The 132,472-nt window shown below is 43.0% G+C and overlaps 4 protein-coding genes across 6 annotated transcripts; 3 read left to right on the top strand and 1 right to left on the bottom strand.

The window, feature by feature from the left end:
- The first annotated feature begins 37 nt into the window (after positions 1 to 37).
- On the top strand, positions 38 to 11,236 carry LOC110505488 (apoptosis regulatory protein Siva). Its single transcript, XM_021584743.2, has 4 exons — positions 38 to 257; positions 7,684 to 7,866; positions 9,938 to 10,091; positions 10,992 to 11,236. The coding sequence occupies exons 1-4, from the start codon at positions 41 to 43 to the stop codon at positions 11,038 to 11,040; spliced, it is 603 nt and encodes a 200-aa protein (XP_021440418.2). The 5' UTR covers positions 38 to 40; the 3' UTR covers positions 11,041 to 11,236.
- A 7,361-nt stretch (positions 11,237 to 18,597) lies between these two features.
- On the bottom strand, positions 18,598 to 25,574 carry LOC110505487 (zinc finger and BTB domain-containing protein 18.2). 2 transcript variants are annotated; one of them, XM_021584742.2, is made up of 2 exons: positions 25,428 to 25,574; positions 18,598 to 24,085 (listed from the first exon to the last, which is right to left on the bottom strand). In XM_021584742.2, the coding sequence occupies exon 2, from the start codon at positions 24,069 to 24,071 to the stop codon at positions 22,494 to 22,496; it is 1,578 nt and encodes a 525-aa protein (XP_021440417.1). In that variant the 5' UTR covers positions 24,072 to 24,085; positions 25,428 to 25,574; the 3' UTR covers positions 18,598 to 22,493. The 2 variants fall into 2 exon arrangements, with proteins under 2 accessions (XP_021440417.1, XP_021440415.1); XM_021584740.2 differs by lacking the exon at positions 25,428 to 25,574 and adding an exon at positions 24,484 to 25,059.
- A 3,567-nt stretch (positions 25,575 to 29,141) lies between these two features.
- Positions 29,142 to 76,082, top strand: LOC110505486 (RAC-alpha serine/threonine-protein kinase). Its single transcript, XM_021584738.2, has 14 exons — positions 29,142 to 29,351; positions 41,959 to 42,126; positions 64,755 to 64,883; positions 66,108 to 66,219; positions 66,334 to 66,460; positions 66,948 to 67,079; positions 67,206 to 67,271; positions 67,704 to 67,772; positions 67,936 to 68,061; positions 68,847 to 68,975; positions 72,398 to 72,612; positions 72,697 to 72,784; positions 72,915 to 73,017; positions 74,138 to 76,082. The coding sequence occupies exons 2-14, from the start codon at positions 42,081 to 42,083 to the stop codon at positions 74,215 to 74,217; spliced, it is 1,422 nt and encodes a 473-aa protein (XP_021440413.1). The 5' UTR covers positions 29,142 to 29,351; positions 41,959 to 42,080; the 3' UTR covers positions 74,218 to 76,082.
- Positions 76,083 to 87,946: 11,864 nt separating this feature from the next.
- Positions 87,947 to 131,104, top strand: LOC110505484 (centrosomal protein of 170 kDa protein B). Of its 2 annotated transcripts, XM_036962582.1 has the most exons (19): positions 87,947 to 88,226; positions 92,691 to 92,828; positions 105,191 to 105,280; positions 106,215 to 106,293; positions 106,873 to 106,931; positions 108,364 to 108,514; positions 121,085 to 121,198; positions 122,286 to 122,771; positions 122,855 to 123,813; positions 124,042 to 124,191; positions 124,715 to 124,832; positions 124,934 to 126,619; positions 127,891 to 128,119; positions 128,805 to 128,940; positions 129,364 to 129,501; positions 129,664 to 129,752; positions 130,072 to 130,165; positions 130,260 to 130,311; positions 130,459 to 131,104. In XM_036962582.1, the coding sequence occupies exons 2-19, from the start codon at positions 92,724 to 92,726 to the stop codon at positions 130,683 to 130,685; spliced, it is 4,962 nt and encodes a 1,653-aa protein (XP_036818477.1). In that variant the 5' UTR covers positions 87,947 to 88,226; positions 92,691 to 92,723; the 3' UTR covers positions 130,686 to 131,104. The 2 variants fall into 2 exon arrangements, with proteins under 2 accessions (XP_036818477.1, XP_036818478.1); XM_036962583.1 differs by lacking the exon at positions 124,042 to 124,191.
- The last annotated feature ends 1,368 nt before the right edge of the window (positions 131,105 to 132,472 follow it).

Genomic DNA, 132,472 nt, shown 5'->3' with positions numbered 1-132,472 from the left:
ATGAGTAATCAAAATGAAACAGTCACGTGATAAGAGATCAATGGTCGGATTGGTTAGTTCGCAGGCAAGTGAGTATTTTCCCGTCGTTGCTCCGCAAGCAATTTTATGTTTGGATGCACGTTCTTCGCCAAAAAAAATGCCTAAAAGATCTTATCCTTTCGCTGAATCTTTCTCATCGCAGTATAAAATTCACATTGGACAACAGGAGTTTAATAATCACGGCGTAAATGGGGACAAGTACAGACAAGACATCTACGGTAAGGTTTGCTGTCTGAAATAACTGGCTGGCTGTTAGCTAACTAACATTAGCTGGCCCTACTCCATGTGCTGTTGTTTAGCTAGCGGTAAAAACGAGCTAGCTAACATTGGCTAGGTAGTTTACAACAGCTAACTAACTACCTACACCAAATGTTGATGTCCATTTATTACTTGATAATTTAGCTAGGTGGCTATATCCACTCACGACAGGCATTACATGTAGCTTGTTTTAGCCTTTGACTATTTCCAGGTAACGTTAGCCACAAACGTTACAGAAATATACTGTACAGTTAAACTATAAACGCAACAATTTCTAATCTATTTTTTTCTTCTCAGTTACAGTTCATATAAGGAATCTATGGATTTTACATAACTTGGTAGGGGTGCAGCCTTGGGTGGTCCTGAGAGGGCATAGGCCCACCCACTTGGGAGCCATGCCCAACCAATCAGTCTGTGGTTGTAAGGCCGATTGTACATGCTGCCAAATTCTCTAAAACGGTGTTGGAGGGGCGTATGGTAGAGAACTGAACATTAAATTCTCTGGCAACAGCTCTGTTGGACATCCCTGCAGTCAGGATGCCAATTGTATCACATTGAGAGAACATACATCTGTGGTATTGTGATGTGTGACACAACTGCACATTTTTAGTGGCCTTTTATTGTCCCCAGCACAAGGTGCACCTGTGTAATGATCACGCTGTTTAATCAGCTTTTTGATATGCCACACCTGTCAGGTGTTCAGCTTTCTGGCTAGTTACTATGTTAGGTCGTTGGGAATCAACATTTCTTTCATTTCTTATTTTTAAGCAATCGGAGGAGGTCCAAAGGGTCACGGACAGGTCACTGTCAGGATTCAACATGTTTTGTCCAATATCTTAAAAGAGAGGGTGGTCATATTGATATGACATTTTCAGGGCTGATGTAGAACACAGATTCAAATGAAAGTACAATTTATTAAATTAATATGCAAATAAGGCAGTACGGGATACATCATTAGTCATTTAAGACTAATTTATAGTTGGGTGGTAAATGATCAGGTCTTCATGCTATATGCTAAACTGAGTTTGTAACAATTTATGAAAAATAGAAAACATTTATACTACTGTATGCAAATTATATTTTAGCATATTACCAGTCTTAAGAACAAAAAAATAAAAATACTCATTAATTTAAAATTAGGTTGTCATTGTTAATGTATATTGATGTTTTATGCGGAAATGGGAGTCTACACTGAGCAGTAAGGTGCCACGCATGCACAAAAAGATGGGTTCCTATTTACCAGTTATGTTGTATTCAATAGCCCAACTGATTAGGACTAGAGTGCCAAATAAGTCTAACATAGCTTACTTCTAAGGTAGGTCTACGCCCGAGTTGGGTTAGGTTGTAATGTTATTTTTAGGGATGCACAACATATCGGTGAACTTATGGGAATCGGACGATATTAGCTAAAAATGCCAACATCGGTATCGGCCCGATGTCTAGTTTAATGCCGATGTGCAAAACCAATGTCAAAGCTGATGTGCATACCTATATAACATACATGATGGTACATGATGTAAAGACAATGTGTAAAATGTTGTGCTACTACACGTGCAACGCAGCATTCCTACCCTAGCCCACAATGTCTGCTGTGTGAATCGAGGTAATGGAATTCATTGCCGTTGACAATCAACCGTTATCTATCGTGGGTGATTTTGGCTTTCACAACTGGTCAAGCACCGGTACACAGTACTAAGTGAGCTATTTTTCAGATGTTGCCCTACTGGAATTACACGGTAATAGCGTCACTGCTATTAGCTTCACAACATACTATGGAACGCCGTTTGGGTCTTTGTCAAAAAAGATATACGTCAATTAACACTATTTGACACGTTAAATAAGCTTTTAATTTGCCACATCAAATAACACGGTTCTATTATAGAATGTTGTGTGTTTTGAATTTGCACGTGCAAGCCAAGCGCGTCAGTAGCACTGTCAAAGCTGTTCAAAAAAGTTTGCGAACACCGGCCACAAATGATGTTTTTGCAATACTGCGCTGGTAATTAACTATTTATTTGTTTGCCTGCAACTTCTGGGGTAGCTAGCTAGCTTTAGCTTGGTAGCTAGCTAGCACCAATACAACCAGCCTGAAAACAATGACCAGTAGTTATTTTCATTATTTTTAGCAATGATTTCAAATCATATTTTATTTGTAACATGGTCAAATACTACAAGTGTAGACTTCACCGTGAAATGCCTACTTACAAGCCCCTAACCCAACAATGCCGGTCAAGAAGAGTTAAGAATCTTCACCAAGTAAAATAAAAGTAATAATAAAAATAGCCCAAAAAGGATAACGAGCCTATATATAGGGGGCACAGGTACCAAGTCAGTGTGCAGGGGTGCAGGTTAGTTGAGGTAACTTGTATATGTAGGTGGGGGTGAAGTGACTGTGCATGGATAATAAACATCGGGTAGCAGCTGGAATCATTGTGAGTAAGTATTAGCTAGGTAGCCACTTGTTGTTCGCCTATTAAAATTGAACATCAGTTCATGAAAATAAATAGCTAGCCAGCTACTTAAACCTGTTGCCAAAAGCTAACGTCATAAGCAGCCAGCTAGCTTCATCTGGCTAGTGAGGCTCGACCGGGTTATGTGTTGTGAAGCTAGCCACAATAAGGATTAGGCACAATCTTGGAATTTGCGGTTTGCCTTCAAAATTAAAGTTATTTTGAAAGTGTTGCAGAAGGTTACAATTGGTGGAATCATGCCATATTTAGACTATATAATATTAAACAAGGTTGTAATGTGAAGCAATGAAATTGGGTATGAATCTACTCGGTGACACCCACAGAACCCCACTGAAGAGCTTACACAAATATTTGCGTTGTAGCTCTTGTTGCGTGACTGTGAAATCACCTCCCCAGTCGGCCTATTGTGTGTGTTGACATATTGCACTATACAGCGTTACCTAAGGATTGGTGATCAATGAAATGGGGTATCAGTCTACTCAATACCCAATATATTTTTTCCCCCTACATCCTCCTCAGGTTTCAGATTCTTAAACGTCCACGCAATACTATTTTTCCTCAGGATTAGTGTTTAATACACACAGGTTGACGACAAATGTGGCTCAATTCAGTTGTTTCAGAGTCTCTCAATAAGAGCTACGACGCTAATGTTCTCTGGGTGTCACTGAGGAGTCTGATACCTCATGTCATTGATCCATAATCCATAGTTAAGGCTGTACAGTGAAATAAGTATGCCCCCAATGCAATTCTAAAGTATAATACATTTTTGTCAAATTAACAAATTGACATTTGTTGATTTTTATTTCTATATATATCCTCGTTTAGGATGATCTATTCAAATATGGCATGATTCTACTATTTGTAATAATTTGCATTACTGTCGATGACATACTTTTATTTTGAAGACTAACCTCACAGTCCACTATTGTGGCTAATCCTTATTGTGGCCAGCTTCACAGATGGGTCTGACCACCATTTAATCAAATAAGAACTGTCTTGTAATTTTGTATATTTTTTAGATGATGACACCTAGCTAACTATATAGCTACTGAAACAGATTGTTTTGCTATGTTTTTGGGGAAGAACATTTGTTTGCATCCATGAGCTAGCTAGCTTTCTTTTTCTAACCAGCACCGTAGGTGCGCGAGGAAACTTTACCAGCATCATAGCATACAGTTGAGGTCGGAAGTTTACATACACCTTACCCAAAGTTTACATGCACTCAATTAGTATTTGGTAGCATTGTTTAACTTGGGTGACATGTTTTGGGTAGCCTTCTACAAGCTTCCCACAATAAGTTGGGTGAATTTTGTCCAATTCCTCCGGACAGAGCTGGTGTAACTGAGTCAGGTTTATCGGCCTTGCTTCTCTCTGTATTGATTTTAGGAAAGGCATTGATGATTATGGTTAGGTACAGTCGTGCAATGATTGTGCATTTTTTCCGCAAATGCGCTTTTGTTAAATCATCCCCTGTTTGGCGAAGTTGGCTGTCTTTGTTAGGAAGAAATATTCTTCACACAGATTGCAAAGAGCCAGGCGGCCAAAACTGCTGCATATACCCTGACTCTGTTGCAAGAAAAGTGACACAATTTCGCTAATTAAAATAAATGCATGTTAGCAGGCAATATTAACTAACCGTACAGGTTTAAAAAATATATACTTGTGTATTGATTTTAAGAAAGGCATTGATGTTTATGGTTAGATACATGTTGGAGCAACGACTTCTATTTCGCGAATGCGCACCGCATCGATTATATGCAATGCAGGACACGCTAGATAAACTAGTAATATCATCAACCATGTATAACTGGTGATTATGATAAGTTTTTATGCTAGCTAGCAACTTACCTTGGCTTCTTACTGCATTTGCGTAACAGGCAGGCTCCTCGTGGAGTGCAATGAGAGGCAGATGGTTAGAGCGTTGCAAGATTGAATCCCTGAGCTGACAAGGTAAAAATCTGTCATTCTGCCCCTGAACAAGGCAGTTAACTTCTTATGGCCAGGGGGCAGTATTGAGTAGCTTGGATGAATAAGGTGCCCAGAGTGAACTGCCTGCTACTCAGGGCCAGAAGCTAAGATATGCATATTATTATTATTAGATGTGGATAGACAACACTCTGAAGTTTCTAAAACTGTTTGAATGATGTCTGAGTATAACAGAACTCATATGGCAGGTGAAAACCTGAGAGAAATCCAACCAGGAAGTAGGAAATCTGAGGTTTGTAGTTTTTCAACTCAGCCCCTATTGAAGATACAGGGTGTTATTGGTTATGTTTCACTTCCCAAGGCTTCCACTAGATGTCAACAGTATTTGGAACCTGTTTTGAGGATTCTACTCTGAGGGGCTAATAAGGGCTCTTTGAGTGAGTGGTCTGGCAGTGCCACAGCCTCGGTCTGGCGCGCTCACGTGAAAGGTAGCTACGTTCCACTTCATTTGTGCAGACAAAGGAATTGTCTGGTTGGAACATTTAATGAAGTTTTATGTTAAAAACATCCTAAAGATTGATTCCATACTTAGGTTGGCATGTTTCTACGGGCTGTAACGGAACTTTTTGAACTTTTCGTTCGGCGCGACCTGAACGCGCTTTTGTATTTGTTTACCAAACGCCCTAACAAAAGAAGATATTTGGACATAACTGATGGACATTATCGAACAAATCAAAACATTTATGGTGGAACTGGGATTCCTGGGAGTGCATTCTGAGGAAGATCATCAAAGGTAAGTGAATATTTAAAATGCTATTTCTGAGTAATGTTGACTACCCAATATGGCGGGTATCTTTTTGGCTGCTTTGTTGTCTAAAGGCTGTACTCAGATTATTGCATGGTTTGCTTTCTCCGTAAAGTAAAAAAAAAAATCTGACACAGCGGTTTCATTAAGGAGAAGTTTATCTAAAGTTCCATGTATAATAGTCTTATCTTCATCAATGTTTATGAGTATTTCTATAAATTGATGTGGCTCTGCAATATCACAGCATGATTTAGAACTACTTAACGTAACGCGCCAATGTAAACTCAGATTTGTTTATATAAATGTGAACTTTATCAAACGTAACATACATGAAGTCCTATGAGTGTCATCTGATGAAGATCATCAAAGGTTAGTGATTCATTTTTATCGTTGTGCTTTTTTTGGCTCCTATCTTTGGCTGGGAAAATGGCTGTGTTTATTCTGTGGCTTAGTGGTGACCTAACATAATCGTTTGTGGTGCTTTCGCTGTAAAGCATAATTGAAATCGGACACTGTGGTGGGATTAACAACAAGATTACCTTTAAAACGGTGTAAGATACATGTATGTTTGAGAAATTTTATAAGATTTCTGTTTTGAATTTGGCGCCCTGTACTTTCACTGGCTGTCATATCGATCCCGTTAACGGGATTGCAGCCGTAAGAAGTTAACTGACTTGCCTCGTTTAAATAAAGGTGTAAAAAAAAAAAAATCTGAACCGGTGTCCAAAAATACCGACTTCTGATTGTTATGAGAACTTCAAGTCGGCCCTAATTATTCGGCCATTCCGATTAATCGGTCGACCTCTACCTGTGATGGGAGGATGAACTTCACTTTTCCCAGCAAATAATTAGCCTAGTCTCAGGAGCGGGTGAGCTGCCTGTTAGCCAGATGGGACCCATTTTCAGTTCACTGGTATTTAATCTATGCTTTTATCGTTTGTAGAACTGTAGCCACTGAATTCTATTACTTTTCACTTGAAAGAATAAAACCATCAATCACACAGTTCGCCTCTGGCACAATAAAGCCAATGCTGCACAGCGCTCCCTATTTCCACAGTTGCCCACACAGCTAGCAAACTGGCATTCATGGAAATGGGGTTTGCGGAAAGTGAATTTGGACCAATCCCTGACAACCCATACATCAAAATGTAGCTTTGAAACTACTTTGTAACCTGTTTTTTTTTCCCGTGTCTGATAGAAAAAATGCAATGACGGAGCCGAAAAATGTTTTACCTTATATTTCAGTCAATGGACATCCGATGACCGTGAAACACCCTCAGGACTTTCCAATACTTCTTAGCAATACAATGTCAAATCGATCTTACTCTGGCAGGTTGAGGAATACCTTCCGCGAAGAGCATATATGAACACACTGATTTTGCAGGTTTCACAAAAAGGGCTGTCCCGCAATTGAAATTTCTTAGCACGGCACTTGGTTTCCATTTGGACTCTTATATTGTGTAAATTTGTAGACATGGGTAACAACTACCATTTTCATATTTTCCATTGATTTATGTATTTTGACAACCCTGTTGACACTTAGTGAAAATGGATTTTGTCTACTGCTGTTTTTTTGTAGAATTATCTCAAAGCGTCCATTGTTTGTCGCATAACCTAACACCCCTAATTATGGTGTTTTAATTGTCACCTAGTCAGAAGACCGCTTCTGGGCATATTAAGATGTCAGCATGCTTCAGTTCTGCTGGTGCAGTGCTAGGCGACCCGAACGAGTGTGCTCGCATATCCCTGAAGACCTTCACTTGAAAAATGAGAAAGTGGCAATAGTTCTGTTTATCCATTTTGAAATGCCATAGCCAGTATACACTTCCTCAAAATAGTCAGAATTAATCTAAGATAAATTTGTCAATTTTGATGTTTTTGCAGACAAGATCTTAGTCATGCAATTTTTCATCTGACGCGAATGTTTGGTGCAGTAAGTGGGGAATAAATGTGCTTGAGGACGAGTTGTCCCTCATTGAATGACAACAGGCAGTTTATTGAAGAATCCCTACTGTTGACCAATGGCCAACAAGGGTGCGTAGACTTCGGCTACGGATTTGGGCTTGCCTAGATTAAAACGTGTACCCGACCACCTGAAAAAACCCTTGCCGAAGTCCAAAACATCAGAATATATGCACAAACTGTTTCAGCTGCTGTTTGCTTATCTCTGCCTCTCTCTTCCAGAAAAGACAAAGACCCTGCTCTTCAATGGTACTAAAGCTGTCATGGGGAAAATCTGGAATATAGATACGGAGAAGTGCTCAACGATACAGTCTTCGGGGCCAGGTGTGACACCTGACGTGAGCCGGACACTACTGAGGGGACAGACACTGATTGGACAGGATGGCAGACTTACACGTGTCCAAGGTAATAATCTCCTCAGGTGAATTGCAACCTTCACCCGAATCTGAGAATGGGCTGAAGGGAAACCATTCCAGTCAGAATTGAAATCACTGTTCCGTCTTCAATTCAGAAAATGATTACTCTTTTTAGTACAGGGGTGTCAAACTCATTAAATGAAGGGCAGAGTGTCTGCTGGTTTCAGTAGTGGCCCACCCATTAGTGAGTTAGGTGCGGTGCCTCACTTGTGATTGGTCAAAAAATGTGTTATTTTTTATACACACACACACACACACAGTTGAAGTTGGAAGTTTACACCTTAGCCAAATACATTTAAATTCCTGACATTTAATTATAGTAAAACCTCCCTGTTTTAGGTCAGTTAGGATCACCACTTTATTTTAAGAATGTGAAATGACAGAATAATAGTAGAGAATTATTTCAGCATTTATTTATTTCTATTTCTTTCATCACATTCCCAGTGGGTTAGAAGTTTACATACACTCAATTAGTATTTGGTAGCATTGCCTTTAAATTGTTTAACTTGGGTCAAAAGTTTGGGGTAGCCCTCCACAAGCTTCACACAATAAGTTGGGGGAATTTTGTCCTGTTCCTCCTGACAGAGCTGGTGTAACTGAGTCAGGTTTGTAGGCCTCCTTGCTCGCACACGCTTTTTTTAGTTCTGCCAAGAAATGTTCTATGGGATTGAGGTCAGGGCTTTGTGATGGCCACTCCAATACCTTGACTTTGTTGTCCTTAAGCCATTTGCCGCAACTTTGGAAGTGTGCTTGGGGTCATTGTCCATTTGGAAGACCCATTTGCAACCCAGCTTTAACTTCCTGACTGATGTCTTGAGATGTTGCTTCAATATATCCACATAATTTTCCTCCTTCATGATGCCATCTATTTTGTGAAGTGCACCAGTCTCTCTTGCAGAAAAGCACCCCCACAACATGATGCTGCTACCTCCGTGCTTCACAGTTGGGAAGCGTTGCAAGCCTCCCCTTTCTCCTCCAAACATAACGATAGTCATTATGGCCAAACAGTTCTATTTTTGTTTCATCAGACCAGAGGACAGTTCTCCAAAAAGTACGATCTTTGTCATGTGCAGTTGCAAACCGTAGTCTGGCTTTTTATGGCGGTTTTGGAGCAGTGGCTTCTTCCTTGCTGAGCGGCCTTTCAGGTTATGTCGATATAGGACTCGGTTTGCTCTGGATATAGATACTTTAGTACCCGTTTCCTCCAGCATCTTCACAAGGTCCTTTGCTGTTGTTCTGGGATTGATTTGCACTTCTCGCACCAAAGTACGTTCATCTCTAGGAGACAGAACGCTTCTCCTTCCTGAGCGTTATGACGGCTGCGTGGTCCCATGGTGTTTATACTTGCGTACTAGTTTGAAGGTAGGCCTTGAAATACATCCACAGGTACACCTCCAATAACTAGGCAAGCCTGTTAAGAACAAATTCTTATTTACAAAGACTGCCTACCCCGGCCAAACCCTAACCCGGATGACACTGGGCCAATTATGCTTTAGCACTGAGATGCCGTGCCTTAGACTGCTGTGAGCCACGGGCGCATCGGCAGGCTTGTTACTTTCTCCCTGGTGTGTTTGTGACGTGAGCTGGCTGCTCGTTTTCATAGTGTACTCTGCTCAAAACAGTGGCAGCATGTGCAGAAGTGGTCATTGGGATTTTGACATGCAAAAGTGAAATGGGTGTATTTATGCTGTTCAAATGCACATTTCATTTTTATATATCTTCTCATAGAAACTAGCAGTTTGAAAACTTTTCATATTTCTGTCATGCTGCTTTGTTGCAAACCCACAACCACCTCGTGCGCCGAGTATTCAGCAAATCAGCGGCCGCCACTGGCTAGTTAGTTATTTATTTTCAATTTGTGTCCAATTGAGCTAAACATCCAGGTGAGGAGTTTCTAACTAATCGGTGACCTTAATTTATCGATCAAGTACAAGGGAGGAGTGTGAACCCAGCAGACACCTGGTCCTCTGTGTAATGAGTTTGACACCTTTGCTTTATGCCACGTTCAAGACGACTGGGAACTTGGAAGTTTCTGACATCCGACTGTGTGGTTGTCTCAGGTGCTGTGTTGGTTTCAAAGGGCAGCTGTGTATGTCAGAAGGCCCAGAGGACCAGGAGGCAGTGCTCCCAGTGTGACCGCCCAGCCTGCCCCTCCTGCATCCAGCAGTGCTCCAACTGCTCCAGCCCCTGTTGCTCTGTCTGCACCGTCATCGAGTAAGTGACACTCCTCGCCCTTCTCCTTTCATCCGATTTTACTCTGGTCAGAGTGAGCATCTCTTCTGAGTTGGGTAAAATCAGCAAGCAGAGCATCTACTGCTATTCCACTACCATAGTGTAAGGACCTCAAAGTCATACATTAAATCATGTACAGAATAGAAGATTGAGTTCTCGACTGAAATAAAACAGTTTTTCCTCAACACTCACAGGATACTGTATGGCTGTAGCCTACGCCAAATAAACCTGTAATAAAATCAACAGGTAGCTAGCTCCCTTTGTCAGGACATACAATAGACAGCATAGTCATATAACGGAACCTGCCATGCCCAACCACAAGGACTCCTGGCACAAACATTTCAGGCATTCCTGTGGTTGGCAGACAGCAGGTTGACTGGCAGACTGGACCTTGCTAAACCCTGTGTAACTGGGTAAATGTGCACTGACAACCTATATAACAGGCATCTATCTAACTGTCTGAGAGTCTTTACAATACTGCCCAAACAAGAAAAAATGCACTAACTGCTCATGGAACTGAGAAAATGGCTTTTATTTACCTTGGTTTCACGGTATCTTTATACAGTTAATTTTAACATGACCCCCATTTTATCCGAAACACAATACGAGGTAGGATACTTGTCCACATGACTAAGCATGTAGTCATTTTTGCTACAATAAATAACTCATTTTCGGCCAAATGAGCAGCTACTGCCTTTTTGCTTGGTACGGCAGAATAGTATGCAGCATATTTTATTAAGCAAGCAGTGCAGAGCGCACACACGTACATTGACAGGTCGCCTGTTAAAAAATTTTTTTTTTTTTTTTTTTTTTTTTTTTTTATTTTTTATTCCACTTTACTTTGCTTGTTACTCATTGTTTTCTCTGTATCCTCTTCTTCAGTTACAGTGGCCAGTATGAGCAAGTACTGTGCTGCGGCTGCTCATCGTAATCAACAACTGGCCATGGAGAAAATTAAGCATTATGCTTGAATGTTTTAATTTTACATTAAATATTCTTAACTCTAAATTGTTATACATGTTTATGCTTATTTTTTAAAATGTTAACCATGATCCAACTGTGTTTTTGTATATATGTATTTTGCTATGTTTGTGGAATAAATACTTGGACGCTTTCCTTGTTTGCTACTTTGCTTGTCATATCTTCTCATATCTATGTGTTTAATTTCAATCATGAATGACTCATGCTGCCCATAAGGGAAGTGGAGGTAGTGCAAAGTTATTGTAGCAGGCTACATAATTTAATGTTTGAAACAAGGTTGTTCTACCAAGTAGTAATCTATTACAGCAGCAGGTGGCAGCATATATCATGGTTTGACTCAGACATAAGCTGGTAAAAGATTCCTGTGACTTGGCTAAATACACTGCTGTTGTAGTCATCACTTTTTCTTGGCTCATCACTTATAGATTTCGGGGTCATGTATTATGCTCCGTGGATAATTGTTCTCGGTTGTGGACATACCCGGAAGTGCAGATTACCAGTCAAACAGGATTGTCATGTCACCCAGGCCCTGTCCAGAAACAACCCAGAGACCATGTGTCCAACTCAATCCACGGAGGGCCAAGTGTCTGCGGGAATGAAACGTGTACATTTGAATGGATTGGATAGGTAGGCAATATGGTGAAAATTCCATCTGGCCAATCAGAGGACACAGTGATGCTACTTCCGAATGGGTTTTTACCCATCGAATCCTTTTAAGTTTACCTCAAGCGTTTCTGGAGTAGGGGACTCATTGGAGACTTGTTTTTTTTCTGAATAGGTGAACACTAGGTCCTAGCCTATGACTCATATCCCTATGTATTAGCTACAGTTATTTGTTATGAGATTATACTGGAGTCCTTTCGAAACAGGCATTTGAACATGAGTCACACCAATGCTCCACAGGTCAGTTGTGGCTCTGGTCTATGGGGATCTCTGCAGTTTGTGTCCAAGAGCAGTTCTGGTTGGGTGAGCAGGCAGACAGCTGCTGGGTGGCCAGGCGTCCATCAGTCAAAGCACATTTGTTGGAAATTAAATCTTAAACTAGCTACACATCACTGGAAATAGGCTGCTGAGGTTGTAGGGCATGTACACTCCACAGGACTTCAGAACAAGTTTCAAGTTTTTGTCATGTGCACAAGTACAGTGAAATGCCTTGCTTACGCTTTCCCAATAATATCAGTAGCAATAAAAAAATGAATTCATGTTGAACAAAAAGACATGATAGATATAAGACGAACACGAGAAAGTAAGCAGTTCCAGGGTCAGTGACGATACCACATTTACAATGTGCAGGGATACTGGACTGGTAGGATAAGATATGTATCAGGTTACTAGGCATCAGGATATATAAACAGAGTAGTAGCAGCGTAGATTTTTATTTAACCATTTAACTAGGCAAGTCAGTTTAGAACAAATTCTTATTTACAATGACGGCCTACCCTGACCAAACCCTAACAACGCTGGGCCAATTGTGTGCAGCCCTATGGGACTCCCAATCATGGCCGGTTGTGATACAGCCTGGAATCAAACCAGGCTCCGTAGTGACACCTCTAGCACAGATGCAGTGCCTTAGACTGCTGCACCACTCGGAGCCCTGATTTTGTGTGTATAGAGTCCAGTCCGTAGGAATGTGGGTGTCGGTGTGTGTGTAGAGTTCACAGGATGCTTCTCAGTGGAGGACCATCCTCAGTGAATTCCATGAAATAAAATTTGTAAAAGATATAATAAGTTAACCTTTTTAGATAAAACTGTACTAAATATAATCACGTCACCAAATAATTGATTAAAACACTATTTTGCGAAGGTCTACAGTAGCTTCAACAGCACTCTGTAGGGTGCCAGAGGGAAACCTAGTCAGTTGTACAACTGAATGCATTTAACCCAGCCCCTCTGAATCAGAGCGGTGCAGAGGGCTGCAATAATCAACATCCACGGCGCCCAGGGAATAGTGGGTTGACTGCCTTGCCCAGGACGACAGATTTTTTGACCTTGTCAGCTCTGGGATTCGATCCGGAAACTTTTTAGTTACTGGCCCAACACTCTAACCACTAGGAACAAAACCTAGCCACTAACCACACTACCCAATCTAACCACTCTTCCTCTGGGTACACTGACTTCAATACAAAACCTAGGACGCTCATGGTTCTCACCCCCTTCAATAGACTTACACAGTAATTATGACAACCTCCGGAGGACGACCTCCAACCTATCAGAGCTATTGCAGCATGAACTGACATGTTGTCCAACCAATCAAAGGATCAGATAACTAATCTAGTATTTAAAACATAAGCTACAGCTAGCTAGTACTGCAGTTCATAAAATGTGGTGAGTAGTTGACTCAAAGAGAAAGACCGTAGTTAAACAGTTAACAAATTAATTTTATCCAAAATTAAAGAAGTAACTTTCAGTTACACAACGTTACTTAGCTAGCAAATTCGGCTAGCTAGTTTAGCCTATTGGAACACCCTGCTCAAACAGAGAGGTGCTATGTTAGGGATGCTAGCTAATAGAAATAAGACCATGCTCATGAAGAAAAAAAAAATCCAATCATAAACGGCACTGACCGCCACTGGAAGAGCATGCATATAGTGAGTGTGCATAGTAGAGTCGGTGCAAAAAACAAAGGTTGATGCGGGTCGTCCGAGTAACCTTTTTATTAGCTAATTCGAAATCTAAAGGCTTGGGGATAGAAGCTGTTCAGGAGCCTTATGGTGTCAGACTAGCACAGGTACCGCTTGCCATTTGGAAGTAGCAAGAACAGTCAATGGCTTGGGTGGCTGAAGTCTAACAATTTTCCAGGCCTTCCTTTCACACCGCCTGATATAAAGGTCCTGGATAGCAAGGAACTCGGCCCCAGTCATGTACTGGGCTGTCCACACCTCTTGTACTGGGCTGTCCTCTGTAGCGCTATGAGATCGAGGGTGGTGCAGTTGCTGTACCAAGCAGTGATGCAGCCAGTCAAGATGCTCTCAATGGTGTAGCTGTAGAACTTTTTGAGTATTTGAGGGCTTATGACAAATCTTTTCATCCTCCTATCGCACCTTCCATTTCCTGTAATCTACGATCAGCTCCTTGGTCTTACTGACTTCGAGGAAGAGGTTGTCCTGCAGCCTGGTCTCAGAGCATTTCGTATTATTCTATACGTAAATCTGAAACACTCAATTTAGTATGATACTGTATGTTACATTTTGTATGGTATGTATTCATTTGTGGATGTCCATCGCCCATTTTGAATGATATGTTACAAATTACAATTTGTACGTTACAATTTGCAAAACATACCATAAGCTTTGCAAATTCGTAACATATTGTATTTTACGAATTCTAGCTAGGTGGCTAATGTTAGCTAGGCTAGGGGTTAGGGTTATGTTTTGGAGTTAGGTTCAAGGGTTAAGGTTAGAGGAAGAGTTAGCTAAAAGGGTTGAGCTTAGGGGAAGGGTTAGCTAACATGCTAAGTAGCTAAAAAGTAGTAAGTACTTGAAAAGTTGCTAATCAGCTCCAATTGTCTGTGATGAGATTTGAGCTTGTAACCCTCGGGTTCCTAGACATTCATGTTAAATGCCTACCGATCCACCCAGACCAACCACCCCACTTTAATTGTTGCCTTAAGTAACCATCTGTCTTATTTAAACACACCAAACGTTACATACACTATACCCAAAAGTATGTGGTACACCTCTTCAAATTAGTGGATTCGGCAATGTCAGCCACACCTAACATGTGTATAAAATTGAGCACACAGCCATGCAATCACCATAGACAAACATTGTCAGTAGAATGGCCTTACTGAAGAGCTCAGTGACTTTCAACTTGGCACTGTCATGGGATGCCAACTTTCTAACAAGTCAAATTTCTGTCCTGCTAGAGCTGCCCCGGTCAACTATAAGTGCTGTTATTGTGAAGTGATAACATCTAGGAGCAACAACAGCTCAGCGCGTGATAGTCCACACAAGCTCACAGAACGGGACTGAGTGCTGAAGTGCATAAAGATAATCTGTCCTCGATTGCAACATTCACTACTGAGTTCCAAACTGACTCTCGGCAGCAACGTAAGCACAAGAACTCTTATTTGGAAGCTTCATGAAATGGGTTTCCATGGCCAAGCAGCCTATGCGTCGGCTGCAGTGAAGTAAAGCTCGCTGCCATTGGACTCTACATGGTTTGGGCTAGGCCCCATAGATCCAGTGAAGATAAATCTTAACGCTACAGCATACATTGACATTCTAGATGATTCTGTGCTTCCAATTTTGTGGCAAAAGTTTTGGGAAGGCCCTTTCCAGTTTCAGCATGATAATGCTGTACAAAGCGAGGCCCATACAGAAATGGTTTGTCGAGATCAGTGTGGAAGAGCCCTGACCTCAAACCCATCGAACACCTCTGGAATGAATTGGAACGCCGACTGCAAGCCAGGCCTAATCGGCCAACATCAGTGCCCGACCCCACGCATGCTCTTGTGGCTAAATGGAAGCAAGTCCCCGCAGCAAAGTTCGAACATCTAGTAGAAAGCCTTCCCAGAAGAGTGGAAGCTGTTATAGCAGCAAAGGGGGGACCAACTCCATATTAATGCCCATGATAATGGAATGAGATGTTCGACGAGCATGTGTCCACATACTTTTGGTCATGTAGTGTGTCATACTCATTTGAGTATCTCGAATTTATGTTTACAAAGTTACATCCAGCCTATGAGACTAGGCTGTGTCCTGGCACCACACTTTCAGGTCACTGACTTCCTCCCTTTAGGCTGTCTCATCATAACTGGTGATCAGGCCTACCACCGTAATGTCATCAGGAAACTTGATGATGGTGTTGGAGTCATGCGTGGCCATGCAGTCGTGGGTGAACAGGGAGTACAGGAGTGGACTAAGCACACACCCCTGTGGGGCCCCTGTGTTGAGGGTTGCTTACCTTCACCACCTGTGGTCAGCCTGTCAGGAAGTCCAGGACCCAGTTGTAGAAGGAGGCATTTCGTCCTAGGGTCCCCAGCTTGCTGACAAGCTTGGAGGGGACTATACTGTTAAACGCTGAGCTGTAGTCATTGAATACATTCTCATACAGTATTCCTCCAATCTACGTAGGAGAGGGCAGTGTGAAGTGAAATTTAGATTGCGTCGTCTATGGATCTGTTGGGTGCGGTATGCAAATTGTAATAGGTCTAGAGTGTCTGGGATGATGGAGTTGGTGTGCCATAAACAGCCTTTCAAAGTAGTAGACTTGGGTCAAATCCTAGCCGTCCTAGTAAACACATTGCAGAGTGTACATGTCTGTATGTCATCTAAAATAATTATTTGAAATATTCCGTTAATTAAAAGGTGGATGCCAGTGCTGGGGGTCTTCTCCCTTTGCTCTCTCTGAATTCTGTTATGACATTGTGTTAAAGCACTCCTTAAAATGAGAACCTGCAGCTGTCAGGGTCTTGCGATGGGTGTAGAGAGATGACCAGGTTTTCATCACACCCCTACCTCTGGTATTCTAAAGAAACAGGTCACTGTTTTCCTTCTAAGACTGGACAGACTTGGACATCAACTGCAGTGGAAGCGTGTGGCTTTGTCTTTCACCCATTCTTTTGGGGACCAGCTGTGCTCGGAGTGCGAGCGCCGAGCCCAGTGATACTGCTGCTATAAATATGCGTCATTGAGTGTGAGTAAGTGGCAGCTGTGCAGTGGACCAAGGACACACTGTCTTGGCACTCCCTGGACGAGTCACTCCAAACAAGGGAACCCCAGCATGAACTGAACACCAGTGATATGTTTTATGTTTACTGTCTAACTAATTCACTCCTTCATATATTCAACTTCTTAATGTAACTTATGTATTGTCAGGGAACTTGAATGTAACCAAGTCAATTATGTGAACAAATAAACTGAGGGAAAAAATCATTTTATCACAATGTTAAAACAGAGAGCCTTTCCACAATGTGTTTGTGAGTTCATTGTTACTGTCTCTCCATGAGAGCAATGTGATGGTGATTTGTCTGCGAGTGAAAATAATCTCTATGCCGCAGATGAGTGTCTTGATAAGAGAATCGAGACTGGATGTTTGTACCAAGCTGTTTGTTGCTGGGAGTGTGTGTGTGCCCTTTTCAAGTTTGACCACCTGTCTTTTGTTAAGAAATAAATAAATAAACATGGGCCACACCAGCTGTCCCTGGCAGTCCGTTCAGAGGTCAAGGGCTCCCACCGCTGGCCTTGTGAGGTGGTGGACACTTACAACTTTCATCGCAACTTCCCCCAAGTCTGCCTGTAAACTGGGGAATAAATAAAAACAGAGTATTGTAGAGGTCAAAAACCATCTAAATTTACCAGGAAAGTTTTCACTATTCTATCATTAAACTCAAGGGTACACATCACAGCCCTGACATCCACAGTTATTCCTTATCACATGGCCCATACTTTCCATTCTCAGGTTTGGTTCATGTAGATAGAAATCTATATGTGATGGCCTAGTGCAGAAGTGACATACAGATCGTGACGTGAAATCCCTGAGAACTGAAGTGATGTTTACAGTGTGAGGGCCCTTATTTACTGGGAGGTACTGTACAGGAGGCCGTTCAGGGTGTTTATGAATGATCTTCAGAGGACCTTATTTTCTTTGTGCTGTGGATGGCTGGCCAGCACCGCAGTGTCGTCTGTCTGTGCATAAAGTAGGTGCTTGGGAGTTGGAGCAGACAATGGGAGCAGCTGAGCTACTACCCACGCACACAATAGTGGTGGGATGAGGCCAAGGTTGGGGCAGTAGTTCGGGGGTGGGATGGGGGCTGAGTGGATGCTGCCTTGTCAGTGCACCACAGAATGGGTGTGCTGGGTGGGGGAGGATGGTGGGAACTCCCAATTCATCCCTATTGGTAATGCATAGCAGAGCAGCTGGATTTCTTTAGATGTGCAGTGGGGGAATAATTAAGACCCCTCTGCAAAGAAAATGACCAGTGAATTGGAATGGAGATCCCCAATTACTCATGGATCTTTTTGTTTGTTTGCTCATGTATGTAAATTAATCCAGCATTTTAAGTTTAAGTTTACTTTCATTAAAAGGAAATGGAAGGTGATTAATATAAGGATAAATAACAATTGAAAGTATTCATAGGTATTTTCTCTGCAAAATATTGTCAGTAACTCTGGAATAATGACATGCCACCGCTAAAGATCCTGTCCTTGGATGCAGCTTATGGGTTCAATGGGATAGAGACTAAGACCCACAGTATTATCACATTGTGTTGTCAGTATACAGTCCTCTCACTACCCCCACACTGATCGGGTGTTGCTTGTGAGCAGGCAACAATGAAGACTCTCCTTGACAATATCTAAAAGGTCGGTACTGGAAAAATCAAGTAGGTATTACTACTTCAATTTCCCATGACAATAATTATACAGATTTATGGAGGAAAATCCTGTCTCTGTTTAGTTTGACTGTCAGTAAAGAACAAAACACAGGATTGAAGAACTAAATAGAAGTGGCCAGAGCTGTGCACATGGACAATGTTGAGGAAACACAAGAAAGAAATCCACAAGAGTCACAGAAAAGGGTTCTGTTTAATCTATGCATAATTTTAATAAAAGACCTAACTCAAGATTGTCACATCTCCACAGCACACACACACACAAGAACACTCGGAAAGCGCAAACAAAACGCACACAAAAACAAAAACATACAAATAAATTGCCTCGAGTTCTACAATGTCAATTCTGCATAAGATTGTCCCCTAATCTATAAACCACTAACACAGAAGCAATTGATTACTATAAAATATACCTTTCTTATTAAAAAATTATATTACATTCTAATGGCACTTCTAAAAATTCTATTAAAAAGATTTCCATTGACATTTAGTAGCATCGTTCATTTTACAAATCAAAATTGAGACAGTCAAATGTTGCACAAGAAACAATTCAATAAATATTTCTCATGAATATACACAATTTCACAGTCTTAACCTGCCAAAGGCAAAATTCCAGTATTAAATTCCAGTATTAGACCGTAAAATCCTATAGCATGAATTAGGAAAACGTAACCCCACGATCAGGAGCACCGGCATGAGTTTTCAAACATAAATTAAATCTATATCTCAGTGTTTCACATTAAACATGACATCATATGGAACACAATTAGGTTCATACCTAAACATGGACTTGGCTTAGAGCCAAACAAAACAAATAACTGCGTTCAGTATGCTTAACATTACATTGAATTCCAGATTAAAAACTTTTACAAAGATTTCAATGAATTTAACAGTAGTGAACTCCAATTCTGAAACTCATCTCTAAAAGGAGGAAGAAACAATGGGCTTTGTTGACATTTTGATACCATGAATTATTTTTAGATAATAATTAACAGAAGTTTGTATGGTCATCACAGCAGTCTGTGGCAAACTTAGTGTACAAAAAAGGGCAACTCCAGGTGCAACACTTGTGTCTGCAAGGCACATTCTGTGATGATCCTGGAGATATAAATAATGACTGAGAAACCAGCAAGAAGATTTTACATAGTTTTCTAACCCTGCACAGCTGCATGTGTACATGAGAAAAACAATAAATCATTGTTTCAACGGCATCATGTAAAAAAAAATCATTTCAAAACAGTGAGAAAAAAAATACACGAATGAATCTACATTCCTGTGTTTGGATTGAAATACCACTCATTGTTAACACTACATGACATTTCTGAAAACACACAGCTTCATGAAATATTGGGAAACTCATTCCAGTGGGTGGATGATGAAATAGGTAAAACAGGATGTTAATAAATACTACCTACCTACTTTTCCTATTATAAAAATCAGATTAATCAGTGTTGCAATACCTCAAATCAAACAGGTTCTTGAAACACCAACAATTAAAGAGAGATTGTGTTGATAAAGATGCTATGGAGTCGCTGTGGTATCCTCTCCACATAAAAGAACAATTAAGCACTTATCTAATGCATGCTGGGAATTGAGGGCTGTTCTTTGATGCCTCCAGACAATGCACCTGTTTACTGTCTCCCAGATCTCCCATTGCTAAATGCATTTCTCACATTCCAATGGCTCCATTCAATACGAAAAGTGCCAAGAGAGACTCATGCAGCCTTTTTCCCCACAGCGAAAGCAGAGATGAAAAATTATCCCTTGAGAACTACCTGGGACAGGAGAACAATGCTCGTATTGTAGGAATTCTATAGATATTCTATACCATAATCAGTGTGTTTGGGCTTGTGAATAACTGCTTCTTCTGCTGGAACAGCAGTCATAGCAATATTATTCCCTTTTCTGATATGTAGTGAAGAGATGGCCTATGAGACCTTAAATATGAAAAGGAAACCAAATTCACTGGAGTGAGACAGGAAAAAGGAAGCCCAAATCAATGGGGGGAGGGAAGACATGAACTCTTCCCTAAAAGATTGAAGCCTTCGTAAGACACCTTGCTTTCTCAACTCTACATGTGTTCTTGTAATAAAGAGAAACGACACTGATAAATAGAATATATATTTACATTAAATATACAAATAGTAAGAAATAGCAGCCTAGACAATATCAGTGTTGAAACTATATGCATGCTCAAAACAAGTGCTTCGCTACGGTTGGTGAGACAAATCTTGAATACTTAAAAGAATTCTGTGTAAGATACATTAACAGACCAATTCATTACAGTAACAGGATTTGCAGAAAGTAATAAAAACAGCCCCAATACCAAGGAAAGACATAAAAAGTCTTTCAAGCTTAGAGAAATTAGCTCATCTTAACAGATCACACCTAAAGTAAACCCTGAACCAAGTTAAACTAATAAATAATTCTGATCAAGTCTTCTCAGGACAGATTAAACAAATTTCTTGGACTTTTAGTGCTACTCACCTTGTAGGAATCCATATGTATATCATCAAAATGAACCCAACTATAATGAAATCCTTCCAACACATAACAGGCTCATAAAGTACATATTCTGTCCAAGGACTCTGTCAAGCTAAGTTTCACCAAAGGTTTCACTCAAACATTATCAGTAGTGCTTCAACATTAACAGAAAAATAGACAGGACAGTATAAGAGTAAATGCAAGGGGCGAAATAAACTGATGAAGTTCTGATGAACGAACAGCGTGGCGACAAGATATCCACAGTACACCATCTCCTCAGAGAAGCACGGAGGCACACAGAGTATATATTTACCACCTCACCCACTCTCTGCCCTGTCTATCGGGGCATGTCTCCAGCATTATTACATGGATAGCAATAGAATATTCACATGTGGTTACCCTTTCTTTTACAGTGCCGAAATACAGAAAATTAACCCAGAAATTGAACTTACTAAATAGAAGTCAACTGTTAATCAATAAAAGCTTGATTTATGGCACATTTATTACATTTTTCTAAGTACACTGGTTAGTCAACTGGCATACTATCACAGAGTGACCAAGTTATTTCCTGGTATTAATGCACTGTAAACGGAAAGTGCTAACCACGTTTTTGAAGGCCAACAGATTAGTTGTATTGATGGCAAGAGGTCCCATGCTTGCCTGAGAACAACAGGAGTGTCAAGAATTTCAGTAGGCACCAGTGATACAGGCATTCTTTCACTTCATAGTGAAACTGTATGCATCATGCTAGAGTGTAAAGGTGATAATACAATTCACTTCTAATGTTCATTCAGCAGCCTGATTCTAAGCAAGCTGTGATGAACATTGAAAGGCCAGTGCAGCAAAATTAATTCCTTCAGGACAAGCTCCATTTTACTATGATATTAAAAACCCTTGCCACTCATCTTTCTTTTAGTCCTCTATTCTAGGTAACATTATTTATGTGGTCTGCTTCATTCCTACCATAAAGAAAATGTAAATACTAGCTACCCCCCAAAAAAGTCCAGTATTCCAACTTCAAATATTTTTTTCAGTGCCTTTTGATATTTGTTCCTGTTAAGCAGGTTGACTAATAAATAAGGTTGGATTTAAAAAAGAAAATATACTGCTACTCTTGGACGGTTTTTGTTTCTCCTTCCCCATGTGCACTACTCAGACGTTGTTCATCCATTCAGGATATTGTGCTATAATTTCCTTGCACATAAGGTATGTACATAGAAATGTTTCTTTTAGCAGAATACTCTTCATCCAGCTCAGCAGTTTTGCAGTACCAATACAGAAATAGACAAGTGCAACTGATTTGTCCACCTTTAACATACAGTATATGCAGCTTGAGTTGAAAAGCATGTTAGTTTTGTGCAACTAAATCATATAGTCCAATGACAAAGCCCAACATCTTTCCAGTGAAATCCAGTTTTGTGCATTCTAAAGTTGCTACAATTTAACTTAAGAAATGCCACAGAGTAGAATTCCAAAAGGTTATGTCGTTATTCATTTGTAAATATGTATAACTAGAAAAGTATACGCAGTAGTACTCAGGGAGTGATAAAACGTTTGTCTTATTTCATGGCACTGGTGAGAGGGGTTTATCCAATGGCGAGGGTCTTGACAAGGCCACAGTGGAACTTCCGGATGTGGCGGTACAGGTCCCCAGATTGGGTGAAGCGCCGCTCACACCACTTGCAGGCATGAGGCTTCTCACGTGTGTGAACCACGGCATGCCGGCTCAAGTTATGAGAGTACTGGAAGCTCTTGCCGCACTGGCCACAGGTGTACGGCTTCTCGCCAGAGTGTGTGCGCTCATGCCGCTTCAGGGTGTACATGCAGGAGAAGGTCTTGCCACACTGTGAGCAGGTGGGAACAGAGCCGTCAGGGGAGAGCTTGGAGCGCGCCCCGTCCTTCTCGCGGAAGTGCGAGCTGAGGTGCAGTTGGAGCACATGGGAACTGGGGAACACTTTGCTGCAGAGTGGGCACACACACACCTGTTGCCCCGGGGGCAGGAGCATCCCACTGGAAGTGGAGATGTCCGAGGAGGCCAGGTCATCCTCCTCTTCACTGTCCCCCAGCAGCCTCCCCCTCCTCTCCTCACCCTCTCTGCCTCTCGTGCCATCCCTTCCCCCACAGCTCTCCCCCTCCTCCATCAGGTCTTCCTCCTGGGAGAGCAGGGCCGCCGTGGAGCCGTTGTTGCCTGGGAAGAGGGCAGTGAACCCTGTCACCACTGAGCTCCTGGCACTATTCCCAAAGCGCTGGCTCTCCGGGCTCATCGGCTCACTGTCCTCCTGCTCTGACAGCAAGTCGTGTTCGTCTTTAACAAGTGGCTCAGTGCCCTGCTGCTGGCTGTCGAGGGCCAGCTGTCCTGAGACGTAGGAGGGGTGTAAGGGATCTCTGCTAGACAGTGGCTTGAAAGACAAATCCAGAGCGCAGTCCATGTCAACTGAAGCCCGGGACCTCTGGGACAACAATATTGTGGAACTACTGACATCAGCTTTTGTTTTTCCAGCTGTTTGGACGCAGGGCTCGGCCTCTGCTGACACATAATTGACACCTACAAGGTCCGGGGACCTGCCAGGGTGACCATTTGCCTTCTGCCTGCTCTGTGCAGACCTATCACAATCTGTGACAGCCAGCCTGACTTTGCTGTTGTCCATGTGAAACTCCTCTCCCGGGGGGGTTCTCTGGTGCTGCTGCTGCTGTGTCTGTGTCTCTCGCCGGCCTGGCCCTGGCTGCTTGCTGTGCAGCTCGCTGTCTGAAGAGTTCTCCAGTGTTATCCCCTCGCTAACTTTCTCATCCAGGGTGGATAGTTCCTTATCTTTCAACTTACTTTTGCACACTTTCACTATATCATACATGTGAAGATAACTGGCCGCAGCCAGGACATCCTCCACTGGCAGAGTGTTGAATTCCAGCTTCCCCTCATACATAAATTCAAGGAGCAGACTGAAAGCCGGGGCTGTCACAATGTCACTGTTCAGATGCACAACGTCCCTTTTGTCTGGCTGGTCCCTGTAGAAGAGATGGAAGTACATGCTGCATGAGGCCAGCACGGCTCTGTGTGCTTTGAATCGTGCCTCCCCAACGAGAACAGTGCAGTCACAGAGGAAACCTTGGTGACGCTGCTGACTCAGGCACTGCAGCAACTGACGGCTATGGTCTGGGAACTCCATTCTTCCTTCATAACCTGATGAAAAACAGGAAAAACTGGACATTGAATAAACGAAATGCAGCCATTTAGAGGGTGCCACAGAGAGTTAACAACTCATCTGGTATTTGAGACAACTACAAACAAAAGTATCCCAACCCCAAAGGAAATGTACAGGAAAAATAATGCAACTTGCAGAAAACGACTAAGTAGTCAATCACTGGCAATCAAAACGGAAGACTTCCACATACAATTGTCAACAAAAAAAAGTAAAAATCGGACTTAATTTCGCCATTACAATATGGTAAATATCCTTTTCATATCGACTTCTTTACGCATCAACATGCCTACTAAATCAATGTAACATTTGTATATTATTCAGATTTCTTGATTACAACTTGCGGTGTCAGTTTATCCTGTAACTAAACGTCTCCTACCTTTCTCTCCAGTGACCAACAGCAGTCCGATTAGTTGATCATTAGTTTTTGCGCTTCCCATGAAAATGCGGACAGGACGGACCGGGCGGGCACAGTCGCATACACAGACCTAAACTATGTCTATTCGGCTGTTCGTAATCACTGAACAATCATGTGGAACCGTTCAATTGACCTAGAACGCAAAATAGACGGACAAACACTCAGGCTTGTGAATACCAGCACTCGCCCATCGGGCAAGGTTAAGAAAAAAGCTCGGGGGAGTGAGTAAACTGGTGCTCTGTTCGCTAAATACACTGCAAGCTGTGGAGTCAGCTACTCTGACATCACCGCAATGGAAACGCTACCTCCAGCTGTGCTCCCCTTACCATATGTTAGCCTACTCCGAATCGAGCTACGTACAAAAGAGAAACTTGTTTCAGAGGTTGCATCAGTCCCAGCACTAAAATATTTAACTTTTTCCGACAATTCGTCTATTATTCAAGTAACAAAAAAAACACTTGACAACAGTCAATGTGGTTAACTTTATAACAGCCGTTGTTCAATTTACGCACTGGTCAACCATACTTTATATAAAAAAAAAAAAAAAAAACTTTATATTGGTGTAACAACATTTAAAGTAAATAAAATAGCAATAGACCAGACGAAAAGCACAAACATCAATGTCCATAGCATACTTTTAATTAGGCCTAACCTATAATAAACCCGGCCATACAATAATTTGCTTTACGCGCACTAGTTTGGACTGTTTTAAACGTAAGGAAAACTACAAGCAGGCAAGAACGCAGGAAGATAAGCCTACATGGTCGTAATGCATGGCATGAAGCCTTTAACAGCAAAGGAACTCAGCAACTGTCGCTGACCAAGCCAACTGAGCTGCACGGAGGTAGCGCAGTGTATTATAACTTTCGGTTTCAACATTTTCATTGTCAAAACGCAATACTTACAGATATTTGCCAAGTCACCGTGTTTTTCTAAATGTTCCGAGGTCCTTTCATGATGTTAGGCCAGATGTTCGCAGCTTCTCCTGTCGTTTCTTTAGCTCAGTTCGACCCAGGCAGGCAAGCTGCACTCAGTGCTGTGTGTCAAGCAGGTTGTTAATGTGCCAGTCTCGCGATAACGCCGACCACAATACGTTCTGTACTACTGCATGAACTCGCACAGAGGCAGCAAGTAGCAATGTTCCTTGATAACACAATTTGACCTAAATCCATCTCCCTTTTCTGGAATATGTCCACCTGGGAATTGACTGACGCTTTGAAAGACTTATGTGCTTAATATGTTCCAACGTTTATGAGAAATGTCTTTCTTGTCTTTAATGTAGGTCTTTATGGAAGAGACAGTAATGCTCCGGTTCTTTATGTTTGAATCTGAGAAGGAGTCAGAACAATATATTTGATAGGCTATTCCAACAGATATGTATTTTACCTTGTTGGTACAATTTATATTGGATGGGGTGGAATTCCCTGGCCCCAGAATACATCTAACCATGAAGCTATTGCAACTTGCCATAACCCCAACTCTCTGTCACATCTATAAGAACATATACACTTTGATATTTTCTTTTGGACTGATGGAACCTGTTCAATGAACATGTTTATTTCTCAATGAGGAGTTGATCACAAGCAGTGCTGTAGTGGTAGAAGTGGGTAAACTCTACTTTGGCAAAACATTTCCCAACGACCCACCCAGTGAAGGAAAAGACCCCCCCGGTCATAGAAAAATTATATGACAAACAGTGACACACACTCTGAATGACCTAAAATGATCAATTTCATATTGGTCTCTCTCAGTCAACCCAAGCTGTATTGTGTAAGTAGGCCTACTATTGAAATAGATTAATGAGACTGTCAACTGCATCAGAAATCCACAGGTTTCAGATTTTTCCAAACATTGTCTGCTATTTAATAGAAAAACAACAAACTTGGGTTTCCTAAATCCATGACAATGCTTGCCCCACTTGCTTGCCCACTTGCTTGCCCCACCACTTTTGAGGTCTGAGAAAAATCGAAGAAATGTCAAACAATTTGTGTAGTTACCCTTTAATTCAACTGTGCAGGCACCTAGCACTGTTGTTTGGTTAGTGATGTTTCTATAGCACACATGAAATGGTGTTTGCAAACAAATGGCCTCTGGATTGATGCAAATAATCATATCATTCTGCCAGGTAGGCATAGGCTGCTTTGTAGCTAGTTAACATTTAATTGAGAAGTTGTTTGGGGGGAAAGCCTTTCCATCTACCAGTTAGGTCTATGATTAGATTTGCTTTTTTTTTATATATAAAGTTTTACTTTATATTATGAGCCATGTCTTACCTTACTTCAAAGTAGCCTATAGGCCAAATCCCACCACAGTTACGTGGAGGCAAATATTTTATAAAGACACTCTCCTATGCACTCTCCTGTTCTCTGTAGATCTCCCCTCTTTCAACATTTCAAATGGATATTTTTATCTCTGTCCATGAAACCACTCGCATGTGCAGTGAGCATTTTAGAATAGTGTTTTCTGACTAATTGCATTTTGGAACATTTGAGCGTAGGTCTATGGCTGTGTGCACGTTTCTGTGCTTAAAAGGTGAATAAATAATAGTTGATCAATAATAGTTGATAATTTAAGCTAAATATTCTGATCTGAGACAAAAAAAATGGTATCCCATAGTATCCCTTTAATGGATTTCTAATTCCATATTTTATAAATACATATGTTGAGGTAAAGAAGTTTCTCATTCGTTGAACATTTAAATTGCTGGAGTTTATAAAGCACAGTACAGATAGGGGCTTCAAGGTGCAGCTGCTCATCTTGTGCCCCCCTCCCTACCCACCCTGCAACTGCTTCAGTCATCTTTGCCCTATGTTCCAGCTGTTGTGTGTTTTGAAGGGCCATTTGCGGCTACTCTTTGCCCCTTGACACAGAGGGGAATGAGTAATGTGACGAGAAATGTCAGGCACTGGTAAGAAGAGGCCATGGTTAAAGATTCTTATCCAGTTCTGCTTTATTCCATTTTAGTCTACCATTGACACTACATCTATAATCAGAGAGAGAGAGAGAGAGAGAGAGAGAGAGAGAGCACTTTCTGGAGGTTAATTCCTCCTCTATGCAATCATCAATGGCATTCTACCCCAGAACCACTCCTCACTCAGACAAAGACCCTGCATTCCTCTGCAGTCTGCAGCCAGCTCAGCCAGGCACAGTTGAACCATATCACTCATTTGGACCAATGAGCTCATCAGGGGGCTGGATGTAAATGACCACTGTTTACTTGAGGGATTTATACATTTTAAGCATTCTGCCTAATTGTTACTATTTACTATTTGTGTCAAACTATTTTTTATACTAATAAAAAAGCAACTGTGGTTTTGTTTTGTTTTATCATGAATGGTATTGTATTGGTTGACACTGCAGAGTTAACTGTATGAAAATCATACTCTCTCTTGATCTGGGCCTTTGCTTTGACATAGAAGCTATACACTTCGATGCTCCTATATATCCTATATATCCTTTTACATTATCTCAAATATTGAATGCAGTATTCAAGTTTTTCCAAACCATATCATTTGGCACCAAACAGATTTAATGCTAAGCAAAGTATGTGAGTCAATAGCTATACAGAAACATAAATAGCTTATGTCAGATAGCAGGTACACTGTCTGCTTAGCTTTTCCTCTTTGTTTTTGAACAGATAGAAAGAGGAAAAGAGAGACAGGCAGTGAGGAAGCAGGATTTATGCTTGTCTGGTAGAGCAAACTAAACATTGTCCTTTGACCTTATGAAAGAGAGATCAGTAACATCTCATGGTAGGATACACCACCACTCTCCACTAGGGCAAAGTTTCAATCGAGGGAGGACGAAGTCATCACTGAAAAACAACAACAGGAGGTTGTTTGGTTACAGTCGGTCAGCCCTGCTTCTATGAGGTTATTGCCTACAGATGGTCAGCCCTGTTTCAAATTGTGAAGATTTAATTTACAGTACAAGTGACAATGAGGGGAAATGGCACAGAACTGGAGGGGGAGGCAGGGGTCAATAAATGCTTCATCAAAGGGAGAGGGTTGCCAGTAGCCCCATCCTCTTCCACCCGCCTGCCGTTGTGATATTACTCAATTATTACGCAACCTTTCAACAAGTCTCTGTCAAAACAAGTATGTTATTGAAGGCAGCACATTAATATGTCTAATGCTAAACATAGGACTGGTAGTATCATATGCGGCAATACATTAATATGAACCTTTGTTCATATAATAAGAAACACATGGTGCAAATACAATATACATTTTCATTGGATCAGAACGTTATGATATTTGACCAGATAGGCTAACTGTTGGTTATAATTTTCGAATTAGTTATGATTAGTTAAATAAAGGTTAAATAAAAATAAATAAATGTTGTGGACAAGTATTCTGTACAAGCATTCTGTGGACTAGGCTATACAATACCAGCTGATCAAATTGATGACAACACTGTCAAAGTGACAACAGGTGAGATTATGTTAAAATGAAGCAAAACAATATACGTTTTAGAATGGGATGCCTCTGATGTCTCAACCTATATACAAATATTTATTATCTCCAAATATAGAGGGAAAAAAGCATATATTCAGAATATTTTAGAGTACCCTATGTTAATGTTGGCCTATGCGAGGCTCTGTGTAGCCATTTATGTGGATCGCTGACGGGAAACTCGGAGCTAGGACCTGGGGGATGCCACAGAAGCATTGCAGGCAGAACGTTTGGGAGGTGTAGTGGAAGAAAGGCGAGGAAAACGGAGTAAACGAGAGCACGTTTTGTCCAGATTATTGAAGGATTTATCAACTAAGTAAATCGACGAAACAGCTCATTATAATGCAACGGACACACTATTGAAATCCTGTCCAGGTAAATGCCTACATTTTGTTTCTCGTGTTGACTGTGAGGTCGACTGCTACTAGAGGGTATGTCCCATTGTATTACATAGGATGCGGTTACTCTCACTCACGCTGCCCTGCTAGGCCCCATATCCAGTCTAAAATCGTTAAATGTGCGCTTAAATTGAAGTCCATTCGTGAAAACAGTTTATTCCCGGGTGTAGTTATTGTTTTACTGGTGAAGTTAAGTGTTCAAACTTTAACCTTAGTAGAGGTTGTGCCTCAAACAATACTAAAATGGGTTATTTTAACATTGTAATTTATTGGGAGCTTTTTGAACTGGACGCTTATGTCAGCCTTTGAGACAGCCTACAAGGCAGGCCGGACATGTTTGTGACGTTTTTACTGCACTTTAATTTCATACAAGTCACCTACTACAGGAACTCTCAGTTTTCTAAATGAACTTTATGGACATTTTAAATGACTATCCAACGGGTCTTAAAAACAAACTTTGATGTTGTGTTTGTGCGGGTGGCCAGTGCAACACTGCAACTCAGTCATTCATTTCTCTGAACGTTCGTCAAGACAATTTATTTTGTTTTCTAATCTGCTCTTCTGTATGTCACACGAGATGACAGATTTTGATAGCTTCATTCCAAGTTCCACAATATTTTAAATTTGGATTATCTGAAGGTAGTCAGCCACGTTGTTGCATTGTTACAATGTTGCGATGCCTGAAACAGTACACTACTTGATACAAAGCACAGCAGCAGCTTGTGACATTGGTCTGAGGCTGGTGAAGTGATGACCCTGTCCTTCCTTGGAGATGCTGACACCCGCCCCCCGTTGACGCAAACGTGCCACCAGTTGAATGCCGAATCTGTGGAATGCTGTTTAAAATCAGCCCTTACATAGTCAGGCTTATTGTGCCCAGTCTGAGGTCTGTATGCCACAGGAGTTAAGAGAACAGCAGTGTGAAGGATCTGCACATTGCCTGGCCCTCAATGCACATCATATGACTGTCCTTTTCTCCCCAGTCTCTCTTTGTCACAGTCACAACACTGCTTCTATCCATGTGGCTGCAAGCAAGTTGTTTACATTCTGAACTTCAAGCCCTCAAGTCAGCACCAACAGCATATAATGTGATTGGAATTCCATGTGCAGATACAAGATGCTGATGAAGTGTAACCGATTGTTAGATTTTTGCAGAGGAGACAGGTGAATGTTAGAGTTGCTGCCTTTCCGATTCAGAACATTTTGTTTATTGAACTACACTAAGTGAATTGGATTTACACCTGGTAATGGAATTACAGTAACGGAATTACATCATTGGTCCCTGACATGTACTACAAAGAAATGCATAATTATGGATATGAATGTCATTCTCCTAATGTTAAACAATTTTTGACATTACAGTGAAACAGAGCACAGTAGAGTATAGTGTAGTAGAGTTCAGTAAAGTATGGTATATTGTACTCTACACTACTGTACTATTTTTCTCTACTTTATTGTACTCTATTCTATTGTGCTCTTCTCACGGTACTGTATTGTCCTGTATACTTTACTGTGCTCTACTCACTACAGTACTGTGCTGTGCTACCCAAACTTGTGAAACATACGTCTGATAGGATCAAATTTAGTCCAGACCTGTCTCTTTCTGGACGTTCACATCAAGGCCTGGGTGGACTGACCAAATTTCTACTAATTTTCAATGCCCATTCACTATAAGATGCAAATAAACAAAGCCAAAGATGGCTGCGCACATTGCCAGAAAAATCTGAACTTACAGTGGGGCAAAAAAGTATTTAGTCAGCCACCAATTGTGCAAGTTCTCCCACTTAAAAAGATGAGCGAGGCCTGTAATTTTCATCACAGGTACACTTCAACTATGACAGACAAAATGAGAGAAAGAAAATCACATTGTAGGATTTTCAATTAATTTATTTGCAAATTATGGTGGAAAATAAGTATTTGAGGTCAGAGGTCAAACGTTTTCTGTAAGTCTTCATGAGGTTTTCACACACTGTTGCTGGTATTTTGGCCCATTCCTCCATGCAGATCTACTCTAGAGCAGTGATGTTTTGGGGCTGTTGCTGGGCAACACGGACTTTCAACTCCCTCCAAAGATTTTCTATAGGGTGGAGATCTGGAGACTGGCTAGGCCACTCCAGGACCTTGAAATGCTTCTTACGAAGCCACTCCTTCGTTGCCCAGGCTGTGTGTTTGGGATCATTGTCATGCTGAACGACCCAGCCACGTTTCATCTTCAATGCCCTTGCTGATGGAAGGAGGTTTTCACTCAAAATCTCACGATACATGGCCCCATTCATTCTTTCCTTTACACGGATCAGTCGTCCTGGTCCCTTTGCAGAAAAACAGCCCCAAAGCATGATGTTTCCACCCCCATGCTTCACAGTAGGTATGGTATTCTTTGGATGCAACTCAGCATTCTTTGTCCTCCAAACACGATGAGTTGAGTTTTTACCAAAAAGTTATATTTTGGTTTCATCTGACCATACGACATTCTCCCAATCTTCTTCTGGATCATCCAAATGCTCTCCAGCAAACTTCAGACGGGCCTGGGCATGTACTGGCTTAAGCAGGGGGACACGTCTGGCACTGCAGGATTTGAGTCCCTGGCGGCGTAGTGTGTTACTGATGGTAGGCTTTGTGGTTCTGTGATTTTTGCTCACCGTTCTTGTGATCATTTTGACCCCACGGGCTGAGATCTTGCATGGAGTCCCAGATCTAGGGAGATTATCAGTGGTCTTGTATGTCTTCCATTTCCTAATAATTGCTCCCACAGTTGATTTCTTCAAACCAAGCTGCTTACCTATTGCAGATTTGGTCTTCCCAGCCTGGTGCAGGTCTACAATTTTGTTTCTGGTGTCCTTTGACAGCTCTTTGGTCTTGGCCATAGTGGAGTTTGGAGTGTGACTGTTTGAGGTTGTGGACAGGTGTCTTTCATACTGATAAGTTCAAACATGTGCCATTAATACAGGTAACGAGTGGAAGACAGAGGAGCCTCTTAAAGAAGAAGTTACAGGTCTGTGAGAGCCAGAAATCTCGCTTGTTTGTAGGTGACCAAATACTTATTTTCCACCATAATTTGCAAATAAATTCATTAAAAATCCTACAATGTGATTTTCTGGATTTTTTTTCTAATTTTGTCTGTCATAGTTGAAGTGTACCTATGATGAAAATTACAGGCCTCATCTTTTTAAGTGGGAGAACTTGCACAATTGGTGGCTGACTAAATACTTTTTTGCCCCACTGTAGTTTGGCCACTTTTCAGCATATTACATATATTTGATTAACTTGTTACAGTGTATACAAGACCTAGAGCACCTGATTTGACAAGTAATTTACTGTTTTTTACAAATCGCAAATAAAATGTTATCACCTCACAGATCATCATACAAATACAAGCCTACTGCCTAGCCTAACTGTAGCGCGAAAGCTGAACACTGATGAAACCATTTTAGGGGTGAAGGGGGTTCATTTCATTTGTGGGGGGATTTCAAGTCCAAGTCCAACAGGACAATAACCCAACACACCTCCAGGCTGTGTAAGGGCAATTTTACCAAGAAGGAGAGTGATGGAGTACTGCATCAGATGACCTGGCCTCCACAATCACCTGACCTCAACCCAATTGAGATGGTATGGGATGAGTTGGACTGCAGTGTGAAGGAAAAGCTGCCAACAAGTGCTCAGCATATGTGGGAACTCATTCAAGACTTTTGGAAAAGCATTCCTCAGGAAGATGGTTGAGAGAATGCCAAGAGTGTGCAAAGCTGTCATCAATGCAAAGGGTGGCTACTTTGAAGAATATAAAATCTATTTTGATTTGTTTAACACTTTTTTTTAGTTACTACGTGATTACGTATGTGTTATTTCATAGCTTTGATGTCTTCGCTAGTATTCTCAAATGTAGAAAATAGTTTTAAAAAATAAAGAAAAACCCTGAAATGAGTAGGTGTGTCAACTTTTGACTGGTGTTTTATACATTTTATTATGGGGAGTTTGTATTGTTTGAAAGTTGAAGCATATCGAAATGTAAATCTGGGTTCTCTGGCTGCTGATGTTTTAGGTTTGACAAATGTCTTAGTTATTTTCTGATGTTTTAATGTTTGTTGTCAAACAATTGTATTTATTTTAGTTGTGCTTTTTCTTACTGCCCTTTTGGAAGATGATGTTAACAGCCATCTTAACATAATTTGTGTTACTTGCAAATTGATCAATACATTTGAATGATTTGTCATTTAATTCTGCCGATTTGTGCGCTTGAATGAAATTTCCCCGCTCTCTGGAGCCCATCTGTATTTTTGATTCAGTTTATACTAGAGGTCGACCGATTATGATTTTTCAACGCCGATACCGATACCGATTATTGGAGGACCAAAAAGGCCGATACAGATTAATCTGACTATTTTTTTTATTTGTAATAATGACAATTACAACAATACTGAATTAACACTTATTTATCTTAATATAAAACAGCAATAAAATCAATTTAGCCTCAAACAAATAATGAAACATGTTCAATTTGGTTTAAATAATGCAAAAACAAAGTGTTGGAGAAGAAAGTAAAATGTGCCATGTAAAATATGTGTCATGTAAAAAAGCTAACATTTAAGTTCCTTGCTCAGAACATATGAAAGTTGGTGGTTCCTTTTAACATGAGACTTCAATATTCCATGGTAAGAGGTTTTAGGTTGTAGTTAATATAGTATTTATAGGACTATTTCTCTCTATACCATTTGTATTTCATATACCTTTGACTATTGGATGTTCTTATAGGCACTATAGAATTGCCAGTGTAACAGTATAGCTTCCGTCCCCCTCCTCGCCCCTACCTGGGCTCGAACCAGGAACACATCGACAACAGCCACACTCGAAGCATCGTTACCCATCGCTCCACAAAAGCCGCGGCCCTTGCAGCGCAAGGGGAATAACTACTCCAAATCTAAAAGCGAGTGACGTTTGAAACAGTATTAGCGCACACCCAGCTAACTAGCTAGCCATTTCACATTGGTTACACCAGCCATTAGGCTGATAGGCTTGAAGTCATAAACAGCGCTGTGCTTGCGAAGAACTGCTGGCAAAACGCACAAAAGTGCTGTTTGAATGAATGATTACAGGCCTGCTGCTGCTCAGTCAGACTGCTCTATCAAATCAGACTTAATTATAACATACTAACACACAGAACTACGAGCCTTTGGTCATAAATATGATTGAATCCGGAAACTATCATTTAGAAAACAAAACGTTTATTTCAGTGAAATACGGAACCGTTCGGTATTTTATCTAACGGGTCGCATCCCTAAGTCTAAATATTCTTGTTACATTGCACAACCTTCAATGTATGTCATAATTATGTAAAATTCTGGCAAATTAGTGCGCAATGAGCCAGGCAGCCCAAACTGTTGCATATACCCTGACTCTGTGCAATGAACGCAAGAGAAATGACACAATTTCACCTGGTATATAACTACTAATCCAGTTTAGTAGGCAATATAACTAGTGATTATCATTGATTGTTTTTTATAAGATAAGTTTAATGCTAGCTAGCAATTTACCTTGGCTTACTGCATTCGCGTAACAGGCAGTCTCCCTGTGGAGTGCAACGAGAGCGAGGCAGGTCGTTATTGCGTTGGACTAGTTAACTGTAAGGTTGCCCCTGAACAAGGCAGTTAACCCACCTTTCCTAGGCTGTAATTGAAAATAAGAATGTGTTCTTAACGGACTTGCCTAGTTAAATAAAGGTATCAAAATAAATCGGCACCAAAAATTACGATTTCCGATTGTTATGAAAACTTGAAATCGGCCCTAATTAATCGGCCATTCTGATTAATCGGTCGACCTCTAGTCTATACAGTCGGGCTCGGACCCGGGCCTCGTGTTCCAGCCTCCACACAGCAGCACATTTCCCTGCACCTGGAAATGGCTGTTTTCTGCTTGAAGGACATTAAAGAATTCCTGCTGGAGTAGTGTAAATAGCAAAGCGATACAGTTGCGGACAAATATATTGGCACCCTTGAACTTTTCTTTAATAATAAAAAAAAAAATCTGAAATAAGTTTTGTTCTCATCTTGTTGTTGGAGTGTCAAAATTGCAGAAGCAATTTTATTTTTGTAAACTTAAGTTTACAATTTTATTTGTGAAAATAAGGGCAAACGGCAAGGACAAAACTAGTGGCTCCCTGGAGCTAGTACTGGTTGCACAGGCTTTTTTTGGTAATTCTGTTATCAATTTGGTAACAGAATTATGAGATTTGCTCACTAACCAGTAAAATCAAAATAACTAACTGGTAGGTCTACCATTACTTGTTACTTCAGCAAACTTTCATTATTCTCCCTCCTCATGAGGGAAATAAATTAGTAACGGAATAACAAGCCACAATTTCTCCAACAGTAAATATAAGTGTTGACGTTACGACCCCTGGCAACTATCAACATTGTGTTTTGATGTCTTAAGACTTTTCCTGGTAGATATTTTCTAAGACACCTTTTCCATCGGTTAACCCCCCTTGGGTATTGTGGGATGATAGTGTCCCACCAGGCCAACATCCAATGAGATTACAGCGCGCCAAATACAGAAATACTCATTATATAAATACAGAAATACTCATGATATAAATTCAGAAAAGATACAACTATTTTACATAGGTTTAAAGATGAACTTCTTGTGAATCCAACCACATGTAAGATTTTAAAAATGCTTTACGGCGAAAGCATACCATACGATTATTTGAGAACATAGCCCAGCAGACAAATCATTACAAACAGTAACCAGCCAAGTAGAAGAGTTACACAAGTCAAAAATAGAGCTAAAATGAATCACTTACCTTTGATGATCTTCATATGTTTACAGAAGACATTCATTTATTCAATAAATGTTCATTTTGTTCGCTAAAGTCTCTCTTTATATCCGAAAGCGCGAACAAAACTGAGGTTTTCTTCAGTAATCCACAGGCTCAAACGCAGTCACAACAGGCAGACAAAATATTTGGATTTTATCTGTAAAGTTCATAGAAACATGTCAAACTATGTTTAAATTCAATCCTCAGGTTGTTTTTAGCCTAAATAATCGATCATATTTCAACCGGACAATAATGTCGTCAACATAAAAGGTTAACAAGAAAGGCACTCTCTCGGTCGCGCGCATGAAAAAGCTCTGTGACACGGCAGGGTCCACTCATTGACTGCTCTTACTCCCTAATTTTTCAGAATACAAGCCTGAAACCATTTCGAAAGACTGACATCTAGTGGAATGCATAGGAACTGCAATTTGAGTCTTAAGTCAATGGATACTGTAATGGCATTGAATAGAAAACTACAACAACAAAAATCCTACTTCCTGAATGAATTCTTCCCAGGTTTTTGCCTGCCAAATCAGTTCTATTATACTCAGACATTATTTTAACAGTTTTGGAAACTAGAGTGTTTTCTATCCAAATCTATTAATTATATGCATATCCTATCTTCTGGGCCTGAGTAGAAGGCAGTTTAATTTGGGCACGCTTTTTATCCAAAAATCCAAATGCTGCCCCCTACCCTAGAGAAGTTAATACAGAAATCAAAGCCTTTACCTTTGCCTAATATTTAAGATGGGTAAATGTTAGAAATGTATATCTACATTCGGAAAGTGTTCAGGCCCTTCCCCTTTTTATACATTTTGTTAGGTTACAGCCTTATTCTAAAATGGAAAAAATTATTCTCATCAATCTACATACAATACCTCATAATGACAAAGCGAAAACAGGTTTTTAGAAATGTTTCCACATTTTATTAAAAACTTAAAACAGATTTTTTTATTTAGACCCTTTGCTATGAGACTTGAAATTGAGCTCAAGTGCATTCTGTTTCCATTATCATCCTTGATGTTTCTACAACTCAGTTGGAGTCCACTTGTGGTAAATTCAATTGATTGGACATGATTCAGAAAGGCACACACCTGTCTATATATGGTCCCACAGTTGACATTGGATGTGAGAGCAAACACCAAGCCATGAGGTCGAAGGAATTGTCCGTAGAGCTCCGAGACAGGATTGTGTTGAGGCAAAGATCTGGGGAATGGTAGAAAAAACATTCTGCAGCATTGAAGGTCCCCAAGAACACAGTTGCTTCCATCATTCTTAAATGGAAGAAGTTTGGAACCACCAAGACTCTTCCTGGAGCTGCCCGCCAGGGCAAACTGAGCAATCGGGGGAGAAGGGCTTTGGTCAGGGAGGTGACCAAGAACCTGATGGTCACTCTGACAGAGCTCCAGAGTTTTTCTGTGGGACAACCATCTCTGTAGCACTCCACCAATCAAGCCATTATGGTAGTGGCCAGATGGAAGCCCCCCCCCCCCCCCCCCCCTCTGTAAAAGGAACTTGACAGCCTGCTTGGAGTTTGCCAAAATGCACCTAAAGTACTCTCGGACCATGAGAGACAAGATTCTCTGGTCTGATAAAACCAAGATTGAACTCTTTGGCCTGAATGCAAAGCCTCACGTCTGGAGGAATCATAGCACCTTCATGACGGTGAAGCATGGTGATGGCAGCGTCATGCATTAGGGATGTTTTTCAGCGGCAGGGACTGGGAGACTCGTCAGGATCGAGAGAAAGATAAACGGAGTAAAGTACAGAGAGATCATTGATAAAAAAAACTGCCCCAGAGCGCTCAGGACTTTGGCGAAGGTTCACCTTCCAACAGGACAACAACCCTAAGCACACAGCCAAAACAACGCAGTAGTGGCTTCGGGACAAGTCTCTGAATGTACTTGAGTGGCCCAGCCACAGCATGGACTTGAACCCGACCGAACATCTCTGGAGAGACCTGAAATAGCTATGCAGCGATGCTCCCCATCCAACCTGACAGAGCTTGAGAGAATCTGCAGAGAAGAATGGGAGAATCTCCCCAAATACAGGTGTGCCAAGCTTGTAGCATCATACCCAAGAATGACTCGATGCTGTAATCACTGCCAAACGTGCTTCAACAAAGAGTAAAGGGTCTGCATACTTATGTAAATGTAATTTCTGATTATTATTATTATTTTTTTTTTTTTTACACATTTGCACACGTTCCTAAAAACCTGTTTTTGCTTTGTAATTATGGGGTATTGTGTGTAGATTTAGGGTGGAAAAAATAATAGAATTATTTTTAGAATAAGGCTGTAATGTAACAAAATGTGGAAGAAGTCAAGGGGTCTGAATACTTTCCAAATGCACTGTATACCTTAATTTCCCAAAACTCTTAGCTTTCATTTTACACCCAATTTGATATGCTTCTGTGAATCTCAGATGTTGTTGCTCATTGGGTCCTTTTCAATGGAAAGGCCCTACTGTTCTAGTGTTTCCCCATATTAAAGGCGTATGTTATGGTTTTCTGGGTAGCTGTGTTTTTGGTTGGATAGGTTTCTCAATTTCTTTCCTAGGTTTTTGCACGCTACAGCAAACCCTTTCTCATTGTAAATGTTCTTAGGTTTTCTCCTTGAATATTTTTCAATTTGATATGTTAAGCTGTTATGTCAAATATACTGTTCAGGCTTTCTTACTGTTAAGTGTATACCTTCACTATTGCAGGGAAACATTTTGTCCAGGAAATTTTTGGGGACATTTTCTTGGATTGGATATCATCCTTCCATCTATAGCATCCAGTTGATTGGGCTTTGATGCCTCATGGTTGAGTATTGCTCTGTTCAAGTAGGCTGTGATTTTGCTGTGATCTGATAGGGGTGTCAGTGGACTGACTGTGAACCCCCTGAGAGATTCTTGGTTGAGGTCTGATAAAGTAGACTGTAGTACTGCTGCCAAGGGATGACCTGTACGTGTACCTAGTACTACCATAGGAGTCCCCTCAAAGAATAGCTTTCACTATGTACATAGCCAGTGTGCGACAGAGCTGCAGGAGTTGTGACCAATTGTGGGGGGTTAGGTTGTTGTAGTTGTGTCTAGGGGATGGGGAATGGAATGCTGTCCCTTTCAGGTAGGTGTTTGTCCCCCCTGTGTGCTGAGGGTGTCAGTTTTTCTTATCCAGTTCTGGCTTTTAGTTCACCACAGACTAGTACAAGGTCCCTGGGCCCGGAAATTGTTGCGCTCCCCCTCTAGAATGGAGAAATGGATTCATTGAAGTATGGGGATTCTTTAGGGGGAATATAGGTAGCAAACAGGAGGACATTTTTCTCTGTTGAGATCATTTCCTTATTTATTTCTAGCCAGATGTAAAATGCTTCTGTTTTTGATTTAATTTAAGTGTGTTAGGTCTCTCTCTCTTTTTGGCTCTCTCTGGCTCTGTGTGTGGCTTCCCTGCTGCATGACACTGATTTGCATTGAATGGGGTGGCCCCTGGAGCGATAGCCAGAATGATGAATGATTGAAAGGCAAGCAGGCAGGGAGGGAGAGTGAGCGAGCAAGGCACGCAGGCGGGGCCCACTGGACCATGTGACCTGCTGTCGGGGTACTGGGTTCATTCAGTGGCTGCAGTGGTGGCTGAGTCCTGGCGGTGTCCCAGCTTTTCCACAGCCCACAGTAGCGACGTCTGAGAGTGCAGAGGCTTGGTCTAGGTTTGTGATCACAGTTTGAAATGATCTCAATGTGGTCTACTCTGCTCCAGTGGACAGTTTCCCTCAGAGCTTTGTCTCTACCAAATATGACAGTCCCAGCCACCACCAGAGAGGACTGGAGAACAATGTGCTACTGCAATAATTGAATACATTTGATTCCAACTAGAGGTCGACCGATTATGATTTTTCAACGCCGATACCGATTATTAGAGGACCAAAAAAAGCCGATACCGATTAATCGGCCGATTAAAAAAATAAATAATAATAATTTGTAATAATGACAATTACAACAATACTGAATGAACACTTATTTTTAACTTAATATAATACATCAATAAAATCTATTTAGCCTCAAGTAAAAAATGAAACATGTTCAATTTGGTTTAAATAATGCAAAAACAAAGTGTTGGAGAAGAAAGTAAAATTGCAAATGTGCTATGTAAGAAAGCTAACGTTTCAGTTCCTTGCTCAGAACATGAGAACATATGAAAGCTGGTGGTTCCTTTTAACATGAGTCTTCAATATTCCCAGGTAAGAAGTTTTAGGTTGTAGTTATTATAGGAATTATAGGACTATTTCCCTCTATACGAGTTGTATTTCATTAACCTTTGACTACTGGATGTTCTTATAGGCACTTTAGTATTGCCAGTGTAACAGTATAGCTTCTGTCCCTCTCCTCGCTCCTCCCTGGGCTCGAACCAGCAACACAACGACAACAGCCACTATCGAAGCAGTGTTACCCATGCAGAGCAAGGGGAACATCTAGAAGGCTCAGAGCGAGTGACATTTGAAACACTATTAGCGCGCGCTAAGTAGCTAGCCATTTCACTTCGGTTACACCAGCCTCATCTCAGTAGTTGATAGGCTTGAAGTCATAAACAGTGCAATGCTTGATGCACAACATGAATGTTATAGTGAAAGAATGAATGTTTACGCGCCTGCTTCTGCCTACCACCGCTCAGTCAGATACTTATATGCAACGCAGGACACGCTAGATAATATCTAGTAATAACCATGTGTAGTCAACTAGTGATTATGATTGATCGTTTTTTATAAGATAAGTTGCTAGCTAGCATTAAACTTACCTTGGCTTACTGCATTCGCGTAACAGGCAGTCTCCTATTGGGCTGGACTAGTTAACTGTGAGGTTGCAAGATTGGAAACCCCGAGCTGACAATGTGAAACTCTGTCGTTCTGCCCCTGAACAAGGCAGTTAACCCACCGTTCCTAGGCCGTCATTGAAAATAAGAATGTGTTCTTAACTGACTTGCCTAGATAAATAAAGGTAGAAAAAAAAATTGGTGCCCAAAAATACAGATTTCCGATTGTTATGAAAACTTGAAATCGGCCCTAATTAATCGGCCATTCCGATTAATCTGTCGACCTCTAATTCCAACAGTGTTTCCAATGAATATTGCTTCACTCATAACGATTTGTAAACAATTCAATGGATGTGAAAGGGACCTATCAGGCTGGCTTATTGTGGGATGTGCAGTATTAGGCCCAGGGCTCCTTCAGATGGGACTAACTCCCAGCCTGTCAATATCCACTCTGCTTCCTGTTGTTGTCACCAAGTGATGAGGTCACATTAACTGGCCTCTTTTTTGATGATGGGCTGATGGCGCTCTGGAGGATAAGTAGATTTCAGTGGATGGTATGAGAGTCATCTGTGGCTCAACGGGGCTGGCTATCTTGTAAAAGGCATGGGAATTGATTGTGCTCTGAATCCACACAAAGCTCAAGGATGTCTTTCTATTCCATTTCACGGGATGGAAAGGTCTTGACGGTGGAACAGGTTTCCCTCCCTGAAATGGCAGCGAAACTGATGGCCCATGGAAGGGGATTTCTGCAGGCCCTTCCACTGGTCACAGGACTTTGTCATTCGTTTAGAAGTGGTTTCCCCTGTGGTGGAGTCGGAGGTTCTGACTAGATCCTCGTGTGGGAGTGATGCTGGAGTAGTACCCACCACAACTATTTTCCACTGTCTGAACAGACCAACTTGTTTTCACTGAGTTGCACGGATGTTCACTGGGGGGTTAACGTTATTGTCCAGATGAGGCTAAGCTTTACTCTTCCTTTGACACTAATAGGTAACTGGTGAAAAGACGGCCCTAGACTCCAGGCTCCTGCCCTGGCCTGAGCGAAGAACATTTGGGGACAGAGCTGTGTCTCTCCCTGTCACAACCCTGGACACACCAACCTGTACACCAAAATGACCGATGTGGCGATAGTGAAGGAGGGATGGCTGCACAAAAGAGGTGAGTGGGTTTGGACCATTTCCCTGCATCAACAGATGCTTTACTCTTTATTTAGATACTGTGAGCGGGTGTGTGTGTGTGTGTGTGCGTGTGTGTGTGTGTGTGTGTGTGTGTGTGTGTACACACACACTCCTCAAAGTTGGAGCTATAGCTCCCCCAACACAGGGTAAAAGGGAATCTTCCAGCACAGAGTGGGATCAGGGGTGTGGTCCCAGGGACACAGGCTCAGGAGACAGACAGGGGAACATGTCACTAGGGGCCAGATTCAGACTCAGCAAATGTATGCCTTTCCTACGCACGCCTTTCCTATGCACTTCTCTGGAGTCGGTATTCAGACTTACCGTATGCAGGTGTGGTTCCCTTGCGCTTGCTGAATACATTTAATTTAACTGCTGAAAACCCTCCCACTTGCTGGCCAACAGATTTTTTTTGTGGAGTTTTCATTCAATAGGGTTCTCAGTACATGTATCTAATGTCATCCCATTACATTTAGTACTCCTATTTTAATGAGAATTTTCTCGACAGACTATATGGAGAGAACTGTTCAGAATATTAGGGGTCAATTAAATAAAGCCATGTAAATACACATGTTCTTCTTTTTAGCACTGCTTGTTAGATCTAAAAATACTCTAATCTTGTATATTATTTAGGGTTAGGAAAGTATTTATTTATTTGGAGAGCCTTTATGCACAAAATATATTAGAATCAAAAATACAGTTTGATTCATCCTGAAAGTTGCCATATTCAATTGTTCAATCCATGTAATATTGGAAGGTGAGAAAAGTGTACAATAGGGGTTATAAGGTCTTTTAATCTACCCTCATAATTCTCATTTATCATGGAACTGGGACAACGGTCCAGTTGTCGTGAACTGTGCTCCAGGTTTAAACTTTGCCATGTATGGTCTGGCTTTCATAGTGCATGGAGAATAGTGTTATTTCTAGTGGGGAAAATAAAGTAGATGTGGTTCCACTTGGAACCAACAGGTTGTTCCACCTTATTCATGATGTCATTGCACGTGAAGGTGGTAGAGTTACGAGGGCGTTAAGTCAAGGTCAGAATACGCCGTATCTGTAGACACACCTCTGCCACATCTTCATTTCTTTGATCTCCACCCCCAAACGAATAGGGGATGAATAGCGTGCTATTCGCACGCTTAAATTCAAAGTCAGAATATGCATAGAGATAAAAGTACATCAAAAGGGAATTCATGGCCATTTACATACGCTTAACTCGGGTCGGAATTCCCCCCTAGGAGAGGAGAGTCCCAGAGGCTGTAAGCCAGGGAACAGCATGCTACGCAGTATGCTCTCCTTAAGACCTCAGCAGGAACACAACAGGGCCCTGTGTCATAACATAGTCACCCGAGGCAAGCTTCGCAGGCTGACCCAGGCCCATGCACACTGATGCAACCAGTGACGATGCTTCCCTGGGGTGGAGTGAGCAACACTAGGTACTACTGACTTGTCGTTTCAGTACTACTGCCTTCTCGTTTACATAAAACACCAAGGTAATCAATATCTGACACCCTTGGATTCTTGGGACATGGCCAGAGGTTGAGGAACACAGATCAGTCTGATGCCTTCAGATGTAAGAGATGTTGTCTGGATAACCAGAGGCAATATATGAAAAACCAAACGAGACAAATAACAAGGAAAGATTAAACACCATTTGCCTTGTTGGAAGTATATGGACCAAAGTTCATCATTTAGAAGAGTTCTGATTTAATAACAAATGTTAGCTAAAGAGGATCTTTCTAAGGGTGTCTAGTTCTTCTGACGGGGTCAATTTCTTTTTACATCGTGCATGTGACTTTAACATCTTTACCTCACTGACACACTTGGTAAGTTGGCAAACAGTATGTCTATTTCCGCTATTCCTTGCCAGAGTGATAAGGAAGCGGGGAGGTTTCTGAAAGATTGCCAGCGTAAAATGTCAAATAGTGACAGGTGAGGTGAAAAACAAACTCCTTGAGCTAAAGTCACATCTTAACCTTGAATTATTGAAGAACAAAGAAAATATACAAATAAACAAACCTTCAGGAATAGGGAGTTGGCATGCTGTCATACCCTAGCAGCTGTGCCCGGTGAAATGTCACCCAGAGCAACTCTGTTTTGATTGGAGGGCGTCTGCCTGCTTGCTGCCCGTTTACTTGACAGAACGGATTTTAATGTCACGTCACTGTCACCCCGTCTCTGCCCTAGTGCCACAGCACAGAAGTTGAGTATGCAGTAACGAGCTTCTGCTGGCCATCACCATTAGCCAGCCGCCCTTATTCTGTGAACCTTTTAGTTTGATCTGACTCTCTAACCCTACCACTACCATGTCTTATGATAGCACTGTTTAATATTGTGGACTGCAGTCACAGGACAATGCAGGACTGATGTCTACAACTCATTACAGTATATGTTTGATGGCACGTGATTGAGGCGGGCTTCTGCAGCATTCTGAAGGGACTTCCAGGTAGGTGGCAGTGCTGTTGACTGTGGCTTGCCCAGTGCCCCAGAAATGCCCCTTTAATGACGTGCTATCACGACTGCATTCTATGCTCCAGACACGCCACGGAGTGGAGCAGCTCAGGTCTAGTCTGGCTGGGAACTGAGAACATCCATACCATCCTTAACCCTCCTAACCCTGATTCCTGTTTGATTCATCATTTGGGCACGTGACTGTAAGCCAGTTTTGTAGTTCCCTTTTGCTGCCAGACAATGGCACAGTAAAGAAAGTAAACTTCAGCCAGTCTAAGCCACAGAACGGCCACTGTTCTGTATCTTTGTTCCAGATAGGCCCAGCTCAGTCGGGTGATGCCCAACATCAGACCACACATTCCCACTCCATCAGCCTTCCCACTACATCATTGACATATGTCATTATTTTGCATGTTTAGTCGGACAATCATTTCTGTTGTCATTCATCTGACAATTGATGACTCCCATTGAAAAACCACTGGCTCCATCCAGGATTTTGGGACACAATCTCAATGTGGTCATAACCTAATCTGTAAATCAGGGGTCCCCAACTAGCGGCCCTTGAGTCAAATTTGGCCCGCGAGTGGTTTTATTTAGCAAAAAATATATATATTTTTATTGGTTAATTTTTCATTGTTTGACATAAGACTGTAAAAATACCAGGAAACCAGCTCCAAGTGATTTTTAATTTTGGAAATCTATTCCCAAATATTTCCACACATAATATGTGATCGTGTACAAATGGTTAATTTGATTTTTATAGTGCTGTTCTACCAACTGAGGTACTCAACACACTTTACAAAGTGGTGGGAAACTCCCCTCATCCACCAGCAATGTGTAGCACCCACCTCAGTGATGCACGGTGACCATTTTTGTGCCAGAACGCTCACCACACATCAGGTGGAGAGGTGAGGAGTGATATATGCCAATTAGGAATGACGGGGGATGATTATCTGGCCATGTTGGGGGCATTTAGCTACTCCTAAAATAATTGCAATGAGATTTTGAATGACCACAGAGGGTCAGGACAACAGTTTTAACGTCCCATCCGGAAGACTGCACCCTACTCAGGGCAATGTCCCCGAATGTAATTAAGGTTTGAAATTATTTTGTAAAAATATTTGTTTTATGTTCCAGACCCCCGACCATCTGCTCAAGAAAAAAAATGGCCCACGGCTGAATCTAGTTGATGATCCCTGCTGTAAATGTTTTGGATCTCCTTGACACCAACCACACAGTTTATATTATACCTCTAGTGGTGGCTACATTCAAGGGCTCTTCTAAAGCCTATTTGTCTAAAGTTTCCATCAAAGGTGGAGTGCACCATCCAACATCAGAGGCAGATTGTAGGTTCTCTAGATTCCATGTGAGCGCCGTGGCCAATAACTCAGTGAAGTATAACAGAACTGTGCTCGTTATCCCTCTCTCTTCCAGGCAGCCCTTGTTCATTGGACTCATTTGCTCTCTGACAAGTATAAAGAGCTGACCCCCTCGTTAGGCTAACGAAGGCCACAACAACTGTTGAATTTGGGTAGCACGCTCAGCTGGCTTAGAGGCGAGAGCAGAGGGAGGGAGCGAGGAAGCAGAGAGGAGAAGAAAGAGAGCTCCAGCACACAGGTTTTTATGATGTTCCCAGAACATCATCACTGTGTGCAGTCCGTTACTCACTTACCCAGCCTGCCTCAGAAGTGGGGTGTTCGGTTTATTCTCTGTGTCACACTGACTGGGTTGATGCTTATTGGATGTGATCCCATGGAGTAAATCATGACTGGACACCTGCGAGTCACAACACCATTATCCCAGAAACCCTAGACCCACTCCAATTTGCATACCGCATCAACAGATCCACAGATGATGCAATTTTCTATTGCACTCCACACTGCCCTTTTGCACCTGGACAAAAGGAACACCTATGTGAGAATGCTATTCTTTGACGACAGCTCAGCTTTCAACACCATAGTGCCCTCAAAGGTCATCACTAAACAATGGACCCTGGGACTTAACACCTCCTTCTGCATCTGGAGCCTGGACTTCCTGACGGACCGCTCCAAGGTGGTACGGGATAGGTAACAGCACATCTGCCATGCTGATCCTCAACATGGGGGCCCCTCAGGGCTGCATGCTCAGTCCCTTCCTGTACTCACTGTTCACACTTGACTGCACGGCCAAGCACAACTCCAACACCATCCTTAAGTTTGCTGATGACACGAGTGGTAGGCCTGATCACTGACAACGATGAGACAGCCTATGAGGAGGTCAGAGACCTGACTGTGTGGTACAAGGACAACAACCTCTCCCTCAATGTGATCAAGACAAAGGAGATGATTGTGGACTACAGAAAAAGGAGATGCGCGCATCCCCCATTCTAATAGATGGGGCTGTATTGGAGCAGGTTGAGAGCTTCAAGTTCCTTGGTGTCCACATCGCCAACAAACTATCATGGTCCAAACACACCAAGACAGTCGTGAAGAGGGCACGACAAAACATATTCCCCCATAGGATACTGAAAAGATTTGGCATGGGTCCTCAGCTCCTCATAAGGTTCAACAGCTGCAATATTGAGAACATGGTTGCATCACTGCCTGGTATGGCAACTGCTCTGCCTCCGACCGCAAGGCATTACAGAGGGCAGTTTGTACGGCCCAGTACATTACCGGGGCCAAGCTTCCTGCCATCCAGGACCTCTATACCAGGCGGTGGCAGAGGAAGGCCCTAAAAATGGTCAAAGACTCCAGCCACCCTAGTAATAGACTGTTCCCTCTGCTACCGCACGGCAAGCGGTACTGTAGTACCAAGTCTAGGTCCAAGAAGCTTCTAAACAGCTTCTACCCCCAAACCATAAGACTCCCGAATAGCTAATCAAAGGGCTACCCAGACTATTTGCATTGCCCCCCCCCCCCCCTCCCCTACTACGCTGCTGCTACTCTCTGTTTATCATCTATGCATAGTCACTTTAATAGCTCTACATTCATGTACATATTACCTCAACACCGGTGCCCCTGCACATTGACTCTGTACCGGTACCCACTGTATATAGCCTCCACATTGACTCTGTACCGGTACCCCCTGTATAAAGCCCCGTTACTGTTATTTACTGCTGCTCTTCAATTAGTTGTTATTCAGATCTCTTTCTTTAAAAAAATGTTTTTAGATATTTTCTTAACTGCATTGTTGGGTAAGGGCTTGTAAGTAAGCAGTTCACTGTAAGGTCTACACCCCAGCTAGCACAGTGGATCTAGGCCGATTCCAGCTGAGGGTAGGGGCACTCGGCTGTAGGTGAGACTCGGCCGACGTCATGTAGCCAGAGTCTGGGCCGCCTTCGGCAGTATTACTTATGGCTAGGATTCTGGGACTGAGATCTGGCCCAAATTTATTATTTTGGTCTCGGGCCGATTGGGGCTACTCTCTGGCAGATGATTACACTGGCTGCTTTATGTAATTAACTTTTCATAATTTCATTAAAAAAAAATCCTCATTTGTTTCTGTGATCAGAAAATACAATTAACATTTTAAAGAAATTCTTTAATAGTCCTGTGTAGTATTTTGATACTTTGCAAGGCAATTGATATGAATGAAAAACTTTATGGATGGAGCCTGCCGAGTGGCGCAGCGGTCTAAGACAATGCATCGCAGTGCAAACTGCGTTTCTACAGATGCTGGTTTGAGACCCGTGATGTCTGCGCCCGGGAGACCAATGAGGCAACGCGCAATTGGCCCAGCGTCATCCGAGTTAGTGGAGGGTTTGGCCGGCTGGGATGTCCTTGTCCAATTGCGCTGTAGCGATTCCTGTAGTGGGCTAGGCGCATGCACACTGACACGGTCACCATGGTGTTTTCTCTGACACAAAATGTTTTTTTGTGGATGGGTATAATTTGTATGTGTAATATTTAAAATGACATTTATTTAAATTTTCATCGGGCCACTTCTGGGGGGATTCTGGTAAGATGCCGAAAATTCTGCAGAATTTCGGTAGACGGAAACGGCCGCTTCTGGGCTGATTCCTCATCGCTAGCTGGGACAAGTTGTATTCGAAGCATGTGACAAATAAAATTTGATTTGATCTAGCCAGCTTTCTAGCATAGTAGCTAATAGCTAGCTAACACCACAGATGGTGTTAGTTAACGTAATCTTTGCTAACAGGTATCTGCTTATCTAGCTTGCTTATTGCATGCATGTCCGGGCATGTTGACACAAGCCTTATTATTAATGACTTAACTAATCTAATATTTGACACACAAGTTTGATTTTGGTCACTGTCAGTTCATCCATTTCTCAATACTGTACATTCATGTTGAAGTGAGCTAGCTTGCTGCCTGCTGCTACTGCTGATTTTTTTTCTTCTCCCCAGCTAGACATTCCTCTGCATTGAGCAGTGTTTGTGGCTCGGGCGGTGAGAGGTAGCTGGCATAGCAGCAGCTTTGCTATGTAAAGGGACTATCGGCTAAGCCGATAGAGAAGGGCTGATAGCCGATAGACTAGAAGAGGCCGATATCGGCCCGATACATCGGTTCAGACATATTATCGATCGTTTTGTTATGTGGGTATGTATGTACAGTCGTGGTCAAATGTTTTGAATGACACAAACATTAATTTCCACAGTCTGCTGCCTCAGTTTGTATGAAGGCAATTTGCATATACTCCAGAATGTTATGAAGAGTAATCAGATGAATTGCAATTAATTGCAAAGTCCCTCTTTGCCATGCAAATAAATATAATTCCCCAAAAACATTTCCACTGCATTTCAGCCTTGCCACAAAAGGACCAGCTGACATGTCAGGGATTCTCTCGTTAACACAGGTGTGAGTGTTGACGAGGACAAGGCTGGATATCACTCTGTCATGCTGATAGAGTTCGAATTACAGACTGGAAGCTTCAAAAGGAGGGTGGTGCTTGGAATCATTGTTCTTCCTCTGTCAGCCATGGCTACCTGCAAGGAAACACGTGCCGTCTTCATTGCTTTGGACAAAAAGGTCTTCACAGGCAAGGATATTGCTGCCAGTAAGATTGCACCTAAATCAACCATTTATCGGATCATCAAGAACTTCAAGGAGAGCGGTTCAATAGTTGTGAAGGGCTTCAGGGCGCCCAAGAAAGGGCGCCAGGACCGTCCTCCTAAAGTTGATTCACCTGCGGGATCGGGGCATCATCAGTACAGAGCTTGCTTAGGAATGGCAGCAGGCAGGTGTGAGTGCATCTGCACGCACAGTGAGGCGAAGACTTTTGGAAGATAGCCTGGTGTCAAGAAGGGCAGCAAAGAAGCCACTTCTCTCCAGGAAAAACATCAGGGACAGACTGATATTCTGTAAAGGTACAGGGATTAGACTGCTGAGGACTGGGGTAAAGTCATTTTCTCTGAATCCTCTTTCCGATTGTTTTGGGCATCCAGAAAAAAGCTTGTTCTGAGAAGACAAGGTGAGCACTACCATCAGTCCTGTGTCATGCCAACAGTAAAGCATCCTGTGACCATTCATGTGGGGTTGCTTCTCAGCCAAGGGAGTGGGCTCACTCACAATTTTGCCTAAGAACACAGCCATGAATAAAGAATGGTACCAACACATCCTCCGAGAGCAACTTCTCCCAACCATCCAGGAACAGTTTGGTGACGAACAATGCCTTTTCCAACATGATGGAGCACCTTGCCATAAGGAAAAGGTGATAACTAAGTGGCTCGGGGAACAAAACGTTAATATTTTGGGTCCATGGCCAGGAAACTCCCCAGACCTTAATCCCATTGAGAACTTGTGGTCAATCCTCAAGAGGTGGGTGGACAAACAAAACCCCACAAATTCTAACAAACTCCAAGCATTGATTATGCAAGAATGGGCTGCCATCAGTCAAGATGTGGCCCAGAAGTTAATTGACAACATGCCAGGGTAGATTGCAGAGGTCTTGAAAAAGAAGGGTCAACACTGCAAGTATTGGCTCTTTGCATCAACATCATGTAATTAATAAAAGCCTTTGACACTTATGAAATGCTTGTAATTCTACTTCAGTATTCCATATTAATATCTGACCAATATCTAAAGACAATGAAGCAGCAAACTTTGTGAAAAGTAATATTTGTGTCATTCTCAACTTTTGGCCACGACTTTATGTAAGCATGCATGCACGTTTTTGAGTACCTAATATGGTTGCTTCTCATACAACCACACACCATTTAGAAACTTGTTTTTACACATCTTTCAAGATGTCTTTTCTTAGTATCAAAGCAGTAAAAGGGAACTGGGTGTGTTCTGTTTTTGCTTTTCAAAGGAACCGACCCAACTGATTAACTCTGTCTCATGACACTGCAATGCTGATCACCCCAGGACTTTGTCTGGCTGCCAGCTTTACCGACAGGCTCGCCTCGCCTCCTTCACACACACCCTTCATTAGGTTACAGCCTGCCATAGGCCACACACTGGTCCTGCTCATACACACACACCACCTCACTATAGCAGCAGGGGCTGCCCCAGGGCCATTATGCCCTGTCCACACTCACGCCACCCAGCTAGCTAAAACTGTACCAGTAACCAAACTTTAAACGCCAGAAGCAGATTCAGGGGCAGCAGCAGAGGGTTGCTCCCCAGGAGGGGAGTGCTCTGCCTGGTGTCTGGGTGTCAGCAGGGCCCCCTGCTCTGGTAATGGGAAGCAGCCTCCTGCTAAATGTGGTGGAGATAAGTACATTGTCTGGGTACAGCTGTCGACAGGCAGGCTGGATGGTAGGGGAACAGGAGGCCAGGGAGAGCCACCTCCGTCACTTGTCTCCGCTCGCAGTGAGCCCGCTGTGTGCTTACTTTTCTGTGCAACATCCTCCTGCTCCACAACTGTGGCTCCTGGCTGTGCTCCCCCTACCCCTCTCTCTCTCTCTGTATTTGTCACTTACTTTCTTTATTCAATTCTCTCTGTCCCCCTTTTCTCTCTTTACCCCATATCCTGCTTCCTACTCCCACTCTCTTCCTCCTCTCCCTCTTTCTTAATCCTCTCATTTCTTCTCTGCCTCTGCCAGTCGCCCCCCCACCACAACCTCCTCGCCCTCTCTCCCTTCTCCAGCTCCTCCCTCCCCTTTGCCAGGATAATGACCCTGCTGACAACACAGAGCCGAGGCGGAAGCTGCTTCTGACTGGTGTGGCGCTCCCAGTCTGACATCAATCACATCACTGGCTCTCCCCGGCAGCTGGGACAGCGAGAGAGGTGGAGTGTGGACAGGCAGGGCTGCTCAGCTGTCCATAGAGCCTGACTGTGACTGTATGTTCAGGCTGCTGTCACGTTCATCAGACCATCATCATGATACACACCCAGATTACACGTAGTGCCTCATCTGGCTCAGGGACAACTTGTCATTATGGATCACAGACAGATATACCCTAACAAATGTATTTGAATTGGCCTTACCTCTCCTAAAGGTAGAAATGTAATGTCCCCCTTTTATTATACATGATTGTATCATTTAAGAGTGATAGACTGTTCCCTGGTCATTTAAAGTTAATTGGCACTCATTTGAACTGAATAATGTGTGTTTATTTGTTTGTCATGCAGTAACCCAGTTAACTAATCCATGGTCGGCTTGTTTACCAAAAGGAGGGGCCAAATTTCACACACAGAAAAGCAGGGTGTACTTCCCACAGTGTGTCTATGGTAATAAGCAGGTGTCATTTGCTGTGGAGAAGAAGTGAGGGCTTTCTTACGAGCGTGAGAAAGAGGGGCAGACTCCGCACCCCCTCCCCGTGTCCCCCCTTTTTTCCTGTAGCAGCAGCAGCCGCAGCAGCAAAGCGGGAGGGGGAGATGAAGAGAGGGCTGCAGTGGAGGCTGAGGCGGCCCTTCCCTGCGACCTGTTGAGGCTGCTGCCAAAGCCCCGGCAGTGCAGTCCCATCCAGCTGCATGGGAGAAAGAGATGGGCCAACAAAAGAAGAGGGGGACAGCAGGAAGAAAAGAAAGAATGAAGGAGCCCAAACTCCTGGGCGGTTTAGCCTGGCATGTGAGCGGGCCTGTTGTGAGCCTTGTCTGCCTTATATGGTCATGGGGAGAGGGGCTGCCCAGAGGCCCTGAGTCCCGGGGCTGGCTGGGATGAGGATGGGAGCAGTATTGGGGTGGTGGTACAGAGTGGTGACCCTTCCATCAGGGAGCCCCTTCTCCTCTGGAGCGGCACAGAGGCTCATTGAGATGCAGGGCGCAGGGCTGTAGGCTGCAGCTGCAGTCTACAGGCAGGGCCCAGCAGAAAAGGGCTGAAGGGATGGAGGGGGTGACTGAGGAATAACCAACAAAAGAGACACACACACCCCTCTCCCCCTGCTTTGGCGTTTGAATTCCTTAATCCGCAACCCTTCTCTTCCCGATGTGCTTTACAACTGCGGTTCCCAACCTTTTCCATTCCGGGGACAACCAAATCACTGTCAAAAGCTTTTCAGGACCACCATTCGCGGAGATGCAGATTTTTGTTTTTTACCTTTATCTTGGCTGTCAAATTGTCCATTTTAGCAGTGACTAACAATTTAAAGGTTTATCATTATTAACAATTGGCATTGTGGCATTGTGGAAAGTAATGTAAAATGTATTAAATACCATTAATACTCCCAACTGTTACTAATTTTGGAAGATTTTTATTTGATATATATTTTTTTATATAAATGATTGAAAACCACAGGTTGAAAACCTCAGCTCTACACATACACTCACACAGTTACCACTGACTCCCTTCTTCTCTCTCATCCCCAAACTATGAATGGACGGCCAGGCAGGGACAAAACCACCACAGCAGCCCCCTCAGGAAGTCCAACCACTGGGTGTGGGCACTGTGCTGAGAGGGGCTTGTTTTGTCTGACCTCTTCTCCCCTTTCTTAAAATTTATTTTCCACTCATTCCTCCCTCTCTCTTTCTGTCTCTCTCTGTGTCTGTGTCTCTCTGTCTGTGTCTGTACTCTTATGTGCCTGTGATGCCAGACAGATCACAGGGGTTGGCCTCTCCTTTGCAGTGTGATGAATGTTGCATGATGTGTTTATTAAAGAGCTAGCTGTGGCAGCCGGGACCTCACATTCCTGCCGTTGTCACGTAGAGACAGAGCGAACATGACGCTTCTCAGACTCGCAAGCTAACCTCTGACACTCTATACAGCATGCTCTCCCTTTTACATTTTTCCCTTAATCTTCTTTTCAATGACACACTGACTGCCTGGGCCTCTTAAGCTAAGCTGACTTGTGAATGTCCTCTGTGTCAAATGGTAGTATTAATGTACACTGAGCAAAAATATAAACGCAATATGCAACAAGTTCAAAGATTTGACTGAGTTACAGTTCATATAAAGAAATCAGTTAATTGAAATAAAAATCATTAGACCCTATTCTATTTATTTCACATGACTGGGAATACAGATATACATCCATTGGTCCCTACACCTATACCTTGAAAAAAAAAAGGTAGGGGCGTGGATCAGAAAACCAGTTAGTATCTAGTGTGATCACCATTTGCCTCATGCTGTGCGATGCATCTCCTTCGCATAGAGTTGATCAGGCTGTTGAATGTAGCCTGTGGAATGTTGTCCCACTCCTGTGCGAAGTTTCTGAATATTGTCAGGAACTGGAACACGTTGTCTTACACGTCGATCCAGAGCATCCCAAACATGCTCAATGGATGACATGTCTGGTGATTATGCAGGCCATGGAAGAACTGGGACATTTTCAGCTTCCAGGAATTGTGTACAGATCCTTGCGACATGGGGCCATGCATTATCATGTTGAAATATGAGGTAATGGCAGTGGATGAATGGCACGACAATGGGCCTCAGGATCTTGTCACGGTATCTCTGCATTCAACTTGCCATCGATAAAATGCAATGGAACATGATACCAACACTTTACATGTTGCATTTATATTTTTGTTCATTGTAGATCCAAATCGGTCACCCGCTCTTTCTTTTACAATGTACTGACATTGAAAACCGTATCTAGGTACAATCTGGATTTCTTTTCATTAGTTTGAGTGAATTATTTTTGTCAGAATAGACTGTTCACCTTGGTAAGTTAAGTAGAAGTTTTTTGATGAATGTGTCTGTTTTTTAAAGGTCATTTAAAGTACGGCGTCAGCTCACAAACCATTCAGACACATTCAGTAATGGCACCAGTTCTGAAGAAAACTACACAACACGGTAACATATGGGCAGTTCCATGGTAACAGAATTATGCTGAAATTTTCAATTTAAAAAGTATGCCAAACGGGCCTCCCGGGTGGCGCAGTGGTTAAGGGCGCTGTACTGCAGCGCCAGCTGTGCCATCAGAGTCCCTGGGTTCGCGCCCAGGCTCTGTCGTAACCGGCCGCGACCGGGAGGTCCGTGGGGCGACACACATTTGGCCTAGCGTTGTCCGGGTTAGGGAGGGCTTGGTCGGTAGGGATGTGCTTGTCTCATCGCGCACCAGCGACTCCTGTGGCGGGCCGGGCGCAGTGCGCGCTAACCAAGGTTGCCAGGTGCACGGTGTTTCCTCCGACACATTGGTGCGGCTGGCTTCCGGGTTGGATGCGCGCTGTGTTAAGAAGCAGTGCGGCTTGGTTGGGTTGTGTATCGGTGGACGCGTGACTTTCAACCTTCGTCTCTCCCGAGCCCGTACGTACAGGAGTTGTAGCGATGAGACAAGATACTAAACAATTGGATACCACGAAATTGGGGAGAAAAAGGGCTAAAAAATTCAAAAGAAAAAGTATGCCAAACAAAACCATTGAACAACTATACAACTATATGTGCAAGGACTACTTTTTAACAAATTTTAACAATTTCCACAGAAAAAAATGCAAAAACACATTTACTCAGTTCAGATATAAAGTTTGGTAACAGAATGATGGTTAAATCTCCCTCGTTTAAAAAAAAAAATGTTTTATGTGACCGAATTAAGATTCACACCTTGACTTTGAAAAATGTATTTTGGTTATTGAACCATACAACTTTATGTAAAGTAAATACAGTGCCTTGCGAAAGTATTCGGGTCCCTTGAACTTTGCGACCTTTTGCCACATTTCAGGCTTCAAACATAAAGATATAAAACTGTATTTTTTTGTGAAGAATCAACAACAAGTGGGACACAATCATGAAGTGGAACGACATTTATTGGATATTTCAAACTTTTTTAACAAATCAAAAACTGAAAAATTGGGCGTGCAAAATTATTCAGCCCCCTTAAGTTAATACTTTGTAGCGCCACCTTTTGCTGCGATTACAGCTGTAAGTCGCTTGGGGTATGTCTATCAGTTTTGCACATCGAGAGACTGAAATTTTTTCCCATTCCTCCTTGCAAAACAGCTCGAGCTCAGTGAGGTTGGATGGAGAGCATTTGTGAACAGCAGTTTTCAGTTCTTTCCACAGATTCTCGATTGGATTCAGGTCTGGACTTTGACTTGGCCATTCTAACACCTGGATATGTTTATTTTTGAACCATTCCATTGTAGATTTTGCCTTATGTTTTGGACCATTGTCTTGTTGGAAGACAAATCTCCGTCACAGTCTCAGGTCTTTTGCAGACTCCATCAGGTTTTCTACCAGAATGGTCCTGTATTTGGCTCCATCCATCTTCCCATCAATTTTAACCATCTTCCCTGTCCCTGCTGAAGAAAAGCAGGCCCAAACCATGATGCTGCCACCACCACGTTTGACAGTGGGGATGGTGTGTTCAGCTGTGTTGCTTTTACGCCAAACATAACGTTTTGCATTGTTGCCAAAAAGTTCAATTTTGGTTTCATCTGACCAGAGCACCTTCTTCCACATGTTTGGTGTGTCTCCCATGTGTCTTGTGGCAAACTTTAAACAACACTTTTTATGGATATCTTTAAGAAATGGCTTTCTTCTTGCCACTCTTCCATAAAGGCCAGATTTGTGCAATATACGACTGATTGTTGTCCTATGGACAGAGTCTCCCACCTCAGCTGTAGATCTCTGCAGTTCATCCAGAGTGATCATGGGCCTCTTGGCTGCATCTCTGGTCAGTCTTCTCCTTGTATGAGCTGAAAGTTTAGAGGGACGGCCAGGTCTTGGTAGATTTGCAGTGGTCTGACACTCCTTCCATTTCAATATCATCGTTTGCACAGTGCTCCTTGGGATGTTTAAAGCTTGGGACATCTTTTTGTATCCAAAACTTCTTCACAACAGTATCTCGGACCTGCCTGGTGTGTTCCTTGTTCTTCATGATGCTCTCTGCGCTTTTAATGGACCTCTGAGACTATCACAGTGCAGGTGCATTTATACGGAGACTTGATTACACACAGGTGGATTGTATTTATCATCATTAGTCATTTAGGTCAACATTGGATCATTCAGAGATCGTCGCTGAACTTCTGGAGAGAGTTTGCTGCACTGAAAGTAAAGGGGCTGAATAATTTTGCACGCCCAATTTTTCAGTTTTTGATTTGTTAAAAAAGTTTGAAATATCCAATAAATGTCGTTCCACTTCATGATTGTGTCCCACTTGTTGTTGATTCTTCACAAAAAAATACAGTTTTATATCTTTGTTTGAAGCCTGAAATGTGGCAAAAGGTCGCAATGTTCAAGGGGGCCGAATACTTTCGCAAGGCACTGTAAGTAAAGCGTATTTACACCCAGTAACAGAATGATGGTAACAGAATGACATCTTTGGTGTCTGATCTGTACTATAGAGAAATGCATAATTATGAATGTCATGTGTCCTGAATAGGTACACAAAGGTAGAAATATGCAATATCCTCCTTTGCATTTTATGAGTTCTATCTACAAACAAGACCAATTTTGATTGGTCTGGAACAGACCACATCTGTACCAGTCATAGATATCTGTTTCACAGGTTTGGGTGTCATAGTAAAGTACAATACAGTAGTATTCAGTAGAGTTCAGTAGAGTATAATTCAGTACAAAAAAAGTACTGCATGGTGCATTCGGAAAGTATTCAGACTTTACACATTTTGTAGTAGGAGTTGGGAGATGTGACATTAATGAGAGAGAGGAGTTGTCCAGACTGTTTTCACACTCTTGCTTTGACCACCAAGTAACCGAAAGAGAACCGGTATAGGCTGAACATAACAGTATGCCAATGGAAGAGAGGACAGTAGCAGGTAAACTTTAGTTTGTGACTACTATTTCTCATTGTAGCCAATTCAGTTGCAGTCATTATGTTACTGATTCTTTGGTCATTCTGTTACCGATTTTAATCACATAATAAATTATGAACCAAATTGTTATCAGTAAAAAAAAAAATTGGTAGGTCTACCTTGTTTGTTCTTTGATTATCCTCCCTCATGAGGGAAGAAATTCGAAAATATCTTAGAGGCAGTGCAACACCTCACGGTACATCGCCGCTCCTCTATTTGAACTAGATATTTTGTGTGTATTTGAGGTCGACCGATTATGATTTTTCAACGCCGATACCGATTATTGGAGGACCAAAAAAGCCAATACAGATTAATCAGACTATTTGTAATTAAAATTTGTAATGACAATTACAACAATACTGAATTAACACTTATTTTAACTTAATATAAAACATCAATAAAATCAATTTAGCCTCAAACAAATAATGAAACATGTTCAATTTGGTTTAAATAATGCAAAAACAAAGTGTTGGAGAAGAAAGTAAAATGTGCCATGTAAAATATGTGTCATGTAAAAAAGCTAACATTTAAGTTCCTTGCTCAGAACATATGAAAGTTGGTGGTTCCTTTTAACATGAGACTTCAATATTCCATGGTAAGAGGTTTTAGGTTCTAGGTAATATAGTATTTATAGGACTATTTCTCTCTATACCATTTGTATTTCATATACCTTTGACTATTGGATGCTCTTATAGGCACTATAGAATTGCCAGTGTAACAGTATAGCTTCCGTCCCCCTCCTCGCCCCTACCTGGGCTCGAACCAGGAACACATCGACAACAGCCACACTCGAAGCATCGTTACCCATCGCTCCACAAAAGCCGCGGCCCTTGCAGCGCAAGGGGAATAACTACTCCAAATCTAAAAGCGAGTGACGTTTGAAACAGTATTAGCGCACACCCAGCTAACTAGCTAGCCATTTCACATTGGTTACACCAGCCATTAGGCTTGAAGTCATAAACAGCGCTGTGCTTGCGAAGAGCTGCTGGCAAAACGCACAAAAGTGCTGTTTTGAATGATTACGGGCCTGCTGCTGCTCAGTCAGACTGCTCTATCAAATCAGACTTAATTATAACATAATAACACACAGAACTACGAGCCTTTGGTCATAAATATGATTGAATCCGGAAACTATCATTTCGAAAACAAAACGTTTATTATTTCAGTGAAATACGGAACCGTTCGGTATTTTATCTAATGGGTGGCATCCCTAAGTCAAAATATTCTTGTTACATTGCACAACCTTCAATGTATGTCATAATTGCGGGGCGACAGGGTAGCCTAGTGGTTAGAGCGTTGGACTAGTAACCGGAAGGTTGCAAGTTCAAACCCCCGAGCTGAACAGGCAGTTTGTTCTTAACTGACTTGAATCTGACTTGTTCTTAACTGACTTGCCTAGTTAAATAAAGATAAAATAAAAAAAATAAGTACAATTCTGGCAAATTAATTCACAATGAGCCAGGCAGCCCAAACTGTTGCATATACCCTGACTCTGTGTGCAATGAACGCAAGAGAAATGACACAATTTCACCTGGTTAATATTGCCTGCTAAACTGGATTAGTAGTGATTATTTTTATAAGATAAGTTTAATGCTAGCTAGCAATTTACCTTTACTGCATTCGCGTAACAGGCAGGCTACTCGTGGAGTGCAATGGTTAGAGCGTTGGACTAGTTAACTGTGCGGTTGCAAGGTGAAAATCTGTGGTTCTGCCCCTGAACAAGGCAGTTAACCCACAGTTCCTAGGCCGTCATTGAAAATAAGAATGTGTTCTTAACTGACTTGCCTAGTTAAATAAAAGGTATAAATACATTTTTAAATTTTTTAAAAATAATCGGAAATCGGCGCACCAAAAACTTGAAATCGGCCCTAATATTAATCGGTCGACCTCTAGTGTGTATGTATTGATATGTTGATGTAGTTCTGTCCTTGAGCTGTTCTTGTTTATTAATGTTCTGTATTATATCATGTTTTGTGTGGACCCCAGGAAGAGTAGCTGCTGCTTTCACAACAGCTAATGGGGATCCTAATAAAATACCAAAAGTGCAGTTAAATGTTTTGGATTTTATACATTTTTGAATGATATTTCCATGCTATGTGGTTGAAATGCGACTGACATTTTGAAAATTATGATATTGCCCTTTTCGTGTTCAGGTGGGATGGAACTTTTGGCCCACATCATGACCTCACAATGATCTGATTTATAATATACCAATGAAAGCTCATCTGGATAAGTGTGTGGGCTCTAGAGAGCATCCAGGCTGTGTATGTAAATATCTTCAAATGTGTTTCCTAATGCCCAAATGATTAGACTGAGCATTTAAAGGGCTTAAGGAGACTCAGGGAAATACCTCCCAAATATATTTAGCATTTATGTTCATTAAATGAACACACACACACACACACACACAGAGTTATTTATTAGACATACAGTGATAATTTGCAAAGACTGGCTTTACAAATGTGCTTTTTTTTTGGTAACAGAATGACAACACTAGGCAATATTTATTTTAACTTACAGAAGGCGAAACACTTCTGCAAGTTAAATGTTGATATTAGTTGTCAGGGGTCTTCACCTCAACGTTATTGTATTTCTAATACCTTATTTAGACTTTTTCTGCTAGATGTTTTCTAAGACCCCTTTTTCCATCTGTTTAACCAGAAATCAAAAGCTTTTGCTTATTACAACTTTTTGGTGGTGGAAAAATTTATAAACGCCTTCATTTCTCATACTCTTAGCTTTCATATGACACCAAATGTGATGTGCTCCTATGCGCTTCACATGTTGGTGCTCATGGGGCTTAACATGGAACTGACCATATACAGTATTTGGACAATTGGCCGTCTATGCAGCTGTAAGTCATTGTGTGTGTGTGTGGAGGGCGTGGCACTGGAACATTGTGGCTGTCCACACACAAGCCATGTAGCAGTTGGCAAATAAAGATGAATTCTCTTGTGTTTGGCAGATTCTCACTGTTCATTATTTTCCACTTTGCCAAGCGTGCATCCCAGACCTCAGCAGCTGTTTGTCATGTAAAGACACTCTATCAGCCCCCGACAGCTCCTCGCATGCCACCCCCCCGAAAACACACACACACACACACACAAACATGCGCGTATAGACTTCACTCACGCTCTCAGACACGTGTGTAGTGAACATATGTAGTAATCTCTCTCGCTACCTTCAGGTTCTCTCCTCCCTCATCTCATTCATTTACAGTTTGTACTCTCGTCTACATCCTTTGCTCCTATAACTTTATCTGACGTCTCTGGAACAAATGTAGAGCAGGCTCCAACAGTGGAAATGGATCCTGTTTGTGGTTGTTGTTGTGCATATGTTTCCGGGATGAGTCTGTAGTCAAAGTTACCCATCTCAAAGATTGTTCAGTTCTTGATCTTATCTGCTATGTTGTCAGGCTGTCTGTCCAGTTGTTTCCTGTTTTCTACAATCAAAACGTTCTAGTGAGATGAAATAGGCCAGTTTACTGCAGCTGAAAGACTTTGAAGATAGAGTTGATAGCAGAGGACTCCTTTTATCCCAGAGTCCCTTTTCTTAGTCAGCATGTTGTCTCCTCTCTTACTCTCAATCCTGCAACATGTCCAATCTATCAAAATATAGTGTGTCAAACACACATACTTAGTGAGTAATTTCATTTGTCTATGAATGAGTCTTGGCATCCCCTCTCACTGTGCAAAGACATCAAATCAACATCTAGTCCACATTGGTTCAATGTAATTTCATTGCCAACCAGTGGGCTGCTGCTGTTGTCTGCATATCCATAGCCTTATATCCCATAAGCCTGCAGTCCCAAGTTGTGGGGATAGCACTGTAGGATGTCATCAACATAACATTAGCACAGTACAGTGTAGTAGTGGGCTGGGTTTTTAGTCTTAGAAAAAGGTCATTGTAAAAAGTAGAAGTGACAATGGAAAGGGGAAGTGCATGTAAATAGAAAACACAGCAGAGTCATGGCTGTTTTCTACGGGGGGGGGGGGTGGCACAGACGGCAGGTAACAGAAATGGGCACACAGACCGACGGATGTGGGCATTTCTACCGTCACATGACTCCACAGGCCCCAGTCAGGATGTGGACACTTATGGTTGGTCAGGATGTCCTCGCTCCAGCCAGACCAGAGACCATCTTCTCATTTTATAACCTGTCTCATAGGAGACACTGGCAGTATGCATGTTATCGAAGGGCTTTTAAACATTCACAGCCATTGTTTTCACCACTGTTTTATTTGGAAGAGCATAAGAAGCACACAAACAATTTTGTTCTGCCAATTGCACCAATGTCAGTCCTGCTGTGGACCGAGCCTGCTGTGGACCGAGCCTGCTGTGGTCCGAGCCTGCTGTGTTTCGAGCCTGCTGTGGAGTCTCAGGGTGGGGTTAGGTGGAGAGGTGTCACATTCCACCATGATGACCTCGTTCACTGAACTCACTACTCTCTGGTCTTTTCATGCTAGTGTCTCCTGAGATGCCATTTGTATTACAGTGAAGGATGACCATGAAGTGCCTGTCACCTTGGCTTTGTTGTTTATGTAGTGCCACTGTGACAGGGTACAGTGTGTATTCATCATCACCTTGTCTTTGTTGTTATGTAGTGACACTATGACAGGGTACAGTGTGTATTCATCGTCACCTCGTTGAGAGCCATGTGACAGAGCCAAGCTTTGCGTGGAGGAATGTCTCTGTGGTGTTTTCCAGACACAAGGCATGGTGGACACCAACTCGTGCCAGCCTGGGTGGGCATCGTGTGTCAGAGGGGCTGGCAGGCCAAATCCAGACCCCATGCAGGCCCTCTGTGCTTGGGGAGGGCAAAAATAGCGGTTGTCAGATATACTGTACATTCAAACATAGACATATACATTGTAGAGTGTACTTTCGTGCACATAAACAAACATCTGTCTCTTCTTCTCTGTGTTGGGACCATGGTCTAGATGCCAGTTTGTGGCCTCGACACAATTAAGGTAATCACTCAGCCAGTTAGCGTCATTGTTGAAAACCCCAAACAGTAGACTTAGCCTACTTCCTGAATCTCTCTCTGTATTCTTCCTGAAAGAGTTGAGCGGAGCCCTGCCAGTCTGTCAGGCTAACCCTTCCTCTGTCAATGTGCTGGGGTGATGCAGGCATGGAGGTAGGGGCTCATTATGCTGCCTCTGCATTGTGCACATACTGTCCCCAGCCTGTCCTGCCAGGGGCTCTGAGCCTGGCCTGGGGTGTGCTTGGGGATATGGGTCAACCAAGACCTCACCACAGACTGACAAACCAGCTGGGGCAGAAGTTAGGCCTTAGTTTAAGGCTGGGCTGAGACCAGGTCTGAGAGGGTGTTTTTCTGGACACAATGTCCCTCAGGTTTGTCATGAGTCTGGAAAGGGGTCTTGGATATGGAGGCTGTGTGGGTCCAGGTGTTGTAAACTGTTGGCTTCTCACCCATGATCCTGCTCCTTATAAGAGTATCTCTGTTTCTCCTCACCAATGCCCACCACTGTGCTGATGTAACCAGGAATTCAGTCAGTCGTGTGAAGCTGCCATTGACCCATAGTTGTAAATCACATTGACGATGTGGATTCTCTGGGGACCGGTGTGTGTGGATTAGTGTTGTGAATGTTGATTCATGAGCCATGTAGTGTAAAATAGACAAATGACTCATCACTGTAATTGCAGCATATTGGACAGGCATGGGGAAATCCACAGAGCTTTTACTCTATCACACTGTGTGTTTTTCAACGAGGATGTAGTGAGCTCAGCTCTGTATGCAAGCAGTAAGCATTGCAATCTGAAGGCAGACAAAGTCTAACTAATTTCTAAATGAGCTGCGTTTGGTGTAAAAACACTTAGCCAGCAGGTTGGAGATGGAAAAATCTCCTCCCCTTGCCATGATGAAAAATGGCAACAGACGTAATAACATATTGGACATCTGCTGCAGATTGAAATTTAAAGTATACAGTGCTCTGAGGCAGATGTTTTCTCTAGTGCTGTGAATTGTGCCGCCACCTCACAGGTTGCAGTAAAGCAGGTGTTTTACACTCTGTGTGTGTGTGTGTGTTACTGCTGTAATGGTTGGTGTTTGAGTGAATCAGAGCCATCCCCTCAGGTGGCATTCTGCTAGTCGGACAGTTTAACCATCACTTTGAGGTGAGACTTTTAGAATATGGCGTACTATCCACTTAGTGATGTGGATAGACATGGCCTCTTCTCACTAAGAGGAGTTTATATGAGTTGTGATGAGTGGACTAGAGGTCATTTAGGTACTGTGTTAGACGGATTCCCGGTCTGTCTGCCTCGTCACAGACAGGTCTGGGATCAGTTTCCTCAGACTGGAGCCTGTGGCCTAACTGTGCCAGGCAAGGCTCGGGGAGAAGAGGAGCACGACGCCGGCATTGACTGATCTCCACTTCCCCCAGACTTCTGTATCAGAGGAAATGGGGCAATTAAGGACAGCTTGCTCAGGCACTGCATGGGGTTAATACCCGGCTCCCATAATTAAAAATAAATTACACTTTTCCTATATAAATATTCAAGCCCCTCTCCGATGTGAGCCACTGCCTTTTTTATGGTGCGTAAGCTTTTTTTTCCCTCCGATTTTGGGAACATCTGGCACAACGTTTCCTGAACCATCCACAGAATAAATGGAGTTTTGTTGCCTTTGAGAGAATAGTCTGTGGGTGTGTTGTATTGAAGTGGATGGGGAAGGGATGGATCCCTTTGGGAGCTCTGTATGGGACACAAGAGGCAGATGCAAGGGTCCTGACTCTGGCTAAAACAGCCATTTGTCCTGGCTTTGTCCTACTATAGCGGAAAATGGGTGAAAAGATGGTAATTTTAGTGAACGGCATGGTAATTAGATCACAGGAAATGGGTCACACCGCTGAAATAAGGGTGGCGCCTTGAAAAGAATAACTTTGTGCATCATAAATCAAACCGCCCAGCTAAATTGTCATAGACCAATCAACATGAAGAATATAGCTGTCGTCATGGCGTCAGCTAATGGGATCCTAAAAAAATGGAATCTTGTGAAACCAGCACATTGTATTATAGACACCAATTAAGCGTATCCATTTTGTCCATCTCTCTTTGCAGGAGAGTACATTAAGACCTGGAGGCCCAGGTATTTTCTACTCAAGACTGATGGTACATTCATAGGCTACAAGGAACGACCACAACATGTTGAGGCACTTGAAACCCCTTTAAATAACTTCTCAGTAGCACGTGAGTATCTACGCTTTCAAGACTACTATCTACATTACCTCACCCATTTTCAGTTCATATAGCGCTTTACACTGAGTATACAAAACATTAAGAACACCTGTTCTTTCCATGACGTACTGTAGACTACTGACCAGGTGAAAGCTATGATTTCTTATTGATGTCACTTGTTAAATCCACTTCAATCATTGTAGATGAGGAGACAGGTTAAAGAAGGATTTTTAAGCCTTGAGACAATTGAGACATGGATTGTGTATGTGTGCCATTCAGAGGGTGAATGGGCAAGACAAAATATGTTCCTAATGTTTGGTGTACTCAGTGTATATTGCATAATCACCCATAGAAAAAATTTTATATTCTGTTCAGTAGCTCCTATGCCAATGTCTTACCTTAATTGGTACAGTTGAAAGAAACAGCCTGGTGTATTCTCCCTGCTCTCCCTGTCACTGCTCTGCTGTGACTCTGTAGAGCAGAGCAACCCTAGATGGCAGAAAGTTAGTGGGACAGGCTCTGCAGATGATTGAACAGAGTAATTAGACATCATACTGTTTGTTAAACAAAACGTTTCCTCCTGACACTCTTGAGTTATAGTAGTTATTAACCGGCTGATTTCAATTATTTATCTGTGCGCTGCTCTGTAGCACTGTCTCAATCAGCAGTACGGGGAGGGAGAGTCACTGAGCAGACCTGCAGTAGACCCACAGAGGGGCCGTGTGGTGCTGCTGATGGGGGGTGGTGGGTCTGGGCTACACAGCCACACTGACAGGGCCCTGCTGGAGCTCAGTGGTGGCCCAGCCCCATATCCTCCATCTAACAGACATCCTGACAAACTCCTCCATGTCTCCTTTTGGCACACGCAGTATGTTGACTATGTGAAAGAGCTGCACTGGGAAACTGGCTGCTCTCTTAGAATTCTAACTTTGATTCAAGCAAATTATTTTGAAGTGAATGTTGTCTGTGGCCCATATTATATCTTTGACATTTTCTGGAATTGATTAAAACGTCTGCTTATTTCACATTATCCATGTCACAGTCCCATGTAATGACCAAATCTTGAGGTTCAAATATTCAGTATGAAGAGATCTGTGATCAGGGCTTCCCCCTTCACCCATAGTGCACCTGTTCAGTTCCCTGTGTATGGTGGCAGTCCCTGCAGTGTCTGTTAGGGTGGTGATAAAGATAAATGGCTGTAACTGCGGGTCTCTCTCTCCTCCTGGATGTGGCCAGAGTGCCAGCTGATGAAGACGGAGAGGCCCAAGCCCAACACATTCATCATCCGCTGCCTGCAGTGGACCACTGTTATCGAGCGCACCTTCCACGTGGAGACCCCCGAGGAGAGGCAAGCTTACATGATTGGGCTGCATTACCTCATGTTAAATGAGGTGTTGTAATTTCCCTTCCACTCTCTCTCCCTCTTTTCCTCTCTAACTCGTCGCCTTTCTCATTCTCTCAGGGAAGAATGGACGAAGGCCATTGAGGCCGTAGCAGACAGTCTACAGAAAGAGGAGGAGGAGATGATGGACTCCTCCCCAGACCCAATGGACATGGAAATGTACCTGACCAAACCCAGACTCAAAGTGGTGCGTCCCTGCCCTCCTCACGGCCCTTCCTGCCTCACCCCGTTCCTCACGGCCCTTCCTGCCTCACCCCGCTCCTCACGGCCCTTCCTGCCTCACCCCGCTCCTCACGGCCCTTCCTGCCTCACCCCAGCTCACCCGGCTCCCTGACACTTTTCTGACATCAGCCCTGGGAGGCTTAGCTCCACATAGCATGTCCACTCTGTTTCATCACCACACATGTGCTGTTAACTCATGAAACCAATGTCTAAGGGCACCGGATTGGATGTCCCACACACAACCGTTTTCAACATTCTCACCAGCCCTGGGGGTCAGAGGTTAAATTAGCCACTGCAGCATATAGTCCCACCTTTAGAAGAGTGGAAATTGCGGAGTGGATGATCTAGCACCTGTAATGCTTCCGTGTTGTCAGTGGGATTATATGTTTTGACTAGTTTGTTATAGCTGCTGTTTTGTAACCCGGTGGCTCTTTTTCTCCCCTCGCTCATAGACTATGCACGACTTTGAATACCTCAAACTCCTAGGAAAAGGCACTTTTGGCAAAGTGATCCTAGTGAAGGAGAAGGCCACAGGACGCTACTATGCCATGAAAATCCTGAAGAAGGAAGTAATCGTAGCGAAAGTGAGTACAGGCCACTGACCGTTACAGGAAGCATGTGTGCGAGAGAGAGAGCATGGGGGCGATCATGGATACCTAAACGGCATCCATTGTGGGAGTTGCACAAACACTCTTTGTGATCTCTTTCAGGATGAAGTGGCACACACACTCACAGAAAACCGAGTGCTCCAGAATTCCAAGCATCCGTTCTTGACGGTGAGAGACCCCTCCATCCATTCCATACACTTAACCCAAACTCTCCTCTGGCCACAAAGACTCTGAGGAGCCACTCCACTTCAGCCTGGGAGCTTCCATGCAGGGGGAGATGCTGAATCTGTGCTGGGAGAGGTTGAGCAATGTTTACAAACACAGCAATAGACTTGGCCTCTATTGAGGACACCAGACCTTTCATTGTCAGTTAACCACCTTTCTCAAAGTCTGTGATGGCTCACAATGCCAAACGCTTCCACGTTAAGTGGTAACACATGCAGCTTGTGTTCATCCCACTGTGGTGAATGGGCAGTTGGCACACAACAGTAATATCCCAAAGGCAGATATCACATCAACAAAGACTTGGGTTTCTTTTGGAGAACTTGCAAGCTTATTTTTTCATTGATTGCAGTTAAAGTTATTAGTGTATATCTCCAGGGCCTGAAATACTCCTTCCAGACCCATGACCGGTTGTGTTTCGTCATGGAGTATGCGAACGGTGGAGAGGTGAGCTTTTTAAACTGTCAATAACACCTGACACACAAGATCCAATTTAGCTAGTAGTAGCCAATAACGCCTCCCACCCCTCCTTCTGTGTACGCTCACCCTGTTCCCTCTGTCTCCTCTCCCTCCCTCCCTCCTTCCTTCCCTCGCTTCCTCCCTCATCTAGCTGTTCTTCCACCTGTCCCGGGACCGGGTGTTTTCTGAGGAGCGGGCTCGGTTCTATGGGGCGGAGATAGTGTCAGCACTGGACTACCTGCATGCTGAGAGGAACGTGGTCTACAGAGACCTGAAGGTAAGGTGTTGGAACACAGTCCCCGACCGGGATATAAATAGCATCCGCCAGGGGCGCATCGATCTGCCTCCCCCTGATTCAGGCCTCACTGCAGCTGGAAACTTAGGCCCAGACCTCCTCTTATGGCAGGAGGAATATAATAACCCACATATCCAACTGGACAGCTGTTCCACTCGTTTATTTTAATTTTATTTTCACCATTAATGTAAATGGGAAACAATTAGACATTTTGTATTTTGGAAAGTGTGTAAGAGTATTGAGACATCTTTTACCCCCAGCATCAAACTTATTCCGTAAAGCTGCAATTTGTTCCTACCAGAAGCAAGAGGCCGGTACAAAAACTCAGTGAACTGTATTCATAGCGTAAGAGCAGAGGTAGTATATGACTGTTTTTTAGGAGGGAGGGGAGGGAGGCATCTGTAGCCCTGTTTCTTCCAGCTGATGAAACTATACCAGCCAGGTCAGCATAGCCCCCCTCCCTCCTCGTTCCCCCCTCCATGTGATCTTCCCATGGGTTTATGAGGCAGGCTTCCAACCTGCTAAGGTTCTCCTGAAAATGCCAGGGTAGCAGTATTGGAGGATGTGCTGACTCTGGCCTGGTGCTGCTGGTCACGTGTGAGCTACAGATGCCAGGTGACGTTTAATGAGAGGACACTGATATTAAAAGGCAATGCATCGCTAACTCATTCCTCTGAGCTGAAGCCAAATCAGCTGGGCCTCAATCACACAGGCACTCTCCCTGCTGATGCGGATACTTCCTGTCTCATTCTGTCTCCTCCCCTCAGCTGGAAAATCTCATGCTGGACAAAGACGGACACATACAAATCACTGACTTTGGACTGTGTAAGGAGGGGATCACAGACGGGGCCACCATGAAGACCTTCTGTGGGACGCCAGAGTACCTGGCCCCAGAGGTAGTGTATTCTCACTGTAATCACCAATATGGGGGTCATTAAATCTTATCATTTTGAGTCAATAAAGATGTAGCCTTTGGAGCACAACCCATGTGGCCTTCTTCCTCTTCAGATGTTTAGAATTTGACGTTGTGAAAAGACCTGACGGTTCACACACTTTCGACATGTTCTTGTTAGTACACTGTATCAAATTTGAGTTTAAATCAACTGAACAGAATAAAGTCACATAATTGGTAAGTACCTGAAAGGATTAACATACTAAATACTGTTTGAATAGAGGAACTGTGGCGCAGAGAATATATCCCACTACACACAACATCATAAATGTATGTTGTCGGGCATATTGTTAAGGCATACAAGCTATGTGGAAGAGTGGCTTTGGGACAGCTGTTCCTAAATGCCTGTCTAATCTTCAGTATAAGACATGGAGCTAATGAGTCTGCAGTGTGACAAGGGCAGGGCAGGGTGTGCCCATATTTGTTGGTTAAGAGGATATGTGTACTGGGGTGTGGCTGCTCCCCATTGCGTGCAGGTGTGACGTGTGTTTGAGTGGTGTGTATGTAACACGATAGGGCATTGTGTGTGTGATAGCCCTCTTGCCGTAGGATTTTTTTCTCCGGGAGAAGGGTGACCATGTTGACACAGTTGCCGGCTTGTTGTTTTTAGCCGCCATTTGGAATTTGCTGTGGGGGGGGGGTGGTTGGCAGTGCCTCAGAAACGTGAGCTTCCACCCCTGGAGAAAAGTCCCCATTGGCTGCTGCTGCTTCTAGCCGGCTGCTGCTGCTTCTAGCCCACTGCTGCTGCTTCTAGCCCACTGCTGCTGCTTCTAGCCCACTGCTGCTGCTTCTAGCCCACTGCTGCTGCTTCTAGCCCACTGCTGCTGCTTCTAGCCCACTGCTGCCCGGGATGATGATAATAATAATAATAACAATTAATGTTTTTCATTAAATTTATATATATATAAAACCATATCATAAAAGCAACAATCAAAATATAGGATGAAGGGTAGGCCAGCCAATAAAGATAAGTCTTAAGGCTTGCTTTAAAAAGCCCCAACAGTCTGAACACCCCTGTTCAGGATGCCTATCCTGACCTGGGAAAAGCCAGGGCCACGCACGTTGTCCTTACTTCACTTCTCCCCAGTAACATTCTCCCATGGCGCTTTCATCTGACATCTTCATCTCTCTTCGAGGACCATCCTGATCTAGGGCAAAGTCTACAGTAGCTATCATCACAAAAACCAACCAGCGCATGAATTACTATGTCATCATAATGTCCCCCACTCACACTAGGGCCAGAAAAGGCACATGATAAGTAAAAGGGATGAACATAATATGTTTATATAATTTCATGTTTTATGTTTTTGTATGTTAGAAATGAAAGACAACCTCCATTAACTGAACCCCCCCTATATTCACCCCCAGCTCTTCCTCTGCCATTATATACACAGTGACATTCTACCCTATAACAGCCCCAGCTCTTCATCTGCCATTCTGTACACAGTAACATTCTACCCTATAACAGCCCCAGCTCTTCATCTGCCATTCTGTACACAGTAACATTCTACCCTATAACAGCCCCAGCTCTTCATCTGCCATTCTGTACACAGTAACATTCTACCCTATAACAGCCCCAGCTCTTCATCTGCCATTCTGTACACAGTAACATTCTACCCTATAACAGCCCCAGCTCTTCATCTGCCATTCTGTACACAGTAACATTCTACCCTATAACAGCCCCAGCTCTTCATCTGCCATTCTGTACACAGTAACATTCTACCCTATAACAGCCCCAGCTCTGCTAGACTCCAGCAGCGGAGACATCAGGGGGCGTTTCCGTGGAGACAGGGTCGCCGCAGAGCGTCTCTATGGAGCCAGGGCCAGGCAGTGTTACAGGTTGTTCTGCAGTAAACAATGACCTTGTTGTGTGTGCTGCATAGGAATCCTGTAACGTCTGGGAATATTCCACAGGCCAGGAGCCCAGCACTGTAAACCTTCCTCTAGAGAAGACCCATGGAACCAGTTTCACTTAAGCCACTGTGAAATAGGGTCGTTTTATAGAAACATTGGAACAGTAATGACTGAAGTTGAATTGGGGAAGTTATGAACAAGGAAGTTAAGGAGAGTGAAGGGAATCACATATAATGTGAGCCAGTGATGTGTTTGAGAGAGGGACGGTAGCTGTGTTTGTGTTTAGAGGGAGAAAAAGGGCCAGAGTAAGATGGAGAGTAGTATCAAGTGGAGGATATTTCTCTTCCCCTCCTCCCTCCACTCTGCACTGTGCTGTCCTTGGGGCCAGTGTAACAGAGTCGGTCCAGGCAGCCCTGGTTACTTGTGAGGGATGAGCTTGGCTCCTGTGGTCCTGGCAGCTCCACAGCTGTGGCGCTCTCCTACATACTGTATATGGGGCAGCTGCAGACCCAGCTGTCTCACGGTGTGAATCGCACGACAGCAGCGCTGGAAATAGAGATGGTCCAGTAATCCTAGCACCGTGCCGGCTTCAGGTTACCCCTGCCCGCCGAGGCCTCCTCGCCCCTAACCGCAGCGCCAACAGCGTGCCCCTCACACACACGCCGCCCACCCACACGCACAAAACACACTTCGGTTTTGTTCTATTTACGGCCACGTCCGTCCATCTGTTCTGCCTGCCTCCTTTTTCTGGGTCTGTGTACCTTCATGTCCAGATTTAATTATATTAGGCTGCCCCCTTACCTATGAATCTATTCCTGGACTGGTCTATCTCACCTCATATAACCTTTTGATGTTTTAAAGAACAGCTGTTCTCAGTGACTTGATTTCACTTACAACATCCTTCCGGTACTGTTGACCCAACGACACATCCCAGAAGGCCTTGTATAGTAACAAATGGAAGAGTGTACTGACGTTCAACAGGTTGCCCCAGTTGGTCAGCACAGAGCTGAAGCTTGATTAGAACGTGTGAACATGTCATCTTCCATGGTGTGTGAGCCTCCATCTAAATAACTAAGGGCTGTGGTGTAGTGTGGTTGGATATACAGTGCATTCGGGATGTTGGTGTGTACTGCAGACCTCTGGTGATTAAATATGCAGGGCTCCTGGGGAAATTCTATCCCTGCTCCTATTGTGAGATGTGAGTCAGTGCTTGCTGGGGGGGGGGGCACTTGCCTTAGGGTTCTTTATACAGCCTGGAGAGCTGCTGACCTCACTACTCACCTAATGTCCATCCACTTAGCTAATAGATAGGTTTCAGAGATCTAAACCAAGAATGTATAGTATGTGTCTCTTTTGATGCCGTCATAGGGCTGACCGTACATTTGAACTCCTGCTAGCCCTAGTATTGTCCTTGTACTGTCCTGTATGCTTCCAGGTATGATTGTGTAATTGTCCATAGTGGTATTAGTAAAGCTGTATTCTATTGAGTTGTGGTTGTCCTGTGTTGTCTAGGTTCTGGAGGACAATGACTATGGCCGGGCGGTGGACTGGTGGGGTCTGGGCGTGGTCATGTACGAGATGATGTGTGGTAGGCTGCCCTTCTACAACCAGGACCACGAGAAGCTGTTTGAGCTCATCCTCATGGAGGACATCCGTTTCCCACGCACCCTGGGCCCTGAGGGCAGGTCCCTGCTCTCCGGCCTGCTCAAAAAGGACCCCAAGCAGCGGTAAGTAGGCCTCTCCTCCCTTCTCATTCCAACCAAAAAGGCCTCTGTAGTTACTCCTGTCCATTTGGCCCCTGTGTCTTCCAGGTTAGGTGGTGGACAGCATGATGCTAAAGAGATCATGCAGCACAAATTCTTTGCTGGGATTGAATGGCAAGATGTTTATGAGAAGAAGGTAAATCGGTGAAACACTTTCCATTACTGCAGGGAACAACCAATAGATTTGACCAGGCCTGCAAATGTCTACACTCTCTGACAGGACAGATGTGCCAATGTGCTCCATGATGTCCTCTCTTCTCTCACAGCTGGTCCCGCCTTTTAAGCCGCAGGTTACCTCAGAAACAGACACGCGGTATTTTGACGAGGAGTTCACAGCACAGACCATCACTATTACACCGCCCGGACAAGGTACTACTTCACCCACTGCCACTGTATCGTTACAGGAGACACACACCAGACTCGCATCACAGAGAACAGAATTACGAGCCCAAATAGACAATCATCATACTAATGTTTTTCACTGACTCACTGGACCGGAATGCTTTTGTTTAATTGTGATGATCATAGTCTGACTCAGTAAGAATAAACTGGGGACACACGTGGTTCTGAATGTCATTACCGTTGAGAATACGACAACCGCTTACTGAGTTTCTATCCCCCTCTTCAGAGATTTTCTGAAAATGTTGATTTTAAACTGAACTTTAAATGTTTTTATCATGGCTCCAAAGGTAATTGTTTATTTTGAGGGGGGTTTACAGAATTGCAGTGTCCCAAACGAAAACTCCAAGCTGATCTACATGGTTTAGTTTTAGATAGAATGTTGATTGAGGACTGTAATATTCTTTCTCTTGTTGTCAGGCTTATGAGAGAATGCCCCTTGTTTCTACTTTAAATGCAGTCCTATCTTTGCTTACTATCAGACTGCCTAGGACATGTAAGTTTTGGGTACTCCCAGTAGATTTACAACCTATTAATTGAACAACCATTTTAAAAGGTGCACTACTCCGTAAGAGTTCCACGTGCAAATAGCCCTTGATGTAGATGATACTGTATCTGTACTGTAGTAGTCAAGGAATTAAATCCCACGAGAGAAAGAAATAAAAGTTTGAACATCATTTAGAGGTATAGATTGCACTCTCAAAGGTGAGTATTGAACTGAGAATGGGGAAGGTTCATGTTCCCTATCCCAGTGCAATTAATGCTAGGTCAAATTACATGGAGCTTATTCAATTCCTCTGGGGGATTTGTGCCCTCTTCTGGAAAGCGCGTGTAACATCTGTTATTCCATAGTTCACTGTGTCCCTCAAAATGGTGGTGCTAGAGCACTAGCAATGTGTGCCGAACTGCACCCTGTGCTAGTTCTAGGTACATTATGTATTAGGACTAAATCATAATGCCTTTTGTCGTCACGGAGATGAAAAATAACAAATTGAATTCAACAAATGTGATGATCAGATTAAAGTTATACACTAATTGAATTCTCTCTGTGCCATCCCGCTCTTTCCTTCCCATTTTTTATGTATTCCAGAAGACAGCATGGAGTCGTTTGACAGCGAACGGAGGCCCCACTTCCCACAGTTCTCCTACTCTGCGAGTGGGACAGCCTAAACACCCCCTCTCATTCCTCTGGTCCCAACATTTCCCCTCACCCTACCAGACTGCACATCCAACTACATTCGCCCCATCCTTTTTTTTTACTTCCATTGTCGCATATAGTATTGTTGAACAGACATTTGCTATCTGCAAGTTCGGTAATTATAGGGGAAAATACTTCATACTACACAAATGAAAAAATGGTTGTTTCTGTGGCTTCTTAAGACTTTTCTAATGGTGAGAGATAACACTACAGTGTTGCTTGTCTTGATGAGTTGAGTCAGACAAGCTTGATGTTCATAAAACCACACTTTATAGGAAAAGGGTGGCAATTCAGCAATGTGGTATATCAATTTAGAATGGTCAGACTACACTTTCCTAAACTTCTATTTGCCTTGCTTCTGTCAGCACCTGTTATATTTGTCACACATTATTCACAAAGTGAACATTTTACGGGACCATAAGGATTGTATCGGAATTAGCCATGTAAAATGTAAATGTCTTTTTGATGTTCTTTGTTTAAGGCAAAGACATATTGTGGACCAACAGCAACAACAAAAATATGACCAATGACTTAATTTTCCATGTAGTGGGAGGTTTAATCATATTTAGATATTGTTATCAGGACTTTCACATTACACTAATCACTATTTGACCAACACTTTGAAACCTGTTCTGCCATTTGAATGTACCTAATCAATAAAATGTATAATTCTGCATACCTAACTGTTGTAGAACATGGTTGATTCTCATAGGACTTCCATTCCTCTAAAGAACATTCTTATCCGTGTGTTAGAGCCCCAAAAACATTCTAGAACAAAGGGAGAATGACATGGTCTATTGACCTCTGTCAGAGCGCTCCGCTCCATTATCAGGCTAATGACAAATTGTGCAATACAATGGCAGACACTTAAAGAACTGATAGTGGGAGCAGGCATACAATGTAAATGTGTCCAAGCTTGCCGTCACTGAATCTCAGAACTGTGTCTACACGGTCAATTGGATATCCTTTTGCTGTTGTCCCATTTGAAAAGACAGTTACTCTAATCTCTCTGGACTATGTGCTTGGATCATGATGCCTTCCTGTCTGAATGCTGTGTTTCAAACACTCTTGGCTGTTTCTTTCTGAACTGGCCAGTCAGGTACCGCTCCTTTCTGCCCAATCAGGGAATCTTCTGTCTCTGGGTTTTTTCCTCTTCCACAGTATATTGGGTGTTTTCCTCCCAGTGCATTCACTACAGCCTCAATGAGGTCACTGTAACAACAGAGTCCTTTAGGACTTACTCCATAAACAAGCTGGGCTGTGGTTCAGGGGAAAACAAGTTGAGTCCGCTTTGATCTCTATAGGTAGGGATCAGGGTACATGGTTCTGAGTTATTTATAGAAAACGAGTGACTGTGCCAATGATATGCAATTTCCTGCCCCAAAACATGTATTTGTACACTTATTTGTACTTGTTACACTTTATAGTCAATTCTGAAAGGTGTGAACTATTAAAGGCTTGTTTGCGTAATTAACCCCCCTATACAGATTGCTGTAGATAAACTGAGAATCTTGGAAATGCTTTTTGGGGAAACTGCACAGTGTTTCCAGAAGACTGATAACTATGAAGTTAATGTTATTGAATGTAAAGGCATTTTTATTTTCACCTCAATTCCTTGATTGGATTGTTACTTATTCTTGTGCGCTGTGCCCCCTCCTGTGCACCCTTTGCTGTCACCCCCTGAAAATGGGGAAATGCCTTTAATACCTTTATTTTTTTGTACCTGCCCTTTCCCATTCCGGAAACTGAGGACACCAGCTTTAGTAAACAAATAGTATAACCTTTGTACACTTTTTACAGTTTTTCTTTCAAATTTATATAAAATGTCTTAACTAAATTTGTGCCAACTTGTCTTTTTTTCAGTCGTTACAGAACATTTATATTCTCTAATATGCTTTAACCCACAGTCATAGATCCAAAGCATTAGCAAGTCAAGCTTGTGCTGAGTGAAGTACTGAGTGGTTGGACTTGGCCCTGTTTCTGTACCTCCATGTACCTCCACAGGATTGCTTAGGTCCATGTCTGTCTGGCTCGATCTGCAGCTGGTTAGAGCTGGAGGAGAAGCTCTTTTGGGCCAGACCCAGATGGTACAGTCTCTGGAGCAGATGTTGACAGCCAGGGCTCAGTCTGTCTGTCTGGCCAGCAGCACTGCTCCTCACCGCAGGACCATGGTTGTGCCCAGTGTGGGGCTCACCTGACAACCGCTCCTGACCTGGCCCCAGCTGTACAACCCACAATGCACCTCTGTTAGCAATGAGGTTCTGCCCGCTCTTGGGATGTGTTGTAGGGAACTTGTCAAATACTGACTCCACCTCTTTCTCCTTACCTCAGTGTACCGATCTTTCCAATTATCATCTCTGAGGGTTGAAAACGCATCTATGCTTTATCCCTGGGCGGCAGGTAGCCTAGTGGTTAGAGTGTTGGGACAGTAACCCAAAGGTTAGTAGCAAGGTGGAAAAATCTGCCGTTCTGCCCTTGAGCAAGGCAGTTAACCCACCTCACAACAACTGCTCCCCGGGGTTAAATGTGGAAGAGATTGGTTGTATGCATTCAGCTGTGCAACTGACTAGGTCTGCTGCTAAAGTTGAAGTCTTCATGTAAGGTTTACTGAAGGAGAACAAACCCTTGCGGCCATTTACATCCAGGAAGGATGGGAAGAGGGCTCCAAGAAAAGGCCTTTGGAATAAATAGGATGTGCTTTCCCTCCTCACACGGCTGCCCTCAATGGCTAGAATAAAGTAGGGTGTGTTAAATGTTGAGAGGAAGATTAAAATAAACTGGTGGTTGTAAATGACTAGGAGGACAGATTTCTTTGCTTTCGAAGTGAGCAGGGAAACAAAAGGTTGCCCTGAGAGAGAGGTCACAACCTCAGAAAAGCCAGATAAGGAAGGACAGGGATTAAGTCTAACAATGGAGAAGAGTATTTGGGTTTGGTGTCAATGTGAGCTAGTCTGGACCCAGCTGTGATTAAACCAACTTCTAGGACTTATACCATGTACTCAGCCCTTGGTAGTTATGTTGCACCTGCATAAGCTATGGAAAAGTAAATATAGTGATCTGGTTACTATGTTAAAGTAGTTGCAGGTGTTTACTACAGTAGCAACTGCAATTTTGAGACAGACATTCTATACTTAGTGGTAGAGCACCACCTAGTGGAGAGTAGCAGAACATCTTTGATAGGTAACGCAGACAAAGTGATCGTCAGTACTGCCGGGTCACGGAATTTTCTAAATAAAAGTCCCCCACGCTGTAGAAGAAAAGTGTAACCTATTTATTAATGTATGAAAAATTGTCTAAACATTAACAATGAGTCATGTGTTTTCATATTTAAGTGACATTTGCTTTAATTTGGGGTTTTAACATGTTCCAAGGTCAAATAAATGCCCTCCATGCAAATCACTGTACATGCATTATACACTGCTCAAAAAAATAAAGGGAACACTAAAATAACACATCCTAGATCTGAATGAATGAAATATTCTTATTAAATACTTTTTTCTTTACATAATTGAATGTGCTGACAAAATCACACAGAAATTATCAATGGAAATCAAATTTATCAACCCATGGAGGTCTGGATTTGGAGTCACACTCAAAATTAAAGTGGAAAACCACACTACAGGCTGATCCAACTTTGATGTAATGTCCTTAAAACAAGTCAAAATGAGGCTCAGTAGTGTGTGTGGCCTCCACGTGCCTGTATGACCTCCCTACAACGCCTGGGCATGCTCCTGATGAGGTGGCGGATGGTCTCCTGAGGGATCTCCTCCCAGACCTGGACTAAAGCATCCGCCAACTCCTGGACAGTCTGTGGTGCAATGTGGCGTTGGTGGATGGAGCGAGACATGATGTCCCAGATGTGCTCAATTGGATTCAGGTCTGGGGAACGGGCGGGCCAGTCCATAGCATCAATGCCTTCCTCTTGCAGGAACTGCTGACACACTCCAACCACATAAGGTCTAGCATTGTCTTGCATTAGGAGGAACCCAGGGCCAACCGCACCAGCATATGGTCTCACAAGGGGTCTGAGGATCTCATCTCCGTACCTAATGGCAGTCAGGCTACCTCTGGCGAGCACACGGAGGGCTGTGCGGCCCCCCAAAGAAATGCCACCCCACACCATGATTGACCCACCGCCAAACCGGTCATGCTGGAGGATGTTGCAGGCAGCAGAATGTTCTCCACGGCTCAGTGTGAACCTGCTTTAATCTGTGAAGAGCATAGGGCGCCAGTGGCGAATTTGCCAATCTTGGTGTTCTCTGGCAAATGCCAAACGTCCTGCACGGTGTTGGGCTGTAAGCACAACCCCCACCTGTGGACGTCGGGCCCTCATACCACCCTCATGGAGTCTGTTTCTGACCGTTTGAGCAGACACATGCACATTTGTGGCCTGCTGGGGGTAATTTTGCAGGGCTCTGGCAGTGCTCCTCCTGCTCCTCCTTTCACAAAGGCGGAGGTAGCGGTCCTGCTGCTGGGTTGTTGCCCTCCTACGGCCTCCTCCACGTCTCCTGATGTACTGGCCTGTCTCGTGGTAGCGCCTCCATGCTCTGGACACTACGCTGACAGACACAGCAAACCTTCTTGCCACAGCTCGCATTGATGTGCCATCCTGGATGAGCTGCACTAGCTGAGCCACTTGTGTGGGTTGTAGACTCCGTCTCATACTACCACTAGAGTGAAAGCACCGCCAGCATTCAAAAGTGACCAAAACATCAGCCAGGAAGCATAGGAACTGAGAAGTGGTCTGTGGTCCCCACCTGCAGAACCACTCCTTTATTGGGGGTGTCTTGCTAATTGCCTATAATTTCCACCTGTTGTCTATTCCATTTGCACAAAAGCATTAGAAAATTATTGTCAATCAGTGTTGCTTCCTAAGTGGACAGTTTGATTTCACAGAAGTGTGATTGACTTGGAGTTACATTGTGTTGTTTAAGTGTTCCCTTTATTTTTTTGAGCAGTGTATATTGGCTTACAGAGAATAAATTATTCTTTGTGCCGATGGGACGTGGGGAGTATCAGTAGGGTCTGTAGAATCTATATGGCATAATTTCATGTGGCTATAAATACTACGGAGTGTTGCTGGCCTTTTACAGTGGTCAAAACAGCTTAAAATGGGGTGCTTGGACACAATACGGTACAAATATAGCACTGCACAGGAAACTTTAATTTGTGCCGATGTAAAAGTGGGGTGGGGAGTACTTAGTAGGTTCTGTAGAATCTATATATGGCGTAATTTCACGTGGCCATGAATAATACAGAGTGTTGCTGGCCCAGTACATTGGCCCCAATGCAAACCCTTACAAAAAAGATTGCAGTCAGATATACCTGCAGGCCACAACTGCAGGTATAGTGCAGTATTCTGAAAATACTGCATAAAAATAGTTTTCTTTACTGGGGCGGCAGGGTAGCGGTTAGTGGTTAGAGCGTTGGACTAGTAACCGGAAGGTTGCAAGTTCAAACCCCCAAGCTGACAAGGTACAAATGACAAGGTACAAATGTGTCGTTCTGCCCCTGAACAGGCAGTTAACCCACTGTTCCTAGGCCGTCATTGAAAATAAGAATTTGTTCTTAACTGACTAGTTAAATAAACGTAAAATTCTGCAACTACCGCTTCAAATATTCCACAATCGACTGCAGTTTCAAAACGGCAATCTTTTTGTAAGGAAATCACTGTATACCGTTGCCCATGGCAAGTAAGACCACAATTTAGCCAACGCTTGCCATCGTTGATACACTTTTTGATCTGTTCTGGCGACTGATTCCCGATCTCTGGGAACTAAAATATACAGTACCAGTCAAAAGTTTAGACACACTCATTCAAGGATTTTTCTTTCTTTTTTACTATTTTCTACATTGTGAAGACATCAAAACTATGAAATAACACATATGGGAACATGTAGTAACCAAAAACGTGTTAAACAAATCAAAATAGATTTGAGATTCTTCAAAGTAGCCACCCTTTGCCTTGATGATAGCTTTGCACACTTTTGGTGTTCCCTCAACCAGATTTATCAAGTGCAAACCAGATGGGATGTGTATCGCTGCAGAATGCTGTGGTAGCCATGCTGGTTAAGCATGCCTTGAATTCTAAATAAGTCACTCACAGGGTCACCAGCAAAGCATCCCCACACCTCCTCCTCCATGCTTCACGGTGGGAAACCACACATGCGGAGATCGTCCGTTCAACTACTCGGTGTCTCACAGCAGTTAGAACCAAAAATCTGAAATATGGACTCATCAGACCAAAGGACAGATTTCCACCAGTCTAATGTCCATTGCTCATGTTTCCTGGCCCAAGCAAGTCTCTTCTTCTTAACGGTGTCCTTTAGTAGTGTTTCTTTGCAGCAATTTGACCATGGAGGCCTGATTCAGGCAGTCTCCTCTGAACAATGTATGTTGAGATGTGTCTGTTATTTGAACTCTGTGAAGCATTTATTTGGGCTGCAATTTCTTAGGGTGGTAACTCTAATGAACTTATCCTCTGCAGCAGAGGTAACTCTGGGTCTTCCTTTCCTGTGGCGGTTCTCATGAGAGACAGTTTCATCATAGCGCTTGACGGTTTTTCAGATTGCAATTGAAGAAACTTTCAAAGTTCTTGACATTTTCCGATTGACTGACATTCATGTCTTAAAATAATGGACTGTCCTTTTGCTTTGCTTAGTTGAGCTGTTCTTGCCATAATATGGATCTGGTCTTTTACCAAATAGGGCTATCTTCTGTATACCACCCCTACCTTTTCACAACAACTGATTGGCTCAAACGCATTAAGGAAAGAAATTCCACAAATTAACTTTTAACAAGGCACACCTGTTAATTGACATGCATTCCAGGTGACTATCCCATTAAGCTGGTTGAGAGAATGCCAAGAGTGTGCAAAGATGTCATCAAGGCAAAGGGTTGCTACTTTGAAGAATCTCAAATATAAGGTATATTTTTGATTTGTTTAACACGTTTTTGGTTACTACATGATTCCATGTGTTATTTCATAGTTGATGTCTTCACTATTATTCTACAATGTAGAAAATAGTAAAAAAAATAAGACACCCTGAAATGAGTAGTTGCGTCCAAACTTTTGACTGATACTGTATATAATGCTTGACACAATGGCAGAAGAGGCACAGATGTTTGATGTGGTTCCTTAAGACATTGGTTGTCTGGACTCGGAGTGTTGCCTACCTGGACGTCTCTCAACCTGAACTGGACAGAGCAATGGTAAATGGTGGTGACAGGTTGACTTTTTGGCCTTGGAGATGGTCGTTAGCTTGGTGGCGCTGTTTCATCTTGGAGGAGAGCTGCTCTGCTTCGGTCTTGGTCTTGAGCCATTTAGAGAGGTCTGTCAGGTTGTACGGGTTGTCTGCAGCCTGCACCGTGCCTGTAAGTGCTCCACAAAGATGTCCCTGTAGTACCTGTTTGTTGAGCAAACTCCCACATGGCTTGTGTATGACAGCTCTATGCCTTGGGGACCTTCAAGGGATTTCAGCATGCTGACCAGGAGGTCTACTTTGAGTGCGAAGCTCTGGAAGACCTTGGAATCCCCACCTCTGATGTCATGGGCATTGAGGATTGCAGCGATCTCACTCTGTGCCAGCTAGTGTGGTTGCCTGTACTGCATCTGCAAGACCTGCATGGCTGCAGTGTAGGGCTGCTGGTAGTGTCTACATGCTTGTGTTATCAGCCTGGCCTCATCCAGTGTCAGGTGCATGGGGAGCAGGATCAACTGGGTGAAAGGGTGCAGCAAGTTCAGGCAGGTGGGCTGGCTGAAGAAGTGCAGCAGGTCCAGGCAGGTGAGCTGGCTGGAGAGGTGCAGCAGGTAGCAGGACCGGTCCATGGAGGATAAGCTAGCTGGGTAGGTGCAGTCCACGGTTGGTCATTTGAAAAGGATCGAGCAGATGACTGAGGTTGGTAGGTGGACTGAGTTTGAGCAGCTGATGGCCGATACCCAGAAAAGACCGGAGCAGTGGATGATGCAGACTGAGCAGGAGCTGCTGGTTGGAACAAGCTGGTGGTTGGAACAGCTGGTGGTTGGAAGACTGTAGGGACCTGGACCCTCACTGAGCAGGCTTGATACAGGGGAATGGATTAGTACGGCCTGACCGAGCTGGGAGGCCCTGGCGGTGATCTGGGCACTCGGGTTGACTACCTTTGATATAATGTAGTCGAGGGTAGTGAACTCTAAGCCTGCCATATTGGGCTGCAGCTTAATGGTGCTGGCACTCTGTACCTGTACTCCTCCTGCTGGGGAAGTCAGGTAAAACTGTGGGGGCTGGTTGGAGAGGTTGGGCATGTGCTGCTATGGGATGTTGTAGAGGTATCGGTATTCATCGGTTTCTGAGATCATGTCCTGGGATGGGATCTTCTGACGATGAGACTTTTGCTGTGTTTCTTTGCTCCTCTGCCATGTCACAGTAGGTGTGTTGTATCTGTCTTGAAGGACCAATGTAACTGAATGAAGGTTTAGGTGAGGGTGAGGGAAGCTAGAGCAGGTTACATGAACAGTGGCTCCGTAACATGGCATGTGGCAAACTAACAAACGATAAATAAAGCTAATGAAATAATATTCAAGTAACAAGCAATGGCCATTAAAGCAGCGTTACAGAAGAGGGCTGCGGGCAGCTGGGTGTAAATGGAAGAAAAGTAAACTACAGGAACTATCATCATTTCACTCCGTCCTCTCTACCTTATCTTCCTCTGTATCTGCTGCTAAAGCCACTTTCTATCACTATACATTTCAAGCTTCTGCCTCTAACCCTAGGAAACTCTGTTCCACCTTTTACCCATCAAACCTCCACCCCCCCCTCTCTGCGGACGACTGTCAACCACTTTGAAAAGAAGGTTGACGACATCCACTCCTCATTCACTCAGCCTATTGAATCAACTGGTCCCACTCACAGAACTACGCCTTGGACTCTTTCTCTCCTCTCTCTCCAGATGAAATCCTGTGACTAGTGAGGTCCAATCTGCTCGCTTGACGCCATCCCGTCCTCCCTTCTCGAGACCATTGAGTGTGCGGTCTCTGACCAACTCTCTCATTATCACTCTCAGAACGATCTTCTTGACACTAACCTTCAAGACGGGTTACTCAACCGAGACTGCTCTTCTCTGTCACGGAGGCTCTCTGCGCTGCCAAAGAGGACTCTCTTTCCAATGTTCTAATCCTCCTAGATCTATCTGCTGCCTTTGACACCTTGAACAATCAGATCCTCCACTCCACCCTCTCAGGGCTGGGCATCTCAGGCTCTGCACGCTGTTGGATTGCATCCTACCTGGCAGGCCGCTCCTACCAGGTGCCTCAGGGCTCAGTTCAAGGCCATCTCTTCTTCTATCTTTACACCAAGTCACTTGGCTCCGTCACATCCTCACATGGTCTTTCCAATCATTGCTATGCGGATGGCACTCAGCTACTTTTCTTCTTCCCTCCCTTCTGACACCCAGGTGGAGACACGTATCTCAGCGAGGATGTCGGCTACACAACCTTAAGCTCAATAAGACGGAGCTGCTCTTCCTCCCGGCCTGCCTGCTCCAAGACCTCTCCATCATGGTTGACAACTCCACGGTGTCCCGTGGAGTTGACTCGCTCCTGACTCGCTCCTGAAGGTTCATGCTCTACAACATCCATAGAGTACAACCCTACCCCACACAGGCAGCGGAGTAAATGCTAATCCAGACACTTGTCTTCTCCCGTCTGGAAAACTGCAACTCACTGTTGGCTGGCTTGTGCCATCAAACCCCTGCAATTTTTCCAGAATGCTGCAGCCTGCTGGTTGTTCAACCTTCCCCAATTCTCCCATGTCACCCGCTTCTCCACACACTCCACTGGCTTCCAGTCAAAGCTCGCATCACTACAAGACCATGGTACTTGCCTACGGAGCAGCAAGAGGAACTGCCCCTCCCTACCTTCAGCCTCTGCTCAAACCCTACAACCCAACCCGGAGTACTCAGTTCTGCCACCTCTGGTCTCTTGGCCCTCTCACCCATACAGGAGGACAGCTCTAGCTCAGCCCAGTCCAAGATCTTCTATGTCCTGGCACCCCAATGGTGGAACCAGCCTTCCCCTGAAGCTAGAAGAGCAGAGTCCCTGTCCATCTTCCGAAAACATCTGAAACCTTACCTCTTCAACAAATCTTAAATAATCCCACAGCACTCCCCCCTTTTTTACATCTTACTTGCTCTGACTTTGCATATAGTTACTTTATTGAGATGTATTTTTTTATTTTTTACATACTATGACTGTGATATGTGGTTGTCCCACCTATCTATCTTAAGATGAATGGACTAACTGGAAGTCGCTCTGGATAAAAGTGTCTGCTAAATGACTAAAATGTAAATAATTATCATACAAAAGGCAGCTGGACAAAAGGTGTGTGAACTATTAACATGTATTACCAGCTACATGTAACAAAGGAACAGATCAATAAACAATGACTTACCCATAAAGCATGTGGCGGCCATTAGCAGATGAAATCCCAAACAAACAAAACAGAGGTGAGGAAGTCCTGTTCTTAGTCATTTTCTATGCAATATTGGATGTTGGTACTCACTGCTCACATTCAGTGATGCATACTGGTTGTTGTTGGTGTGCTCAACTCTGTCTGGGTGAAGGAGCTGGATTGAAAGGAGGCACCCTCAATGGCTGCCCCATATAAATACCTGGCTATAGAGCTATATAGAGGACACACCTGCCACGAGTGCCCTCTTCCCAATTCGTCACTGATCAGGGAATTCTGTATAGGTGCATTTCATTAGCTGATATCCTGAACCATGATATTGCATAAAATTTGACATTTCTGTGTAACTGTTGATGATTAATTAACGTCATTGTGATATTTGTTATGAATAAAGTATACCAAAGGCAATCTCTTGACTTTTTGAATAAATATATTGTACTGTTGTATAAATTCCAAAGTATACACCAGAAGGAAGATAAGATATTTTTCTATTACATTATAAGGTATTTTAGTGTGACAATGCGCCCTATGACATAGTGCTGTATTTTAACCATATAGTGTCCAGGTACCCTATTTTAAGCTGTTTGACCATAGTAAAAGTCCAGCAACACTTGCTATAAAGAAGATTTTTGTTCAAACGAACCTGTTTTGTATTCTAGGGACTCTAATAAGTAGGCTGAACCCTGGTTTTATGGACACAAAATTGCATCCTTGAACAATAGTAAATAAACAATAATCATACAATCAAAATCATTTATTTTGTTTCATTTTAATTGTATATACAGTATAGAGGTCGACCGATTAATCGGAATGGCCGATTAATTAGGCCCGATTTCAGGTTTTCATAACAATTGGAAATCGGTATTTTTGGACGCCGATTTTGCAGATTGTTTTATTAATATATCTTATATTTGAGCTTCTTCAAAATAGCCACTCTTTGCCTTGATGACAGCTTTGCACACTCCTGGCATTTTTTCAACCAGCTTCATGAGGTATTCACCTGGAATGCATTTCAATTAGCAGGTGTGCCTTGGAAAGAAATTCCACAAATGAACTTTTAACTTCGTAATGCGTTTGAGCCAATCATTTATATTGTGACAAGGTAGGGGTGGTATACAGAAGATCAAATCAAATCAAATGTATTTTTATAGCCCTTCGTACATCAGCTGATATCTCAAAGTGCTGTACAGAAACCAAGCCTAAAACCCCAAACAGCAAGGGGGTTTTAAGGTGTAGAAGCACGTATTTGGTAAAAGACCGTCCATATTATGGCAAGAACAGCTCGAATAAACAAAGAGAAATGACAGTCCATCATTACTTTAAGACCTGAAGGTCAGTCAATCAGGAACATTTCAAGAATTCTTTAAATTTCTTCAAGTGCAGTCGCTATAACAATCAAGTGCTATGATGAAACTGGCTCTCATGAGGACCGCCACAGGAATGGAATACCCAGAGTTACCTCTGCTGCAGAGGATAAGTTCATTAGAGGTAACAGCCGCAGATTGCAGCCCAAATAAATGCATCACAGAGTTCAAGTAACAGACACATCTCAACATACACTGTTCAGAGGAGACTGCGTGAATCAGGCCTTCATGGTCGAATTTCTACTACCACTACTAAAGGACACCAATAATAAGAAGTGACTTGCTTGGGCCAAGAAACACGAGCAATGGACATTAGACCGGTGAAAATCTGTCCTTTGGTCTGATGAGTCCAAATTTCAGATGTTTGGTTCCAACCGCTGTGTCTTTGTGAGACACAGAGTAGGTGAACGGATGATCTCCGCATGTGTGGTTCCCACCGTGAAGCATGGAGGGTTGAGGTGTGGTGGTTTAGGGGTGCTTTGCTGGTGACACTGTCAGTGATTTATTTAGAATTCAAGGCACACTTAACTGGCATCGGTACCACAGCACTCTGCAGCGATATCACAGCATTCTGCATCCCATCTTGTTTGCGCTTAGTGAGACTATAATTTTTTTCAACAAGACAATGACTCAACACACCTCCAGGCTGTGTAAGGGGTATTGGACCAAGAAGGAAAGTGATGGAGTGCTGCATCAGATGAGCTGGCCTCCACAATCAACTGACAATTACCCGACCTCAACCCAATTGAGATGGCTTGGGATGTGAAGTGCTGTCCTTCAAGACTTTTGGAAAAGCATTCCAGATGACACTGTCATCAAGACATAGGGTGCCTACTTTGAAGAATCTAAAATATATTTTGATCTGTTTAACACTTCTTCTACATATGTGTTATTTAATAGTTTTGATGTCTTAACTATTATTCTACAATGTAGAAAATAGTAAAAAATAAAGAAAAACCCTGCAATGTGTCCAATATTTTTACTGTATATTTTTTTACCAGTAGGCTATTATTATGTTCTTGACATTAATATACTTAAGCTCCAACCGTTTCTCAATGTGCTCCACTCCATAATATTCTATATTCTTACCAGGTAAGTCAGTTAAGAACAAATTCTTATTTACGATGACGGCCGAGAAACACTGGGTTAACTACCTAGTTCAGGGGCAGAACGACAGAGTTTTACCCGGTCAGCTCGGGGATTCGATCAACCTTTCAGTTACTGGCCCAACGCTCTAACCACGAGGCTACCTGCCGCCCCTTAAGCTTATATAAAATAGTGATTCTCTTTAGATTTTTCCCACGTGTAGTTAGTTACCTTTGTTTTGTTTTTCATAATTTTAACATTATGCACTAAGAAAAACTACAACAAAAAAAAAACATCATACAAATACATTTTACGGTGGACTTTTATTTTGAAGGGAAAATCCCAAAACCGGAAGTCTTATTGTGGATAGGATCCAGCTAGTGTCGCTGCCGTTACGCTAATCAAAGTGATTGATGACGCTACTAAAGTTTACATAGTGCATATAATAACCTTATTTCCAGTCTTCTGTGGTTTGACAGTAAAAATAACTCCACACCTGTCTACATACTACATTGCATCCACCAGAAAGAACACTGTGCTGAAATCAACTGCATCTAGTAATTTAATATTAATAGGAACGCTGTCTCCATGTGGGCGAGTTGAGATTACTGACCGTTTCTGAAACATAATTTCACGAAAACTGTTATTACAAAATTATATTTACTACTTTGATGTGACATGATTTAATTAATTGTAAAAACATCATTATTTTCCATCCCCTACATTTTTGAGCGAAGTTGGACAATACCCCATAATTGTATGGCGCTTTTATTTAGCAACTTCAGATATTTCATTACTCTTCTCTTTCGTTCAGGTGCTAAGCATTTGAGTTGACATGTGGGACTGACTAGTTGCGTCACTCGTCTGGAGAACGTTGATCCTTACGCGTGGCGGTGGAAGTGTAATGTCAATTTTCGTCGGCTTGTCAAATATTGAAGGGAGGTTGTGTTCGTCATTTACCTGGGCTAACATTATTGTTTCTTGAAACTACTTTCCTAAAGAAGAGGACATAGATACAGCTGTAAATTATTATTTATTGTGTTAACGCTGGCTACTATTCTGGAGAAAGCAGAGTCCGGATTAAAGGTATGCTTGTGAAGGGGGAGTCGTGAACTAGTACTGTTTTTTTCTCGTTCGGGAAAACCTTTCCTATTTCCTGTATGATGATGTTTGGCCTTCAATTGAAACAGGTAACTAACTAACCAGAGACAGGAGCTAACGGACCAGTAATTCCAACATTCTTTCGAAATAAAATAATTTAGCTACTATAGCTAGCTTGCTAAAAGTGGAGGGTCAGTCTGTATGCAAACTCACCATAAAGTCAGTGTCAACTGCTGGCTAACGTTGCAACAAGTGTTGTTACAACTACTGTAACCTTCAGAATCGTTTTTTGTTGTTGATGTTTTTGTAGCTTTCTACCTGGCCCAGCTTGTTTGACAAGTGAGTTGGCTAGACATGATGAATTGCATATGTATCATTTTCCAGCTATTAATATGGGAATTATTGGTTAGGAAAGTGGCTGAGACTGATAGCAACTAGCCTACTAACGTTACTACAGTACAATCCATTGACCCCAGATCATTCTGGTATTATAGCATAGCCATATGTTTAATTAGTTGCACCTCGTTCCAAACCAATGTTGAATGGTAGGTCAGTTTAAGCAAACAGCAATTTAGGTTGGCTGCATGATTGAGCAGAATTGTAGGACTAATATCAGCAAAGGTGATCAGAATTGAGGAGTTAGCATAGTTAAGGTACCTGAACAAACAGCCTAACTTGATAAGACCTAGCTAGCTCTAAAACCCTTCTACTCAGCATGTAGGGTTTTCAGCCATTACATTCCCCCATATTTGGCTTCGTGTAAACTTAACGTTTAGGAACGTCAATCATCGCTTACGAAATGGTTTTCCAAACATATGCTGATATGCCCGTTATCTTTCATTACAGCGAGAAATAATATTTCAAATAAAAGAGACTTACTGTAGCAGTTTTGCACAGATCCATAATGTGTTTACCTCCCAGTTGACAAACTACACTTCCTCCCCAGTTACACTTACACACTGGTGTTCTGGTCATGCTAATTAGCACAGGTGGTCTTCTGTCTGTCTTCCATTAACAAGCGCTGTAACATGGATATATGCCCCTCAAGGAACACTAACCCTATAAAAGGTGTGTAGTAATTTCACTTTTTTTATTATTATTTCTCACTGATATGAAAGAGAACCCCAGCAAAAATTGGGTTTTCATTTATCTGCATGTCCAGACCTTATATTTAGCCTCACAATGAAGTGTTTAACCATTTTATTTTCAGGACAACCAGGGCTACAAGTACAAGACACAACAAGTTGACACGAAACAGTTGCATTTGTGAGTTTTATTGACAAATGTAATAATAATAATAATAATAATAAGGTCCACGAAAAGCAAAAACCAGATTTGAAAAATGAATTTATATGAATGCTTTAAATACAGAAATGGTTTACTTACTGGGAAATGAATATCCAACTAGTCAGTGACAACTGTTTGGAGTTTCTGTCAGACTCCAATGTGAGCTCATTACAGTATTAGACTGTCCTGGGATTTCCTATGATCCATGTAGAAGAACCACTTACCTTCTAACGACTCTTGTGTAGCTTGTGAGCTCCATAAAGCAAAACATGTTACATGTTCCTAAGAGTCTCTGTTTTTCATAGATATCTTTAATAGTTTGTAGCTCAAACCATTCAGACTCTACAGACGTTTTTGTAAAAAAATACAGGGCCTCGGGCCCTGGGCCCCTTCGGGATCCGCCCTTGTCTCACAAACACCGCTCTAACTCAGCCCCAGTTATTCACATAGACGGAAGCAGAAGAAATAGACTAATCCAATGGTACAACTCAGAAGTCTGTAACTCAAACTCAAAATGTTTTAAAGAGGTTCGAAGTCCAAAACACGGCAGCGTTAGTGGGACTAATTGGCTTAAGAACATTAAAATGCATTGCTTGCGGTGCGCTTTTGGAAACCTAAGGAACTTATCCTTCATATCAGCAAGAAATAATTTTCAAAAAGTGAAGCGATGATTATTGACGTTTCTAAACGTGAGAACATAGTGCCAATTGTAGTTCACACGCGGCCAACCGTGGGCGACGCTAACCGCTGAAAATCCAATGGATACTCAATCATGTATATTGTAGACTGTAGGTTGCTGTAGGTTGCTGCAACAGTTGGAGGTAAGTGTCATGCTCAGCTTTGTGGAAAATAAATTGGGGCATAAACATGTAGGAATTTCCTCCTTTTCACCAGGCCTGTATTGAAGAAGGAATCCCTGTTTGTGTTGTCTGCCTTTGTTGGGTGTGGTGTGTGCATGAGCATCACTTGATGACACAACCAGACGTGCCTGAGAAGAGGGGTACACAACTAGATTCTGCCGCGTGTCTATTTTTGTCGGAGCGGAAGGTTGGGGGACCAGAACATAATTATAATAACTTGTACACTGCTAATTGACTACAACTAAGCCCAAAAAGAGATTTGTATTTTCCAATACAACCATTTCATACCTTGATTACATGAACCACGTTTCCATCCACAGTTTTTATGCAAGTAAAGTCATACCGTTTACAAAACGGTGATGGAAACGGGAAGTTGCAGTATGATTTTATAAATGCTGATAGATCATTTGTTCGTTCAACGTGGTGGGATCATTTTGTGTCTCTAAAATTAATTATGCGCGAAATGGTGGTGGAAACACCTTTTTGCGCAAATATTGAGGTCAACTTGGAGTCACTTGATGACATGGTGTGTGGTCCTCGCACTACGACTCGGGAAATCATGCAGTTTATTAGGCTACAGATTAAATAAGTTATGATGAACTTCATAGGGTGATGAAAGTGTACAGAATGAGCTTGATGCTCCTTTCCAATAACCGTCGAGGTTCTTGTTCTGGTGACATGGTGGTCGATGCTAGACTGCTGTTTGACAAATAAAAATATTCTCTTAACCCTAATAATCTCATCAAGTAGACTAACCTACCTGCAGAGCCTACCCGCACTGTATCTGCAAGCTGTTGGCTGTAGTGAAAGTGCTAAGACCAGAGTAGGTACATTTGTTATTTAATGCAACAGTTTGTGACAAAACTCTTGGTAGAGTTGAAAATGCGCTGGAAACACATTGAACATTAGATTTGTATTTGTCGCATGAAAACGTAAGTGGATACTAAATGCTGTGTGCACTACATCATCCTTACTTAAATACTTACTTACAGGCTCTAACCAATAGTACAAAAAATTTATTAGGTGAACAATAGGTAAGTAAAGAAATAAAACCAGTAAAAAGACAATCTATATACAGTAGCGAGGCTATATACAGACACCGGTTAGTCAGGCTGATTGAGGTAGTATGTACATGTAGATATGGTTTAAGTGACTTTGCATATATGATGAACAGGGAATAGCAGTAGCGTAAAAGAGGGGGTGGCGGGACACAATACAGATAGCCCGGGTTGGCCAATGTGCGGGAGCACTGGTTGGTCGGCCCCATTGAGGTAGTATGTAGTTGAATGTATAGTTAAAGTGACTATGCATATATGATAAAAAGAGTAGTAGCAGCGTAAAAGAGGGGTTGGGGGAGCACAATGCAAATAGTCCGGGTAGCCATTTGATTACCTGTTCAGGAGTTTTATGGCTTGGGGGTAAAAACTGTTGAGAAGCCTTTTTGCCCTAGACTTGGCACTCCCGCACTGCTTGCCCTGCGGTAGTAGAGAGTACCGTCTATGACGGGTGGCTGGGGTCTTTGACAATTTTAAGAGCCTTCCTCTGACACCGCCTGGTGTAGAGGTCCTGGATGGCAGGCAGCTTACCCCCAGTGATTTACTGGGCTGTATGCACTACCCTCTGTAGTGCCTTGCGGTCAGAGGCTGAGCAATTGCCGTACCAGGCAATGCTCTCAATATTTCAGCTGTAGAACCTTTTGAGGATCTCAGGACCCATGCCAAATCTTTTTAGTTTCCTTAGGGGGAATAGGCTTTGTCGTGCCCTCTTCACAACTGTCTTGGTGTGTTTGGACCATTCTAGTTTGTTGTTGATGTGGACATCGAGGAACTTGAATCTCTCAACCTGCTCCACTACAGCCCCGTCGATGAGAATGGGGGTGTGCTCGGTCCTCCTTTTCCTGTAGTCCACAATCATCTCATTCGTCTTGGTTACGTTGAGGGATAGGTTGTTATTCTGGCATCACCCGGCCAGGTCTCTGACCTCCCTATAGGCGGAATTTTATCTTTAGGCGGAATTTAGAATATTCACATGAAAGTCTGTCACCAATTGGATAGAAACCTAGCTAGTAAGACTCAATCACTTTTTTATTTTTTTTATTAATGGGAATATTTGTGATAATATTACCTAAACAAAAAGTAGTTTTATATCTTAATTCCTGGTGATTGTGTTAATAGATCTGAAAATATTTAATTGAGTTGTTAGTTGTCCAAATTTGGTACCAGAATTGCAGTGAATGTGGTGACAACAAGAATCTACTGTTCTACATGTTGACTAATATATCAAGTCTTCTCGCCCCTCCCAGGATGCTAAGAAGGCTCTGAGTCGGGGCTCCAAGATGAGTGTGACGTCATGGTTCCTGGTCAGCAGCTCAGGCACAAGACACCGGTTGCCACCGGAGATGATCTTTGTGGGCCGGGAGGAGTGCGAACTCATGCTGCAGGTGTGTATGACGTCAAGATTCCCTAAAAACACGGCACTTCCATACAGCTACTACCAGAACTGGCTTTAAAGTAGCAAGTTAGGAGAATTAGATTAATGTTAGGAAAAGGGTTAGGATTAGCTAAAATGCTCTCCTAACCTGCTATGAAAAGTCACTGTCAGTCGTAGCTGTATGGAGGTGGTGTGTTTTTAGGGAGTACCGAATGACATCCGCAGCACCTTCTGTTTAGACACCAAATGCCATCAACCTGTCATGTGACCCTTAGCCAATCAACTGGCCATCCACCCTCTTGTGAAAGGATGACACCTATATTAGGGTCCTGACTCAAGGAAAGCAAGTTTTATTAATGTACGAAAGATCTGTGGGAGTTGACCTGTGTGTACGTGAGAGGTGTTTATTTATGCACGTGTGTGTTTTAAGAGCAGTGCCTGCTGGGAGAATTGCCTCCCTCAAATGTCAACGCAAAATGGAACTGACACATTCCACCCTGCTATTTTTCTCCATGTTTTCTGGTTCTAATAGCTGTTTGGAATCATTTGGGAGTTTCTTTCTGTGTACTTCTCGCTCTTGCCTTCTAGCTCTTGCCACTGGAAAAAAAGAACACTACCTTCAAAATAGTTTATACACTTTCCTCAGTCTGTGGTTTGCTCAACATGCCCAGCCCACCACATCTGCTTGTAGAATTGAAAAGTTGCTCTTCTCCACATTCAGGCATCACTGGCTCCAGCAAAACCTCAGCCTCTCATATTGGAAATGATGCTTACTTATAATCTCTCTTTAAGTGTGCATGCTTTCTGGTCTGGCATGTGCTACAGCCCAAGCATATTTCAGTCTTGTCCCTTTTTGGCATTGTACAGTCTTTTGTTTTTGTATTTGCAGCACAATGTAAAATGACAATACCCACAAAAACCAAAGTTTGGTGACTGTCTGTCATGTGAGCATTCCGTTTGGCTTTTTGACAGATGTGGAACTGGAGCCATTTCAAATGAAAGTTGTTTAGGGCCTTGATGTTGTCTCTTTTTGTAGAAGTCTGTCTGCACAGAATGTGCCTCTACAAGCCCAACAAGTAGGCCATGAAGTCCTTAGAGAAACTGTATTTGTCACTCTGCAACGGCTGTGGGGTGCCAGAGGTCACATTTGTCTCAGATAAGATAAATTGACATTCCTCTGGGAAAGTGGGGTAATGTTGTAACTGAGTGGTGTTTTATTTATTATTTGAGACCAGACTTTTTTTTTATGTCAAGGGCAATTCCACGGTAAAGGAATTTTCACTTAAGATGTATGCTAAACAAAAAATATTGATTTCAAAATGTAACAATACATACAACTCTATGCACAAGTACCACTTTTAACAATTTACACTGTAAATTGTATAAAAACACATTTACTGGAAGAACTGTGCAGATGCAAAGTTTGGTAAAAGAATTTCGGTAAAATCTCCCTCCTGTTTTTTGTGTCCCACATTTCCCCAAAACTTTTTTTTACATCATTGGAAGATGCAAGCATGCTACTTTACAAAATAAAATGCATTACTATTTTTTTACCACAGAGAATCAGACAAATGTAGGCTACAGTCTTTTTATTGGCTTATTTGTATATTCAAGCCTGTCTCAAAATACAACACTCCCCTTTTAAGGCTCTCCTGGGGGATGGTTGGCCACCCTTGGTAGCCTGTAACATATTGCACAATTAGGCTACAATTACAACCAAATACTTTTTGTTTTTATAAAATAATGCTCTCCAGGGCTCGACAGTAATGGCGTCCCATCATCAAAGAAATATATGGTTCAAAACGGACTCTTGGACAACTGATCCAAAATTCATACAACCACTGCATATAAAAATGTTTTTAAAGCAAGGACGCTGATGCAACCGATCAGACTGTTTAGCTTAAAATCTTAATGTTTTATTTCTTCATATTAAAAGCTCAACAATGCGTACATGGCTATAGGCAATGCGCAAATGTTCCAAAATGCAATTAGCGGGGAAAACACAATTCTCAAACGCGCACCCCAAGCGCAAACAGTATCATGTGACAGATATGCAAATATCTGTTAGAAATGAAGAAAGGGGAGCTCTGAAGGTGCTTCAGCTAGCATGGGTTACTAATATGACGAGGATTATCCCTTTGCCTGCTGGACAATTAAAATAACGTTGATTTGAAAACCAATAGATCATGAGAAAAATGCTGATTTCAATGCCATATTAAGTGTTTATAAAATAATTCCCTCAACATTTCTAAAGTCATATTTTGTCTAGGCTACTTTGAAACTAGATAAGACATGCTACATAAAACGTCCATGTTTTAAACAATTAAGTTTATGGTTAAATAGTTTCAAAATGCTGACCGCCTCCACTCAGAATCAAGGTGGGTGATGTGCGGTGTGCAACACTCTCTGGTCCTTCACTCTCTGGTCTTGTGACCATCTGAAATGAACAAACCATGCCTTGAGTAACATCCAAAGGCTTGATTCAGTCAACATAATGTTAATTATTCTTCTTTATATTTGTCAAACATGACTGGTGTTTAGCCTGTATTTACAGTGCCTTGCGAAAGTATTCGGCCCCCTTGAACTTTGTTGCCACATTTCAGGCTTCAAATATAAAGATATAAAACTGTATTTTTTTGTGAAGAATCAACAACAAGTGGGACACAATCATGAAGTGGAACGACATTTATTGGATATTTCAAACTTTTTTAACAAATCAAAAACTGAAAAATTGGGCGTGCAAAATTATTCAACCCCTTTACTTTCAGTGCAGCAAACTCTCTCCAGAAGTTCAGTGAGGATCTCTGAATGATCCAATGTTGACCTAAATGACTAATGATGATAAATACAATCCACCTGTGTGTAATCAAGTCTCCGTATAAATGCACCTGCACTGTGATAGTCTCAGAGGTCCGTTAAAAGCGCAGAGAACATCATGAAGAACAAGGAACACACCAGGCAGGTCCGAGATACTGTTGTGAAGAAGTTTAAAGCCGGATTTGGATACAAAAAGATTTCCCAAGCTTTAAACATCCCAAGGAGCACTGTGCAAGCGATAATATTGAAATGGAAGGAGTATCAGACCACTGCAAATCTACCAAGACCTGGCCGTCCCTCTAAACTTTCAGCTCATACAAGGAGAAGACTGATCAGAGATGCAGCCAAGAGGCCCATGATCACTCTGGATGAACTGCAGAGATCTACAGCTGAGGTGGGAGACTCTGTCCATAGGACAACAATCAGTCGTATATTGCACAAATCTGGCCTTTATGGAAGAGTGGCAAGAAGAAAGCCATTTCTTAAAGATATCCATAAAAAGTGTCATTTAAAGTTTGCCACAAGCCACCTGGGAGACACACCAAACATGTGGAAGAAGGTGCTCTGGTCAGATGAAACCAAAATTGAACTTTTTGGCAACAATGCAAAATGTTATGTTTGGCGTAAAAGCAACACAGCTCATCACCCTGAACACACCATCCCCACTGTCAAACATGGTGGTGGCAGCATCATGGTTTGGGCCTGCTTTTCTTCAGCAGGGACAGGGAAGATGGTTAAAATTGATGGGAAGATGGATGGAGCCAAATACAGGACCATTCTGGAAGAAAACCTGATGGAGTCTGCAAAAGACCTGAGACTGGGACGGAGATTTGTCTTCCAACAAGACAATGATCCAAAACATAAAGCAAAATCTACAATGGAATGGTTCAAAAATAAACATATCCAGGTGTTAGAATGGCCAAGTCAAAGTCCAGACCTGAATCCAATCGAGAATATGTGGAAAGAACTGAAAACTGCTGTTCACAAATGCTCTCCATCCAACCTCACTGAGCTCGAGCTGTTTTGCAAGGAGGAATGGGAAAAAATGTCAGTCTCTCGATGTGCAAAACTGATAGAGACATACCCCAAGCGACTTACAGCTGTAATCGCAGCAAAAGGTGGCGCTACAAAGTATTAACTTAAGGGGGCTGAATAATTTTGCACGCCCAATTTTTCAGTTTTTGATTTGTTAAAAAAGTTTGAAATATCCAATAAATGTCGTTCCACTTCATGATTGTGTCCCACTTGTTGTTGATTCTTCACAAAAAAATACAGTTTTATATCTTTATGTTTGAAGCCTGAAATGTGGCAAAAGTTCAAGGGGGCCGAATACGCAAGGCACTGTATGTCATTAAAAGTATTATTTAAAGTTTGGCTACATTTTCTGGCGCATGCCTCATGTCCGCATCCGTTTGTCGGAGGACGCATGACATTCAACCTTCGTCTCTCCCGAGCCCGTACGGGAGTTGTTGCGATGAGACAAGATAGTAACTACTACAACAATTGGATACCACGAAATTGGGGAGAAAAAGGGGTAAAAATTCACAAAAAACAAAACAAAATGGCTACATAGGCTTTTTCGTTTTTTTTAGTGTTTTTTTTGTTTTGTTTTTTGTGAATTTTTACCCCTTTTTCTCCCCAATTTCGTGGTATCCAATTGTTGTAGTAGTTACTATCTTGTCTCATCGCTACAACTCCCGTACGGGCTCGGGAGAGACGAAGGTTGAATGTCATGCGTCCTCCGATACACAACCCAACCAGCCGCACTGCTTCTTAACACAGCACGCATCCAACCCGGAAGCCAGCCGCACCAATGTGTCGGAGGCTACACCGTGCACCCTGCAACCTTGGTTAGCGCGCACTGCGCCCGGCCCGCCACAGGAGTCATTGGTGCGCGATGAGACAAGGACATCCCTACTGACCAAGCCCTCCCTAACCCGGACGACGCTAGGCCAATTGTGCGTCGCCCCACGGACCTCCCGGTCGCGGCCGGTTACGACAGAGCCTGGGCGCGAACCCAGAGACTCTGATGGCACAGCTGGCGCTGCAGTACTCCCTTAACCACTGCGCCACCCGGGAGGCTTTTTAATGTATTTTTTATGAAAAAGTCAAGGGCTCTAAATACTTTTCCGAATGCACTGTAAATGGTTTCCTACATGCTAAGAATTCTTTATTACGCCATATGTGTGTATGCAATTTAAGATTAGATCTCATATGCTTATCTGTATAATTTTTTTATTTCACCTTTTATTTAACCAGGTAGTCCAGTTGAGACCAAGTTCTCATTTACAACTGCGACCTGGCCAAGATAAAGCAAAGCAGTGCGACACAAACAACAACAGAGTTACACATGGAATAAACAAGCGTACAGTCAATAACACAATAGAAAAAAGAAAGTCTATATACAGTGTGTGCAAATGGCATAAGGAGGTAGGCAATAAATAGGCAATATTAGCTAAATTATTACAATTTAGCAGATTACCACTGCAATGAGCAGAAAAGTAAATAAAAACTATATGGCGATGAGCTAGGTAGATTGGGTGGGCTATTTACAGATGGACTATGTTCAGCTGCAGCGATCGGTTAGCTGCTCAGATAGCTGATGTTTAAAGTTAGTGAGGGAAATGTAAGTCTCCAGCTTCAGCGATTTTTGCAATTCGTTCCAGTCACTGGCAGCAGAGAACTGGAAGGAAAGGCAGTAAGTCGTTTTTCCTGCAAGTAGTGTGAATAGAGGGGGATATGGTAATGCCTAAGTAGGTATTTGCTTATTCACTGGGTTCATGATTGGTAGTTGCACGCTTCCCATAGCTGAGTTAAGTGGTAGTAGAGCTGATTTGGACCAGTTGCTCTTGTAACCAGACCATGAGCTGAATGCTGTAAAAATAGACATTATTGACTGGAGGGATTTCTGAGCGTTTTCGACGTAGAGCAGTATGTCAACTGCATAGAGTGCAATTGCTTGATCAGTTTGTTTGATTTTTATATGAGAGGAAGCCGAATTTTGATGTATGCTTTGTGCCAGCGATTCAAGAGAGCGAGCAAATAGTATAGTGGAGGTGGGACAACCTTGTTTACGTCCTCATTGTATGGTAAATACAATAGAATGGGTAGTGCCAGTAGATATAATAAAATGATTCACATACATGGTGTGGATCATATGTATAAATCTAGCCCCAAAACCAAAAGGTTCAAGAACAAGCCATAAATATTCCCACTCTAAGCGGTCAATGGCTTTCTCTGCATCTAATGATAACACAGTACACAGGCTGTCCAGATTGGAAGCCTCAGAAACCACATGAAACAGGCGGTGATTGTTATCGGCTGCCTGACGACCCTTAATAAACCCTGTTTGGTCAGGATTTATGAGCTTATTAATAACTTTCTCTAGGCACATGGAGAGTACTCAGACCCTTCTCCACGTTTTGTTATGTTACAGCCGCATTCTAAAATGAATTTTTGCAAATGTATAAAAAACACGTACCTTATTTACCTTTAAAGTATTCAGACCTTTTGCTATGAGACTTGAAATTAAGCTCAGCTGCATCCTGTTTCCATTGATCATCCTTGATGTTTCTACAACTTGATTGGAGTCCATCTGTGGTAAATTCAATTGATTGGACAGGATTTGGAAAGGCACACACCTGTCTATATAGCATCCCACAGTTGACAGTGCATGTTAGAGCAAAAACCAAGCCATGAGGTCGAAGGAATTGTCCGTAGAACTCCGAGACAGGATTTGCGTCGAGGAACAGATCTGGAGAAATGTACCCCAAAATGTCTGCAGCATTGAAGGTCCCCAAGAACACAGTGGCCTTCATGATTCTTAAATATAAGTTTGGAACCACCAAGACTCTTCCTAGAGTTGGCTGCCCTGGCAAATTGAGCAATTGGGGAGAAGGGCCTTGATCAGAGAGGTGACCAAGAATCCGATGGTCACTCTGACAGAGCTCCAGAGTACCTCTGTGGAGATGGGATAACCTTCCAGAAGGACAACCATCTCTGTAGCACCACCAATCAGGCCTTTATGGTAGAGTGGCCAGACGGAAGCCACTGCTCAGTAAAAGGCACATGACAGCCTGCTTGGAGTTTGCCAAAAGGTATCTAAAGAATCTCAGACCATGAGAAACAAGATTCTCTGGTCTGATGAAACCAAGATTGAACTCTTTGGCCTGAATGCCACGTGTCACGTCTGGAGGAAACCTGGCACCATCCCTACATTGAACTATGGTGGTGGCAGCATCATGCTGAGGGGATGTTTTTCAGCGGCAAGGACTGGGAGACTAGTCAGGACCAAGGGGAAAGATGAACGGAGCAAAGTATGGAGAGATCCTTGATGAAAACCTGCTCCAGAGCACTCAGGACCTCAGACTTGGGTAAAGGTTCACCTTCCAACAGGAGAACGACCCTAAGTACACAGCTAAGACAACGCAGGAGTGGCTTTGGGACAAGTCTCTGAATTTCCTTGAGTGGCCCAGCCAGAGCCCGGACTTGAACCCAATCTAACATCTCTGGAGAGACCTGAAAATAGCTGTGCAACAACGCTCCCCTTCCAACCTGAGAGAGCTTGAGAGGATCTGCGGAGAAGAATGGGAGAAACTCCCCAAATACACGTGTGCCAAGCTTGTAGCGTCATACCTAAGAAGACTTGAGGCTGTAATCGCTGCCAAAGGTGCTTCAACAAAGTACTGAGTGAAGGGTCTGAATACTTATGTAAATGTTATATTTTATTTGTTTTTTTAATACATTTCTAAACCTGTATTTTCTTTGTCCTAATGTGATATTGTTTGTAGATTTATGAGGGGAAAAAACCTATTTAATCAATGTTAGAATAATGCTGTAACGTAATAAATTGTGGAAGAAGTCAAGCGGTCTAAATCCTTTCCGAATGCACTGTACATCTTCATTTCTGTTCCAATTAAACAGAGTGGATGAAAATTAGCCCAATTTGTGAGTTATTTTCCTTTCTTAGGGATTAGGGATATAGTAGCTGTGTTGATATCTCTGTGGAATTGTCCTTTTTCAATAGAAATGTTAAGCGATTTCAGTAATAACTGATCCTAGCTCATCCCAAAAGTTGAACGGGTTCAGGAGGTATTCAATCAATACCAGGTGCTTTATCTGTCTTCATATTTAAAAGAGCAGCTTTCAGTTCAGAATAAGTGACAGGTTCCTCTAATTAAACTGTTCCTTCCTGAGAAAGTTTGGGCAATGTAAGGTTCTCCAGCAATCACCGACAAGCAGAATTATCAAGCTATTTGAAGAACTGTATGACTCTGACTAATATGCTCTAAAAGTTATTTATTTCTGTAGGATCTGATATCAGTCCCTTAGTATGGGATCTGAATAGCTGTATTGATGATCTTGTTTCAGCATGTTTAAGTTGCAGTGCCAGTAAGTGGCTAGGCCTACTCCCTTAAACAGTATTTTTGTCACACCCTCTGCTCTGTTGCAACAGGTCATTAAGTTTCAGTCTACTTGTTTTTATCCCAATTTCTCTCTCTGAGTAGTTGTCTTCCTGCATTTTCCAATGCTTTTCCAATTCACTGATCTTCTGAAGTCTTACATTCTGGAAATGGGACGAAAATGTGTAGTGTTTCCTCTTATAAAACCTTTTACAGCTAACCATACCATAATTGAGTCCTCCACTGAGTAATCATTTATTTCAAAAAAATATTTTAAATTGAATAATAATTGAAAGGATTTTAAACTGAAAAAGGAAGTCAGTTGTGTAGTGAAGTATTATTAAACCATCTCAGTGCACATTTTTTCATTGGGAAGATTTGACATGTACAGAAGAATGATCAGATGGAATGGCCTGTAATGTTTTTATAAATTCCAGGTTACCTGTAATATCAGTAGATGTTGAAACATAGTAAAGTCTTAAATCTAACAGAAAAGCAAGTATAGTCCTTAGTTGTGGGATTTTGAAGTCTCCTACGGTCATTAAGATCTTTTAATAAATTGGTTAAGTGCAATGGAAACATTCACTTGTGATGAGCTATGAGAAGGTTCAGATCTATCTAGCATAGCATCAATAGTGGCATTCATGTCAGTTCCAATAATAAGCGTATAATCCGATTAAATTGATCAGGCTTCTGGTTACAGAAGGGAGAACATCTTTGTCATATGGGTTAGGAGCTTAAATTGATACAAATGCTATTTTACTTCCATACAGAGTGGAGCATAAGTAAGTAAATCTGCCCTGTATCATTTCCACTTTTTTCAATTGTAAAGGGTAAATTGCGTTTATGTAGGATAAGCACCCTTTTTGATATGAAGCAGGAAGCAGCTGCCAGTTTGTAGTATTTGTTTTGAAGTCTATGGACGTCACCCTCTAAAATATGTGTTTTGATGTATTTCTAATACCTTTAAAGACTTTTTCTGCTAGATGTTTTCTAAGACCCCTTTTCCATCTCTTTGACCAGAAATCAAAGGTTTTGCTTAGTCCTAATTTATAGGATGGAAAATGGTTGAAATTTTTTCTAATAATATCTCTCTATATATATACAGTTGAAGTCAGAAGGTTACCTACACTTAGGTTGGAGTCATTAAAACTAATTTTTCAACCACTCCACAAATGTCTTGTTAACAAACTATAGTTTTGGAAAGTCGGATAGGACATCTACTTTGCATGACACAAGTCATTTTTCCAACAATTGTTTACAGACAGATTATTTAACTTATAATTCACTGTATCACAATTCTAGTGGGTCAGAAGTTTACATACACTAAGTTGACTGTGCCTTTAAACAGCTTGGAAAATTCTGGAAAATGATGTCATGGCTTTAGAAGCTTCTGATTGGCTCAAAAGATGTCAATTAGCCTATCGGAGGCGTGCCTGTGGATGTATTTCAGGGCCTACCTTCAAACTCAGTGCCTCTTTGCTTGACATCATGGGAAAATCTAAAGAAATCAGCCAAGACCTCAGAAAAAAATTGTAGACCTCCACATGACTGGTTCATGCTTGGGAGCAATTTCCAAACGCCTGAAGGTACCACGTCCATCTGTACAAACAATAGTACGCAAGTATAAACACCATGGGACCACGTACCTGTCATACTGCTCAGGAAGGAGACGCGTTCTGTCTCCTAGAGATGAACGTACTTTGGTGCGAAAAGTGCAAATCAATCCAAGAACAACAGCAAAAGACCTTGTGAAGATGCTGGAGGAACCAGGTACAAAAGTATCTATATCCACAGTAAAATGAGTCCTATATCGACATAACCTGAAAGGCCGCTCAGCAAGGAAGAAGCCACTGCTCCAAAACCGGCATAAATGGCTTAAGGACAAAGTCAAGGTATTGGAATGGCCATCACAAAGCCCTGACCTCAATCCTATAGAACGTTTGTGGGAAGAACTGAAAAAGCATGTGCAAGTAAGGAGGCCTACCTGACTCAGTTACACCAGCTCTGTCAAGAGGAATGGGCCAAAATTTACCCAACTTATTGTGAGAAGCTTGTGGAAGGCTACCCCAAACCGTTTGACCCAAGTTAAACAATTTATAGGCAATGCTCCCAGATACTAATTGTGTGTAAACTTATGACCCACTGGGAATGTGATGAAAGAAATAAAAGCTGAAATAAATGATTCTCTCTACTATTATTCTGACATTTCACATTCTTAAAATAAAGTGGTGATCCTAACTGACCTAAAACAGGGCATTTTTTACTAGGATTAAATGTCAGGAATTGTGAAAATCTGAGTTTAAATGTATTTGGCTAAGGTGTATGTAAACTTTCGACTTCAACTGTGTGTGTATGTACAGTGGGGCAAAAAAGTATTTAGTCAGCCACCAATTGTGCAAATTCTCCCACTTAAAAAGATGAGGCCTGTAATTTTCATCATAGGTACAATTCAACTATGACAGACAAAATGATAAAAAAAAATCTAGAAAATCACATTGTAGGATTTTTAATGAATTTATTTGCAAATTATGGTGGAAAATAAGTATTTGGTCAATAACAAAAGTTTATCTCAATACTTTGTCATTGCCAACAAAGGGTATATAACAGGTCAAATGTTTTCTGTAAGTCTTCACAAGGTTTTCACACACTGTTGCTGGTATTTTGGCCCATTCCTCCATGCAGATCTCCTCTAGAGCAGTGATATTTGGGGGCTGTTGCTGGGCAACACGGACTGTGTGTGTGTGTGTGTGTGTAATAGATCTGTCTGTCTGTCTGGTCTGGTCTGGTCCGGTCGTCATTTAACACCCAATTTTGATATGCTACAATGAACTTCACATTGATGGATCGTTTTACATGGAAATTACTCAATACTGTAGAGCTTTCAAAGTGTTGATGATAATACCAAACAAAGCATGATAATCATACTAGCCATTGCCTTGCCCAGTGCTAATTGAGACAGGAAAATAGTTACTCCATAAAGCCAGAGCCTCTCAAATCTCCAAATTAGTGGTAAACCAGTGGATGCTCCTCAGAGGAGGAAGGGGAGGACCATCCAACTCTGAACTTCAGAAAATTAGTGAAACATTAATTAAGTTATCATTTTTAGATAAAACTATACTAAATATATTAACGTCACCAAATAACTGTTTTAAAATACACTGTTTTGCAATGGTCTGTCTCCCTGAAGGACATCTACCTGCATTTGTCTAATAGAAACACTTGTTTTGGTTACTAAACACAAAGTATTGCAACTGTTTTGGACTAATGATTGCACCCTAGATGCAGGCAAGAGTGTGCAAATTGAATGCGTTACTGTCTGTCACCTTGATGACTCCAATTTTTCTCTTGAAAGTGTGCACCAATGTTAAACTTTAATTTGTAGGCTAGGTTGTAGCAACCTGATGATTGGTATAGGGAAAATGTTATTATCATGTATTAGCCTTAACCTATCTGTTACATTGAGCTGGGTGAATGGAAAATGAATGACCCTCATCCAATATCCTGTAATAGAAATAAGGCCATGCTCATAAAAAAAAGTGTCCTCCCTAATATTAAATGGCACCAACTGCCACTGTGGTTAACATGCAGCATGTGACAACAATAAGAAGGAACGATAGTAACAGTAATAACTCTGCAAATGAGTTAGGTGGGTGAATGGTCTGTCTTTGTGGTGAAGAGGAGGCCTGGAGTGAATAATGAGTGGAAGAGAGAGCGAGTGGCTCAGCCTGCCTTAATTACTGCTTTTGTTCTGCCCATTAATTAATGAGCAGAACTACAGTAGAGCTGTCTTTCTTGTCCTCCTGCCCTGCTGGCTGGTGGCTTGTTGAGGACCGGGATGATTGGTTGAGTTGTGTAAAGTGCTCTTTCTGCCTGTTCAGTGTCAGACTGGGGTTGTCTTCAACCAGTGGGTACCATAATGACCCGGCTTGTATTGGTTAGGAGTAATAGGGATAATTTGCAAGAATGTAAGCAAACTCAAAGGCCTATCTGTTTGACTATGAGCACGGTGATCTACTACTGTACATGCATGTTGCCTTCATTGCGGATATTTTGTTTTACTGCTTATACTCATGACAGTATCCAGTCTGAAGTTTCTTAGCCATTGCCCATCAGTATGAGATGCTCAGGTATGTTCTCTGTTGCTTTACAGTCGCGCAGTGTGGACAAGCAGCATGCTGTCGTCAACTACGACCCAGCCACAGACGAGCACATGGTGAAGGACCTGGGCAGCCTGAACGGGGTGAGTCTCATCATGTCCCCTGCTTACAAGTTGAATAAAGGATCCAGCCAGCCACAGCCCTCTCTGGAGGGTCCAGAGCACCACTACCAGTCCCTCAGGCCTTAGCACAAAAGAGCCCTCTCTCAGTGCCAGAGACAGTTGCTAGAGCAGTAATGAGTACTGTGTTTTCTGCTGGCCTGGGCCTTTTCTCTGGTGTTCCTTTCTCCCTCCTTCCCCCCGACACCTTCCCCTGTACTATTGCCACTTCATTGCACTGTTCCAGCCAAGCACAGGACTGAGGAGAGGGAAAGACTGCCCTTTGTTTCACTGTAGTGTTTCTCTTGGCACCAGCAGTTGTAGCAGCCAACTCTAAACAGAGCAGAACTTAACATCAGAGGCTTGTTACTGAAATGTACCATGGCTGTTTCCTTTTACTTTGACAATTCTCTTTATTTAGTCTACTTATAGTGGTGAGCCCTCTTACTTACAGTACATTGTTTTAAGCACGGTTAGGCTTTAACCTTCCACTAAGCGATACAGTATCTATACCTCTGGATTGTGTGTAACTTAGATTGTGTAATGTAATTAAGTCGTGTAGCTTTTGCTGGTGTGTGAGTGCTTTGTGTCAGCCTGCTCTCAACCCACTTGTCCCCTGACTGCCTTTCTCAGCCTACTCAGGGCAGATGGCCATTACAGAACTGCATAATCTCGTTAATCTCTTAATTTACAGGTAGGATAGCTTCAATTTCACTCACAGGCAACTGCTAAGCAGCACCTAGCAATTTAATGACCTGTTGCCAGTGTGACAACTAACTCTCATCGTCAGTGTCTGTTTTTATTCCAATGGTATTGAACTAATCATGATTGTTGTGAAAACAAATAATTAGCCTCTAGATTTTTCTGAAGCTATCAATGTAAACACACCAAAACAAACTTTTATCTCTTTTCTCCCCAGACTTTTGTGAATGATCTGAGAATCCCAGACCAGACTTACATCACCCTGAAGCTCGCTGATGTCATCCGCTTTGGATATGATATCCTTTTGATTATCTGATAATGATTGTAATTCTTTTATTGTTTTATTGATTCTTCATTGTTTGGGGATTTTCTTGATTGGATCAGAAGGATGTGTACTTTTCAACCTCTAAGTGCTCTCTTGTGCTAGTTTCTTACAAACAATTGAATTCCATAAGGCTTTGGTCTATACTTGCTGGTTGAAAGGAATTTAAAACATTCATTTTCTTTTCCCTCTCTGGTTTGTGCACCAAACTCTCCCAATATGTTAATTCCCTGTGGTTTGAGTCAGGGGTTTTGGATTATGTCCAACTCTGGACTGAAAATCTTTTGGACCCTTGAACCTCTGAGCTGAAAAACACGAATAGTGAAAATGAGTTTCGATAACTGGGACAAAAGCTGCTTAAAGGTAGACGTTTAGTATGCGTTACCAGAACTTACCATGCATGCTACATGTCACATGTCTTGAGTTCTCAGAAAGTTAGAGCTTCAAGAACTGCACAGACTAATAATTACCCAAAATGGCAAGTGTCAGTGACATGTATTATTCTAACCCAATGGCTCCAGTTTGAATATGCTTTCCTTAACTCTGCTTTCACATTCTCATGTGTACATCCTGGAGAGGAGTCAACACAAGGTGCCAGAGGAGGCTCTCAAAGTAAGTGAGAACGTCCACATGTACAGTGCATTCGGAAAGTATTCAGACCATTGACTTTTCCCACATTTTGTTACGTTACAGCCTTATTCTGAAATGGATACAATATTTCTTCCTCATCAATCTACACACACTACCCCATAATGACAAAGCGAAAACCCTCAGACCCTTTGCTATAATACTCAAAATTGAGCTCAGCTGCATCCTGTTTCCATTGATCATCCTTGATGTTTCTACAACTTGATTGGAGTCCGCTTGTGGTAAATTCAATTGATTGGACATGGTTTGGAAAGGCGCACACCTGTCTATATAAGGGTCCCACAGTTGACAGTGCATGTTAGAGCAAAAACAAAGCCATGAGGTTGAAGGAATTGTCCGTAGAGCTCCAAGACAGGATTATGTCAAGGCACAGATCTCGTGAAGAGTAGAAAAACATGTCTGCAGCGTTGAAGATCCCCCAAGAACACAGTGGCCTTCTCCCCCATTCTTAAATGGAAGAAGTTTGGAACCATGTCTGCAGCACTCAGGCCGCAGAGATGGTTCAGGCCATTATGGTAAAGTGGCCAGACGGAAGCCAGTCCTCAGTAAAAGGCACATGACAGGTCAACTTGGAGTTTGCCAAAAGGCTACTAAAAGACTCTCAGACCATGAGAAACAAGATTCTCTGGTCTGATGAAACCAAGATTGAACACTTTGGCCTGAGTGCCAAGCGTCATGTCTTGAGAAAACCCGGCACCATCCCTACAGTAAAGGACAGTGGTGGCAGCATCATGTTGTGGGGATGTTTTTCAGAGGCAGGGACTGGGAGACTAGTCAGGATCGAGGGGAAAGATGAACGGCGCAAAGTACAGAGAGATCTATGATGAAAACCTGCTCCAGACCCCTCAGGATCTTAGAACACAGCCAAGCCAAGACAAAGCAGGAATGGCTTCGGGACCAGTCTCTGAATGTCCTTGAGTGGCCCAGCCAGAGCCCGGACTTAAACCCGATCTCTGGCGAGACCTGAAAATAAAATGTCTAGTGATTCTCCCCATCCAACCTGACAGCACTTGAGAGGATCTGCAGAGAAGAATGGGAGAAACTCCCCAAATACAGGTGTGCCAAGCTTGTAGCTTCATACCAAAGAAGACTTGAGGCTGTAATCGCTACCAAAGGTGCTTCAACAAAGTACTGAGTGAAGGGTCTGAATACTTATGTAAATGTGATATTTAAAAAAAGGTAAAAATGTCTAAAATCCTGTTTTTGCTTTGTCGTTATGGGGTATTGTGTGTAGAAACAAAATATGGAAAAAGTCAAGGGGTCTGAATACTTTCCGAATGCACTGTACATGTCATCTATGAATGTGAGTGATAGTCCGGTAGGGGCTTTTTAATTTCCTGTTTTCCCTTTTGTGTTTTTTATTTTTATTTCCTGTTTTCCCTTTTGTTTTTATTAGCATGAGAAGTACACCAGCCAGCTAGAGATGAGTATGAAGGCCCTGGAAGCCAGGAAGAGGGAGAAAGAGAGGCAGCATGCTGAGGAGAGAACCAGAGACTCATTTCGCTCCAAACAGGAGAAAGCCGAGGGTAAAGCTGCCCTCGCAGCAGGTAACCTTGCCCAGTCCTGTTGTCCTTTTCTTCTAGAGACCACAGTTTAGGTGCTATCCTACATTATAGACCAGGCCTATGAATTTTCTCTGCAAATGTAGAAGAATGGAGCCGGACGAGTTGGCTGACGTTTTACGGGCTCCTCACCAATATTTTTTTTTTTTGGCGATTACTCTCCTCGAACTAGACAAAGATTTTTTTTCTTTAATAACCTGTTGTGACTAGGGGGCAGTATTTTCATTTTTGGAAAAAAAATGTTCCCGTAGTAAACGTAGTAAACGGGATATTTTGTCAGGACAAGATGCTAGAATATGCATATAATTGACAGCTTAGGATAGAAAAAATATTGTCTGTGAGTATAACAGAACTGATGTTGCGGGCGAAAGCCTGAGAAAAATCCAATCCGGAAGTGCCTCATGTTTTGAAAGCGCTGCGTTCCAATGCGTCCCTATTGAGCAGTGGGCTATCAACCAGATTACTCTTTCTCCGTATTCCCGAAGGTGTCTACAGCATTGTGACGTAGTTTTACGCATTTATGTTGAAGAATACCTGTAAGCGGCTACATTGCGCAAGTGGTCACCTGATGCTCCCGGAGAGATTCTCGCGTAAAATACAGAGGTAGCCATTACTCCAATCGGTCCTACTGAAAAACGAATTGTCCCGATGGATATATTATCGAATAGATATTTGAAAAACACCTTGAGGATTGATTATAAACAACGTTTGCCATGTTTCTGTCGATATTATGGAGCTAATTTTGAATATTTTTCGCCGTTTTCGTGACTGCAATTTCCGGGCGATTTCTCAGCCAAACGTGAAGAACAAACGGAGCTATTTCGCCTACAAAAATAATATTTTTGGAAAAAAATGAACATTTGCTATCTAACTGGGAGTCTCGTGAGTGAAAACATCCGAAGCTCATCAAAGGTAAACAATTTAATTTGATTGCTTTTCTGATTTCCGTGACCAAGTTACCTGCTGCTAGCTGGACAAAATGCTATGCTAGGCTATCGATAAACTTACACAAATGCTTGTCTAGCTTTGGCTGTAAAGCATATTTTGAAAATCTGAGATGACAGGGTGATTAACAAAAGGCTAAGCTGTGTCTCAATATATTTCATTTGTGATTTTCATGAATAGGAATATTTTCTAGGAATATTTGTCTGTTGCGTTATGCTAATTAGTGTCAGGCTATGATTACGCTCCCTCATGCGGGATGGGGAGTCATTAGAGGTTTAACAAGTCGGACGTGAAGAATTTACTCCAGTTACCCGACCAGGCCCAAATCCCCATAATTTGAATGAAAGAAGGGCCGATGCAGGGGACGCAGGTCTGGGGGCCTTGTGAGAATTTGTCAGCGAGTGGGTAACCCGCCTCTACCATCCATTCTATTGGCCAACGTGCAATCATTGGAGAATAAATTGAATGTGCTCGGGTTCAAGACTTTCCTACCAACGGGACATTAAAAACTTGAATATCTTAGGTTTCACTGAGTCGTGGCTGAACGGCGACATGGATAATATACAGTTGGCTGGTTTTTCCGTGCAAGACAGAACCGCTTCCTCCAGTAAGGCAAGGGGTCGCGGTCTGTGTCTATTTGTCAATTTGTCTATGTGTCTATTTGTCAGCTGGTGTGCGAAATCAAATGTTAAGGAAGTATCAAGGTTTTGCTCGCCTCACTTAGTCTATCATGATAAACTGTAGACCACACTATTTACCAAGAGTTTTCATATTTTTCATAGCTGTCTATTTACCATCACAAACCGATGCTGGCACTAAGACCACTCTCAACAAGCTGTATAAAACTGTATAAGCAAACAAGAAAATGCTCATCCAGAGGCGGTGCGCCTAGTGGCCGGGACTTTAATGCAGGGAAACTTAAATACGTTTCACCTAATTTCTACCAGCATGTTACATGTGCAACAAGAAGAAAATAACTCTAGACCAACTTTACTCATCTCTACATACATTTGGCATATCTGACCATAATTCTCCCCTCAATACGGTGCAGTCGTCCTGTCCCCTTTGCAGAAAAGCATCCCCCTCCATGCTTCACAGTTGGTATGGTGTTCCTCATCCTTCTTCCTCCAAACACGGAGAGTGGAGTTTTAAACCACATGACCTTCTCCCATTCCCCCTCTGGATCATCCAGATGGTCATTGGCAAACTTCAAATGGGCCTGGACATGCATTGGCTTGAGCAGGGGGACCTTGCGTGTGCTGCAGGATTTTAATCCATGACGGCGTAGTGTGTTACTAATGGTTTTCTTTGAGACTGTGGTCCCAGCTCTCTTCAGGTCATTGACCAGGTCCTGCCGTATGGTATGGTTCTGGGCTGATCCCTCACCTTCCTCATGATCATTGATGCCTCACGAGGTGAGATCCCAGACGTCATCTTGAACTTCCATTTTCTAATAATTTTTTTATTTTTACCTTTATTTAACTAGGCAAGTCAGTTAAGAACAAATTCTTATTTTCAATGACGGCCTAGTGGGTTAACTGCCTGTTCAGGGGCAGAACGACAGATTTCTACCTTGTCAGCTCGGGGGTTTGAACTTGCAACCTTCCGGTTACTAGTCCAACGCTCTAACCACTAGGCTACCTTGCCGCCCCAATTGTGCCAACAGTTGTTGCCTTCTCACCAAGCTGCTTGCCTATTGTCCTGTAGCCCATCCCAGCCTTGTGCAGGTCTACAATTTAGCCCTGATGTCAGAGACAGCTCTCTGGTCTTGACCATTGTGGGGAGGTTGGAGTTTGTTTGAGTGTGTGGACAGGTGTCTTTTATACAGGTAACGAGTTCAAACCTGTGCAGTTAATACAGGTAATGAGTGGAGAACAGGAGGGCTTCTTAAAGAAAAACTAACAGGTCTGTGAGAGCCGGAATTCTTACTGGTTGGTAGGTGATCAAATACTTATTCATGCAATAAAATGCAAATTAATTACTTAAAAATCATACAATGTGATTTTTCTGGATTTTTGTTTTAGATTCCGTCTCTCACAGTTGAAATGTACCTATGATAACAATAACAGACCTCTACATGCTTTGTAAGTAGGAAAACCTGCAAATCGGCAGTGTATCAAATACTTGTTCTCCCCACTGTATGTCTCCAGCCTCAGTGATTTTTGCAATTAGTTCCAGTCATTGGCAGGAGAGAACTGTAAGGAAAGGCGGCCAAAGGAGGAGTTGGCTTTGGAGGTGACCAGTGAACTATACCTGCTGCAGTGCGTGCTGCTATGGTGACCAGTACCAGTGGGTTTGGCGATGAATATGAAGCGAGAGCCAGCATACAGGTCGTAGTGGTGGGTAGTATATGGGGCTTTGATGACAAAATGGATGGCACTGTGATAGACTTCATCCAATTTGCTGAGTAGAGTGTTGTAGGCTATTTTGTAAATGACATCGCCGAAGTCGAGGATCGGTAGGATAGTCAGTTTTACGAGGGTATGTTTGGCAGCATGAGTGAAGGATGCTTTGTTGCGAAATAGGAAGCTGATTCTAGATTTAATTTTGGATTGGAGATGCTTAATGTGAGTCTGGAAGGAGAGTTTACAGTCTAACCAGACACCTAGGTATTTGTAGTTGTCCACATATTCTAAGTCAGAACCGTGCAGAGTAGTGTTGCGGGCAGAGATCGGTTTATGAGCATGCATTTAGTTTTACTTGCATTTAAGAGCATTTGGAGGCCACAGAAGGAGGGTTGTATGGCATTGAAGCTTGTCTGGAGGTTAGTCAACACAGTTTCCAAAGAAGGGCCAGAAGTATACAGAATGGTGTCGTCTGCGTAGAGGTGGATCAGGAAATCACCAGCAGCAGGAGCGACATCATTGATGTATACAGAGAAGAGAGTCGGCCCAAGTGGCATCCCCATAGAGACTGCCAGAGGTCCGGACAACAGGCCCTCCGATTTGACACACTGAACTCTGTCTGAGAAGTAGTTGGTGAACCAGGCGAGGCAGTCATTTGAGAAACCAAGGCTGATGAGTCTGCCGATAAGAATGCGGTGATTGACAGAGTCGAAAGCCTTGGCTCGGTCGACGAATATGGCTGCACAATATTGTCTTTTGTTGATGGCGGTTATGATATCGTTTAGGACCTTGAGTGTGGCTGAGGTGCACCCATGACCACCTCGGAAACCAGATTGCATAGCGGAGAATGTACGGTGGGATTTGAAATGTCCGGTGATCTGTTTTTTGATTTGCCTTTCGAAGACGTTAGAAAGGCAGGGTTGGATAGGTATAGGTCTGTAACAGTTTGGTTCATCCCCCTTTTGAAGAGGGGGATGACCGCGGCAGCTTTCCAATCTTTAGGGATCTCGGACGATACGAAAGAGGTTGAACAGGCTAGCAAAAGGGGTTGAGGCGGAACATTTTTGAAAGAGAGGGTCCATTTTGTCTAGCCCAGCTGATTTGTTTAGGTCCAGATTTTGCAGCTCTTTCAGAACATCAGCTATCTGGATTTGGGTGAAGGAGAAATGGGGGAGACTTGGACAAGTTGCTGTTGGGGGTGCAGACCTGTTGGGGTAGCCAGGTGGAAAGCATGGCTAGCCATAGAGAAAAGCTTATTGAAATTCACTGCCTCAGTGCAGTGGGCAGCTGGGAGGAGGTGCTCTTATTCTCCATGGACTTCAAATCTAATTTTATTTGTCACATACACACGGTTAGCAGATGTTAATGCGAGTGTAGTGAAATACTTGTGCTTCTAGTTCTGACCATGCAGTAATATCTAACAAGTAATCTACCCTAACAATTTCACAACAACTACCTTATACACACAAGTGTAAAGGAATGAATAAGAACATGTACATAAAAATATATGAATGAGCGTTGGCCGAAAAGCATAGGCAAGATGCAGTAGATGGTATAGAGGACAGTATATACATATGAGATGAGTAATGTAAGGTATGTAAAGTGTAAATGTATTATAAAGTGGCATTGTTTAAAGTGGCTAGTGATACATTTATTGAATGCATTTTTCATTATTATAGTGGCTAGAGATGTCAGTATGTTGGCAGCAGCCACTCAATGTTAGAGATGGCTGTTTAACAGTCTGATGGCCTTGAGATCGAGAGACTGAAAAACAGCTTCTGTCCCAGCTTTGATGCACCTCTATTGACCTCGCCTTCTGGATGATAGCGGGGTGAACAGGCTTTGGATCAGGTGGTTGATATCCTTGATCAGCTTTTTAGCCTTTCTGTGACATCGGGTGCTGTTGGTGTTCTGGAGGGCAGGCAGTGTGCCCTGGGTGAAGCGTTGGGCAGACCGCCTCACTCTAATGAGCCCTGCGGTTACGGACGGTGCAGTTACCGTACCAGTCGGTGATACATGATGCTCTCTATTGTGCATTTGTAAAAGTGTTTGTGTAGATTTCTGTGGAACATTTGTTATTTTACCTATTTTAGAATAGGTAAAGACCACATTAAATGAAGAATAGTCTGATGGGTGATAATAGCCTATCACTTGTGAATTATGTATTATCACTTGTGAATGATCCCCATTACGTGCAGCAAAGCGCAACTTTTCATAGTCGCACACCTCATGTAGCCTAGCCCATAGGCCTATATGTTTTGACTAAAGTGGCCAAATAACTCAAAATTAAGCATATTAATCCGCTTTACAACCGGTGAAGAGCCTTATTGGCAAACATAGGCGGTGTATGAGTTTCACGTTTGGGGAAGATCATTTTCACCATAAAAATGCTGCTTTTATAATAAAGCATTACATGCATAATCACATTTTGTGGTTACTTATGAGAATAGCGTTTTCCCGCTAATTGACTGCATCTTGGAACATTCATGCCTATAGCCTACTGCCTTAAGTGCATTGCTGCGCTTATAATGCGAATAAATAGCTTAAAATGTTGATAAACTATTAGGCTAACGTTCTGATCTGTTGCATCAGCCTCATTGCTTTTAAAGTTTTTTTGATGCGAGTGGTTGTATAATTTGGGGTCTATTGCATCCCACAACTGTCCCAGAGTATGTTTGGAATATGTATTTCTTCTTCCAATAGAATAGGTCAACTTTTGTACTATGGGCGATAGCATATTGACATAGGCCAGTGCTTTTGCTGTTTGTTAGGCCTACTCATCTTGTTGCTGACGACAAGTAGGCTAAACGTGGACAGTTCTAGCATCTTCAATATGCGCCTCGAAATTCGATAAGAAGGACGTGCGCAGTTGCATCCCTGATGTGTGCGTCTTCACTTGTAGCCTACTTCTTAGCCGAGAGGCTTTGAGAAGGACCCGAGAGCACGTGACGTGTGAGTGAGAGGTGCTTCGGAGCATGGCAGCCGGGAGAAGGGAATTATAATTATTTTATTAAGCCCACAACGGCCACTTTGGTCTCAAAAGGTATTGATTTTTTTAGGGGTCGTTATGGACACACAAGGGGGAAGCTGCCAGGAAATTCAAGGCCTGGTGGGAATATTATCAAGGGCTTGCTAAATAGGGAATGAGAGACTGATGAATTGTGTGCAGCCTGCACAAGAAACAAAGCAGAACTCGTGCCTTTTTTCAAATCATCATTATTCGAGTCGCATCATGCAACCTTAGAATGTATTAAAAATCAAAACATATAGCCCAACGTATGTCTCATCTAAAGTTTCATAAATAACTTTAAGCATATACAGTGCATCCTGAAAGTATTCAGATCCCTTTCCCTGTGTGAAATAAGTTTTGATTTAGAATGGACCATTATCATGCACTCAAGGGAATGGGGAAACTAAATACATGTCATCTATGCACTTAAATAGCTAATGGAGAGCACTTTTCCCGTGGTTCATTTTCATGCCAGCCAGGTAGGCTATACTCCTGTTGCAAAGCAATGTGCTTAATATTAAGAAATTGAGAAATAAATAGTAGGCCAAGCCTATAGAAAGATGATAGGTCCTCCACTTCTTTAAAAGATGCTATCAAAACTCTGTTTTCTCTCGCAATTGCAGAGAGAAATGTTGCGCAACGTGCTCATTGGCTCTCATGAAGTGTTTTGATTTGAATTTTGGGAAAAAATGCATTGATGTCACAGTGATTAGTACCAGGCAGTTAGCAAGTTTGGTAGGCTACGAATGACCATCGGCAGCATCAGAGCTTGAAGAAGCCTAGTTACCTTGACTAAATGGTCACGACCGCCGATGTGGTGGTAATGTGTTCACCGTAACAGCCCTAGTATCGGACGATAATTCAACCAATATTCAATAAATAGGATGATAAAATGGTATTTCATGCTTATTTGAACACTTGCTTATTTGAACACTTGCTTATCTGAACACTTGTGACCATTCTCATGATGTCATTATTGCCACAATGTATGAAATCAGCATTTGAAGCATAGTTATAGGACAAATGCTCTTCTGGATGACAAATCATGAGAATTCAATGTGGGAAAATGACCCCCCCCCCCCCCCCCCCCCCCCTGTCATAGTCAGCTATGTCGGTATCAGTAATTTTTGTCTCCCAAGAATCGGACCCGATAAAACACATTGGTCGGGCTCTACTTTTATGATTTTCAGGGCAGTTATGTTCCTAAATCGCTGACGGATGTACTGTCTGATTCCAATGAGTGATATCTTATTTTTTTATCTTATTTCAAATATTGTAGAAATGTTCATTGTTCACACACACAGTCAGTACCTCTGGCAAATTGATAAACATCTAAATAGCACAGGGGAATCAAAGGTTCAAGCAGTGCGTTTTGAATGAGTTTCATTCACAGGGTCAAAACACACACGACTGCTGTTGGCTGAGCAATTTCCACACTACTCTCAAATAGTTTCAATTTACAAGATGCAGACATGAACCCTACTTGACAAAAGAGCTCTTTATTACCAATGATTGGGGCACATTTTTACGCACAATTCACTGATCACTTGATGTTTTCTCTTGAATTGTCATCATACTGTACATAGCCTTGATGACTTGGATTTGGAATTTGGGTATGTCAGTTGGTTGTGTAAGCCAGCCAAGCCTACTTGTATTGATCATATACTGTAACTCTTCACAAGCAGTACTGCTGTCTCGCTCCACAATCTTTAAAACTGGATGTCATAGCTCCCATAACTGTAAGTTGATCAACCATGTTCAATGACAGTAGAGTAAACCCTTTAACCCAGCTGATCCCACTCTGTAATCCAGTTCATCCAGACCAATTATCCAGCAGTGGAATGCAAGGATGGACCATCACTAGTGGCTTTAACTACTGACAGTCAGAAGGTTATGACATGCCAGACTTCCAGCCATTTACACTTAGTTTAAATGTTTACATTCAGCCTTCATCCCACTCTGCCTGTATGAGATGGGTTAATGTAGCTGCTGACTGACTCTTTATTTCCTCCTGAAGCAGCTGGACTGGTGAGGTGACCAGTGTCCCGTTCCCTACAGGCCACACCCTGTTGACAGTCCAGGGACTCAACACTGTGAGGCTCAGAAATGTCTGTTTTTCCTGAAGTCTTATAGGGTGTGGACTGTGGAGTCTGTCTTCTCCTCTTGCTGTCTGTAAAGCAGCCTGCTGGCTCTCTGAGGTGACCTTGTCTGGCCTACTGTAGTCTACCCTGACAGGCCATGTACTTTTTAATATATACTGAACAAAAATATAAACACAACATGTCAAGTGTTGGTACAGTGTTTCATGAGCTGAAATAAAACATCCCAGAAATGTTCCATACATACAAAAAGCATATTTCTCTCACATTTTGTGCACAGTTTTGTTTACATCCCTGTTAGTGAGAATTTCTCCTTCGCTAAAATAATCCAAGAAGCTGATTTTAAACAGCATGATCATTACACAGGTACACCTTGTACAGGGGACAGTAAAAGGCAGCTGTAAAATGTGCAGTTTTGACATACAACACAATGCCACAGAGGTCTCAAGTTTTGAGGGAGTGTGCAATTGGCATGCTGACTGCAGGAATATCCACCAGAGCAGTTGCCATAGAATTGAATGGTCATTATCTACCTTAAGCTGCCTTCAATGTTGTTTTAGAGAATTTGGCAGTATGTCCAACCAGCCTCAACTGCCTCAAATGTGTAATCACACCAGCCCAGGACCTCCACATCTGACTTTTTCCCCTTTGGGCTCATCTGAGACCAGCCACCCGGACAACTGATGAAACTGTGGGTTTGCACAACTAAAGAATTTCTGAACAAAGTCTCAGAAACCGTCTCAGGGAAGCTCATCTGCGTGCCCGTTATCCTCACAAGGGTCTTAACTCCAGATCGGCGTTGTAATTGACTTCAGTGTGAAAATGCTCACCTTCAATGGCCACTGGCAGGCTGGAGAAGTGTGCTCTTCACAGATGAATCCCTGTTTCAACTTTATCGGGCAGATGGCAGACAGCGTATGGCGTTGTGTGGGGTCAAGCAGTTTGGTGATGTCAATGTTGTGAACAGAGTTCCCCATGGGGTTATGGTATAGGCAAGCATAAGTTACGGACAACGACCAATGTCGTGCCATTTATCCACCGCCATCACCTAATGTTTCAGCATGGTAATGCACAGCCCCATGTCACAAGGATCTGTACACAATTTTTGGAAGCTAAAAATGTCCCAGTTTTCCATGGCCTGCATACTGACCAGACATGTCACCCATTGAGCATGTTTGCGAAGATGTTGCACTGCATGAGGCAAATGGTGGGTCTCGACCCCGCCCTGTGCAACTGGGTACTGGACTTCCTGACGGGCCGCCCCCAGGTGGTGAGGGTAGGCAACAACATCTCCACCCCGCTGATCCTCAACACTGGGGCCCCACAAGGGTGCGTTCTGAGCCCTCTCCTGTACTCCCTGTTCACCCACGACTGCGTGGCCACGCACGCCTCCAACTCAATCATCAAGTTTGCGGACGACACAACAGTGGTAGGCTTGATTACCAACAACGACGAGACGGCCTACAGGGAGGAGGTGAGGGCCCTCGGAGTGTGGTGTCAGGAAAATAACCTCACACTCAACGTCAACAAAACTAAGGAGATGATTGTGGACTTCAGGAAACAGCAGAGGGAACACCCCCCTATCCACATCGATGGAACAGTAGTGGAGAGGGTAGCAAGTTTTAAGTTCCTCGGCATACACATCACAGACAAACTGAATTGGTCCACTCACACAGACAGCATCGTGAAGAAGGCGCAGCAGCGCCTCTTCAACCTCAGGAGGCTGAAGAAATTCGGTTTGTCACCAAAAGCACTCACAAACTTCTACAGATGCACAATCGAGAGCATCCTGGCGGGCTGTATCACCGCCTGGTACGGCATCTGCTCCGCCCACAACCGTAAGGCTCTCCAGAGGGTAGTGAGGTCTGCACAACTCATCACCGGGGGCAAACTACCTGCCCTCCAGGACACCTACACCACCCGATGTTACAGGAAGGCCATAAAGATCATCAAGGACATCAACCACCCGAGCCACTGCCTGTTCACCCCGCTATCATCCAGAAGGCGAGGTCAGTACAGGTGCATCAAAGCTGGGACCGAGAGACTGAAAAACAGCTTCTATCTCAAGGCCATCAGACTGTTAAACAGCCACCACTAACATTGAGCGGCTGCTGCCAACACACTGACACTGACACTGACTCAACTCCAGCCACTTTAATAATGGGAATTGATGGGAAATGATGTAAATATATCACTAGCCACTTTAAACAATGCTACCTTATATAATGTTACTTACCCTACATTATTCATCTCATATGCATACGTATATACTGTACTCTATATCATCGACTGCATCCTTATGTAATACATGTATCACTAGCCACTTTAACTAGGCCACTTTGTTTACATACTCACCTCATGTATATACTGTACTCGATACCATCTACTGTATCCTGCCTATGCTGCTCTGTACCATCACTCATTCATATATCCTTATGTACATATTCTTTATCCCCTTACACTGTGTATAAGACAGTAGTTTTGGAATTGTTAGTTAGATTACTTGTTGGTTATTACTGCATTGTCGGAACTAGAAGCACAAGCATTTCGCTACACTCGCATTAACATCTGCTAACCATGTGTATGTGACAAATAAAATTTGATTTGATTTGGTGGTAACACCAGATACTGACTGGTTTTCTGATCCACACCCTACTTTTTTTTTTTTTTAAGGTTTCTGTGACCAACCGATGGAAGTCTGTATTCCCAGTCATATGAAATCTATAGATTAGGGCCTAACTTATTTATTTCATTTGACTGATTTCCTTTTATGAACTGTAACTCAGTAAAATCTTTGAAATTGTTGGATGTTGCATTTTATTTTTGTTCGGTGTAGAACGTAATGTGGAAATGTATCCTTATGGTTTCCACTGCCTGAGAAGAGCTCTGGATTTAAAGTTTATTTTCATGTCTTTCATTAGCGGCTTCATCATTCCTGATACACACCAACATAGAAAAGCTTAAAATGACTCAGTGCGGCACTAGAGAAAGTCCACAAACCATTTTAGGCTGTGTCATCCATCCTGTGTAGCTAGAAATGAAGCATTGGGTAAGCCAAATGGAATTAGTGACATGCCCTTCTGTTTCCCTCCCTCTCTCTGTTGATATCTTATTGTGTGTCCTGGGCAACAGCACTTTGGCCTAAATAAACCAAAGCACTACAACTCCAGTGTGAGAGCCCTAATGTGTCTGTTTAGTTCACAGACACCAGGCATGTGGATAATCTGATTTATGCCATATAGGCTAGTGCCCTGGGCTTGCCAACCAGCTGTTGGATGTCATCACATTGAGGGTGACAGGAAATCTGCCCTAGTGCCCTTATTGGTCAGATGTAGGAGATGGATAAAAACAGATTCATATGGTTTGTTAGTGCAATTTTATATAAAATAAAGAAAATGTAAAGAATATATTTTGGTTTATTTGTTATTGAATTATAAACCACTTACCAACCTAGAATCTGTGTGACAATCAATTAACAATAAATATAATTTAACTGTGTCAGCAACCTCTCATATATGGAAACGCGCGTGGAACCAACCTGTATTTTGGCGTCTATAGAAGTGACCTTTTAGAATCTAGGGACCACCACTACATGGCTCAACCGTGATAATGCATTCAAGCAGGACAGCAGCAAGTACTGTATGACCATATACTGTACATGGAAGGTTATCAGTTCGTCTCAATGTTCTGCTCTGGAGAGATGAGTCATCGTTAACCAGTGTTTGAAAAGCTTCTCATTTGTTATATTTCTGCATCTCCCCCCTTTAGTGAAGATAGGATTACCATGTCCAGTCTCATTCTCCTCCTCCGAGGATTGTGTATCACGTGACCTCATAACTCCAGGCCCCTCTACCTGCTTTGCCAATGGCTGATTCTTATCAAAGTTATTAAATTGATGAAACATTTTAGTAGGACAAAATGCAGAATATTATCCACTGTGACTGTTTGTGCTACGCTTATTTGTAATGTTTCAATGCACAGCTTCACTTAAAACCCAGACTTTATAGGGTTTGCAATCATTCTGCTATGTGACTATTACATCACTCAGTTTTTGTGTTTATTATATTTATATTTATATTATAAATTAAGGCAGTTGCTGCAGTACTCACTCTATTCTCTCTCTGTCCATGTATCTTATCATGTGTGTGTCTGTTAGTGGCCAGCGAGGCTCCAGTGTCCAGACCCACTCCTCTGTATGGGCAGCCGTCGTGGTGGGGGGAGGATGATGCTGAACACGGTGAAGGACAGCAGCCAGACGAGGACCCTGCAGGTCTTGAACAAACACTTCTCTACTATTCGTATACTATCAGTTCATTTGTTTCTCCGGATATGTGAGCGTGAGCATGTCACTCTGAAAGAGGCCTGGCACTTCAATATTGTTATTAGCTGTGCTAACTCATAAAGGTTACAGCCAAATGTATTTGATTAGAGTGGCAAGCATAATACTTTGTTATGCATCACACCAAAAGTTTTCAATACATCCATTGAGAGATGGATGGTGTTTAGCTCTGTAGTGCCGACTAGTGACCAGGAGCTGCCAGTGTCACACTGAGCCAGGTTGGTCCAGGGCCATCCCAGGCCAGCGGGCAGTGCCTCGTGATGGATTACCCCTGTAAGACCAGGGGACAGGGTGGAGGAGAGAGGAGGGAGGTTGACTGTTAGCCTCATGCTGCCCAGCCTGGCTGGAACAGATTACCACTCTCCTTTGGACTCCAAGCTCCCACAGTGACATTTCTTCACGGCCAGCTGGCCTGGCACCCATTGATTGGCTGATGTTTTTGTTTGTTTACTTAGTCAAGCCACCTTATTATTTGTGGCTGCAGATTTATAGGGAATACTTGGCAGAGTTTTTCTGTGATTTGTTTTCCTTTGCATATTTAATATTTCATTCGAGTAGTGTCTGTGATTCCTTCCCTTACCCAACTCATACTGCATATCCTTTGTGCCTGCAGTTTACAGTAGGGCTGGGAATTGCCAGGGACCTCACAATATGTTATTATCATGATAATTAGGTGTCGTTATGATATATCCTGCGTTTCTCATGATTCTCACAATTCTGTGCATTGTGATTCGATATTGCGATTTGATGTTCCAAAAATATTGCTCACTATATGTCTGCTGCAGAAAGATGAGAGAGCATGATAAAACTAGTTTTGATCAGTCAGGGAAATGAAAGTGTGAGTTTTGGCGCTCACAAGCGCTAGCTAATGCTAATGATATCAAATATCAATATAATATCGTCAAATAATATTGCGATATTCAACTTTATTGATTTCCCCGCCCCCCCAAAATCACTAGTTTACAGTATTGGTCTGTATAGTATTTATCTATATTGTCCCCTGTGTCTGCCCCTACAGAGAATACTAACGAGAACTACAGACAAGAGGTCAACGGCTCCCTGTCAGATAGCCAGGCCAAGTCCATCTACTCGCACCACAGGGAGCCCAGCTACTTTGAGATCCCCACCAAGGAGTTCCAGCAGCGGGAGCTCCAGGAGGTTCCCACTAAGGACACTGGCCCCCCTGCTGTCCCTGTTCTCCCCCCAACCCCCACCCCCACACCCCCTGTGGTGCAGAGCCACGCCTCCTTCACCATCGAGTTTGATGAATGCATGCCTGGTAAAATCAAGATCAAAGACCATGTGACCAAGTTCTCCTTCCGCCAGCAACGCAAGCTCCTGAGTAAGGAGGCGGTCACCGCACCCACGGAGGTGATGTCAGCAGAGAGCAAGGTGGCTGATTGGCTGGACCAAAGCGATGTGCGCATGATGCAGAGGTGGTCTCGGACAGAGGACATTTTCAGCACCAACAGTGACCTGCCCATCTACAACAAGGCTTCCACAGGTGAGTGACTCAATGATTTATACACTGAATCCACCGTTACTGTCAGAGCTTTCAAGTTAACATGTTTCTGTATTTACCGTCAGGCCATCACCATGAGGATGGGACTCGGGGCAACTCTGAGGATTCTGTTGTGAACGGGAAGCAGGTTATCCAGTCAAAGCCCTCTAGACCCTTCACACCCCCTGACTCAGAGGACCTTCTGTCCAGCTCCCTTCCAGAGACTCACTCCCCTCCTCAGAGCCAGGGCAAAGAAGACCCCCAGCAGGCCTTCGTCATCGAGTTCTTTGATGACAATCCACGCAAGAAGCGTTCACAGACCTTCACCAGCAACACAGTCCAGCCCGACAGCCCGGCCCTTAGGAACAAGCTGGAGAAGAAGTTGAGCCCCAGCTCCCACACCCAGCAGTATACCATACCCCTGAAGGGCCCGGGCTCTGGAGGCCCCCAGAGGGCCGGCTCCCTGAGGCGGGAGAAGACAGAGGATCGGATCAATACTAGCTTCTCTTCCCAATCCTCCTCCATACAGCCCAGGCCCTTTAGAAGTGTGGGCCGGAGGTCTAAACTGGCCCAGGACTTCACTGCTGAGTTCCTGAGGGAGTCCAGACAGGAGACTAGACCGAGCATGAACACAACCTGGGAGAGGAAGACTTCACCTGTGTCTCCTACCATCAGCCCACCACCAACAGAAATGGCAGCAGTGCCCAACTCCCACCATACCCCACCAAGCCCCCCTCAGCCCCCTGTCCCATATCTGACTCAGACCTCCACCGTCAACCAGCCTGTGCCCCTGAAAGCCCCTCTAATATCCCTGGTCAACCACACCATGGAGGCCGCACGAAGCCTGGAGGCCGCACGGAGCCTGGAGGCCGCACGGAGCCTGGAGGCCGCACGGAGCCTGGAGGCCGCACGGATCCTGGAGGTTGGAAGCCCCAGAAGCTTGGGGAATGAGGAGGACGATGCCTTGAGTGAAGCAGGCACCTACACCATCGAGACAGAGGTCCAGGATGAAGAGGTGGTGGAGGCACGCAGCAAGATAGACCAGGCAAGTCTTTTTGCCTTACTCTCTGTAATAGTCTTATCTCTCCAAGTTTGTTTTAATATCACACCTTGTCATGCCATGAGCTTCAGCCTGAGAACCTGCTTTGTCAAGTATCCGACAGCCATGCTATCTAACAAAAGCCTTCATGGGTGTCACACAGGAGCGCAGAGGACTTGGCAGCCGACAGCCCTGGAGCGACAGCATTCACACATCATGCTTTGTTTCTGACAGGTGTTTGGGGTTGTTGATGGGCCAGAGCAGCCCAGCGACGCTGCAGCAGCAGCATATAAGCCTGTTAAGGCTCAGGACAGGGAGGAGCGTAGGGAGAGTAGCTCTGTGGATCTAAGGCCAGCTCCAGGGCAGGGACAGAATCAGCTGCAGGTAAACCCCCAGCCGGCCTCCGTGTGGTGACAGATTCCCAGAGCTAACGCAATCAAACAAACAAACAATCAATCAATCAATCAATCAGTCATTTAATTCATCTACTGGGTCAATAAACTGGGAAGCACAAATCTGCATGTTTTGGTCTCTTGATTCTCCATGGTTTCTCCTTATCTCCCTCGCAGATTTTGTGTAGTGTCTTTTGGTTTATGGTGGTGTTGTAGTTCTTTACTTCCTGCTGGGTTTGGATGTGACCAACTGGTTTTCTCTTGTGGTGTCCTTGGTTTGAGGAATAGGAATGGCTTTGTGGCGGTTGGCATGTTTTTGCTATCCTAGGATATTTTTTTATATCTGAAAATGACACTAACATCCCTAGCTGTATATGTGTCTATTCCCTAATAGATTTTTAAAGCGTAAATTATAATTTCTTGAACGGGATTGTGTTATTTTTCCTTGTATTGTAAGCGTTATTGTGTTTACTGACTGCTGTTGTGACATGAATAACTAGTGATCCTTCATGCAGGTGTCTGGTGGTTCTAAGTGGGTGTCTCGCTGGGCCAGCCTGGCAGACAGCTACACAGACTCTGGCCCTTCCTCAGGCCTCTTTGACATCCCCTCACAGATTGAGCTGTCAGAAGGAGGTAAGTCACCTGATGGGAATTTGCACAGAATTTGAAATGATAATGAGTTATAGCCCTGATTATCAACTTCATAAAAAATGCATCCTTCTGTTTCCATTCAGTTGGTGGGAGGACCGGCTATCAGGCGATGCTCAGTCACAACGTCAAAAGTGTGGAATCAGAAGGCCAGAGTTCCAGAACACGGCGGATTCTGCCTCAGGCACCGTTGGTGGAGAAGAATGAGACTCCAACTCCCAGCATTCTTGTCCATCAGGACACTTACTCTACCTATGATGTCAGAGAGAAGAGCTCCAGAGCCCTCTGTCCACAGGAGGGACTCCACAACCTGTCTGTACAGGATGACCTAGACCCAGACAGCCTGAGTGATGCCAGTAAGTCAGACGACGGCTCCATCGTAGAACAGAGGACGACGCCCACACCAGATATGACAGACAAGAGTTCATCTCAGAGCAGAGAAGAGGAGAGGCCCAGACTTCCACCCAAGTCTACATCATTCTACATCGACTCTGAGGAGCGGGGATCCAGACCCAATACGCCCAGGACTGAGAGAAAACTACCACCTCCTCCTAATACACCACAGTTCTCCACAGCCACCCTGACCAAACAACGGGGTGGACAGGACTCACAGAAGACTGTGAAGCCCAACTCGTCAGCTCCCAAGCAGGACTACCAGGGTAGAGTCAGCCCTCAGCCCAAGGAGATCTCAGTGTCTCTGGTCAGGCAGGAGAGCTTCACTAAGGACCAGCCAAGTGATGCTGCACAGGTCACCAGACTCCCCCACATCTCCAGCCAGCCTGCTCAGAATGACCCAGACCCTGCTGAGGTGTTCCAGGGTATCTGCAGCCAGGACACCCACTCCTACCTCAAGGAGACTGAGGACGCTCTGGCTGCCCTGGAGGCCAAGCTCCAGGCCCAGACTGATGTAGTTCCCTGCCCCATAGATGACACTCTGTCTGGGGAGTCTGACATGGACTCAGCCAGCACTGCCAGCCAGCGCAGCAACCAGACTACACCCAAGACCAGATCTAAGAAGCCCTCTATCACCTGTGGCCTTCAGAGGGAGAGGTCCTCTGCCAGCTCCTTCACCCAGGAGCCCAGTCGCCAGCCGTCAGCCCATAATCGCCTGTCAGAAAAGCAGCGGTCTCAGGGAGAAGATAGCAGAGATAGTAAGCCTGAACCAGGCAGGAGGCTGGGGATGAGACGTAGTGTGAGCAAACATGGCTCCATGGACTTTAGCGATGACCCCCAGGGCTCCAACTTACCCTACTGGCCTGATACCATTTCTTCAGACCAGGAGGGCTACCGGCCCACTGCACGCAAGAAGTACACCACCCCCCTGCAGAAGGAGGAGTCTTCTAAGTCCTCCAAAGGGTCCCAGGCCCTGAGCCGCTCCAACAGCATGTATGCCCCAAGGCCTACTAGAGCCTCCATGCTTCGTCGGGCTCGCCTGGGCGAGGCGTCCGACAACGAGGGCACAGAGACGGACAGGATCTCCCAGGAGGCCAGTGGGACCACCAAGGACAGTAAGAAGCAGCTCTCCAGGCTGGACATGCTGGCTCTGCCCCGGAAGAGGACCAGCTCCTTCACCACTCCCAGTGATACAGAGTCCTCCGCAGCCAGGACAGGCTTCTCCAACCGCAGCACAGAGTCCAACAGCGGCTCTGGGCGTAAGGCCTCCGTCGCCAGACCCAGCTCTAAGCCTGTGCTAGGCAGGGCCTCTGGAGCTCCCTGCAAGCCCATCACCCGCGGCCGCTCCAGCAGCGCCAAATACACCAGCAGCACAGCCAGTGAGTTACACACACAATCTACTCTTTGCAAAATATGATATAACATTAGTCTTTTGACAAAGTGGTCATTACAGGTAGAAACATCTGTCTTAAGTGTTTAAATATGTCCCAGACAATCTTGAAATGTTTCAGAAATGTAATGAAACATAAAAATGTCAACTTCTGGATTGGAAGCATCACAATGTAGGTTTGCGTAAAGGAGACCAGTCCTATTAATGATCTGGATGAATTGGTTTAAGTGAGTTTGAGACAATTAGTTCAACTAACAAGTAAGGGGGCAAGCCTAGGTTGTATTCTTCTGGAGAGTTGTTTCATGAGCCATGGTTTAAAGGTCCCTGACCTTTGGCTTTTAATAAGGACCTTCACTAACAACACTTATGCTGAATTTCTATTTGTAATTTAAATATAACCCCTGCAATTATTTTCTATAGGGGCAATTTCACGGTAACAGATGCGGATTTTTCACTTTAAAATGTATGCAAAACAAAACCCAATGATTGCAAAGTTCAACAAACTATACAACTCAATGCACAATGACTCAACAATTTCCACATAAAATCTTACAAAAACACATTTAGTTGAAGAACAGTGCAGATGCAAAGTTTGGTAACAGAATGACAGCACAAACTGCCATTCTGTTACTGTGGAGTTGTATGGTCTGTCTTACTTTGCAATTATTGTTTTTTTGTTTGACACAGCTTTTAAGGTGAAATCAGTCTCAGCATCACTCTGTTACCGTGGAATTTCCCCTAGAATACCTGTGGTGAAAGTGGATACCATCTGCTCAATGTTCTCATAATCATTATATAATGTTCAATCATAACACGACTGTCTAGAAAATTCTGAGAGTATTGTGGGTCAGATGTCGAATACATTATCCTTTGAGCGATAATAATTACATTTCTCTTTACTTTGTGACTTCTTCTATGGTCTTCAACAGTATTACTATTTTTTACGGTAGCCATTACTATTGTTGGGTTGAGTGCTCATTTCAGGTTGTGAATGTTTTTGAATAAAAGAAAATCCTAATGAATAACATATACAGAAAGACAGGTTGTGATCTTGCATCAGTACATTTACCATCTGAATGAGCACTTCTACAAAAACACTTCTGTATGGGTCTCTGGGGTATATTTGGGTGTTTTTGCGATATCTGGGGTTTGTAGTTTTTTTGCGGTGTCCTTTTCATGGTGTCTCTGTCTTTTCCTGCCTTCCTTCTCCTCATCCTCCTAACCTCACAAACACCGTTCAAACCAATTCATGGCTCCAAGGCTCCAGACGACGGCAGAAAGGCTCTGACTATACCTCCACCTCGGAGGAGGAGTATGACTCTGGTAACCAGATCACCCCTAAACACAAACGCTCCCAGACCCCCTCAGCCTCCCGCTCCCAGCCCCTCATCCCCCCGCGCCCCAGAGCCCGCTCAAGAGACTCGGACCAGGAGAGTCACGAGGGAGACGCCTACCAGAACTGGTCCTCCCACAGTGCTGAGATAGCAAAGTGAGTTGAGATAGCAGGGGTACAACTAGGGCTGGCTCCAGGCATAAACGGCCGCTTAGGGCACCAGACTCTTTTTTTTAAATTTATTTATTTATATATATATATATATATATATAATTTATTTATTTTTAGGATCTCAATCAGTGTCTCAACATTGAGTTAGAAATTTGTTTGTGCATCAGCATTTTTTCTCTTTTTATGTTAGCCATTAGCAGTCACTCACTGATGGCTAGCAATCATTTGATTGGTAAGTCTGTCTAACAAGCTATCTAAACATGTAGTAATCATGGCCAAATACTGACCGGGACCCTGACATCCAGGGAGCCCCCATGGATTTTGTTAGTCACTCTCACTCAGATATAATTAACATGGCATTAGTCATGGCAAAATGTATAGAATTGCAGAAAATTGGCTTTAAAACTGTAAAAGAATTCTCTCCACCCCATGACAATTTTGTGGGGATATTACAGGAAATTAGCTGTAAAAATGCCCTAAACAATATCTCTGCCCCTTGGCAAAATTAGAAAAACAGCATTACATTTCTTATAAAATTGCAAAAATGTCTCTCCGCCCCATGGCAAAATGTGTAAAACCTCTGAAAGCTTGCTTCAAAACTGCAACACTTTTTTTCGCTCTTGGAAGAGTGCCTGAGGTGTCCCTATGTTGGTCTGTTCTCCCCTTCTAGACTGAGTCAGGACCTGGCTAAAGATCTGGCCATCCTGGCCAGGGAGATCCATGACGTGGCTGGTGATACTGATCCTCAGAGCTCTTCTGGAGTGGAGGCCAACACACCTGCCTCTACCATGACCACCCAGGACGAGGTATGTTAACCACACTGCCAAGTCACACACTTATGGGCCTGATGGAGAGCTTTTCAATTTATATATTTTCTTTAGCACCCATTAAAGTATATCCGTACCTGTCTTTACTGGTTCATGTTACAATGGCTGGAGATGACATACTCAACCTTTAAACCAAGAGTTTCCATTCACTCCATGCTATCAGACAGCACAGCCATCTCCTCAGGCTGCCCAGCCTTCTCAGGTGCAGATTTATCAGTTCACTCTCACAACAACATTTAAATTGGTTGCTCTCACATCTGGGGCCAATGCAAAACATTCCGCTGTCAATAATGGGGTCGTATCCATGGATTCATCTTGATCGCTCTGTTCCTATATGTTACCTTATGATTGGCACATATCGTAACCACCCTTAACTAATGTCTGGCTCCTGTTGTATTGCAGTTGGTCCATCCTATTCCTGAGGCTGGTGTGAACTACCAGAGAGCTCCCCCTGGTTCACCTGCTGCCGGGGACCCCGACCAGACCATGATGAATGAGCAGGAACACAACTCTAAGCACAGAGGATGGAACCAGGAAGAGGTTAGACAATAACATTGTTCATACCATTTCAATCCCTTTTGAGAATTTAAATTTAAAAGCAAATAGATTGTCTCTTGATAAGTTGCTGTTTAGCCCAGCGGTGATCAGCCTTGTCTTTGTAAAGTGGAGAGCTGACTGAATGTCTGTCATCTCTCTCTCCAGGTTGTTGTTGATGACCTTATGCTGAATCCAGTGTCCCAGATCTCTCTGGCTATTCGAGAAAACACAGAGCAACTAGCTGAGAAAATAAAGTAAGAATGTTTACCTTGACAAGAAGCATGTGTAAAAGTTCACAATACTTTGTCAGGCCATTCTCCCCACAGCTCATACCAGAACCAGATGAGAAGTTGTATTAATCCTCTCTGATATGCAGTTAGCTCTGCATGACTAAGTGAGTGATCACAGCCTGCCAGCATGGTTAATGGACTGAAAGTGAGTAGAATATGCTGTGTTGGGCAGATAGTCTATCCTTAGGGAGATATGGGACATCAGATATTCAGTTTAGTAATTCCTCATTTTATACGTGGTTGCTTTGTCTGTACTCAAGCTAGATTTTTTTTGTGCTTTCAGGGTACTATTCCACAACAAACAGGACATTTGGGAGGAGATTGAAGCAAAGATCAATGCTGAAAATGACATCCCTGTCCTGAAAGGCTCAAACAAGGTTGGTATTTCGAGACTTATTGGACCAGGTTTATAGGTATTTCCGATGATTGTTTATTTCCCTCTGCAGTGTAAAATGTCTATCTGTATTTCAGGAAATCACATCTATTCTCAAAGAGCTCAGAAGAGTTCAGAGACAACTTGAAGGCAAGTGCACCTTCATCACAAATCTTGAGTAAAATCTCCATGTAAACAAGCATCACTTAAAAGCTTTATTTCTTTTTTTGTCATTTGCTTTTCTCCCTCAGCATTTCAGATGTTGATTTGTGCCAAATTTGTCTGTCCCCTTCCCAGTCATCAACACCATCATTGAACCCAGTGGGAACCTTGAACCAGCCAAAACTTCCACTCCTATCTCCCCCTCCTCAGCCAGTGTAAGGCCATCCAGGGCCCCTTCGAGAGACTGGAGATCATTAGGTTCCCAGCGGGGTGAGGGTGGGGTCTCCTCTTCCAGCTCCAGGTCCAGTGAGAGTGTCAGGAGATCAGCTATGGCCTCAGAGGCAGAGAGCTATGAGGTCTGAGGTTCTGGAACACAGTGCCTCCTCTTCACTGCTGCGCCACAATCCCAGGTGTTGAGAGAGTGGATTTGAGAGGGGGAAATGGGTACTGCTAGAGACAACTGTGGCCCCACTGCACGATGACACTACTGCACTGTGTGTACACTACTAGAGAACTGAAATGCGTATTGAACTGCCATGGTGTGAGAAGGAGATTGTAGAAGACATACTAAAGCCATGAATTGGTTAGTTCAGCTGAGGGAAAACCCCTTTAAGGCAAGGCCATTATTGTGCCATATACAGTGCATTTGTAAAGTATTCAGACCCCTTGACTTTTCCCACATTTTCCTACCTTCCAGCCTTATTCTAAATTGTATTACATAGTTTTTCCTCCTCATAAATCTACACACAATACCTCATAATAACAAAGCAAAAACAGGTTTTTAGAAATGTTTGCAAATGTATTAAAAATGAAGAACGGAAATATATTTACATAAATATTCAGACCCTTTACTCAGTACATTGTTGAAGCACCTTTGGCAGCGATTACAGCCTAGAGTTGTCTTGGGTATGACGCTACAATCTTGGCACAATTGTATTGTTCATCATTCCCTCAATCTGGACTAGTCTCACAGTCCCTGCTGCTGAAAAACATCCCCACAGCATGATGCTGCCACCACCATGATTTACCGTAGGGATGGTGCCAGGCTTCCTCCAGACGTGACGCTTTGCATTCAGGCCAAATAGTTAAATCTTGGTTTCATCAAATCAGAGAATCTTGTTTCTCATGGCCTGAGATTCTTTAGGTGCCTTTTCGCTAACTCCAAGCAGGCTTCATGGGCCTTTTACTGAGAAGTGGCTTCTGTCTGGCCACTACCATAAAGGTCTGATTGGTGGAGTGCTGCAAAGATGGTTGTCCTTCTGGAAGGTTCTCCCATCTCCACAGAGGAACTCTGGAGCTCTGTCAGAGTGATCATTGGGTTCTTGGTCACCTCCCTGAACAAGGCCCTTCTCCCCCGATTGCTCAAACTTCTTCCATTTAAGAATTATGGAGGCCACTGTGTTCTTGGGAACTTTCAATACTGCAGAAATGTTTCGGTACCCTTACCCAGATCTGTGCCTCGATACAATCGGGTCTCTGAGTTCTACAGACAATTTCTTCGGCCTTATGGCTTGTTTTTTTGCTCAGAAATGCACTGTCAACTGTGGGACCTTGTATAGACAGGTGTGTACCTTTCCAAGTCATGTCCAATCAATTGAAATGACCACAGGTGGACTCCAATCAATTTGTAGAAACATCTCAAGGATGTAAACAGGATGCACCTGAGCTCAATTTCGAGTCTCATAGCAAAGGGTCTGAATAATTATGTATATAAGGTGTTTCTGTTTATTTCTTTTATACATTTGCACAAAAGTCTAAAAAACTGTTTTCGCTTTGTCATGGGTTATTGTGTGTAGATTGATGAGGAGAAAAAATATAATTTAGTACATTTTAGAATAAGGCTGTAACGTAACAATGTGGAAAAAGTCTGAATACTTATCTCAGTTGATCTCACTTTCACAAAAGCATACTTGATTATATGCATTTTATTGACATGTTTCGGTGATTTCCATTAATTAGGAAGGTGTTGCTGCAATGAACTTAAAGCACAGTATATTTAAAATCTGCTTGAGTATGTTTTATTTAATTAAGTATCTCTTACTAATGCAATTAAATACAATTTTGACTTTGATTGATGAAATGTATGAATAAGTAGAAAGGCGTTCTCCAGGATCCCTTGATAAACCAGTGACTGGGTTTATCAAAGACT

This window comes from Oncorhynchus mykiss, chromosome 25, assembly GCF_013265735.2.
Source record: "Oncorhynchus mykiss isolate Arlee chromosome 25, USDA_OmykA_1.1, whole genome shotgun sequence".
Classification (NCBI taxonomy): domain Eukaryota; kingdom Metazoa; phylum Chordata; class Actinopteri; order Salmoniformes; family Salmonidae; genus Oncorhynchus; species Oncorhynchus mykiss.
Note: the sequence above shows the minus strand (reverse complement) of the source record. Positions and strands in the feature narration are given on the sequence as shown.

What these genes read in the sequence shown, in the direction of transcription:
- LOC110505488 (XM_021584743.2), top strand. Translation starts at nt 41, where the DNA reads ATGGTCGGATTGGTTAGTTCGCAGGCAAGTGAGTATTTTCCCGTCGTT. An exon ending in GTACAGACAAGACATCTACG is followed by an intron (nt 258 to 7,683) that starts GTAAGGTTTGCT and finishes TCTCTCTTCCAG; the next exon opens with AAAAGACAAAGACCCTGCTC. An exon ending in TCTGTCTGCACCGTCATCGA is followed by an intron (nt 10,092 to 10,991) that starts GTAAGTGACACT and finishes CCTCTTCTTCAG; the next exon opens with TTACAGTGGCCAGTATGAGC.
- LOC110505487 (XM_021584740.2), bottom strand. Translation starts at nt 24,544, where the DNA reads ATGGGAAGCGCAAAAACTAATGATCAACTAATCGGACTGCTGTTGGTC. An exon ending in GTTGGTCACTGGAGAGAAAG is followed by an intron (nt 24,086 to 24,483) that starts GTAGGAGACGTT and finishes GTTTTTCATCAG; the next exon opens with GTTATGAAGGAAGAATGGAG.
- LOC110505486 (XM_021584738.2), top strand. Translation starts at nt 42,081, where the DNA reads ATGACCGATGTGGCGATAGTGAAGGAGGGATGGCTGCACAAAAGAG. An exon ending in CCAAACCCAGACTCAAAGTG is followed by an intron (nt 66,461 to 66,947) that starts GTGCGTCCCTGC and finishes CCTCGCTCATAG; the next exon opens with ACTATGCACGACTTTGAATA. An exon ending in TATTACACCGCCCGGACAAG is followed by an intron (nt 73,018 to 74,137) that starts GTACTACTTCAC and finishes TATGTATTCCAG; the next exon opens with AAGACAGCATGGAGTCGTTT.
- LOC110505484 (XM_036962582.1), top strand. Translation starts at nt 92,724, where the DNA reads ATGAGTGTGACGTCATGGTTCCTGGTCAGCAGCTCAGGCACAAGACAC. An exon ending in TGCCAGAGGAGGCTCTCAAA is followed by an intron (nt 106,932 to 108,363) that starts GTAAGTGAGAAC and finishes TGTTTTTATTAG; the next exon opens with CATGAGAAGTACACCAGCCA. An exon ending in TAAAGCTGCCCTCGCAGCAG is followed by an intron (nt 108,515 to 121,084) that starts GTAACCTTGCCC and finishes TGTGTCTGTTAG; the next exon opens with TGGCCAGCGAGGCTCCAGTG.